The sequence below is a fragment of the Anas platyrhynchos genome, chromosome 1 (genome assembly GCF_047663525.1).
Source record: "Anas platyrhynchos isolate ZD024472 breed Pekin duck chromosome 1, IASCAAS_PekinDuck_T2T, whole genome shotgun sequence".
Classification (NCBI taxonomy): domain Eukaryota; kingdom Metazoa; phylum Chordata; class Aves; order Anseriformes; family Anatidae; genus Anas; species Anas platyrhynchos.
In genome coordinates, this window is record NC_092587.1 from 139,028,521 (window position 1) to 139,150,416 (window position 121,896).

Sequence of the window (121,896 nt, forward strand, 5' to 3'; positions counted from 1 at the left end):
GGTTCATGAGATCTCTTTAACTTCAGCAAAAGCCAATCCCGGTCTACTTAACATTGCAGAAACAGTTGGTTAGATACTGTAATTAAAAGCAGGATTCCAATGGAGCTCATTAGCTTTAGGAGGCCAAAAGTAGGACTAATTTCTTATGGTCAGTTGCACATAATAAAAACACAGGCAATAAATATGACATATGGTGTTTTAAATGTATTTGGTCTTTTAGTAGTGAGTGCTCTGAATTTTTAAGGGAGTAGCAAACAGCTGTATGGTTGGACTTCACATCCAGCACTGATTTGGGACAGAGTATTAAAAGCAAAACTACACAGGGGTGCGTGTTGCCATTTCACAAGGAATTTCTACCTTGCTTTTTATTATTTTCTAGATACTCTGGATTGGTCCCAGACCTTTTATTTTCCAGGAGTTTTTTGCAGGATGAACACTACAAAAATCCTGAATTTGAGAGTCTCTCTGCTAATAGGAGCAGACTCTTTAAGAAGCCTGATGAGCTGCTGAGCTACCAGGCAGGAGTGCCGTGGAGCTGGGGCTAGGACCCAAGGACACCCCTTGCCTCCGGGGCGAGTGGAAGAACAGAGTGCCCAGGGGAAATCTCCCCACAAGCAGCACCATGGGTTTTGCAACAAACCCAGCCCACAGCGCAGAGGCTGCTGCCTTACATTCAGCAGAAGTCCTTCAAACCATTAGGTTTCAGACACAGCAGTCAGGCTCAATGAACCAGAATTTTTTCTGATCAGTTCTACTTACAGATGAGTTCCCCAAAGGCAGGAAAGTCACCCTTTGCCTCTGCTGCTATTGAGTTTTAGTTTTTTTTTCTTTTCTTTTCAAATCTTGTTTTTTACAGTCCATTTGCACCATTTTCTGCTAAGTCTGGCCCTTCTGAGTCAGCGCTGGGGCAGGAGACAATAAATCAGTGCTGTCCTGGACGTGCAGCAGCCGGAAAACCGCGCTAGCTTTCCCAGCAGGAAAAGGAACCTGCAGCCACCTCTCTGCTCTGTGTGCCCGGCGTATCCCAACTGAATGGGAGCCTTGTCTGCACCCTGCAGAGTCACAAAATCCAGAGGGAAATCTCTGTGTACAGTGAGTAGTCAGAAGACAAACTATGTGCTCGTGTTGGTTTGCACAACTTTCTCTTCAAGCAGTCCCGAGTAACGAACACACAGCACAGGAGCCCCCAACTTCCCTTTGTTAACCCTCAGTGAAAGCATCATCACTTCCCTCAGAAAAAAAACTGCCTCTCAAATGCCATTCAGGCAGCTCTAATTGGCCTTAATTTTAGGAGTTTTTAAGAAAACTTGGTATAGCATAAAGGAACTGGGATGGGTTATTGAATATATCTTGATTTGAAAAGACACCCGATTTGGTGTTCAGGAACAATATCCTGCCTTTTCTTTTTAGAGAGCTGTGAAACTGAGGTTTTGACTCCATGCATACAGGAAATCCTATGGCAGCTTCTGTAAGAGCAGGATCATTGCCAAGCCCCTGCTTGGTGTTAAAAAGTACCAGGATCAAAAAAAAAAAAAAAAAAGACAAAACAAACAACCAACCAAACAAAAAAACTCATAGAATTGCTCTCAAATCAGAGCGTTTTCAAACACATAAGCTTAATTTATGTCTTTTTACATTCCCCTATTTATTTCCTGCTTTGGGGATTCACACTGTCAAGCTTTTTCCAGTCACAGTTTCTTGCCTCGCTGAGCTAAGATCCTTGTAAGATCCCATTATACAAGGATACGCACTTTTAAGAGCAGCAAGAAATATTGAGAGACTCGCCATAAAATAGTAAGAGTTGGCAGTGCTGTAGTCAGGATATTAACTTTTGTGTCCTCCCAAACTGCACTTTCTATAAATAGCATGCCTGCTTTTACTCCTCCTGCAGTTAATTACAAAGACTTTCCTGCATTTCTGCCTCTGCTGCGTCCCTGGGAATTGGTGGTATGTTAGCTGGTGGACTGAAGCAATGGATGTGGCCACCTTTGACATAAAACTTCTGTAAGAAAAAAAGCTTTTCTGTAAGTGGGAAGGTTAAGATGGCAAGTGGCAGCTTCTGCTTTCCCGCTGCAGAAGGGGACAGCTTGTGTCCCCAGTGAGAATTCACCATTACTCACCACCTACTACTGACCACTGAGAATTACATTTTGTTGGCAGGTGTGCCAGGCACAGCTGAGCAGCCACAGGATCATGACATGGCTGCAGTTTCTCGTTCACATTTCTCCTGTTGCATGTGCCCCATCTGGTTCAGTCTCATCCTTTGTGGTGTTCTGTGCTCTGGACTTGCTTAGGCAAGGCTTTAAGGAGGAGATTCACCTCACCCAGCTTTGATTACCTACCAGGGAGATACCTTCCTCTTAATGACTTCTTCTACAGTCTGTGGAAGGTGGTAAGTGCTTTTGAGCATGGGCTTCACCTGACCTGCTTACCTACTGACCCACTTTAGGACGTTCTTGGTGCCCTAGAAGTGCCAGCCTCTCCCCACTAACTGTGATGAGACTTCAGCTCAGCTCCCCGTAGCACTGCACTTCCTAAGGGCAGTAATGTACCATTACACAAGTACATTCCAGCAGGCACAAGGTCCTACGCTGCAACACTGAACATCTCTTGTTCCTTCACACATGGAGCCTGCCCACCATGGGACCTAAATCTCCCCCTCCAGGAGCTCAAAAACAAGGAACAGGATTTGGATACTGCCTGTGGTCCATACGTACAGATGCCTCTGTGTGTGCACGCACGTCTGTGTGTATCTATCCACATATGATGCCAGTATCTACGAAAGATGCCAGTTAGGCTGTTGCCTCTCCCCTTCCAATTTTGGCATTTTTAGCAGGCTTTTCACACTAAAAACCTCTTGCCTTCTTTCGTGCAAGCCTGTCCCCTTTATGGAGAGCCAGATGGGATATGTCTCACCTGCAAAGGGCATAACAGATTTTGTCTGATGCGTGGTACCATGTCTTTACAGCTATTTTTATAGCTCTGCAAGTCCCAGATTCTTACTGAGGCCTCTGGGTGCTTCCACAATATTAAGCATATTAATATTAAAATGAGTCCTTTGGAACAAAGGTGATATTTTATGAGAATCAGGGGTAATTTGATAGATGTTTCTGGCAATATCCAACATGAGAAATCTTTATTTTAGGATTATATAAATATTACAAAAGTGGCATAGTAAATTAGAAAATGTGTTAAAATTAGATTTGCTTCACCTCCTGACAATAGGAAGCAGTTAATTTTTAAAACGGAATAATGATAACTCCAAGCACTCCAAAGTCATGACAAGTCAAATCATGAGCTTTTATATCAGTAATATAGCCGGGATCCTTTCTGCTTGCCTACAAAAGCTTCGTCTTTAGAGATCCGGTGTATGCCATTTTCATATTTTTTTGTGTAACCATCAGGCCAAAGGCATTTTTTGGTCTATGATCTTCACATACCCATGTAACTCCAAAACCATAGAAAACACTTTAAATACCATCAGAGTTGATGACCCTGAGAAGATGAGAAAGATAGATATCCTACCTCTACAAAACCAGCCTGCTCACGTAATAAGCATTCAATAATAATTTTAAGCTAGAGGGTGTGTGGCATCTAAAAGGCCAAGGTAACACCTGAAGACTCAGCTCTTAATGGCCTAGGCTATCAAAGATGAGCTCATTAGGCATACTATCAGCATAATTGATGCTTATAACCTCTCTTCAGCTTTAGTCCTTGATGAGAAAAAAAATCTGTACAGTTGAAGAAGAAAGTCAGCAATGGGAAAAGCTCTTGGGAGAGCATGAAATTCAAAGATACTGGGCATTGGAGGCTGGACTGTGGTTAACAGCAGGAGAAATCAGAGAGCAGACACCCAGCAAAATACAGAGAGGTTTGGCCAGTGGGATGGAGGATGGCCAGAAGCAGGCATGAAGAGCACTGCACAGAAGAGAGACATCTACGAATGGCAGGATTGGCAGTATCAGAGCACAGAGTAATCCTCTGACACTTCCCAGCTTTAGTGTTTTCATTCAGTTAACCCTCAAAATAGCAAAGGGTCCGTATTTTGGTTGAGGTTATCCAGTAGATCTAGTCCTTGGCTCTTGTCTCCTCCAGCTTTTCCAGTCACATTGTGTTTCTAGATGGTAAAACCTTGTAAGGACCATGCACAATCTGGACTGAGTTAAAGCCTCCTTCTTCTGCCTCCTCTCCTCCGCAAGACCCCATAAGAAGGAAATGCACATGTATCCTAACTAACAACAACATACTTGCCATTTTGCTACTCAAAAGCTAAGGCCAGACTTCTGTATGTGCGTTTTGCATAGCTTGAAAGTTAAGTTTGCAGCCTGCCTCATATATGCAACCTCATCTACCTGGACTGGTGTGGGCAGGGAGCACTAGGATATGAGCTCCAATACAATATTTATGATTCTCAAACCTTACAAACAAAGTTTTACTTAGAAAGGGAAAGGAAAGGCTGAAATCTTGGGAGTGTCTATATTGCCATTGTCTTTGGCTAGCAAACACTGCATAATATAGGCATCTTAAGCCTAACCCTTTTTTTATTAATCATGGATTACAGGTTTTAATATAAATTTACAGGACTTTGGATTCATTATGTGACTGAGGGGTTGTTATATTCAATGGAAAGAAATTCACTGCCTAGTGGTATTCTAGCTTGCCTATATTAATAATTAAAACAAACAAACAATTCTGCCACCGACCCCACCACCACCACCACCAAAAAGTTTACCAGCAACAAAGAGTCCTAGTCAGTGATAATGAGAACAGCAGTTTTTCAGCTCTTGAGCAGTGGGGTATTGCATACCTTCTACACTTTTTTTTTTTCTTTTCATGGTGAAGCTTTTCAAGGGTGACCCTTGACTCTGACATGTTCAGATAAAATCTCTTTAAACTGTTTCGAAATTAAGGTCCTCAGAGGTTCCCACCCAATCATTCCATTACTGTATCTATTTGTGAAACTCAGCTATGAGAGTTGGTGATTACATAAAAACCTTTAGCTTCTGCTTAATATATTAACACTAAGTTTGTTTTTTCTTGCTCCTTTACTTGCAGGAGAAAGCTTGTTCATGTGAACCCTGAATGCTCAAAACACAGCACAAGCAAAACAGTTTTGGAAATACAGACCACCAACTTACAGACTGTTTCTCTCAGTTGTGGGGTTCTGCCTGACAAATGTGGAATATCTGGTGTTGAAGGATCAGCCAGTATCACTTAGCCTAAGTACAATTCATCCCTGGGTTAGGCTTTCCAAGCTTGCCATCACACAGGCATTTTCCCTAAACAAACAGCTTAAGCGTCATACAAACACGAGTCATTTCTTGGAGCTGAGCATTGCGATTGAAAGTTTAATATTACCACATACACGATCCTTAATTCACTTTCAGTTACTGTTTGCTGAATATGCAGTACAAAACCTCATCTACGCACCTTTTTTATAGGGGATCAGAGCATGAACTTACCTATTTCTCAGTGGCTCAGCTCAGCAAGCAAGTGCTTTTCAATATTTGAAATGTCTGCGTGTTTTAGCATCTCTGTTAGCACTTATAACTTTTTTTTTTTTTTTAATAGAGAGATTGGACCACATTTTTAGGAAAGCTCTATTACAGATTTTTGACTGCTCAGAAGCCACACGTAGAGTAAGGCCTCTAGAAAGATCCTGCCTGCATGTAGGACCTCAGGTGAACACCTGGGAGATGATCCAGACATTTTTGAAGTAGATGGAGATAGGAATTAATTCCTAGGGTGCTTTTTTTCCTCTCATTGTAGTTCAGATTCCTAAAGATACTGTTCCCCAGCAGGCTGAGCCCTTTCGGAAAATGCTGCAACTCTCCAGTACCTCCAGGTTGATCATGGTGCATGTCACTAGCAGCACTACAGGGAGCCAACGCTGAGGCCATCCATGCTAGGTCCCACATGTCTCCAGACAAACAACTGCAGGCACAAATGCTGGGTATCAGGGCTATGGTGGGAGACAGCAGCCGTGTGTGAGGAGCTCACGAGACTGGGCACATAACGGGGGTCACGGCCACTCCAGCATTTCTGAGATATGGTAAAAAGACTTTTGTTAATTCCTGATCACCCATGGAGTTAACCCCGTGTATATGCAAGTTGGGAACTGGTTAACCTAGGGAAAAAATGACACTGACTTATTATTATTATTTATATTATATTTATTATAATAATTATTATTGTTATTAGTTCTCTCCTTTTTCTGTGCAGGATAATATTTTTGTACATTCCCTTTACCAACAAAGCAACAGACTTCAGAAACCCAGGCCAATCCTCCCTTTTCCCCTTGCACAAACCAAACCTGTTGGCATTTCCATGTTCCAAGAGCTGGGAAACCCAGGAAACCAGGAAACCCCTGCTGGGTCTGCAGTAGCCCCAGAGCAGATAGCAGGATTGGTTAAGTACTCTGCTTAAGCACAGGGTGTGTGGGTTCACCCAGTACTAATATCAGGCCGTGTACTGTGGTGTGGTGTTAAATGCTAGCCTGAGGGGATGCTGTGATGCCTCACATCATGTCCAGTAGAGATAATCATAGAATCATAAAGGTTGGGAAAGCCCTCCAAGACCATCAGGTCCAACCATCCCCCTACCACCACTGTCACCCACTAAACCATGTCCCTGAGCACCACATCCAACCTTTCCTTGAACACCCCCAGGGACGGTGACTCCACCACCTCCCTGGGCAACCCGTCCCAGTGCCTGACTGCTCCTTCTGAGCAGAAATGTCTCCTCATTGCCAGCCTGAACCTCCCCTGGGGCAACTTGAGGCCATTCCCTCTAGCCCTATCACTAGTTATCCCCAGCTCCCCACCCCTTCCTTTCAGGTAGCTGCAGAGAGCAACGAGGTCTCCCCTGAGCCTCCAGACTAAACAACCCCAGTTCATTATTCCCACAGTATTTGGGGGCCCTGCCACGTGTCTTCAGGGCGATACCGTGGCGCTGGAGCAGGGAGCTGTGGGCTCACTCACTGACGGCGCCTGCCCGCGGTGCTCGTGGCCCGGGACGAGCACTTGAGTGGAAATATTTTTTCTTTCTCTCAACCCACACCTCCCCGCCGTGTCACGGAAAGTCGAAGGCGGCAGATAACGTGGCATCCGCCGCCTTGCACCCAGGGCTCTGTGTGTGTGTGTGTGTGTGTGTGAGTGCCGGGGGGGGCTCCGCTTCCCGGGGCAAGCGGCAGCCCCGGGGCGAGGCGAGGCGAGGCGAGGCGCGGCGTGGCGGCGGCTCCCCCGGGGCCGTGTGGCCGCGGAAGCGCCGCTCTCGCTCCGAGCTCCCCCGTGGCGTGGGCGCCGGGGTCCTCCCCACAGCCACCAGCAGCAGCACCCCCGGGTCTTTCCCCGGCTCCCTCCCCGTCCTCTCGCTGCCTGGAGGCGTACAGAAACGGCCCCGCCACGCCGAAGGGTGTCCCCCCCCCCCCCACCTCTCCCCGCCCCAGTGCCCCGGGCCGGCTCCGCGTTGTGCCGGGGCGAGGCCCGCGGGAGGAGGGCTCGGCTCGCCGCCTGCCCACGTCCCCTCCCCGGCCGAGGAGGGGAGGAGGAGGAGGAGAAAGCGAGCGAGGGCCAAGCGGAGCAGTTGGGAGAGGGTTTGCAAGAGCCCTCCTCCCTCCCCCCCGGAGGGGAAGAGGAAAGCGAGAGCCGTGGCGAGCGGCTGAGGATGATAACTTAGGGCGGCGGGGCGGGCGGCTGTGCCTCGGGGAGGGGAGCTGCCCGCGCTGCCCCCGGCCTTTTTTTTTGGAGCCCGGAGGGAGGCAGAGATGTCCCAGGGCGCTGCTGGAGGCGAGGGAGCGCCCCAGGTGCGGCCGGAGGGGAAGGAGAGGCAGAGGAAGAGGAGGCGGCGGCGCAGGAGGAAGGAGAGCCAGACGCGGCTGGTGCGCTCCAACTTGCTGCTGCTGCCCGAGGCCGAGGCGGAGAAGCCCAAGAGGACCTCGCTGGCCAGCAACCGCCTCAAGACCACCAAGTACACGGCCCTCTCCTTCCTGCCCAAGAACCTCTTCGAGCAGTTCCACCGCCTGGCCAACGTCTACTTCGTCTTCATCGCGCTGCTCAACTTCGCGCCCGCCGTCAACGCCTTCCAGCCGGAGCTGGCCCTGGCCCCCGTGCTCTTCATCCTGGCGGTCACGGCCATCAAGGACCTGTGGGAGGACTACAGCCGCTACCTCTCCGACAAGGAGATCAACCACATGGAGTGCCTGGTGTACAGCAGGTCAGGCTGGGCGCCGGGGATGGGGAGCGCCGTGTGCGGGCTGCTGGGTGCGTGGGACATGGGCTAGGGATGTGTGGGCGCATGGCAGCGAGGACATCTGCCCCCGAGGGGTTTTGTGGCCATGCTGAGCGTGAAGAAGCTCTCGGTTGTCCTTGGAGTTGGCATCTCCCGTCTCTTTCCTCAGAGCTGCAGGTGTGCCTAAAGCCCAGTGCCTTTGGATGAGAGCGGATTCACTCCGATCAGTGGGACCTCCACAGCACGTTATAGATCTATGAGTAAGGGACAGTTAAGCGTAGGTCCACGTGTAAGTAGTGTTTTAAGTTTTAGAGGAGGGACCGTGCATCACAGAGGGACAGCAGCGTCGCAAGCGTTGCTCGATCCACAAGCCCTTGTGCGAATATTTCCCAGTGTGAGCGGCCAGTTACGCTGGTGTGTAGTTTCAGGCATTCATTTGGTTTAAGTACTGTGAGACACCCTTGAAGTAATCTACTAATAAATCTTTGCTGTGCTGGGGGTAGAGGCCGGAGGTTTCTGCGTTTGAGCTAGGACTGTGAGGTTTCGTGGCATGAATTGGTGAGCCTGACCTGTGTCCGCATTTCTGGAGAATGCGAGGCTGTCCCTTCACTGAATGTGTACTTCTGAGTGAATCGTCCCAAGTGTCATCATTCCCCGTGACTTTGCCATCTCCCAAAGCTTGTGGTTGGAGCGCTAGATCATTTTTATCCTTCAGACTTTTCTTGTTGTTTTTAATGATCTGAGAGCCAGGTTTAGACCATGTCCTTGTTATCCATAAGTCAGACTGAAATGTCTTTTGCATTAACATTCATGTGCAAAAAAATCCATCTTCAGAAAACTTTAGTTTTGTTTTCCTCTCCATGCTAGTTAGGCACCTCATAGCAGCTCAGGCCAAGATTTTTTGGGGGATTGTGAGAAGAACATAGTTTCCAAGAGTGTAGGTTTCGTTTCTCATTCTGATGTGTAGATCTAACAGAATAGAAGCACGTGCCAAAAAGCTTTAGCTCCTATTCCACAAGCTGTCTGGGAGGGGTCCTCTGGGCTGACGTAAGCATGAAGGCAGGGAACAACTCTCCTATTTCAAGAAAGGCGTGTGAAAAAAAATAAAATGCTAAAAAGAACTCGGAATAGCCTGCAGTTTCAACATGCAGCGGGCTCAGTTTGTTATTTTACAAACTCATATCACACAAGAAATCTCACCCTGGGATATTCCCCTGCCACTAGACATGCATGCCTGGGAACACAAATAAAACAGGCTTCTTTCTGTAAACTAAAATGAATATAACCCAGCCACATCACGTACGTGGGCATTGCTAGCCCAGGGCTCTGCCCAGTGCCTTGCTTGCTTGTAGCCATCCTTATCTCTGCGAACGCTTCTGGAGTTGAAGGAAATGAGTGGCCGGAGGGCCAGTAAGGGACTATGCTTGCACAAAAATAAAATAGTACTCATTTGTATGGCCCCCACCAAATAAAACCAGGTTAGAAATAAGCTGCTGTGTCTCCTAGGTTGAAAAGCAAGAAGTACCTGTTGCAGAAACTGTTCAAGATACTAATGAGTACCAGTACTGGAATGTTAATTCCGGAAAGTTTCTCCCCCTGCAATTTTCCATACCCCTGTCTGCTGCTGAAAAGGTGGATGCGATGATGAGAAAAAGTGCTGTTTGGTCTTGGTATCACTTGTACCATTTTGGGTGTCCCAGCTAAGTGCGTTGCCCTTTGTAGTGCTTATATGGTGCCAGAGTAAAATTGGGAATTGTTCCTTTTGCTGCAGAAGGTGGATTACTTTTGAGTGGCGCTTGTATGGATTAATTTGGGAATAGTTTGAGTAGTCTGCGTTTGCAAGAAAGGTGCATTTGGGCCTGAGCCCTGCAGGGCAGTGAGTGTGGAAGCTGAGGAACTCTGACAGCTGTTCAAATAGAGCTTTCTGGCTAGGAGCGGGGATGGATGATGCTTCCTTACAGCTGTCTGCAGAAGCCTAGTTCCTGATAGCAGCTTGACTATTTCTACCCTTAGGCAGTCCTTAGGAAAAGCTCCACTCCTGCAATTGAAAAGGAAAAACAAAACAGGTAGCTACAATGATTTGTTTATACGCCTTTATTTACACACTCTTTCTTCTTTTTCTGTCCTTAATTTCAACATCACAAAATCACTTTTTAAAATGTCCTCCAGCCCCAGTGGGTGAGGTGGGATGAGAAACTTGCTGGTTTTGCAGATACAAACAAAGATTCTTGGTAACGTGCGTGACGTCTGGAGCTGAAGCGGGAAACAGGAACCAAGGGTGAGCGGTATCAAGGTATCAAGGTCGTGGAAGTTGCTGGGCATGGGTTCAGAAAAGCTGTTTTCTCCAAAAGGTGTCCTGCTAGGAGAAGCACAAGGAATTGGACGTGACTGTTACTTTGTTTCCTCAGACTCTTTGTTTCTGGAAAATGCTGAGGTATAGGTGTCACGTAAAGAAGTGATATGTGACAGCTTTTCTCTCCACATCCGTTTCATGCTGATCACTTTATCAGTTCTGCTACCTTTTGACTACGCCAGACTGACTGTCTCTTCCTTGTGGTGACAGTGGAGCCGACTTCGATGCAGATGCTGCCCTCAGTACAGGTGCTTCTATAGGTAGGGCAGGTTGATGGACACAGCTGCAGTTCCGTGCGGCTACCAGGGAGCAGAGACCCTTCTCTTGCTGCCCATAGATCTGTAAGACGGGATGTGTGTGAGTGCCAGGTTGGTCCTCCACGCTGTCCTGGCCCCCACATTCCAGCCAGCCACCCACCCCACTGAGAGAACCACTTCAAACACCAGCAGCAGCGCTCAAACACGGCCAACAGCAAGTGACAAGCTGCAATCAGCAGCTTGAAACAGGGCCTTTTGCAGAGAAAAACCCTCAGTCTTGGGTAATGTTTAGCAGCTACGTGAAGTTTCGTGTCAGATCACGTATGTTCTGCCGTGTGTCCTCTCTGCCAGCTCGCTAGGAAGAGGCTCCAGCAGCACGAGGGCAGCGCCCACGGCCAGGTTCCCTGGAACAGCCCACACGGTCTGGTGGTGTCAGTAATCTGAACTCGGGGGTTGAAATGCTGCTCTCCTGCTGCGCTGGCTGCTTAACAGCTGGTGTGCAGGCGAGGCCTCCTTCCTCCCGCCGTCCCAGCGGCGTGGACTCAGATGACCCGTTCGCGTACAACCACTGCCGAATCAATGAGTCAGTGGCTCAGAGTTGGCAAAACTTATCAGACGATAGAACAGCACAGGATGATGCAACCTCAAGTAAAAAGCCGGAGATGCAGCTTGCTTTTGCAGGAGGAGGAGACAGCTTTCATGTAGAAATTCTGGATGTTTCGGAGAGTCCCTCAAAAGCTGTTGCTTTCTAGAGTCGGCTGGTGGACGGAGAAAAGACCCAGTTCTTCAAATAAATTGAAAGAAGCTGTTGATTTTGAACTGGCAGCATATGTCATGGAATGAAACACTGGAGAACTGCACGCCTGAGCTGCTGCGTGATGGATTTTGCAGGTGCGCCTGTTACAGCATGCAGGTTTGATAGGCAAAGAGGGAAGGTTTCTTAGCCAAGAGGAGGCAATAGGGCCTCTCCCTGGAAGCCTTTCAAGGCACCTGTCCTGTTGAGACAACAGAGGACACTCTTTAGGAGGACAGTTGCACAGGTCACCTAGAATTTAGATTCAGTGCAGGTGCTCAGGCTAAAAAGGCTGGATCCCAGAAGAGTGCAGAAACTCTTGCTTAGTTGGTTTAAATGGAGGGAAGTTACAAAGGCGTTAGAGCACAGAGCAGAATATTGTTTTGCGTGCATAACCTTTGCAACTCGGTGATCACCTCAGTTATCATCTCTTTGTTCCTCTTCCTCATTTCCATGACCCAGGGATGGAGGTCGATAACTGGAGATGACAAATTTTCAACCTCGCGGTGAAATCTTCTGTGGTTTGTTACTTTTCTGGGTTATTATCTTGATCTTGGAGGACAAAAGGGTGTTTTTTTCTTTGCAGTTGCATGTAAATGCTCACTCCAGATAATTCCAGGATGCGCACATTACTGCTGCTCTTAACTATTTGGTAGAACTAAATTTGTCACTGGAGCCAAAGTGTTAAAACTCTTCTAAGCAGGGGCTTTGTTTTTGGTGTGCTGTTACAAAGTATGGTATATATTTGCATGGTATGTAAATAGGAGATGAACAGTGATAACTACAATCACAACAAATAATGGCGCTCATCCAGCAGGGAATTACATTTTGTTACTGACTAAGTGCTGTGTTGGTGAAATAATCTCTTCTAACGTTTTTCTGGGAGCCTTATGTTCAAAACCGAAGGGCTTTGCTTTTTAAATCTACTCTCTAATTCTTGCTGTGTCCATTGAAGAGTATTGTGAAAGACTGTAATGGTGTCTGCATACTGATCAGAGAGTGATAACTGCTTCTTCTGTCAACCTGTGACTTAGAAAATCCATGACAAATTGGAATTTATGACCTGGCATTTGTCTCCCCCGAGGTGTGGAAAATGTTTAATGGGGCACTGAGGCAGCTATCAAAGCAAGCTGGTTTACATTAAATGTTAATTTCCTTCTGCAGAACTCAAGAGGAGGAGAAAAGAGAGCTTGATGTGGGCAACTTGTTTCACACAATTTCCAAAATATGCTTCCTTCTTCCTCCCCTCTGTCAGCCCCCCAGTGAAAGCAATTCCAGCCCAAGGGAAAAAAGATAGAGCTGTGTCACCGAAGCCTCACAAGGGCACTGCTGGTGCCACTCGTGGCCTCTGAAGCAACCACACGAGGACTCGATGTGCAGCCGCTCCAGTTCTTGGGTCTCACACATTTTCCTGGCAACGCCAGCCTCTGGGGAGGTGGGTTGTGATCATCTCCCACACTACCCGAATAGACCAGAGTAGCTTCGTGTCCCGGGCACTGCAGGCAGGGTCTGACATTTCTCTCCAGAAGAAATACACTTGTCTCATCCCCTCCAGAAAGCAAATGTCACTAGATGTGATTCAGAAGGAAACTACCTGGGATTACTCAGTTTCCTCTGTGAGTGAGCTTCATGCACAGAAAGCTGAAAGCAGAAAGTAGTGGTCTGAATCTGTGTCAGAGAAGCCAGTGTTCCCTTCTCCACTTTTGGAGAGGTGCTGCGCTGTTCGTCTCACTGCGTCTTTGTCCTCAGCTTCACTTTGGGCCAGGCTGGCAGTGAGTAAACTCCCTGAGAGACGTAGCAGAGGCTTTTCTGTTAGACTAATGAAGTACTTTGATTCTGCAGTGGAGTTTCTTCTGTTAGCAAGGGCAGCCTGTGCCAGTTTGCCGAGATGCAGCCAGCTGTGGTGCACGGGAGAACCCCCGTGCCCATCTCACTCTGTGTATGCGGTTTATTTGCCGTTCAGCGGAGGGCACATTTTCCAGATGCCTGAGTTTCACTACTTGAAAAGGCGAATGCTTGCTTCTTATTAATAAGCTCTTCAGTTTGCAGAGGATGTCCTGAGAGCAGTTGCCGGCTGTTTCACACGCTTCTGGCTAACTGCCAGAGAAGACACCAGTAATCTCGACTGAAAGACCCAGCGATGCCCCCAGATGAATTTGTGCAGATCCATGCCATGCTCTGTAGACACGCTGTAGCTCACGTGAAGCAGGCTGCAGCCCACTCGTACAGGTGGCCACCTTGTGTGCAGATCTGCTTGCTCTCATGTGTCGTGTCAGCTTGAGGTGGTGCCTACTGCTAGAGGTGGCTGGAAGAAGATTTTGTCGAAGTGTCTTTCCAAAGAGACTGTATGAGGCAAAAACTGAGGTCCCTTGGTTTGCTCAGCCCCGAGCAGAGCAGGCTGAGGGGAGGCCTCATGGCGGCCTGCAGCTCCCTCACGAGGGGAGCGGAGGGGCAGGCGCTGAGCTCTGCTCTCTGGGGACAGCGACAGGACCCGAGGGGACGGCATGGAGCTGGGACAGGGGAGGGTCAGGCTGGGGGTTAGGGAAAGGGTCTGCACCCAGAGGGTGGTCGGGCACTGGGACAGGCTGCCCAGGGCAGTGGTCATGGCACCGAGCCTGACAGAGTTCAAGTGTTTGGACACTGCTCTCAGACACAGGGTCTGATTTTTGGGTGGTCCTTTGTGGAGCCAATGTTGGGCTGAATGATCCTTGTGGGCCCCTTCCAGCTCGGGATATTCTTTGATTTTACTATGGGAGTGTCAGGGGACTGACTGACGTTGGCTGATAAGGAAGATGAAAAGAGAGGAAGGACGAGGCCCCCTGCTGCTGGGCAGCCCCTTCCAGCCTTGCGCAGCCTTGCCAGGTGGGTGGGCAGCCTGTCGGCCTCGACACAGCAGCAGGTGCCGTCTGGGTGCCATGCCTCATAGCCCAGCACTCTGCGCACTTGCGGTGTCATTGCTGTGCCCAAGAGCAGCCCTTTTGGTGGAGCTGTCGTGTATACGCAGAGTGAGGGCACTGCAGCTGGCCGGCCAAACGCACGGCCTCAGGCTTGTGCCCGGTTTTCAGGCTTTACGCTGTGCAGGTGCGGTTTTAGCAACCACATGTATTGAGAGCAATAAAGGCCACGAAAAGCAGAACGCTTTGTTTCACTTCGCACAGCTGCAGAGGCGAACCCGTTTCCACAGCTCACCCTCGGCCTCAGCGATTGTGTTGAGCTGGCACTGGCACAACTATGCTGGCGGCCAGTCGTGCCTGTACCTAGAAGAGATCCGCAGCAGAAACACGAGGTTAGCCCTGCTGCAGTACACCCTGACTGACCCTGGCCCTCGGGCCCTCACACAGGGCAAGGGAGAGAGAATTTCAGTGAGTGGCACGCTGACAAAGCGAGGAGCCAACGTGAATGGAGCTCAGACACTGCCCTCTTACTGGTACCTCACGTAGATCCAGGCAGCAGCTTCCTCTGGTGTATGTCAAGCACAGACACTGACCCACACCCAAAAGGCAGCCGCAACGCAGAGGTGTGAAAGACACGGCTCGTAGCTCTTCCTGAGGTGCCGCTTGTGGTGTCGTGGAGGAGAGGGGAGGCAGAAAGAGCGTGAGAGTGACATCCTGTACCAGGAGCTTGAGTAGGCTTAATACGGAGCTCAGCCCAGGCTGCGTACAGACCAAAGATAAGTCTTTGAACTGGAAGATTTGATAAAGCCAGCCTCAGATTTAGTCAGAGGAAGAGGACCCGCACATTTCTGAATGAGCTGGTTTAATCTTTGCTGCATGTCCAGGAAGTGGGAATGAGGGGGTTTCAAACTAAGAGTTTTCAGCGCGTGCAGGATGTCAGCTGAGAGGAACAGCTTGCTTTCTTTTCACCGTTTCTAGGATACAGCTACACAGCAAACGGCGAGCTACCCGGCGAGTGCTGTGCTCTGCCCTGGGGACTGCGGAGGCTTGCGAGCTGGCACACTGTCTAGTCCTGTGCTCCAGCAGGGGCAATGTTTCATTCTCTCCAGAGTATTACAGGTGAAAATCTCAGCTGTGGTCAGCCTACATCCTTAAGGCCATGGTGTATGGTGCAAGGACAGTCTTGCACAGGCAAGGCGTGCATTTTCTTCACTCAGAGGGTGGTGAGGCCCTGGCACAGGCTGCCCAGAGAAGCTGTGGCTGCCCCATCCCTGGAGGTGCTCAAGGCCAGGCTGGATGGGGCCCTGGCAAACCTGATCTAGTGAGTGGCATCCCTGCCTATGGCAGGGGGATTGGAACTAGATGATCTTTAAGGTGCCTTCCAACCCAAGCCATTCTATGATTCTATGATTTTAGGGGGTGGGAAACATCTGCCATCTCTATTTGATTACAATTTTGTTCATTTCTGACCACAATTTCTCTGGAGTGGTGTGGCAAGTAGGCCAGTCTCTCCCATGCAGGAACCAACATTTGCATCATCCCCAGTTATTTTATAAGCCCAGACTCTGCTGGAGATTTATTATAATAGGCATGGAGGTCACTTGTTTTATGTTCTGGTTGTCTGGAAATACTGACCTACTTCAAGAAAGAGTTTAAATGTTTGACTGACAGCTGCACTCCAGTTTTTATATGTCTCTGCTGCCATTATATTAACCAGAAAGTGTAAATTTTAGCAGGCAGATTTAGCAGCCAAACCTTTACAAATGCAGGAGATTCAATAAATGCATTAGAAAGAGATACCTGTTTGGGGCAAAAGTAAATTATAAGAAATCCAATATAATCCCCCTAAGTCTGATGTTGCAAGTGTGGTGCATTCTTTTTGTAGATGCTCCCACTTACATTTGGGGGTTTAGATGTTTTCTGCAGTTTCTTTTTCTTCCCTTTTCAAATTCCTGTGTTCCCACTGTCAGCTTCCCCTTGCTGTACTTCCCCCTTTGTTGTACACCTGCAGAGCTGTGAAGCAGAAGTGTGGTCTTACACAGCTTACTGAGCAAATAGATTTATTATTTTTATTGAGAGCATTTGGATCTTCCTTCTTTGGCTGTTCCATGTTCAGATTTTATCAGAAGTGCTTGGAATCCCTGTCCTCCTGATAGACGGGTTGGTTCCTGTCTTACCTCTTCTGCATATGCCAGTAATTGGCTTCCACTGATGGTAGCTGTCAGGAAACCTTCTCACGTGCTAATTAGGTGCTCTCTGACCTGGCAGGGGCATTTCCTGAAGCAGTCTGTCAGGTTCTTGCTGGGACAAGAGGAGAGGTTTATTTCAGCTTAGGGTTAGGTGTCCGATCTGACCAAGTCATCTAAACTTCTGCCACAACCAGTGGAGAGCATTAAGCACTTCAGGGCAGGGTGAGGATATCCTTCCAGCTTGTTGGAGACACTTTCCTTAGCAGAGTTTGAATCAGGAGGTCCGTACCTCTCTAGTGATGACACAGGTGAAGCCTGACTTGATGCCCTGCTGATTTTGGGCAAGGTGAATCCCATTCATAAATTCAGAGAGGATAGATTTTAATTCCTGTCAATACTCCATATGGTTTGGGGGCTGTAGAAGAAAAGCCTGCCCTGCTGCTTATGTTTCATAATTTATTTAAGACTTCCGTACTGAGAGTTGTAGACACAAGTATGTTCACCTGTCAGGTGAAGGCAATAACTCAGTACTTACCCTTTATCTCCTGACACATTTTGCCTTTAGCATTAGCCATTAACATGTTGTTCATACTTGAGTGTTATGTTTATATAGTTTATCTCAATGCTGAGAAACAATGTAAGAGATGAGTTGCGACCAATAAATAATTTTCCCATTTGACTAACTGAAGACATTTGCATTTCTGAGGCGTTTTTCAGGCAGCCCACATAACGTGAGGAATCTTGGTATTTTGGGATGCAATTTGCTCTTTAACCTCAGATGCAGCTTTTGGGGGGGAGCGTTGAAACAGAAGGTAGGAGGTTCCTACTTAGGCTTTCTGCTGTTTGTCTGGATGTGCCTAAATGCAAAGTCAACTAAAACGTCTTTGCAAGCTGATGCAGAGGACGTGTGTTTGACATACGTGTGGCTGTTACAAGAGGCATCACTGTCAGGTATCTCGCAAATACCACATATGGCTGTTATTGGCTTATGCTTAATGTCTGACAGGATGAGATGTTAAAATCTGCTAGGGATAATGCTGAGTGGTGAGGGATGGAATCAGAGGGATCAGTGGTGAAAGTTCCCTGCTAATTCTGAGTATCACCGACTTACCCTTGGTTGTCAATTTCTGTGCTTCAGTTGCAGTGCCTGTCCCTAAGCACATGCAGACACTCCGTATAGCCATACAAAAGGTGAAGCACCAGAAGAAGTCAAGCCCCTGTTTGCTGTATTGAAAGTCCTAAGTTCTGTTCACTTGATTGCAGTGTTTGACATGTGCTCTTCCCGTTCATTCAGGTTTAAATGTACTGTCTCCTATCAGGTTTTTCTTACATATGTCTCTCATTCATTTCTAGCACAGTTCCTTCCCCCTCTCTACTCTTGGTGACAGTATCAGGGTTATGTGTGGGAGCTCCTATTTCTGTCAGACCCTGTGGGAGCTTTCCAAAATGCATGTTCAACAGAAATCTGCGCCAGGGCTGAGCTGACTATCAGTCTAGTGGTGCTGCTGTCTAATCTGCAGCACCGTTCTCCGGGAGCCCAATTTAAAGTCTGTAACAGCCCTTGCCACGGACTGAGCAATCCATGATACCCCCTCAATCTGGGGACTGCCTGAGTAGACTCCATTTTTTAAGTCCTACTGCACTGTGTAATAAGCTTGATGTATTAACAGCAAAATAGCTGCTGGAAAAATACGTGTGTACCTGTGTACCTGTAAGGCCAGCTGCCACAGAGCATTGTGGTGTAGAATCTTCAGCCTGATGGGGTAGCACTATGCATAGGGCTCACAAACCTAGTGCTGAAATGTAGTCAGGATGAAAAGTCAACAACCAGTGGGTTTTGTGTATCTGTCAAGTATTCAGTTGTTGATTTGGTTTTTATTTTTCTGTAGTTAATAAGCCAAATAGAAGCAACCAGTTATTTTCAAGCTATCAGTTATTTTACAAAACTGGCTAAGAATCTGTCTGATCACTACCAATCTCACTGAAAATAAAATTCATGAAAAGAATTAAGTCCAAAAAGGTGATTCCTTTTCATACATAAGTACTGGAGATAAGAGTGAAGAATCTACCATGATAAAGACAGCAATAGTGTCTCCTAAGCTCATACAGCGTCTCTACCTTTCAAAGCTTATGTTCAGCATTTCAGTGTAAGATTTCTCTCAAATTCCCCATGGTTATTCTAAATTCAATCCTCCTTGGAATGCAGGGAGCAAAAGAGAAGGAGGAGAGTTTCTGAGTTTATTTTCAGTGGCATTTGGTTTGGCTTGGAGGATTTTTATAATGCTTATTTTGTCATGGCATATTAATTCATGTCCTTCCTCTGCTGCTCCTAAGTTGGAAGTTTTCCATTTTACATCTGGCAGGCTTGTCCCCAGTTGTTTAACCTTTATGCTTTATCACTGGCAGTAGCTGTTCTGTGCAGCCAATACAGCCTTTTAGTCATAATAACATTCCCTTAAGCTCTCCTATCTAGCAGCTTCTGGGAAATATTTTTGTTTTGTTTTGTTTTTATTTATTTATTTATTTTAACCACCATCCACTTTTACGGAAAGTATGCCTGTGTTGGTAGTGCTGCACCCTGCCAAAAAGTCTTAAGAAAAAATGCGGTCTGTATTCTTTACTTTTCACCCCTGAAAGAAGGTTTAGATCTACAGCAACATCCACACAAGTGGCTAAGGCCAACGGTGCATTGCCCAGGTAGCCAAGCAGCATTCAGATTAAACTCAGACCCTACTGCTGATCGTTTGAGAGCAGTGTTCTTCCTTTTCAGTTACTAGGTATACAACCAGATGTCCAGCACTTCCGTGAGACGTCTCCTCCTACGCGTCTTGCACTTTTCTGACCTGTTTTTGTTAACTGACCAGTTCTAACTTGATATGGCAGCTTGTTTCCTTGAGGTCGCACACGGTATGGAGATGCTGCCAGCAAGAGGCAGGGTCCCCAGTCAGTGTTTTCCCTCTAACTTTTTTTCAGGTGCCACACACCAGTACATATTTAAGCTGGGATCTCTAAGGTATGCAGTTCACAGTGGAAAAATATGAGCCATGTATTTAGAAAACTTAGTCTGTTCATCTTTTTGTCCATGTACAAATCAAATAATATGCAAAGCTTGGAAAAAAGAGGATTTGCTTTGTTTTCAGGTTGATTTCCTAGGCAACTGCTTACCTGAGTGCCAGTCCTTCAAACTCACAGCTGTAAAAAAAGTGTGTAAAAGTGTGAAAAAATGTCTTTATACTGCACACATTCAGTATGAAGCAGGGCTGTCCCAGCAGGTATGTCCAAATACCTCCAGAGCACCATGCAGAGGTAGGTGCTCGCTGCTCTGGAAGCAAGGTGGGCCCTTGCTGCTGTGCTGCCTCTTAGCAGCGCTTACTTGCTCGAACACAGCAAGTTCACGACAAAGTTTTCTGTTTGGGGATGGGGCACAGCTGGTAGGCTATGGGGCCCTGCACCCTGCTCCATTTTGTACACTGCAAGTATAAAAAATACTTAGACTGAAACGAGCCCATGCACATTTTCAATAGACAGAGATACAAATTGCATAGCTTTATTTTCAGGGGTCATTTCAGTGTAAGTGTGACCAAGTGTGGCTGGTAAACCCTGATTCTTGTTCTGGGCAGTTAACACAGCGCTGTTTCCTGTGTGATTTTGGCTGAGGAAATAATTTATTAATTTGTAAAAAAAAAAAAATGGAATCCTGGTGAAAGGTTGTTGTTGCTGTTTTTTTTTGAAAAACCTGTGTATAATGGCATAGGTGTGATTTACCATGTCAGCACAGATCAGATTAGCAGAAGATTCGTGATCCGCAGTTGAAAAGCAACCTAAACAAGATGGATATAAGCTTGATGGATATAAGCTTGGATATAAGCTTAAGAGATTCAGCAGATGTTAACAAGTACGACTGCATATTGTTATCCTTCTACCTTATTTCTGTCACCTGAACCCATTTTTACAGAGAACTTCAATGAACTCAAAGAGCTGCTTTTGAATGCTTAAGAAGAAATCACAACAAGGTTTGCAAAGCTTCAAGAAAATAGCATGTGCTGCAGCAGCTTAGGCAGCTCATGTTCCAGAGTAATGTTTACCCTGCTTGAAGTCAGCAGGAGAACTCTCTTTGAGCCATGATTTTTCCCCTGGCTTTCTAAAATAAGATCATTATGGCAAGAATCAGAATTTTGCAAGAACATTTAAATGCAATTTTACAAAAAAAAAAAAAAAAAGGCTAAGTGGTAATAGAAAGCAAGTGTAAATAAAAACTGCTAATGACCGTAAGCGGTTATTAAAATATTTTTAAATAGTCATAAATAATTTTTGTAGAATTATGTAGTATAATATTATAAATACTAAATAACACAAAATTGTTTTTTAAAGACTTTTCAGACCCAAACTTCTGGTTTTAATGTTCCTAGCAAGAGCTGGGCTGTAAGCATCTAGCAGTAGTGTTGGGAGGGATCTTCTAGGAGGGAACAGGAAGAAAGTTAACTAGCAAAGAGGCAGGCCGTGTGCTTGCTTTAAAGGCCTGAAAAGTGAAAATTAAAATACCTCCAAAAAGCTCCACTGTCTTCTCACGTGGCACATATCTCCTCACAATGAAGCGGCCTGCCTACTGCTGGACAAAACTCCCTGGGCCTCAGAAACCCAGCTGGCTGGGGACCTTCCCTTAATCAACCTGATGTCCACAGGGTGAGGTACTGGGACTCCCTACTTAATCTTTGGACTTTCATACTCGATGTGTGCCCACGTCTGTCCCTTTAGTGAGCTTTATCCATGTCAGTTTGTGTGGAGAGCTCAGAAGGACATTTATGCCATCATTTATGGGTCTCATTTATGAGGTATGTGTTGGCACTGAAGCAGGCCGCTGTGTGTCCATGGGCAGAGCACAGCGTTATCCAGATCCTCTCAGAGCCACTCAGCAGGGTTTGTTAGTCTGTGTGAGGCACATGGTGCTCCCAGACGAGAATATAGGACTTTCGTCCTGATGTCTGTACAGGACTTGGTTCAGATATCTCCGAGTTCAGGCTTATTTTGCACCTTAGAGGTCTCTGTGAACCTGGTTTTCATACATACCCTCGTCACGAAAAAATAGTGAGGTTAAATTGTCCATAGTTGTAGGTAGCACCATAACACATTCAGTCTTTGAACTGGGAAAGTATTAAAAGATGACTGGGAGTTTAATAGGTCTTAAAACCTCTGTGAGTGGACTCAGTTTTGTTTCTCTGTAAGTATGCAGAGGGCATTTTGTAAACAGTCGATTTGCTTTACAATGGGTTAGGAATACAAGGAGAAAGAAAACTGGAGACGAAAAGGATTAAGGCATTCGTCTAAGGTCACTCAGGAAACTGCTATAAAATACAAGGAAACAATCCAAACCTAATTATTTTCCTTTCTCAGAGCCAAGGTGACAGTTCTGTCTTGTCAAGAGAACGTGCAAGTTCACACCTACCAAGTTAGCAGCTTGTATGCTGGGACCGTTGTCTGTTTTGTGTAGCTGTGCAGATATCAAGAAACCTCCAAAAACTTGACCACCTAGTGGGTAACCATTACAAAAGCAGGGGTAGGTCTTTTTCCACAGGCCTCTGGAGACTCCAGAAGCCGATGGCCAAAATAATCACAGTATTTCCATGGCACTGAAAGCGGGCAACACGCGGTAGCTGAGAAGGTTGAAATCCAGTCTTTTTACCTTGAATGACCTGGAGTTATGCTCTGGCCAGCTCCAACATTTGGTGCTACTTTTTACATTCCCAAGAGAAGTGCTTTACTTCTGAAGTTGTGCTGTGAGCTTTGCAGGCACAGAGATGGCTGGTGGCTGACAAAGCAGCCATCCTTAGCCCAGCCTGCTAGGAGAGGTAAGAACAGAGCCAGGCTTCATGGATCAGTAGCACTGGCTTTGTCTCCTTCTGTTTGAAGATATTAAAATAACACTTCAGTGGTTTTCTGGCTTTTTTTAAAGACATTTGCCTTAACTGTTCTCTGATGCCCATAATAATTTTAGATGCTGGGAAGTAAATATTTTTGTTCTACCAATGTGTTTTTTTTCCCACTTGGCACATATTGGTGTTTGGAGGTTTTATGTTTTGTTTTGGTTATTTTTCTACAGTGTTTAGGTTGAAGTGGAAATTAGTTTTGCTACCAACACCTTGCAGATATACATGCATAAAATACTTGAACTTGCCAAAACAAGTTATTTTTGCACCGGCATTCTTGAGGCTTTTTTTTTTTTTCTGCTCACATGTTTTCAGAAAAGAGTGCTTCTTACCAGCTGCTGTGAACAAAACATTGTTTCTGCAAGATCTACAAAATGATGACATTTTAGTTAGTGCTAGTCGGTTATGGGGGAGACATTTAGAGAAAAATTGAGAAAATTTGATTATTTGAAGGACTTCTTGGATAACACCAATGTTAAGATAAATTAAAAAGTAGGACAAAAGGCAAATGTGGTTCTGACCTCTAATGCCAGAAAAATGAACTGTTAGTGCTTAGAGCCTGGGCCTTGAAATTACCCTCAGGAGGAGACCGGAGCTCTGTGATGGTTTTGATTTACATCCAGCCATCAGTTTCTTTTTATGACGGACAGTTTTCTATATTGTGACAGGCTATAATTTTGCTTCACTAGCACATGAGCTCTCCCTGCAGCAAGATCACCTCTGAGGGAAAGCCACCTGTCCCGAGGCAAGCCATTTCCTTCACAACCCAGGGCTATAGGGGCATCAGGGACTGAAGATGGCTTCAGTAGCCATCCTGTTCATGCAGAGCACTGCTAAATACCCCTATGCTTGAGCTGTGCCTGCCTCCTCCCCACCTTTTTTATTTATTTGTTTATTTTCCTGTTTGGTCTTGTTTCTTTTTTTTTTTTTTTTTGAATTACTGAAAGGCCTTCAGGCATTTTGGGAAAGAGGATGGCACTGAATTTTAACCACAGTTACTGGGACTCGGGAGATCTCCACTGGGGTCTTGGATGAGGTCGTGAGCAAGTTACGTTATCCTTTTGTGCTACAAAGTGCCTATCAAATAGGAATGGTGTGATTTATTTCACAGGGGTTTTGAGGTTTGAACTGGGAGTTTTCAAAGAGGTCTTTGTTATGACTTAATTTCCCCTGAAACAATTGGAGTACAGCATCTTGATTTTCTTATGTCAGGGATTTTTCAAAGGAGCTAGTTTATGTGGAAAAGCTTGGTGGTTTTTGGTTTTGTTTTTTGGGGTTTTTGGGTTAAACTGATTTCAAAATTGGTTTAAATGGAGTGAAAGACAAGTTAGGAAAAAAACCTGCGGTCCCAGTGATAAGGAAATCTGTATCTGCTCTCCATAAGGACTCGATCAGTCCCAACACTACAGTGGTAAATGGATTAGAATTACTTGTCCCATCATTCTCAGGGAAACACTGAACTTAAAAAAAGATTTTAAACAAGCATTGTCAAGTGCCCCCAAAAGAGACGGGCATGTTTGGAGGTGCCATGTGCAGAAATAACCACTTTCAGAAATGCCTCTTCTGAAAAAATGTTCCTGCACGATGACCATTGCCAGTTGGTAGACGTGGAAGAATTGGGAAGGAAAGAAACAACGCAGGACAAAAATGTACAAATTGCAGGTAGAAAGAGGGTATATTCCAACTTCTCCATTGTGTTCCTTAGCTACAAATAATCAAATAATCCTGTGAAATATTTGTTCCAAAGGTCGAATTAAAAAAGGCTTCAAAGCAGAAAAAAAAAAAAAAAAAGGTAGTAATGAAACTGTCTCTAGCAGGCTTATTCTGAAAATATTTCAGAATGTGAGAAACCTCACTCAGACAACAGTCTCGTGGGGTTTTACTATAGGTAATGAGCTCTGCAAGCATTGAGATGTTAGGATCTCATCTGCCATCACAGTACAACAGAGGTGTGTGTCCTTGGAAAACTTGTTTGGAGGAGAAACTGCTGAGTGAGGGGAGCATTAGGCCCAGGTCTGCGCTCCCCGACCTTCTGTAGGACCGGCCTGTGCAGCAGGGTAAGGGACTTCGACATGAACACCCCATCAGAAGGAAAACTGGGATTCCCAGAAGGGGGAAGAGCAAGGCAATAATTATATTCAGTATCTACCAGCCAAACTTCATTTAAGTTGCTGAAGTTGCTTGGTTTTCTCTGAAGCCATCTAGAGCAGCATGAGGTTTGTCCTGCTTCGCTTCAGCATTTTGGATGTCAGGCATGCGGTTCCACCTCTCTCTGCAGAGCCTGGGCAGAAGGACTACTTCTCAGTTTGTCCCAGACATCCTCTGTGAAGGATGTTCTCTCTGAAGAACCACCCAGCACAAGTCCCTTCTCTCCTTTCCCACTTGCAGAAGGCAAAGAGCCCAGATGAGGTCCCTCACTTCTGGGCAGCTGACATCAGATGAAATGAAAACGGCTTATCAGGAGGGTGTGGGTGGATGTGTGTAAAGGCAGACTCTGTTAAGACTTTTAGCTTAAATGTTACAGAGTTTTAGAGGACTTTTGAGCCAGTTTTAGTTACTGTTCTTCAGTTGCTTCTCACAAGCCAAGGACAGGCTGCCTCCAAAGCAGCTCTCACAGCACCAAATCCCGTGCTCCGCTGTAGGCCTATTTTATCAAAATTCCTGTAATTTTGTCAGTGCATGCACTGGTTTTTCTAAAAATTGTCATGCTTCATTTGTTACCAGAGGGATTTTTTTTCTGACAAGTGTGACTGAAGTTAGGAAACTTCGCAGTAAGCCAGAAGCCCAGAACTAGGGCTTCCCAGCCCCTGCAAGCTCAATGCCACAGCAGCCCTCTAATGTCACTGCAGTGTTTCCAGCCCATGGTGCCCTCCTGCCTCCGTCTCCTGCCTCCTTTCCAACCAACATGACACAGGGCTGGGGGCATACTGAGTCCTCTTGGATCCACTGCCAGAACAAAGACATCATCCTTCAGAAAAAGGGTTTGGGAGATCTTCTTCCATGTTCCCTGCATGGTACTTGGTTATTCTTAAATAAAGTGGGGCACCAAAATGCTACTTTTGGACATCCATAATTAAGAAATTGAAATGTATAAAGAGCTCTGACATCTTTCTGGGAAAGACTTTGATGCTGCTGCAGGAAGCATTCCCCTATCAAATATTCAGGCATTTTAAACACTCTTTCATTTTCAGCCCCATTGAGATCTCTACAAAATGGAATCCTCCATGAAATGGGGGGATATCTGAAAATGTTAGGTATTTTTAAGTGTCAGCCCATTGTTTATCCTGTCTTCTGTACCTCTACAATCATTTTGTAAACACTAGGCTGTTCTGAGAAATACAGATGTTCTGCTTTTCACTTCGATATATGGAGGGGATTTCCCCTATATAAGGAGGGGAAAGAGACATTGCTAAGGGTTAGAGCTGATAGGAGTATGTTGTTTTGTGAAGAAATACAGAAATGGAAATTTTACATCCAGTATTAATTTTTCTAGATCCTGTTGGTGGTAGTGACACACCTTCTTGAACCTATCCAAGCTTGCTTTTTTTTTCCATTTGTTTTGTTCTTCACTAGCTGGAAGAAACAAAAAAAAAAAAAAAAAAAAAAAAGGAAGGCAAGTTTATATAAAATATGAGAAAAAAGGGAGCAGTTTTATTTCTCAGAATGGAATATGCATGTTATTCGTGGACCCAGAAAAATAAGACAGAGGAACAAGATTTAAACTTTGTCAAATTCTGCTGAAATTTAAAAAAAAATAATAAATAAATAAAGGTGAGGAAATGGAGGAGATCTTTCCTGCCAGGCATGTAGAATAGCTTTGGGCTATAGCAGTCCAGGTATGGGGGCAAATGCTAGGACACGGGAGTGTTGGAGTGTTACCTTCCCTGACTCTAACAGTCTGCCTGTGTGGACATTTTCTCCTGAAATGCACCCAGCGGTACTTTTCCACCTGCATTTACAAATCCGAGGAGATGCGGGTGGGTGTACCTGTAGGTTCTGTGAAAGGTAAAAACAAGCTTATTGTGAGTAGGCTTAAAAATGCTGCATCTGTACCTCACTAGAAAGTGCTTGCATGTAAAAAATAAGCTGAACCTCAAAGATCTCTGCTGTCAATTATGCGAAGTGAAATGGTAAATTTAGTGAAGTGTTTGGGACTGAAGCCTCACATTCTGAAGGCTCTGAGACATCTCCTTATTTGAACCTATCCAGTTGAGCTCTTCTGATCCATCTCAGCTAAGTTGCTGCCTCAGCACCGTTTTGTGCTATTTTGGAAGGTTACAAACATACCAAGTGGACAAAATGTAATTTAGTGCACTTTCCTTTAAAAACGTGCTCAATCATTCTGTTATCAGACTTTCTGCTGTCTCCCCCTTGTTTACTTCTAGGCCACGCAATGATGAACAAAAGCAATTTGGGGTATTTCTTCAGGGAGAGAAGACATAAATTTATTCTATAAATACAAACCGAGTAGATTTGTAGGAAGAGCTGAGTTGCATGTGTTCTTTAAGGAGGGCTGTACAGTAGGTAGATAATGCCTCAAATAAAGGGGTCCTTGCTCATCTTTTCTGAATGGAACAGAGAGCTTCTTTCCTCCAAAGAATATTTAGCTTCTTTCTCTTGGGAAAACAAACAACAAAAAAAAAGGTGCCAAACAAACAGAAAATGGAAGTGTTCCAGCTATCTGTAAAAGTTTTGTTTTCACACTGTGCTTCAATCTCATTATAGCTTTTGAGGAATAACAGTGATAGGCAGACATTCCTCAGATGGGAAGTGATTAGGGTGTGAATCTCTGTAGAAAAAGCACTATTTCCAGTAATAACACGGCAGGTGTTTTGAAAGAAGGCTTCTCTAACCTTTCAGACTACAGAGGCATCCCAGTAATTTTAAGAATCACGACCTACAAATGCCTAATTTCACTTCTGCGTTCCTAATTAAGAGGGCAAATAAAGGTGCAAGGAAGCAGATTTTTAAAAGATGTTCTGCAAATTAACAGCCTCCCCTTTCTAATTTGTCACTAGGAAGAGGAAGGGCATTCACATGGAGTTTCAGGACATCTGTGCTTGGGCACAGTGCTGCTAGGCTAGCATTGATGGGCACTCCAGGTACAATAACTTGTGGTTTGGTCAAAGACAAATAACTTTAAAGGTGTTGAACCATGGAAAATAGATTAGAGTTAATGGCATGCAAATGATTGTTGTCTGGTAATTGTGTTGTCTTTATGGCACAGGAAGCAAACACTTTAAGCAATTTCTTTGTGCATTAAGTTGGTGTTTGGTGCGGAAAGTCTTGTCTGATAGATTGAATTGAATCTGAATGCAAACCACCACATCCCTCACATCCCTTTTGACAACATCCCTGTGCTACGGTGGAGAATTTGCACGTTATTTTCCATCTGATCTTTGTTTAGATCCAGTTCTGAGCCAGTGAAACTTGTCTTCCTCACCTTATCACCTTTCTCAGAAAGCTGTGCCCTGAGTGGCTGTGAACAAGTTTTGATCAAGTAACTTCCCAACCCTTCTCTTTGCTAATTTATTTAATTGACCCGTGGTACAAAACCCCAGTATTATCCTTCTTTTTCAGGATACATCACAAACTCAAGATTCAGTTAGATTTTCCTCCTACACAGTTTTACATTATCTATTCAGCTTGCCAAGCAAAGACCTTTAGTTAAATGTTAATCCTTGATAACCCAAATGATGAATAGCACTGAAAGGATCTGGGGTCTTCTCCCACTTTGAATCAACAGCACAAGTCCCGTTACTTGTAATGGATGCAAAGTTAGTCTCTTTGCATGGTAAAAATGGAAGAATCAGAGGGAATGTGGACTGTTGAAGAAAATAAAACTAACCAATGTCATATTTTGAGGGCACAAATCACACGTTGCTCTATTACTTTAGCCCAGTATTCTGTTTTTCGCTGCTCGCTGAGGACTACATTTCGCCTTCAGTTTTCCTGCAAGTCGGCTACTGATTGTGGGGAGAAATCCACAGTGTCAGACATCGTGTGAGATATTATGCACACTGTGAGACTCAAACCCGCTCCCATCGATCCCAGCAGAGGAGCCTAGGGGTTACTTCAGAGCCTTTTGCTGGCAGAAATCTGATCGTATCAGAGCCCTGTTCCAGAGCACACGGAAATAACTGCAAAAAAGCTCAGCGACTTCAGTGAGTTTGGGAGAAAGCACTGGGACTTTCCTGAAAGGAAAAAAATGGCAAATATTTCTCATTGTAAGTCTCTTTAAAGCAGACTGCTTTGTTCTCAAAAATCGCTTTTAAGGAGCTGCTAGAGACGAAAAAACATGTGTAAGTTGATTAGTTTGATGTCTAGGATATTTTTTTCCTGCTTATTCTTTTTAGATGATGAGGGAAAAAAAAAAAGATCTTTTCTTACAAGCTTACCCCAGATTGATCACAGATAAATTAAAGAGCTTTGATGTGGCCAGCAAAGCATACTTACTGATCTAATAACAAATGCAAGTGTTCTTGGAAAAAAACCTCTCGGGCGTATACTTGAAATTTGGTGTTTGTTTTTCTCCCCTTTTTTTGAATAATAAAAAAAATTAAACCCATTTATTTTCTTTCAGGAATGTTTCCTCAAGCTGATTGTTCTGCTTTGGTTTAAGCATACACAGTGTGGCAGAAAGGATAAACAAGTGGAGCTTTGTACTTGGTCCAGACCAAGAGACCCTATGTTTGAAATCCTTGTCACAAACTCGGCCGAGAGCTTAACCTGACGTAGGTTTCTGTTGCTTGGCTTTTGCTGCGTGTGAGATTCGGGCTCCTAGGCCTGTTTGCTCTTCCGTCTGCCAACGTGAGGAAGGAATATATAAAGATCAGGATATTCTCTTCTTTGTCATAAAGTTAAAGGGTGAGATATCAACTCCCCATTCCTCTGGTGGTCGTTAGACTCTTCTTTAGATGGGGAGCTGTGAATTATGATGATGCCCAGTGCTCAGTTCCTGTGGCCTCTCTTAGCTGACCATATGGCAGCATGCTTTCGGATGGCCAGATGCTTCTTGGACATCAAACTGAGGGCACTTGCTTAGGAACGACAAAGGTGCCAGGGCTCACTGTGTCAGTGCACAGGTCTGCACAGAGTTCACTGGGGTCTCAGGGTCTTTGTTTTCACCAACTCTTTCTCTTACTGAGGAGGTGAGATGGATCTGGTTTGGTTGCCCTGCCCCAGCTCACCTCATGGCCTGGCCTGAAGGTAGCTGCGCTGTTGCTCCAGCTGCTGCTACAAGAAGGATGCCCGAGTTGAGCTTTCTGTGATCCTTAGAAGCCACATTCTTTCCAGCCTTAGTTTTTCATGGCCAGTTTTATACCTACCTGGTCTTATCCAAGGGTTTCCCTCCTGATTTTATTACCATTCTTTCCCCATCGTGTTTGCTCGCATGGAAGCATTGCAGCCACTCTCTGGGCTTTGTTTCAGAGGCCAAGAAAACCAAGCAGAGCTAGACGGAAAGGAATTTTTCTTTGATTTACCTTGAGATCATTTTAAAAGCTGGAAGTGGAAACAAAAGCTTTTTAATGGACACAAAATGTTCTTTTATTGCCAAAATTTGATCTCTGAAAAGCTTGAAGGTATTCTTCATTCTGGATGAAAACATTTTTTTAAGTTCTGAAGTCATTAGGGAATAGCAGTTTGAAACAAAGTTGTTTTAAAACAGCAAAACAGCAAGCTTCTGAAAATGCTTTCGCTGCCCTTGACACACCGGCCGTGTGGAGCCCTGGGCTCTAGAAGGAAAAGCCCTCTCTAATTTTCAATTTCTTATAAATTATCTGTTTTTTGTTTTTTGTTTTTTTTTTGAAGATGCCAACCCCTTGTTTCCAGTGGTAGGTTCTGTATGGATACACTTGCTCTTGTTTATAGTTTGTTCCAGTGGTTATTTTCGTTGGGGAAATTTCTTTGAGTAAGTGTGTGCTGTGCCTAGCTGTTAAGTTAACAACGGGCGGTTCTGTTGAAAACTGGAAGCCCAAGGGTAGGGTTTTTTTTTGTTCTTTTGGTGTTTCTTTTTTTTTTAATCCCCTGAAGCTATCTGGTAGATTTCTGTCATGGCTGACTCCAGAGCTTCTAATGAAAAACAGAGCAGAACAAAGTTGTTGGGAGACACATAAACCTAATATTAGTTTGGAAGGAGTAAATATTTATCCAGGGAGAAGGAGATGACTTATTTAAAGACTGACCTAATTTATTATTTAGGAAAACCACCTTTCTGTATCCACCCTGCAGCCAAGAATTGTCCTTCTTTTTTCCTGGGGATTATTATAGTTTAAGAAATGAACCGCACAACCCAGAATATACTGGCAGGGGCTGCCTCCCAGAATGGAACCACTCATTAAACTCATTTATCCTCCTAACAGATCATTGTGAAGGTATTGCAGCGCATTAGGAGCAAAGCTGGATGGCTGAAAGGTCACAGCTCTCAGAGGCGGCAGCTCTAGCGGGAGGCACCCTGGTCAGGTTTGGGTTTATACCAGCAATTTCGCAGGAGGCTTGTCCACGACAGACACCTTCACTCAGCAGTTCCATTCAATGCCTTGTTTTTAAGCTACTTGCCAAGCATGCCCCCAGAAAAACAAGTCTTGGAAAGTGTGAAGGGGTCAGGGAGGTTGTTTTTGTTTTCCCCATTTCATCCTTGATTAAGGGAAAATACTGGATGAGGCAGGAGATTAGAAACATAGCAGAGTTTCTTAGGTGAGGGTGATCTTTTCGTGTGCGTCCTGTCCAGACTAGTAATGGTAAGGACATTTCGTGTTTGCTGATAGTGTCTAATAGTTACGGTCCTAGCTTAGTGGGCAGTGGACAAGCCACCACAATTATTGTCAGCTGCGGTGGTTACTCAGCCGAGAGGACTTGAAGACACTTAGAGAAAGAGCAGAAGCATCCTCTCTGAAACAGAGCCGAGGACAGCAAGCAGTGTGGTTACACATCCTGTGCTAGCAGCAGCTGAGCACTGCAGATGCGGTTACCCCCAGGACCCTCTTCCACCTCCTCAGTTGCTCAGCTTAACTGCTGCCTCACGTCCTAGCTCAGTTCAGTCAAAATGATCCAGATTAGCTACAACACTTGTAAGATGGGGATTCAGGGCTGTGTTGTTTTGTTGTTGTTTTTTTTTTTTTGGTGGTAGTGGGTTTTGTTCTGTTTTGTTTTGTTTTAACTGACCTGACCTAAGAAGCAGCCACACCAGCAGTCGTGCCAGCAATCAGAGTCATCAGTCACCTATTACAGGAAAGCACTGGTGAGTAGTCTGTGGTGAGCTAGAGACAGTAACCATTCCCCTTGGCCCAGCAGTACTCAGAACAGGAGAAGCTGTTGCAATACCTTCCTAGAACACGGCCAGGAAATCACAAAGTACCACCGCCTGTGCTGGGTCACTGCTTGGGGTGAGCCAGGAGGTTATCAAGCCTTTCCCACACTGGAGTGGGAATAAAATACGGGTACAACGTTCTGTTAACATGGGTGGGTGTAGTGCTGCTTGGATTTCCAGGAGTCCCATAGTCTGTGTTGGTGTAAATGCTGCCCAGATGTAACACACTTGGTGGGCTTCCTTTCCTCTGCTTCTGTCTGTGCCCCTTTGTGCCACACTAAATATGCTTCCCCTCTTTCACATAACAGCTTGCAGTATTTGTAAGTTTATCGCGTCTCTGCAGATCTGAATGCACTGTACAACCTAGTTATTTTTATATTTCCTCATAAAGCCCTTTCCATGTTTTTGTTCTCTGAACTCTGCCCAGATTCTCATCCCTTTCGTTCCACTGCTGAGGTCCCTGGCAGTGTTTCAAGCTGCAGAGCGGTAGGAGGAGTAGAAGTCCCTGATAGATGATGGGATCATCTCTGTGTTTGTCTACAAGTTGTGCTGACCCTCAACTGTTGCCTTTCAAGATAGCATTGCCATCCAAACCCACTACTAGCATGAGCAGGACACGTGCGTCGGTGTGTTCTCAGGTCCTAATCTCTGTGTCATCTAGACCTGTGTCTTGACCAGAGGATATCACAACCTTCTTCCACCCACACTCTTCAACCCTGTGCTTATGTGTTGTGTTCAGTAGCTCGCTTCATTTCTTTTTGTTACACATAATTTCCATTGGGTGTTCAGAAGGGGAGCTCCGCAGTGCTGCTGACAGTGATCAGAAGTCTTGCATTTAACCTAAGTACCTCGTGTCTCTTCCACAAGCACCCAAGTAAGAACCTCGCTATGAAATAAGGAGCTGTCTTACAAACTGACTTGAATACAGGCTCCTGCTAATAAAAAAATATATATATATATTTTTTTTTTTTTCTAATATGGCTGTGCCTTTGTAATGAAGCAGGTATGAAATAACTTACCTCGGTAGGTCCTGTTCTGTATGTACCTGGTGTGCCTGGTTTGCCGTCGTGCATCCAACTGCCTACAGATCATTAGCTTTGATGGTGACTGAAACTGGAGTTAATCAAGCGCTCCTCTGGGACTACCTCTCACTGCTCCTTACGCTGTCATTTTATTATTAACTTATGTCAACAGCCCTTCAAGTAATTTATAAGCCGTATTGCACTGCTTTTTGCACCTGATACCATTAAAAGTAACACTTCCAAAAACCTTTCATGGTCAGACTCTTGCATACTCTCTTTTTTCTCATACTTACAAGGTTTTGGAAAGGTAATCGCATTTAGATTTAGGTCCCTGAAGGTGATTTTCTGTAACTGTTTATAGTCGGACAGGCCAGCCAAAAATCCACAGTTGTGATCAGTGGGAATTTTGGCACGTAGCTCTTTGAGAGGCGTGTGATTTGTTGTCGTTGTTGTTCATTCTGGAGCTTAATATGTAAATGCAGATTTTGAAACTAGTATTACCCAACTCTTTTTCAAACTTACGGAAAGAAAAATAAAAATGTGAGAATTTGAAGTATATCTGTGTAGTCCCCTGTTACAGTGGGGACAAAACCCAGGCTCACATCTCGTCATTGTCACTTGAGTTAAGAAACCACTGTAATAGCCCACATCTTTCCATAAACTCCAGAGTTTCTCATAAACTATTTTTTGAAATATTTTTAATACAAAATTGGCTAAATACTGTCCAATAATAACGCAATATGATCAGTACTTTTATTTACAGAGCTATTCCTCCCTGCAAAGACATGTACAGTGGCCTTCGTAAGTGGTTTACTTTAGGCACAGGGTTGAATGAGGCACATTAGCAGTTAAAATAGTGCTGCTCCCCAGAGAGCTATGTCTTTGCTCATTTTTCCACTAAGCTATTTTAGAAAAGTATAAAAGCATAAGATTCGACTTGAAGAAAGGAGTGCATGTCTTTATATAAAAAGGAACCATAGGTTATAACTAAGGGAACAGAAAATTCACCTCCATAGGTTGTAGGCATAATTACTAGACCTTAGATCTGACTGATTGCTTAGGTTTGCTTAGTCATTGATTAATGCCAGAGAAACACCTTTCTCTAATTTCTATATTATGCTTCCCACAGCTAGACCTAGAATAATTTAGTGATACTTACCGATGGTATTGTGACTTCTGCTGAAGTACTGGCATGCTGTCCATCCAGAGCCCTCTAGAGAAGTTTCCACTGAAAGCTGGGTGACAGCTGAGCCAGGGAAACTTGGGGAGAATATGAAAAACCACTACCTATTTCTGCATAGTTCTTAAAAGTACAATTGTAATTTCAAAATGCTTTATTTCAGTGTTTTATAACCTGGCAATTTTTATTGTTTTCTTAATACATCATAATTTTTTTTTCCCTGTTAGAAAATAAAGAGTCCTCTTTGTTCTTTTTCTCTGGGTTTCAAAGGAAGGTGCCACTGAACCTGTGCCAAACACAACTTACTTTGGCTTAGACTGACTGGTTGGCTCTAACCAGTAGCCCATCACTACCTTGACACTTTGAATCTGTGTCAAGCTGTAGCTGGAGGACTGTTGGACTTTGGCTAAGCCTACTGAAGTTTCAGTGCCAGGATTGCCTGACAACCACACCTGTATCTAAAACCTGTATTTCATTCCGAAGCTGTACTGTGTGTGCTAGCTCGAATAAATAATGCCTTGGTACAGATGGGTTTTGAAGTCTAATCTCAATTTCCACACCTTGAAATGTCATGCAGTGGGAAATGCTGAGTCCAGCCTGAGTCCTGAGCATCTGAATCCAGTTTGATACTGGAGAGCTTTAGTGGTAGCCATCAGCAGATGCGGATCCACTGACCTCAGTGTTAAAGTTTAAGGTTGTTAAAGAGCATGTAGAATGCTCAGTTTGCTGTGAGATTAAATCATTTGAGGGCAGAAATCAGTTTTGTTCTGAGGGCAGGGAACAACTTTCCATTTGATAACTTACTTCCAGTACCAGTTATTTTACTTAAATCAGTTCCTCTCATTCACTGATATGTTTGGTTGTTAGAAGTTACTGAATTTGACTGAAACAGCCACTTTGTGTTCCTTAAAAAGTCATGTACCTTCCAGGTACCTTATTTCCCTCACATATCAGTTTACCTTCATACTTAATATTTTATTCATTTATTTTTTTTCTGAAATCCTGTTAGTTAGCATCATCTTGGTTTTGAGGAGACAGGAAAATCAATAGCATCAGAGAACAGATTAAAAAAAATAAAGTATTGCAGTTTGTCTTATGCATGTTTATTCCTACTTATGTTAAGTTTCTGAGTTTTGTGGTCATGAGTGTGGGAGGATATGTGAGGTTTATTGCTAATTTAATATCAGTCAGTATAGGATTGGCTCTGTGCATCGTTCATGCAGGTGCTCCCATGTTTCAGATTACCATAAAGGTAGATAAGGTAAGATCCAACAGTGATTTCTTCGATATGACTCTGCCTTCACTTCATGTATTGTCCTTTCTATTAGATGTACTGCCATAAAACCATTTGGATTAATAGTGAGATTCAGATCTTATGAAATACTGGGAAAATGGCTTTGTATAATGCCGATATATTATTCCTAGGATTTGCAAAGGCATTTTCTGAAGCAGCAAGGCCTCCAAAAGCTTAGTAACTAAAGAGAGGCCCACAAAAGGATGGAGCCTAACTCCAATCAGAACAGGAACAAGCATCTCTCTGCCTGTAGTTATTTCCTTTATAGGTGTGTTTAGTGGAGGGGAGTCCTGGGTTCTGTTTCCTAACCCTGCTTTCAACTCTTGAGGCCTGTTTTTCTCTCTTCATAGGTGTGTGAACCACTAATGCTGAAAACAACAAGCTCAGCACTTTTTCTGCATTTTGTTGTGTTTGGCAGCTGTCCTGGACCTTCATTCGGTTTCTCCCAGTGCAAGAAATAGTGTTCTAGGCCATCTAAAAGAAAACCAGAGAAACTGAAAACAGTCAGGACAAGGAGTTGTCATCTTCCATTCTTTCAGTAACTGAGTCAGAAAAGCTATCCTGAAACAAATAATAAATATTAACATCCCACACCTAAATGTCATTTGATACTTCTGTGCATGTTAAACTGTAATCCAGCCCTTGGTGTATATTAAACACATGAATTTATTTCCAAGCCCCAGTCTTCAAAGACCATTGTGGCCTGCAAACTGGTGGGGTCCCAAAACTAGTGTGGCAGAGCCAGAAGGCAGAGCTGCACAGTGCTGCCCTGTTTTGCAACCCTAGCAGTAAAGTTTGGGAGTGCACAGCAAAGGTACAGTCATAGAGTAGCCTTTTATTACTAGCCAGCCTTTGTTTCTCCCCATTTTCAAATTGCTGACTGAGTCTCTCCAAAAAACAGAACTTTTGCTCTCTTGCATAAGTTAAATAAAGTTTTCCCTGACAACCTTTGTTCTATGTTTTGAAATTGCCATGAGCTCCTTTTCTCTGTCTGCTTTTTGGCTTCTTTACAGGCTTTTTTTCCATGTATTCTGCACTCATTCCTCTTTGTATGCATGCCTCTTGTGTACGTCTTCTCATCAGTCTGTCCCCATCCAGCACACTCTCCCACTGTCCGTCTTCATCAGTGTCTAAGACATACTTGCAAAATCAGGATTCTTCTAAAAGAATGTAAGTCCAGCCTGAAGGAAATCTTACTGGTATGAAGACAGTAAGAAAGGAGATAGTTGTTGCTTGTTACTTGTCAAAAATGAAAATACTGACTGGTAAATGCTTAAGGTTAGAAACCATTTTTTAGTCTGAATTCAAAATTAATTGCATTATAACTAAGCTGTGGTTTGATGCAGTGAGTGCCTTTCCTTAAAGTAGTCCCATTGCACAGCACCAAGCAGTGTTCACTGCAGGAGTCTCGTCTGGTGCTGCCTTAGGCTATGGCAAATAAATCATGTTACAAACCAGGTCATGGTCTTCTCCAGCAGGTTGCCAGCTGTGACGGAGTAGTGCATAGACAGTAGCATTGGTTTCGGAAACCTGGTCACTAGAGGCTTCTCTGAGAATGCCACTCTTTCCCCAATTCATTTGACAGTCTCCAGAGACTAAATATCACTAATAGTCCATAGAGAACTCTATGCTAGAAATGGATGTGTATGTGACAGACACTTTATCCATTGCGGAACACAGCGGTTTCCATTTGTTTTGAGAATTTATCAGTTTGAATTTCTTGAAGGCATGCTCTGTAGTCAGAGGAAGAACTTGCGACTGCAAAGATCAGGTTACTGTTTCTGCTTTGTCCTGGTTTTTAAAAAGATGAAGGAAAATGATGCTTTGTACATAAAGTTTTCAAACAAAGTTTGGGGCCAGTAGCAATATTTTTTTTCCATCTTAAACAAAAAATGATTGAAGATGCTTTCCTGTGCTCCATAAAACATTCTGCTTATTTTTGTGCAGAATAAATGGATATGAATTTAAAAATGTTAAGGAAACATATTTGTTTGGATTACATTCAAAAACATTTTTAACAATCTTTTGTTTAACCCTGAAGAATTTACACATCCTTCTGACACCACTCTCTTGCAGTAATACCACGTTGCAAATAGCAGAGTAGGTCAGGGCTATCTAGAGGTTGCAGAGGTATGGCTTTTGTCTCCATAGACAGACGAAGCTGAAAGCTACCATCACACTGAGTGACCTACTGCGTGCTGGAAGGCCTCTGGACTGAATTTGTCACCTGATGACACGAGCAACTCTTGACATTTTTACAGAAGAAATGGAATGTTATGAAGAGTCAGAAAAGCATTTTCAGAATTGGTAGTACACCTTTACAAAGCAGCTTGGTCAAAATTCATTCCTGCAGATGAAACAGGGTTTTCTGTAGATGAATCAGACAAGCCTCTTTTGAAGGGAAATAGCAACCATAAGTTTCAGTTTTACAAATTCTACAAGCTCAGGTGTCTTTCTGGTGGAGAATTCCCTTTAGTTAACTTCATAGGCATGGAAGTAAATGCAGTCCACTCAGTGGCTGGAAAAGTGTTTTATCCATACGAGTCATAAAAGAAGACGTAAAATAACTCATGAGGTGCCAACAGGAAAGATCACCATTTACAGGGGTGTTGCAAAACCTAGAGAAGGAGGAAGAAGTTTCTTTGGAGTCAACTTAGCTTTCAACTGGTTGTAGCAAAGAGGAGCCGCTGGGTTCAAAGCCACTACTTACTGAGGATAGAGGAGGAAAGTGGTGGTAGCAGTACTGGTGTGGACAGGGCAGGGGCAAGATGGAAATGAGCATTTGGTAAGAGCTTGGCATTAGAAAGAGGAAGAAAAGCACACGCTTCAGATGTGGTGCGGTTTTTTATAATGGAGAGAGAGTGTGAAAAATAACCCTCAATTACGAGTTTGAGTACTGGAGATGAAAATGATGACATGCAAAGGACATGCAAACATTCAGCTAGTGTTTGAAGACATTTGAAGACCTACGTACTCTGTAAAAAAATGATTCACATTTTTTAAACCTTTTTGAATTTCTTACAAACTTGTGGAGAAAGGGCTTGGGGTAAAAAATCCTCTTCTTAGGTCTCCAAGTTTTACCTGCAGGAGTATATGGGTTTAGTTTGGAATAGTACATCGAGAGATCAGAATGAAATTTGAGTTTAAAACTGGTTTCCATGATTTTTCTAACTGAGCTTCTGCCTAGAGGTAGTGACACACGGTTTTTGGTCTTAGTACACTCTAGGCTGCAGACTGCTGTTTGTTTTTTTTCTGCAGACAACCAGGGTGGTCTGCCACCTGCTAAGGTGTTTCAGATCTCACAAGTTCTTTAGGCAATTTGTTCTCCCTCTGTGATTCAAACTCTTCCAATAAATAGTCCCTTTGTAATTGGCTCCTCTAAGCTCAGTTCCTGGGATTGTCAAAAGTGGAGCTGCTTGCAGCCAGTCGCTTTCTTCTTTTGGCTGCAAAGACCTTGAAATTTATTTTTTCCTATGGTATTGAATTTCAGTATTTTATCTTTCAGTGTTTTTGATTTTCAATGTTTTATTTTTCCCCTCGAAGGAAGTTATGAATGCGAACTACAGAAAAATTTGCTTTCTGGATTTTGGCCAGAAAGAATGCTTTTCCAACTGAATTGAGACGTACGTGTAGGTACCTTGCTAAATTGGGGCCAAGATTTGTAGCCTCTTTTGTGGAATTCAGTGAATAGTAAGTGGATGCATGCATATTTTGTTTCTAATTCTGAGAATAATATTTTCAAGCAAATTTTTAGTAATTAACAAGAAAGATTGCACTTGAAGAAGTATCCCTTTCGTGTAAAAAGAATCAAAACACACTACTCATTCCCTTCACTACAAGAAGGACATCGAGGTGCTCGAGAGAGTCCAGAGGAGGGCAACAAAGCTGGTGAGGGGTCTGGAGAACAAGTCCTACGAGGAGTGGCTGAGGAATCTGGGATTGTTCAGCCTGGAGAAGAAGAGGCTCAGGGGCGACCTTATCGCTCTTTATAAGTACCTTAAAGGAGGCTGTAGTAAGATGGGAGTTTTTTATTCTCCCACATGCCTGGTGACAGGACGAGGGGGAACGGGCTAAAGTTGCACCAGGGGTGTTTTAGGTTGGATATTAGGAAGAACTTCTTTATCAAAAAGGTTGTGAGGCATTGGAATGGGCTGCCCAGGGAAGTGATTGAGTCACCATCCCTGGAGGTCGAAACGTAAAAAGACGTTTAGATGTAGAGCTCAGTGATATGGTTTAGTGGAGGACTGGTTACTGTTAGGTCAGAGGTTGGACTCGCTGATCTTGAGGTCTCTTCCAACCTAGACAATTCTGTGATTCATATGAGGTGGCCTGCTTACGTTTGAAAGAAATAAAATACAAGGCTTCAAAATGAATTCAAAAGGAATTTCCATGAACCAGTGTTCATGAGTGATCCTATTTCTTCATAATAGTGCAATAGTGAAGAAAGGTTTATTTTATATTTGTAAGTCTATGTTTTTGTTCGAATGTGTACAAATACATACCAAAATTCTCTTGAAAATGTTCAGTCGACTGAAAACTGCCCCAATGATTTTTAGAAAGTGTGGATGATTATAATGGAAATATATACTTTGTTGTGAAAACACATTGTCTAGTAAACTGTTGGAAACAGGCTATCAAAATTTATATTGATAGCAAGTCATTCTATATAAATTGCCCTTTCTACTGATGATAGTTCAGTAGTTGTGGAGAAGCAGCAAAGATGACTTGCTTCCCTGCAGAGCTGTGTAATTACAAGGTCTCTGAATATCCGTGTTAACAGGTTGAGATGTACTGTGTGTGTTACGGGGCTCTACCTCGTGATTCCATTGTACTGTCTACAATTTATAGTAAATCAATGGGACAGAAGGAGAATTCATTTATCTCTGTGAAAATAAAAGTATTACTCTAGCTTAGAATTTCATATTCAAATGTATTCAGTGACTGGCTCCAGTAAGTTTTGAATATTAATAGATGGTGACCGATATCTTTAACTCAGGGAAGCAACAGATTGTGTGAAAACATATGCTCTCAGTATAGCCAAACTGATGATGAAAACACTAAATGAATTCTCATCCTAAATTTTTTTTGTGGGGGTACCAACAGTAGTCAAGTTGTATCTGAACTAGTTTAATGTTATTAATGGTATCTTACATTTCCTCAGTAAGTAGACTTTTGCATTTTGTGGTTTTCACTTCTTCAGTGTGGATCTCTATTACTTATTTTCACTGAGAATTTTGAATTTAAAATTTGCATCCATAGACATACTTGTTTTGACTCAAACCTTCAAAGATTCGTATCTCCACATATGATTTGCATAGAGTTAGGTCTTCTAGTTCTTCTCTGATGGGAGTGAGGAACATTTTTATACTCTGTGAATGTCTGTAGAAGCAAAACAGTACCGTAAAAAGATTGATAGGCCTGAATTCAAACTGCATCAGAACCTAAAGCATCACAATTTGAAGCTTTTGCACTCCCTGCTTTCAGGCTGATGTAGGATTCAACCCAGTGCATGTAACTCAGTCATGTAACATTGAGAAGTCTTCCCGGGTCCCAGTTTGGATGTAGCCTTATTGACCTTCATTTAGAAAGCATTCTTGGGAAACACCTTGTGACTATGTTATAGCAGAATTTTAGAGATTTTTCAGACTTCTATTTGTTATGAGAGCAATAAGGTAATTCAGGCACTGCAGTACAGCTTGAGCCTGTTTGCTTTTCCTTGTGTTAGTATTCTTGTCCTGTTGGGGCAAGTGGTCAGCCAGAAAGGCAGAGACCACATAACCTGTGAGAGCAGCTAAATATAGAGAAACTGGTACATGTAATGTAGGATAAGTCATTAAGTTTAAAACTTCAGCTGTGCTTCTCAGATCTGCCTGAAGTACTAGTTTTAGTTAAGGCTTATCGTCCTGCCAGCTACACAGAAGAATGAGGATTCCTCTGAGTTGTAATTCTTTCTACTGCTCCTTCACTCCTGGGGATGTGGTGATGCTGGAAATAGAACTTCATGCTTCAGATCTGGGGCTCCCCAGGGATTTACACTGATATTGCTTCTCACAAAGCAACATTGTAGGTGTAAATTTAAGTTATCAGACGTTTCTTCCACTTTGGATATGCATTGATGAAAGCAAGGCAACAACCTCCAGATTTTCAGCATCTAGTTTAGTGACGTCTCTTCTGAGAAGGCTCCTTGCTCTCGTGTTTAAGAAACTACATGGAGAAATATCAACAAAGAAGAGTTAATAATAGTAACTACTAAAATAGGCTTTGAATAAAAAGATCTTTATGTTCATATTTCAGGTCCTTAGCTGACCCTTCTGTTCCTCCAGATCAGGAAAAATCTTCCAAGAACACATTTATTCCAAAATTGTTGCCCTCGTTTCAGCATACTTCCTTGAATACACCTCCTCCGACAGAGAGGAAGGTAATTCCGTAGTAACTCTATATAAAGTTCATAAGAATTGAGGAGTACAATGAAACATACTTCAAATGTCCTTGCAAACCCACATATTACATAGTTTCACATCTCAGTTTCAGAGTAGAAAGAACTGTTAACATGTTACACAAAGATATAGCAGCCAACTTTGTTTTCTTCTTCAAGATTCTTCCAATAATACTACAGATAACATGTTTTTTCCACTTTTTATAATTATGAGTTCTTTGAAGAGTTAACTTTTGTGTGGCGCTTCAAGTAGTCTTGTGTGTGGACTAAATCTAGTTTGTGGAACTGCAGCCAGAAGAAATTTAGAGGCAGCAACATGAAGAACATCACCTCAGTTTTTCTGAAATCAATATTTTTAATATTATAGATAAATATTTTTCAGATAGTAAATATGATATATTTTTCAGATAGTAAATATTTTACTGATAATTAAATATTTTTTCTATCCTCAACCTGAAATTTCGATTGTCCAAATGAGAAGAGATGAGAACATCCAGATGAGATGAATGTCATGGGTAGACATCAGCCAGACAAGAAGAGAAATGGAAGGAAAATGTAAGACGTCCTAATTTTTTGAGGAGGAACTGGAGAAAAACAAAATCTTGCACTTCAGTCTGAGATATTAATTTTGCTGTGAAATACAAAAGTGTTGAATATCAACATTGTTTTCAACAATTTTCTTGCTAACTTAAAATAGTATCTGAATTATGTTAACTTGTGGGGTGCTTTTGTGCAGTGATTAGATAACGTGAGCTTTAAAGGAGGTGTGTTTGTATGTCATAGTTATGTGGAGAAAAATAGTCTCCCAAACCGAATATCAACAACTCCATCAGGTCTGTGCACGTAATTAACAGGAAATGCCTTTCCCAATAAAATTTCTTTCAGCTCTTACATAAGCAGTTTAGCTGAAAGAACTGGAATGATTTTTCACATGAAAACTCTTGCGGTTAAGAAGCACCTTTCTTTAGCAGTTCTTTACAGATGACTTTGTGTGTATATGTAGTGAACATAGTAATGCATTTTTGTGAGCTGGGTCATGTAGCCCTGAGATAGAGTCAGGCAGGTGTGTAGAACCAGGGGAATGAGAAGGGGAAAAAAAATCGATTGAAGTGGCTGAATCTGTTAAAGAATCGATTTCCCTCATTAACTGCAGAGCCATACTAAATTTGCCTTTTAAGGTGTATCATTAAGGCATGAAGCTGTCCCATGGAATGGCCAACAGATTACCCTGGCCTAAATTCAGTGGAAGAACACCCAAACATAGGATTTAGTCCAACAAATTTATGTACATAGCATGCACCTGAATTTTAGGCACTCAAACAGTTCTCCTAAGTGTCCTTATGTTATTAATTATCAGTGTAGAGGACAAATATTGCAAAATCGCAAAAAGTTGGCACCTAAGATCTCCCTTGTAAGGGTTCCCATTTTAATTGTTTAGGAAGCAAGCACAGATGGAGGTAGGCATCATGAGGTATCTCTAATTTGAATGGCTCCCCTTCAGGCAGGGGATCGTTTCTCCTTCCATGTTTGCACAGCACCGAGCTCAGTTGAATCTTTTTGCTGTTACTTGGAGCACTACTGTAGAGTAAATATTCGATCTTAATATCTGTGATAAGCAGTTAGCAGTCTTCTCTCCCAGTATATCTGCTAATTGGAACAATTATACAAGTTTGTTAGCATTTTTGGCAGGAAACATAGGAGTGTTGGAAGTTATGCCACTTATTAAAAATAGGATACTAGACGTTTCTCCAAAATAGTCTTGAGAATTTTAAAACCAAGTTCTGGAAGATGGCTTCTTCTTTCTCCAGTTTCGTTGCATGGTCTGCCTTTATGTTTCATGTTGTTATCGAAACAACAAGTTTCTTGGCTGAAAGATTAGTTATTCCGGTTAGCAAATGTTTCATTATAGTTAACAATAGTGAGGTTTATTTCAACAAGAGGTATAATGGAGATAACACTGCCAAGAGAAGTTCAGTGATTACTTCCACATTATAAACCTGAAACACTGAAGTTTCATGGGTACATTTTTTTTAATAACAAATTTGACTTGTAACAGAAAAATGAACAGAAAAATCAGTTTTCAGAAAGTGTGAATTTACTAAAAGGCACCTTTATGCCTCGTTATCGCTCTGCAAGCATATTTGCTTCTAGCAGCTCTAAGATGCATTTGAACTTGATAATCCAAAAAAATGGGTATTTGAAGTCCATGAAAACAAGGAAACTTTTTGGTGCTCTTAAAACAATGCGAGTATTAAGGGATCTATAACGAAACAACAGTCGTGGAGAATCTTTTTTTCCTCCAACATTTCTCAAGAACACTCTCTCTTAATGTCTTGTCTGATTAATATCAGATTCAGAGCCTCTTCATGATTTATTTTCATAGAAACAGATGTTATCGTTTGTGGTGGAATGAAGACATATTCTGGGCATTATGTAACCTGCTTTGGCATTAACTTATGCTACATGTTTTTCCTTCGTTCTGCCACAACATTGTAATTGTACCCAAATGGTGCTCTACGTGTTTCCATAGATACTTAGCATGTTCAGGCTTTGTGTAATGTATGCCTCGGTCTCGTAGGTAGCCCTTGTTTTTTAAACCCCGGGCTCTGCAATACCTGTAGTTTTCAAATTGTAGTTGGTGCTGGTTATAACAGCAGGGTTTTTCTGTGTATTTCAGTGTTGTCCACCAACTCCGCTTTTGAAGACTGGGATGCTGCAGTGCTTGGCTCCTGCCAGTTGTCCTCAAGTTTTTTAGCTAGTTTGTTCCTAGCCAGGAGAGCTGTCACGGCACTTGTAGCCAACTGACTTGAATAGGTTTGAAGTCGCTGAGGACAGAGATGTACCAGATGCTTTCTTTAGTTCTCCCCCACTCTCTTTTCTGCCTCCAAAGATGGAAGGGGAGGACTTGGCTGGCATCAAGAACAGCTCCAAAGTATGCCTTGTACACAGCTCTTTGACCTGCCTTTTGTGGAGAGATCTTCCACAGAATTAATTTATTGCTGTGTTTCTTTTAAAGCCTACTGGTTCAATGGCCAGCTTCAGCTGGCAGGGAAGGCAAAGGAGCCAGATTTCTTTTGAAGTGTAGACAATAGTTACTTCAAAAGCAGGTCAGCGGATGGGCTTGGGCCAGGAAACAACATTTCATTTGGATGCTTTGAAAGACTTAAAAACTTGTAAGCTGCAGTCTCAACCTGTGTAGGGAGAAGCAGTACACTGGGTGTACACAGATGGAACACCCCAAAGAATAATCCTCTGTCTTCTCCTAAATGTCTTTGACAAGCCCTGCTGAAGTTCATAGAGGAGCTTATGTTGGGACTAAGATGGGGCAGAGCAACAGATTCCCAAACCATTCAATTGAAGCAAACCTACATCGGCCATTCCCACTCATTAACTGTAATTTTTGTCAGTGGGGAAGGGTAGGAAGCAAGAAATAATTCCCTTTCAGTTCCATCTTCTTGATTTAAGGTGTAAAATTTCTAGTGTAGAGGAGGCCTTGTACCAAAAGAATGGATTTTGGCTGCATGGCTTTCACATTTCATAACAAGTCTTGCTTGTGATATTTTCATCAGACTTTGTTTGAAATGGGATTGAGAGAGAGAAAGAGACCAGGGAAGATTCCTGCTAAATTTTATGCATGTGGAGTTTTGTTATCTACCTTTAAGTATGCTCAATTTGAATAACGCCTTATCACACGGAAACAGTTAAAACTTGTTCAGAAAAGGGAAACGGTTATTTTGTAATCTTCAAGCAGAGACAATTTACAATCTTCAGCCTTTTGTAGGTATAAACTGATATTTATTTGGCCAGAACCATAAAATTAGTGGCATGATCTTTATCAGCATGTACTAAGAACAAGAAAAGAAGAGGGAAGGGTATGGTTAACAGGAAAACAAAAAGCAATTTTGGAGTTTCTGTTTTTATTTATTTATTTGAATCTAAATTTTAGAGACAAAAAGATAGTATTTTTGGTTTGGTTTTGGTTTTGCTATTGACCAAAGCCATTCTCAGATTTGACACAAATTCTGCTTCAAAGCATAGTGTCGGCCGAGTATATGCAGTAGGTAGACTAATGCAAGTTTTTAGATAGCAGCTAGCATTATTTTCACTATCTTTACACACGTAAAAGGAAGTTGCAAACTTCCCTGTGTGTTTGAAAGTGAGTGTGCTGGAGTAATTGCACGCTGTTGCAAAGAGCATTAACCTCTGGAGGAGTTTGCCTCCTGCCAGGACCACGTTTAGCAAACAGCTGATGTCCACACCGCTGAGCCAGCTGACCTGTTAGCCATCCATCTTCAGTTTTCAGTCCATGTCTACCTGTAAAAATGTGCTTAGAAAAGTGAAAGCCCTGGCAAGTTCTGTTTTAGGTTGTGGCAGAGAGGAGAAGGAAGGTTTATGTGACTAAGAGTGTACAACCACAACTTACAGGTCTGTTCTTTGCCTGCAGACGTGTTGATCAAGATTAGGTGGTTTTAAAGAGGCCGGACATCTCTGGTTTGTGAGCCGCACACAGCACCTGACCTAGCTGTCTGAAATTGGGCAGAGCTGTCTGAAATTAATAGTTCATCATCAGCGTGTTACAGGCACTATAACATACCTGCAGGCTTGTTACACGTGGGGGCAGGTGGTGGCACTCGAGCTGTGGCTACTGGCTTCTGGCCTGGACACGCACAGCAGGCCTTCCTGTGGGGTACGAGGGGCTGGCCTCATGAATTCGGGTGCTGTCTTCCAGCCCTCTTCTGCTAGAACCCCTTGATCACTTCCACATCACATATCAGGAGATGGCATTCACAAAGCCAAAAGCTTTTGTGGAAGAGTTCCTTGCAGGCAGTGCCTGAAGTGCTGGGACTCTGGAGGACGGGCACTGACCACGCCGTAGCTAAAGACTCAGGACTAAGCCAGAGGAAATGGCAGGGTCCTGGAGAAATAGACCCAGGTGTCTGTGCTTTAAACACTAATTTATCAGCTGTCTAACTATAAATGGAAAGACAGCAAACTTTGCTGGTTTAGGACATTAAAGACCGGAGAGACAGGAGGGCCTTTCAGAAGCAGCTACCAGGTAAATGGACAGACAGGACTTTGCCAGGAAAAATCGTGCTCACTGCTGGATGAGTAACAAGTACCCACATTACTGCGTTTCGCTGATGTCCTGCTGTAAGAGTGCGTAGTGTCTGTTCTGGTTTCTCTTCTGGGCTTGGTCTCCATGACATAAGTGCCTGGAGGCACAAGGAGCGGGTCTTGGTGATCTCCATTACAGCCCCGTGCTATAAACTGCTGATGTCCTCTAAGCCTGGCTATGGCTGTGAAGAGCTCAGCTAAAGCATCTGCCTAGCTGTTATATTTGCTTTGAAGGTGAGAAGTATAGCAAACCATTTGAAAACAACACCGAACATGTAAAAATGCACATATGCCTCCGCATGGAGAGTATGTTTAGTTCAGGTTTTTTATCACAACAGGATGATGCTAAGTAAATCATTAGAGACATGGAAAGGGTCCCTTCGGAATAATGTTTGGAGGATACACTGAGGCAAAACTGCTCAAATCTCTGAACTTCAAATAAAATTTAAATCAAGCATTCCTGTGTGCCACACCTTACAAACACAAAGGGCGTAAATTTTAAAGGCAGGCTTTCTCTTAAAAGACGCGTGGCATTTCTAACTCTATATCATATAACTTCTGGAACTCACCAGTACAATATAACAGCAAGAATAAACATTTAGCAGGTAGTGTAAGGCTTGAATGATAAAGTCCTGTCTCTGCTAGAGTCAATGGGAAAATGGTAACTATATTAACAGGGTCACTTGGTGTGTTTGTACTGCTTAGAGGTATGAAAGGTGTTTTTAAGCATGCTAGAACATCTGCTCAGAAGAACAGGACAAGCACACTAAAGGAGTGCTCCAAAAGGCCTGAAGTCTGTCTCGTGCACCTAGTATCAAACCTCCAGGTCTGAAGGCTGTACTAAATAGTTGCAGTGACAATTCATGTGTTGCAGTGGGACAATTATGGTTAGGGACTGGGTTAAAGCAGCCGTGGCTGAGGAGGATTAGAAAGTCATTTTCTTTGTGGGCTGGCAGTTCATCCACTGCAGGCCCCTGTTAGCTGAGAGCTGCATCAAGTCCAGTAATGGGACAAATTATTCTAGTGCTGCTGGTGAAGGGGGCTCTACCCCACAGTCCCAGTGCGTGTGCAGGAGGTCTTATATTCATTTATTGATGCCACACAGGTGGGAGATAAAGAAATGCCAAAATAGCCGTGCTTTTCAAGCAAGTTAAATAAAAAAATGCAGTCCTTATAGCATAGTATGGGACTTCTTGCTATTTGTAGCCTGATCATGCATCTGCACTGCAACTCTGTACGTGCATCTGAACATCACCCAGTCACACAGTTAAATTGAAAAGGATCAAGGCCGTGAGTGAAGTGATTTGGAGTTGCAGGGTGCGGAGCTGACAAGCTCTTCAGATATGTGACGTGATGACTTGCACTGTGTTACAGCGTGCTGGGTTTAAAAGCAATTCGTACTCCTTAGCAGGAAAAATTAAATGTTGCCTTCACCCTGAGTGTGAAGGGAGTGGGTGATATCTGCAGCTTACCTGCCCTTGTGAGACTATCATGTTTTACACTTTGCTCTTATTAATCATTTTCAGGCTTTATCAAAATAGAAAGCAGAGCCGTTGTTTACATTCCTCTCTGTAAAGTGGATGTTAGGAAAAGGCAGTGAAATTCTGGGAGATAAAGCTTGATATGACTCATACTTCATTGTGCTATCTTTTGTGTTATCATTCAGGGTTTAGGCTAAAGAAGTGAATAAAAGCAAACTAAGTTTCTAATTCCTGTAACCCCGATGAAAGCATGACAAGGATGGCAAGGATGACTAGGTTGGGCATAGCATCACTAACAGGAACTCCAAAGCGACATCATTAGCAGGAGTTCCGTATTTCCTCCTGTTCACAAGTCAATTCACATTACTATTGCAAGTAATGTATTTTTAAATGATATATTTTAAAGACCGTAAAACAACAGCCCCCATCATAATCCCCTGGCTCCAGTGTCAGCGGGAGAGGGCCAGCACTGACAGCAGTGCCACTGCCTGCACCGTGCAAGGCGGTGTGCTCTGACAGCTTGGGAAAGTGTCAGAACAGCAGCTTCCTGTTTTCAGGAGGTATTGTACTACGTTAACATCAGGGCTGTTTTGAGATGCATTTCTTTCAAAAATGCAGCAGAAGAAAGCAATTTACACAAATGCCAAGAAAGCACATGAGCCTGGCTGTTATAGAACTAAAAACCTGAGTTTTAACTCGAATTAACCAAGCAATCAGCTGTGTTCTTTTCCTCTTGCTCTCAAGAAAAAGTTAAAAAATGAAAAAAAGCAAATTAGTATGACCTATAAAAGTAGACAGGTTTAGTGACTGTGTCTAAATGCACATCGCATGGATCAGTGTTTCAGGTGGGTAAGTTTTTGAAAGGACAAAGAAATTACAACCCAAATAAAAGTTTCAGAGAAGCTAAGCAGAAATTGGCTATGTAACAGATGGCACTATGGCTAATATGAAGATACTGCACAAATATTTAAAAGGAAGAGTCCTTTAAAAGGACAGTGTCCTTTCCCTGTAGAGCAGGTAGGACTGTGTTTTTTCCATGACGTGTCCTTGTAATTCTAGATGTAGTGACAAATATTGGAATTTTCTTTCATTAACAGACTTTAGTGTCTTTGATCCAAATATCACATTGTACTTGGGGCTTTAAAGAGCATCTGGTTTTCTTAGAGGACTTGGGAACCCTGACCTGGGGCTGAATTGGTGACAAGACACCTCCTGGCAGCCTTCACAAACTTTTGCTGGCATAACTTGAGAGTACCTGAGAACCTTCCAAAGGCACCGTATTCCTGTTACAAATCAAACTGGATTGTATGTGAGGCAATCTAGTCTACACATATATTTTTAATGTATGTTCTATAAATGTCTTCTTTTTTTTTTTTCCAGGAATGAGAAGAAATATATAAGCAGATACTGGAAAGAAGTGCAAGTTGGAGACTTTGTTCAGCTTCGCTGTAATGAAATTATACCTGCTGATATCTTGCTGCTCTCTTCAAGTGATCCTGATGGGCTGTGCCATATAGAAACTGCTAACCTGGATGGTGAAACTAACTTAAAACAAAGACAGGTGGTGAGGAGGTTCTTAGAGCTGGTAAGTCACCCTTTTTGGCTCTCACTTAAGATAAAAATTTGTTTCAGGTAAGTTAATTGTTCACCAATCTACTTCACACCAGCTAAATCTGCTTGTTGGAGGAGTGCTAATGAGTTGCTGTTATGGTTGTCATTAGAAGACCAGCACTTGCCAGCAGCTGACCTCATAATAGTATCAGAAGTTTTACCATATTTTTTTTCCCTGAATTTGAATAGGAATTATTTGGGGCAATTGTGTGCGGTTGGAAAATGTTGGGGGGTTTTGCTGGCTTCTATTGTGGCTTGATTTTCGAAAACATTTTAACCACCCAATGAGAAGATACTCAAATATAAACAAACTACTTTTCCTGCCTGCAGACCAGATCAGTTTCAGTTAAGAATTTTGCCTAAAACTCTGTGCTGCAGAATCTCTCTCCAGCTCTGAAAGCGTGTAAGATTTAAAGGGGCAGGATGCATGCCTTCTGGAGGTGTGTGTGCTGAAAATCTGTTTTATTGCTCTCTCACTGTACTTATCTCTGCCCAGCAGCACTGTTTTAAAACAAAACAAAATGCAGGAGTTCAGTTGCTGTCAGCAGAATTAGCGGAAATTACCTGAAGGAAATTACTTGATTTAACAATCTTACTGAAATAGTATTTATTTGTATGCGCTCCATTCCCACCTCTCCTGCAAAACTAACCCCAGTTTCCTGTATTTCGCTGTGAAAAAAATAATTATTTTATAGAATTCAGCTACATCTTTTTCCCTCGTAATTCTCATGCGAGAGATTTTGCAAACAATGGGAGCTTCTGCCCTTTACCACTGTCATCAAAAGTTAACTACAGAAGCCTATGGCTGTACTGATGTGTATCAGCATTAATGAAATTGTAGCCCAACCGATAGGATAAAAATCAGTGTGACTTCCAAATAGCAGTTTATGATAGACAGAGCCTTTCTGTGAATAGCTTGGAAAAATGTGAGATAAAGACTTGTTTAATTGTAAGTGAATTCCACGTAGAATTTCAACATCACATGTAAGCTACCACCATGACGAGAAGCTTAATGAGCTACAGGCCAAATGTTTCAAAAACTCTGATTGTTCCAAAGAAGCTAATTAAATTGCTTCTTAAAAGTCCTATCCTGTTCCCACTGAGAGGAAATTTCTCCCAGTGGGTAGAGCTCCAGGGAGGTACTCAGATGATGTGTCCCAGTTCTCTGCTAACGCAGACGTCCTACATGACCTCAGGCACATTATGTAGGACAAAAGCTATAGATGGCATATAGGCTACTGAATACAGGGATGCTTTCATTATCATGCGTACAGTTGGAAGATAAGGGCATGGCCCAGCTCTCTCTCAAAAGAAAACCAAGGAAGGTACCAGCTGCCCCATTCATCTGCAGCAGATGGCTGGATTTTCATGATCCAAGACCTTCTGACACACAGCAGAAGGTGTTGGTAAATACAGTGAAAGAAAATGATGTATACAAGTACAGAGCATCACAAGAGGATGCCCGGAATAATCCCTTTTACTTCATTAAGATCCACGGCCTCCCTGACAGCAGCCAGGGTTCAGCACCTGGAGTGTGATTCCTGGGGGGTACCTGTCAACCTTACAAACCCCTGCTCTGGAAGCTGTGACCCCTAAATGTGTGCCTGAGCCATGAGCTGTGAAGTCAATCTGTCACTACCTAGCAAACATAACGTGCATTAGTACATCTTCATTAATGATCTGAATGAAGGAGTCAAGTGCACCCTCGGTAAATTTGCAGATAACACAAAATTAGGGGCAGTGGCAAATTCACTGGAGTGTCATGCCACCATCCAAAGAGATCTCAGCAGCCTGGAGAAATGGGCTGACAGGAATCTCATGAAGGTCAGCAAAGGGAAGTGCAAAGTCTGACAGCCAGGAGGAACAATCCCAGCACCAGTACAGGCTGGAGGCCACCCAGCTGGAAGCCAGCTCTGTAGAGCAGGCCCTGGGAGTCCCTAGGGGTCCCGATGCCTGAGCTAAACATGCACAGCGATGCTCCCTCACAGCAAAGGTGGCCCACAGCCTCCTGGGCCACACGAGGAAGAGTTAGCACCCACAGGTGTAAAGACATGATCCTTCCCCCATACTTTGCTGTGATGGGCCAGCTCTGGGTTCTGTACAACAGATGAAGACATCCTGGACCAACTCCAGGTGATTAAGATAGAGTGGAGCATCTCTCATAAAAGGAAAGGCTCGGGAGAGCTGGGACTGTTCAGCCTGGAGAAGAGGAGTCTCAGGGGGGATCTCATCTGTAAATACCTGAACAGAGGGTATGAAGTGAGCCAGACTCATTTCAGTTGTGCTGAGAGCCAGGACCAGAGGCCCTGGGCACAAACTGGCCCCCAGGAGGCTCCCTCTGAGCACCAGGCAGCACTTCTGTGCTGTGCGGGTGAGGAGCCCTGGCACAGGCTGCCCAGAGAGGCTGTGGGGTCTCCTCCTTGGGGATCTGCTCTGGGTGGCCCTGCTTGAGCAGAGGGTTGGACCAGATGGCAACCAGAGTTCCCTTCCAACCTCAGCTACTCGGTGATTTGGTGATTCTGTAGTACAGATGTAGCAGGAAAACTGGGAAGGGACTATCCCTGCAAACTCATGTTTGTCACACTTGCTGAGGTTTAAGTTGCTGATCTAAACCAGGCAGCTGAAATCCGGATTTTGTACAGTTCGGCAAGACTTCTAACCTTTAGACTGTATGTGTGAGTGGCAGTGTCGTTTCTTCCTCAAACAGATTAAAGTTTATCAGAGATGGCATTGAGCCTCCCTGGGGAAGAAGGCTGGGAGTACCCACCAGCCACACAGCTAGGTTTACATGCCAAACAGCGGAGTCAAGGTATACGTGGCATGGCTTACTCAGCCATCTGTTACTCAATGGCACCTGAGCAGGCATTCTGAGGAAATCAGTTAACTTGTAGGTAGGTGTAGTCAGCTTTGTAGACACCTAACACTCCATTTCCAGCCCATCCTCCTGTATTTTAGTTCCCTGTATTATAACATGATTATGGAACTTTTCCATCCCAGAAGTATGTTCCCAAATACGTGGATAAGTTATTTCTTAAAATAAATTTTAGATCACAGAATGCCTACCTAGGGTAGCAGTAGAGTCCGTAGTAATTTGTCAGGGGTTAAACTAGCATCAGTGACAGAAAGCTCATTCATTTCAGTGAAAGAAGGACTGGAAAAAGTATTCAAGTATCTCAAGTATTGAAAGAGAGCTTGTAAGAAAACCACACGTGACTAACACCCCTCTCCTAAAATAGCTGAGCAAGCAGGAAATATCCAAGCCCAGGTTCCTGTGTCAATTAGCTTGCAGGCAAAGTGCGCACCTGCAAGTTCTGAGTCCTCAGTGGCTGCAGCATCACAGAGCCTCTCTGTAACCGTGCCGTGTAAGTCATCCAGAAGAATACTTGCCATCCTCATTAAAGTCATGGCTAAAACCTGTCTGAGCACACTGTTAATTCATGCACCAGTGTTACATTCCTCACCTGATACTAGTAGTGGTGGGCTCTTACTGGTTCTTGAAGGTGTTGCCCTACTTAGAGTCATGCAGTGGGACAGAGGGAGCTGGTTGGGAAATGTTGGATGAATATGAGGCCCACAGCCACGTGGCATGGAATAGCAACGTGATAGCAATGATTTGGAGCGAAGCTCAGTTCCCATCTGGGTATGTCTGAGTCACCACAACTGGAGAGGGCTTATTGTTAGATCTCATAAAGGACTTTGGAAGACCAACTTTTTCTTGTACCAAATGCTGACCATCCTTTTACCAAACCTCAGCAAAGCTCCTTCCTAAATCTTTACTACGACCTGCATCCCAAGCTACTCACGTGGATGAGAATGCTTCTTTATATTTTTTTTATTAACATTTTACACAACAGAATAACTTGGTTATGCTTGTAGATCTTCGGTTCTGTCTCATTCTACAGCCTTGTTGTTCAAGCAGGAAAACAAACAAATAGATTATGTAGTCCTGACCCTCTCTTTCCCACACTGCTGAAGTCGTCCCCCACCCTCCTTACAGAATGACGTGCCTGGTCATGTGGCTTATCATGGGACAAGAAACAAAGATTTTTTGGAAGCTTCTTCTTAAAATATCAGCTGCCCATAGCAGTCTTTGAATAATGTCTCTGTAGCAGTATCTCAAACCTTTAAAAGAAGCTGTGTTACAAAGCTTGGCATTTCTGCGTTTCTTATATGAACTAACTGATGGCTTCTGAGCACGTGCCTGTGAAGTAGGTCAGTAAAGGATAGCTATTTCTATACCCACAGCTCTACTGGGCATGGGAAAGGAGTGGGGGCAGAGGCAGGAATAGTTGTTTTAAGCCACTTTTATGGCTTCCTACTTCTATCGCTGCCCTGTGCCCACCCATGCAATTTACAGTCCCACAGGTCTACTGCAGGCTGTTTTCCAGCCAGCTCCATTATCCGTATGGGCTCGCTGAAGTGTGGTGTGCTCGGAGCAGTCCTCCTGCAGCCACAGCAGGCTCTCCAGTCCCCCCTTTGAGAAGACAGAAAGCCCAGAGCTGTCACGTTGGGCAGCAATGTCCTCTAGAGCAGCCGCTGTTCAGCCAGCATGGTCTGAAGTGTCGCTTTGTGTCTTATTTCAGCATCAAGAGCATATAAGGTCTGTAGTCACAGTGGCTGTAACAGGTCTTACTGTTTCCCTCTTCCAAACCTTTATTCAAAAAAAGCACCATCCTGATCTCTTTTTGGCCTGACCCTTGACGCAGCAATAAGCACTTACAGAAGCAGTTGTGTATCCTTGTCTCCAGTGTTTTGCAGACATTATTACGCTCTAAACATATGCTCAGAAGATCCAAGATCAGCATTTGTGGGCTTGGATCAGACCTCTCCACTTGTGTATTCCAAGAAACTGTTTTCCTTTACAGTGCAAGTGACCAGAAATACCGCTTATTTTAGTGCTGCTTTGATTTGTCTGAGTAATTTATAGTACACCGGGAACATATTGCTTGTTAGCTTTGTGTTTGTTAACGAATGTGATCTGTCTGACACAAAACTGTGCTTTCTGTACACGATTCTGCATCCTATCAATAGGCAAGCTGTGAAAAGCCGTCGATATATTCATTCCTCAGTGGCTTCTGTGTCTGACAATTCCAGTTAGAGGGTGTACGTCGTTGGACACTCAAGACAGTCAGTCTTGCAAGTAACGAAATTATGCAGTGAGTAGGTTAGAAATAGGAGATTTTTCATTTTTTTCCTCCAAGATTTTAAATACTTCGGTCTTGTTATCCAGATACTATAGTGACAGGGTGCGTTGGGAATGTTTAAAATAGTCAGAAATGGATTTCTGCACGCTCTGCCTTTCAAGTCAAAAGGATAGGAGACTGTCATCACACCCAAGCACAGATCAGCTCTGTGTGTGCAGTGTGACACTGGAGAAAGTACTTCACTGAATCCCCCTGTGGCTGATCTAATGGTGTTAGCCATGGCCAGCAAGCATCTCTTGGAAAAAAACAAGTGTTTCTTGGTATTGCACCAGTTTCCATCTAATTTCTAACCCACCCTCACTGCTGTCTAGTCACAGCAGCCATTTCTGGCGCGCTGGATCTAATAGGAGACACATTATGAAAGAAGAATCAATGTGTTTTCTGTATGACTCTCCGGGTTGCTTTGCCACCACACCCTGCATAATTGCGTGTGGAATGTTTTACATGCATGTGAAACATTTTGTCAGCCGCTCTTCACGGAGTGGATAAGCAGATACAGCTTTGGCTGCAAAAGCTCAAAACTCCCTTTCAGGTCTCATAAACTTGATTTAGGATATTTTGATAGTATGAATCTAGACTCATGAAAAACATTTACATTTTCTCACTGCCTTGTAGTACGAAACAAACAAAATACTCCACTGTTTTCACTCAGTATGCCTTTCAACAAAGTCCACAAAGACTCACTGTGGATCCTGGAGCAGCTTATGGTTTATTAACCACTGGCCATGTCCTGGATGTTTATGTGGAAAGCTTCAGGTCAGCTGAAAGCTAGGATAAATCTAGCAGCTGCCATCCCATTTGAGAAGGCACATGTATCCTTCTGAGAGCTGCTAGGAGTAGGTGATAGATTTGTTTTCTCTCTCTTTCTCGTAAGAGTAGACCTTTGTTCAAAACAGACTTGTACTAGCATGATTAAACAGGTTTAGATAGGCCTTGCAAATGACTTTGTGGCTGCTTATTTATTTTGTCTAAAAAGCACATTTGATTATGGTGTCTGCCTGTTTGGAGGGTTAATTTGCATGCAGACTAGCACCAAAATAACTCATCAGGCTGATTTACTTGCAAGTCAGTATGTGAACCCTTCTGGAATATGTATAAACTCAGAGCCTATGCTTGCTGCAAGCATATTTGCTCTTTTATCCCGGCCTGGAAGCTGGGCTGCATTTACAGCTCTAGCTTTCATCCAGCCCTACCTGCTGCTGCACAGTGGAGGAAGCATCCTGGATACTGCTGGACGTAGAGAAGCAGTACCACAGCTCCCTGTTCCAAGCATTAGGTCATTTATATGCCTCTTTCTTTCCCTGTAAGCCCAAGGCAGAAACTGGTCCAGAAGAGAAGATGAGACTGCTTTCTAGAAGGGCTGCACTCTAAGCCTGGCTTTGTAGACGTTTGTAGGCTGCACTATTAATGAGATACTTTGAGAAGGGCAACCCATGCTTCTTGCACAAAAACAGCTTGCAGGGCAGCCCGGTGTCTCAGTGTGGATGTTCCTTTTGCATTCAAGCTCTCTTTCTTTCAGACTTTACCCTAGAAAATAAAATAAAAAAAAAAAATGAAAGAGGGGAAGGGAAGGGAAGGGAAGGGAAGGGAAGGGAAGGGAAGGGAAGGGAAGGGAAGGGAAGGGAAGGGAAGGGAAGGGAAGGGAAGGGAAGGGAAGGGAAGGGAAGGGAAGGGAAGGGAAGGGAAGGGAAGGGAAGGGAAGGGAAGGGAAGGGAAGGGAAGGGAAGGGAAGGGAAGGGAAGGGAAGGGAAGAGAAGGGAAGGGAAGGGAAGGGAAGGGAAGGGAAGGGAGCAATTTCTTAGTTTTGATTTAGACTAAAAGAAGTTAAGATTTCTCGTGTAGCCATCTGTGTTAGTTAAGCTAAGCCAGTCTGCAAGAACAGGTGAAGTTAAAACAGCAGCCTTCCCAGACAAACTAGTTTTCAACTTGCTGATACAAGCTCATTGCCTCAAAGATTCTGATTGAATCTTCTAAATCAACACAAGAATGGGCATAGTTATATCCTCCTTGTCACAACTTGTCCCAGTAATAAACTCGCACTGTCATCACAGGATCATAGAATCACAGAATGGTTTGGGTTGGAAGGGACCTTAAAGATCATCTAATTTCAACACCCTGCCATGAGCAGAGACACCTCCCACTAGACCAGGTTGCCCAAAGCCCCATCCAGCCTGGCCTTGAACATTTCCAGGGATGGGGCAGCCACAGCTTCTCTGGGCAGCCTGTGCCAGCACCTTACCACCCTGTGAATAAAGAATTTCTTCCCGATGTCTGATCTAAACCTTCATTTTTTAAGTTTAAAGCCACTACCTCTTGTCCTATCACTATACTCTCTGTCAAAGAATCCCTCCCCAGCTTCCCTATAGGCTCACTTTAGGTACTGGAAGGCCTCTAAAAGGTCTCCCTGGGGCCTTCTCTTCTCCAAGCTGAACTACCCCAGCTCCCTCAGCCTGTCTTCATGGGAGAGGTGCTCAAGCCCTTTGACCATCCTTGTGGCCCTCCTCTGGATTCACTCTTAACAGCTCCATGTCCATGTTTTGCTGGGGCTCCAGAGCTGAATGCAGTGCTCTAAGTGGGGTGTCACAAGAAAAAAGTAGAGAAGGTCAATCCCCTCCTTCACCCTGCTGACCACGCTTCTTTTGATGCAGCCCAGGATACGGTTGGCTTTCTAAGCTGCAAGCACAAATTGCTGGCTCTTATTCAGCCTTTTCTCCACCAGAACTTGCAAGTCCTTCTCTGTAGTCTCCATCCAGTTGTCGTCCAGTCTGTATTTGTGCTTGGTATTGCCCCGGCCCAGGTGCAGGACCTTGCACTTGGCCTTGTTGAACCTCGTGACATTCGCACAGGCCCACCTCTCACGCCTGTCCAGGTCCCTCTGGATGGCAGCCCTTCCCTCCAGTTTGTGGACTACACCACACAGCTTGGTGTCATCGGCAAACGTGTTGAGGGTGCACTCAGTCCTACTGTGCATTGTCACTGATAAAGACATTAAATAATACCAGTCCCAGTACAGACCCTTGAAGGACACAACTCATCGCTGGTCTCCACCAGGACATCGAGCCATTGACCACAACTCTGCGAATGTCACCATCCAGCCAATTCCTTATCTACTGAGTGGTCCCACTTAGATAAGTGGGAACAGTACTCTGTTATAATCACATAAATGAGGACTAATCAGCATACTCAGTCACATTTAGACTGCAAGTACTTTTAAAGGGTAGAATCAGGACACAAGAACAGTGAATGTATTTCTAGCATCTTTTGGGGGATTATCCCTTGTGCCTTGCTTTTTTTTGTGGTATTTTGGAAAGGTTTACAAGTTCAGGAAAAGTGACTTGAAAATTCCAGATATACACATGTTAAAACAGAAGATTAGTGCTCCGTCCCACACACATTGCCAAAATTAGATTTCCCTCAGGGAAAAAAAAGAGTTTTTAAAAAAATAACTAAGCAAACAAAATAAAATAAATGTTTTTTTTTTGTTTTTTTTTTTCCTATGCACTACCAGTATATTAAATTAAAAGCTATTTGCTTACATTTTAGCTGAGGGTTTTAGTGAAACTAACCTTGTAAGAAGACCTGTGTTTGTCAGTGCAGAACACTTGCATGTCAAACCCCATGAAGACCTTTGTTAGAGGTCACACTCTGAACGTTCAGTACATTTCTTTGATAGAGGTTGAATCACTATGAAAAACACTACATCTATACTGTTGTATCTTTTTTTGGATAGCACCATGTTCAGAGATGACTTGTGTAGAAACCATGACCATCACTAGTTAAAGAGGAAGCGACTACCGTCTCTCCAACGAAGAAAACAGGCATGTAACAGCTGCTTGCAGAATGTCCTGTTGCAGAGCAGGATCCGAGTCAGTGCTTTGGCAAACTCTTGTGCTCTCCAAGAGTCCTAGAGGACTGCTGAGCACAGTTTTTCACTCTACTACTGGCCGTGGCATTTAGTCAGCAGCCTCACACTGGGAGGTGAGGGCAAAGGATGCAAATAAAAAACTAAAGAATGATGGTTCACTTCCCGCTCAGCCAGTTTCGATCAAGGTTGCCATCTCTTTCTGGTTTCCATCGTGCAGGTGTCCAGGCCACAAGTTTGATTGTCAAGAAAGATTAATCAGAGGAACAAAAAATTTGAGTAAATGTGAGACAAAATTTTCGATATCTCGATCTAAGCATTGGGGATGAAAGGTAGGGTAAAGATCCTGATTCGGAAAGGTGCTGAGTAGTTGATTTTTACCACTGATGTTAGTTCTTAATGCTTTTGTGTTCACATATGGGTTAAAGGGGCTGGAGTGGTGAATCTAAGTTTGCATGCCCTGGCTGCGAGGGACCTCCCATCCCCAGGGTAAGACTTCCTGCACCGGTGGAACAGTGCTGAAGCTGCATAAGGAACTGTATTATGTCAGTGCTTGTGCTGCAACTGATCTCTAGAGGGGCAGAAGATTTAATTCTCTGTATGGCTAGTCCAGCATCTCCTCATTCTGCTGTTTCTCTGAAAAAAATATTAAAAAAGAAAGGAATATTTCAGGTCTGTAGAGAACAAAATGCTGCTTCCTTTCTAGAGAGAAGTAAGCATTTACACGTAAAGCAATTTAAGAAGAGGTTTTCCCATTAAAGTCATCTTTTTGTATTGGTTTGTCATGACTTTTCTGATCTCCTGGCCTAACTCAGTTTTACTAAGCAAAAACTCGAACTGTTTATTCCTTCACCATACATTGGCCTCTCCACTGGGAATGGGACATACCTGGAAACTGTTCTCAGAAATTAGATTTTGTAATATAATGCTGAGAACTTATGATTTTAGGGCCAGGATCTTTGAACTGGAAGCATATCATAATACACTTATCTCTCACTATCCCAGCTGCGGTATCAAAAGCAGGAGGGTTGACGGTATTATGCCATGAGTACCTGCAGCAAGGATGGTATGGTGTCACGTTCCTTTGGAAGCACTGAGGTGTGGAAAGGGTCTGCTTTTCTGCCACAAAAGGCAGAGGAACATAATGAGGAAGTCCTGCCCTTATCTCAGCATCTGGGAAGTAAGCCTAATCCCACTTCTCTTTTCTCCACCTGCTACCCTCCAAGTCTACCTTCAGTTTTAGTACTGATAAGGCCACAGAGAGCTGTAGAAATTTGCATTAAAATGTTATTTACATGGGAAGTGGCTGGCTGTATGTCTCAGAACTGTTATTTCAAGAAATTCATGACAATTTCCATTCATTGGTTATACTCAGGCTCATATTTTCAGGGTCTGTTATGATTCTGTGGTGGTCATTCACTTTTTATATGTGTATATGCCTGTGAGAAAGCTACGAATGTCTTGTAGTTTCATGACTTAAGACGGTACTGTTCTCTGTGAAGAACTATAGTGCTTATACTTCCATTTGGTTTTGAATTAAAAGCATCAGTAGTGCATGGAGATTTATGGACAGCAGCCTAATTCAATGTTGTTAATGACACAGTAACAGACTGGTTTATATCAAAGCAGGGAGCACTTACCCTTTTGTCGTCTAGGAGGAAGAGATTTTGGTGTTTACCCTACAGTGAGGTTAGAAAGCAAATATAATTTGTCATGAGCTTTACCGGTCTCTACTTAACTTTAACAAACTTATTTGCTTCTTATATTTTTGCCCTGACTTTACTAAGCAGCATATTCAAAACCATGTCTCAGATGGCTAAGCATACTCATGCACCTGTACAACAGTGTGGCCTGTATGGCCAAGACCGCAGGGATATGACTTACAGACTGTTGAAGTGCAACAGGAAGGGATAAAAATGGCTTTGTCCTGCTATTAACTATGTAGAGGTGGGTCGTGTCAGCTATTAAGCAATAAAAAGGCATATAGAGTTAGTGGAGTTAATTTGTGCATGCCAAAGCATGAGGACCTGAACCGTAATACCCATCTGATAAATGTTTGTCCCCCTCAGATCGTTTCCCAGCTCTTCTGTCCTGTTTTGTAGCTGTGAAGGCCATCATGAATTTCTTTTCATAAAGCCTGTGCAATCAGGTGGTATGTAAAAAAAATCACACCTTGAATTCTTTGAGTTTGACCTTCGCTTCTGGAGTCTTTAGTGTATTGATTGAAAAGGAATTTGATCAATGGCATGGATAACAGATGAGAACAGACGGACCAGGCAGCAAAGCTCTTGCCCACAGTGCTCTCAATGCTACATTTGTGTTGGGAGCATTATGAGAGCAAGCAAGGGATGATGGCTGTGGTTACAAGACACAATTCCAAGCGCAGACTGTATGCCAGTGTCCAGCCTGGGGACATGCTACTTGGGTATATAACCTCACACTAGAAACACTCAGGGAAAGGCTGACAAAACTGTGGCAGTGCTGATATGAATGCTGCTCTGTAATACTTGGAATTAAACGTCTGTTTTCATTAGGATTGCTTTTTTCCCTCCATGCTCTCAGCTGACTGGTAAGGACTGGAATCTCTCTGGTACATGGGAGGTGGCTGTATGCTACAGATTTCCCCTCAAATCTTTTTTAAACGTAATGCGTATAGCTCCTTTTGTCATGGTTTTCTGTCTTAAGGGTGAGACAGACACTTCAGGCCTTGGTGCATGGGACAGCATCTGGACACTGCAGCCCCTCCTGTTGGGTTTTCCTGCTCATAAGGAAAAGCCTTCATTACCAGCCACGCTCAGTCTCCTATGACTATGACTCCTATGGACTCTGGTGATCTTTTTTTATTTGTGAAGTGATGTAAGAGAGATGCTTGGCACTTCCCTCGTCTCGTTTAAGGGTCTTAGTCCTTCCTACTCCCGTTTCTGCTGGCAGAACTTCATCCCACAAGAAGCTGGACTGGCCAACTGCCCAGCGTGAGAGCACGAGTAGGCCAAGGTATAATTGGAAGCTGACCTGAGCTGTGTGGTGTTCCTAAATGAAAATGACCATGCAATGCTTCTGCCACTAATCAAGTGAAATTTCTTCCAGCACTTATGAAACTTAGCAGAAAGATTGCTGGAAATATCTCCAGAAAGGGGAAAGTCCCGGCGAGTGGGGAGTGTGCCACAGTCTGTGGAAACGGAGAGAAGCCTCCGGAGGAGCAATGCAGGTTGTGTGCAGAGTTTTGTAAGCCCTTAAGAGGCTTGGTCTGTGGTTGAGTTTAAGGGCTGAGCTAATGCTGAGGTTGGTTCATCCAAACTACGAACCCATTCATTTACTTCAGTGGCTGGCTTTTGAGACAGCCAGATACCGCTTTCTTAATTGTCCAGGTCTGGATCCGTCCTTCAACCATGACATACTCTGTTTCCTTACTTCTCCCCAGCACTGCTGTGTTCACTGAACTGATTCATTCACATCACTGTACTTTTCAGTGCACTGCTTGCTGTCATCCTCAAAGATACTGGAACTTGCATGTTTGTATTTTCAGCATTAACATTTCTTTTGGTACTGTTGTCTCATGACTGCCTAAAAGCAGCTTCTTCAGCTGTCTGTTGTAGAATTATTGAGGTCCTCAGAGGCTTTACCAACAACACATTTCTCTTCCTGCAGGTTGACTATTGTGCTGTTCCCTCATACCTTTTTCTACAAAAGGGAAAACTTTTATTTAGTTCAGTGGGAGGAAGATCAGCCCCCTAACGTGTAGTTGGCTTGCTCAGCTGTTCCGATGTTTCTAAATACTGGACATCTCTGTTCCATTTAAACAAACAGTACTGAAAAAAATCCAATTATAGTAGTAGTTGTCAGTGTGGAAAACAAAGCTATTAAATTCTGATGTACAGCTGGATCTGTTTAGTTCCTAAATAGCATAGATCAGACTGTTTCTTCCTTTTCTTGTGAATTAGTGGCACAAATAAATTCTGCCAGAGACTAATGCAGTTTAGACATGAAAACGTTTCACTGTTTCAGTGTATAAACAGTCTGCATGCTTTGGATACATAAAATCAATATGTAATTCCGGTTGCACATTAATAAAAGGTCAGATTAATTTTATGGGGTAAATGCGGGGTACTGCTATATAAAGCAATAATAGGATGGACCAATGCATTAGGGGGATACGTTCTTATTGCACTTAAGAGCTTTTAAACTGGAAATCTGTTTTTTTGGCTGAGGCAGATTTCTGTCTATTAAATATTTCCTCTGAGTTGCGCCCATGACTCCATTTCTCCCCTTTTGTTTCCTCCAGACATACGCGCCAAAACAAATCCCAGAGCCCTTATCCAGCAATTGTACTGCAAGGAGAAGTCTGGATAAGATCCCCACCATAGCCAATAAACAGAATATGATAAATCGGGTAAATGTCGCTGTCATCCAAGGGCATCCTGGTGTGCTCATGCTGTCCTACTGGAAGGAAGGACTGCGCGTCAAACTCTGGTTTCTGCAGCAGCAAAGTAGGGCAGAGGAATAAAGGAAAACATTTAATAACTATGCATTATTAATACCACTAGCAGGCCATTAAATCACCCATACAACACACATTTAATGAAGGGGAATATGTTGTTTGAACGCTGTGTAATTGTCGAACTAACTCATTTGGCAGAGCAGCATGTTTTGCGTCTTGAACTGACAGTTTCGTGAGGTTGCCAGCAGAGCTGGGAAGGTTGGCATTTCACTGTAGAGATTGAGAATGATCTCAGAGCCCTGAAGTCATGTTGGAGAGAGCTAAATTCGGTTGCCTTTTTTGTGACAGATCCCTATAGTTACTTGATTTGCCTACCTATTGGTTTCCCACTCTGTAGAAGAGGTCTTGTAACATCATCTTCCCCTCAACATTTTGCCTTGGTAGAATAAAAACTTTCCATAGGGTGGTATATCAGCAGTCACCAGAGACATAAGGGACAGTGGTTTGTTTTAAAGAAAATTTTAAAGAAAACACATTTCCTTTTTCTCTTTCCATTATGTTTTGCACTCCTTTGTACCTTTGTGTTTCCCGAAGAGACACGGCCCTATTATTGTGGACCTATGTTATTGTTTTAAATGGAACTCCTTATCAGGTTTAATAGGTTTCAGTAGAGCATTGTTAAATCCTACACAAAACCTTTTACATCTGCAATTTAAATGAACTTTAATTTGAAATTCAGCTTTGAAGGAACCATTATTTAGCAGATTTTTGCAATCTGACTAAGTTTGCTTGCATATGGAAAACAAGCCTTCCCATTGCTGTATTTAGAGTAGGAATGAATTTCCCATATTTTTAAGAAATTGGAAGGACTAAGATGTATAGGTAGGGTACTCAACATTTTCCTAGTAAGAAGACTTGTGAAGAAATGAAATACATTCTGTGGAATCCCTGAGTACATAAAATACCTAATATAAGTATCACTGAGTGTCCTTTCGACAAGTTTCAACCTTTCAGAAATACTTATGAGTTCCTAAAATGTCAGCACTTTTTCAGAGGCAGGCAGTGAACTAAGGCTACTTTGGCAAAGTCAAAATGTGAAGTCAGGTATTTGAGGAAAGTCAGTTTCTTCTTATTGAATTAAATTCCCTTTTTTTCTCTTTCCTTTTTTTTTCTCTTTTTTTTTTCTTTTCTTTTCTTTTTTTTTTTTTTTCCATTTTGATATGCCACAATACAGCAGAAGAGCTAAGCAAGAAGTGGTCTTCACTCAAGTGATGTATCTTGTCCATCATTTCATTCTGCAGAAACCTTCAGGTTTTCTGTTTCTAAAATGATATTGCCAAGAAATAATTCTTACTTCTGCTGCGAAGTAGATAATATTTAGTCACCAAAAGCTTCTGAATATGGGATATATGCAACCACAATATGGGGATATGCAGAAATGTTTCTTTGTATTTGTGGCTGACAAAATAATGTATTTCTTCTTGATTTCTGTATTTCTGAAACTCTGAAACCATATGGGAATAAATGATTGAAGTTATTGTGATTTACCTGCATAAAAAAGAATTGTGTTGTATCATGATAGTCACAGCAACAGTTCACTGGGTTCAAGACCACGCATCACTGGATGAGGCATGCCACCAGTTTCATCTCCTCATTCTGTGTCCAGACCTGTATTCATTTAGTTTTTCAGACAGCATTTAACAGCCATCCATCTGTTCCCTACGTTCTCTAGAGTAAAGGCATACAGACACATTTTTCTGTTTCCTGTTTCAAGTAACTTGCATATTCTTGGTACACAGGTAGTATTAAAGCTTGGACCCCTGTTGGAGAGTGACAATGTTGTCATACCATGACGGTGATGTGAAATGTGAACCCAGCAGGAGGAACAGCATCAGTCTTTTCAGAAAACAAAACCAGCAGAAAACTAAATTGGAGCCTTTACAAAGGATGCTTACATCTGTGTTTGCTGTATCAAAAAAGCAGGAGGAATACCTAACATTTGGAAAAGAATGAAGTTACTCATTTTTTCAGTCTGCAAGTGCTCAGATAGTGTGAATAGGATGGGTAGAGAGTTAGTTATACACTGGTCCCATTTCCTGAAAAGAAAGGGAAGCAAGGGTTCAGCTCCCTTTTTAGCTTCATGGAAGACGAATCTGCATTTCTTGGCTCCTAAATACCATCCGTCTCTCATACTGTAGCTCTTTCACAGTTTCTAAGAGAATTTAAGGTTGATTGGACTGGAGGGAATATGATTGCGTGCAACCCTTGAGCATTAATGCAGGAGTAAAAACTTTGGAGTTCTGGTTGTTGTTTCTTTTTTCGTTAGAGTATTTGCATGTGCTTGACTTTGCTCAGGCTTTGATGTACATGGTGCTCATACAGGCTTTTTTCAAGGTTGGCACTCACGGAGATTAGTATAAACATTTCTGGCCCTTCTTTCAGACTTCTTAGTTCTCCAGTGACCTTCATGTATCCTTTCAAGCACAATTTTCTATGACGTCTTAACAACAACCAGATTGTGCACTGAATTAAAGCCTACTTAGTAGTAAGAACTGTGCCTTAAGGGTAAGCAAGCTATTTTGCCTTACTCATGGTTTACAGGGACTCATCCTTAGAATTAGTGATGGCAATTAAAATTTATATTCTAGCAAAAGGAGAACAAGTTGTTTAAGAGAATAATCTGACTGACATGAACATAATTTAGCCCTGGCCTTAGTTTTGTGAAATACTCTGGGAAACTTAATTGCAGCCAGCCAGTATCTCCCAGGTTTGTATGAATCAGAAGATCAGTTGTTGAAACCCACAGTGCACAACACACAAACTTGGAAGACATGCAGAGGAACCATAGGACAGATGTACATACATACTGTGCAATATGTTTGCTACAAAAGGAAAAAAAGCACCTTCAGCTGCTTTTTGTGAGTGACCCAATCTTCCTGACAACTACTGGGAGACCCTGAGAACACCAAATACATCATTTTTTTCAGGAAACTAAGGCGCTGCAAAAAATCAATTGAGATTGCAGTCTGGCTGAGCATGGAGCTTTGCATCCTCTCAAGGCTGGTGCAGCTTTAATACCCAGTTGCAGTTTGCAGTTCTCTAAGTGGGAAGTAAAACACTTGAAAACCTGTTACATGAGATAACTGCTGCACAAAGATCTGCAGAAGGGCTATTTTCAACCATATATTGACCTTATATTCTTTATCTTAACAGTGACACAGTAATTCACTGTAAGAGAAAAAATAACGGTAGTGGGGGAGAAGTTAGTATTTTTTTTCCACCTAGAAAACAGCACAAATCATGATTCATGCACTTCAAAAGCAATACTTTTGCATTAACTTACTTCTAGCTGCAGCTTCCCTAGCTGTTAATACAGTAGAACATCATCACAGTTCATGTTTTATTTGTTGCTGAAGTGTGGCTATCAGCATAAAAAGGAACAGAACTTTGATCATGGTGAAATCTTATGTTAACATTGTGCTTCCTTCTAGCCAGTGAAAGCAGTCGCACACAGGCAGTGTTTAACATATTTGTTCATTCATTTACCAGAAACATTTTAATTTCAAAACAGTGTCATTAGCTATAGTATACAAGGTATCTACACTTCCATTTCATAGGAAAGAGATGGAGATGCAGCTATTTGATTTATTAATAAGCCAAAGAAGCTTTTGCAATAAATCAGAATTTAGCAGCTTTGTTCCCTTATGTAAAATACTATTCTAATTAGATTTTCTCCCCTCACAGATATTATCTGGTTAAAGACCATAATCACATATTTCAAGATAATTGTAACAGTATTCAAGTACACAGACGGTTAGATTTAATGATACAAGACTTTTAGTTCCAAAACTGAATCAGAAATGCAAAGAATCCAACAAACAGCAGAAAGAGCATGTTCAGTCGTAGTGCTGAGGAAGTCAGGTAGGTTTGGTAATCTCTGATCTTGATACATTTTTGTGTTTGGTTTGGTTTAGTTTGGTTTGGTTTTGTTTTTTAGAGTTGTTGGCTTTGCTGGCAGGAATTCACAGCAGCAAGGAAGTTTGATTGCTGTACCAATTAATGCGTCCGTATGGCACTGAAACCAGGCTCTCTTTGCTGAGTTCAGCAACCAAAGAAAACCATTTAGTTATGCTGGTTTTGTTAGGTGTCTCCAGGAGTCTCTCAGAGGCGTTCATCAAAGACACTAAGATTTCTTTCTTTCCTTTTACGAGGACCACTAAATGAAAATTTGCACTGAACTGAGTAACACTCTTCACAATGTGTATATTGTAACCAAAAGACAAAAACGTTTCTCTTTCTAGCCAATATTTTCCCTCCAATTTGCAAATGCAATTTAATCTACTGTGGTGACTCTTCTTTACCACAATACTTAGGCAGCCAGAGAGTTTATTATTGAAACACCTCAAGCACTATTTATAGGTTATTTTTCCCGTACTTTTTTTTTTTTTTTTTGCAAAGGAGTGAACTAAGACATAAAAGAAAAGAAGGTGGTGTTCTGGGACAGCAGAGCAGGCGTTACAAAGACAGCACAGGCATTCCCAGCACAACGTGCTTCTGTGTGAACTTCACCCTCTACAAGAAGCTGATCTGAAGCCTGCTGCTGGCTGCTGCTGGCTGCTGGCGTGGTGTTGATAAGGAAGAGGGGAATAAGGGTCAAGGGGGGTGAATGTGCAGCTTTACAGCATTTGCCCCGTTCTGCAGCCTAATCAAGGCTTAGCTGCCTCCACAGGACTGGGTACTTCTGAGCATTCCCAGCATCAAGCTTCAGTCACCTAGAGAAAGTTAAGGCAAACCAGGAGAAATATCTAATGAGCTTAAATACTGACAGTATTTGGTGTGAAGATCATCTGGACTTCTTGCTAAGGCTCAGGTGCTTGACTGCTGACTTTGATGTAATTTAGGGAGTCTGATTCTCAGCATAGGAGTCTTATTCTTTACTCAAAGCTGGCCTTCGGTTTTGCTGCTTATTTTTTTCTTGTTTACAATCTGAATTCTGCATATAAAAGTGATTCTTCCCTGCAGTGGGCTGTAACTGTCTCAAAGTGACAGCCCATCTTCACAATTCTTACATCTCTTCTTTCTCAAATGTACAGTAAAGGTTTCCAAAAGTGTCAGGTGTAGGAGGTTTGAATTGTCTCCTATGTACTATAAGACTTTCTTTCTTCCAAGCATAATTGGCAGAAATTCCACACCACCTCCCTTTAAGGAGTACCATTGATGGCGATCCTGACATATCCTCTAGTCACTTTTACCTCTTATTTAAAATGTAGTTTCTTGCACATCTTCTGAGTGGATCCAATTTAAAAATATATATTAATAATAATAAATTGAGACTCCTGTGTGTTTCAGAGAAGCTGGCAATAAGACTGTCCTTTGGTTACTGATTCTCAGGCAGCTATTCCCATAAAGTAGTCTAAAAGGTGGTGGTTGGGGCCTACAGCTGCTCAGCAAAAAAAAAAAAAAAAACATTATAAAATGTAACATTTGCAGTATGATCACTGTTGAAAGTTTAATGATACATGTATGATGATTCATAACTGGTTCTTTCATGCAAAGAGTGTGCAAAGCAGTTTTCTAATGGTTGTCCTCACTGATGGAGACAAACAGCTGTCTCGGCAGCACCAGAACTGGGCATCTGTCATTTCACTGCGTAGTTTGTTTAGTCTGGAAAAGAAGGAAGAATCTTGATTTTTATTTAACAAAAGCAAGTAATTATGCTGTGATAAGATGTTTTTCCTCAGGCTCAACAAGGTGGTGCCTGCAGGTAAACATATCTGCAGTCAGCAAAATTACTGGCTTCAGACTAATGTGGTAGAGAACCAAGAAGAGTTTTTAAGTGTTAATTAGGAAAAAGTTATTCTGCTATATGTTTCTAATTTACTGTAATAGATTAATTTATCTTTGTTGTCATAAAGCATTTGAGAAATCTAGCTAATATTTCAAAACCTCACATTGGCTTTTTCAGAATGGACAATGTATGGACTTACATTGTCCTAGATTTTCGGTAGCTTCCACTGAACGTGATGTATAGTGATACTTTTGAGTATTCTCAGCCTTCCCAGGTAAATTTGCTTTTTCCAGTCCAGATCAAATTCATTTGACTTCTGGGTTTGGCTTCTTTTTTCTAATGGCTTTAGAAACTCATATTCTTTCACTTGCAGAACAAAAAAGTCATCTTTGTAAGGGAGATTTTACAAGGTACCTACAGAAATCTGGTGCTCAGGTCTCTTTGATTTTCAGTGCCAGTGGTCAGTGTGATTCAACTGATTGCCTTTGAAAAAATGGACATTTTTTGAAAAAAAGTATATTATGAAAGCTATTTAAGAAAGTGATTCTGACTGTAATTTGCAAATCTTTGCACTAAGTAATTAGTATTTTTATTTTTCCAGGACTCAGAATTTGACCCGTTGAAGTTCACCAGTGTCATTGAATGCGAGAATCCAAACAACGACTTAAGTAGGTTTCGAGGTTACATGTGAGTATTTCATATAATATCCTTCAGTATACACTCCCTTCCTCTGACACGGAATTAAGCACATGCTGTTTCTGTTTGGGTTGTGTTATATAAGCTGTGCCATCATCATGCTAAATATCTAGGGATGCATATGCAGCTCTTGTAGAGGAGAGTATCTGTCCTATAATGGAGGTGGGAGCCTCACATTTCCATTCCTTAGGATGAATGTATTTTCTAGCTTTGATCAGTTTAAACTCCAGTAATGAATGCACAAAGCAGTGCAGTTATGGACACTCTTCGTCCTTTCCCTCACTCCGAGGATCAGAAAAGCCCATCTGGAAATGGGAGGAAATAGAAAACCAGTCCAAGAAAGCCAACAAACAAGCACAATCTGTTATACTCTGTTTTTATGAAGATGTGTCTGTTTGATGTTTCTTTTAATGTAAGTGTCATTGAAGAAAATCAGAAGGCAAAACTGATATTTCACCAGCTATGGCAGTATTCCTTTACTCTCATTCAGACAAAATAAAACAATTATCTCATACAATGGGCGTGCTTGTTCATTACCATGCAGAATCACGTACGACCGCTTGACTTAATTCTAAACAAACAGAACTGCATTAACTGGGTGCTCATCTCTGGCCAATTAGGCCTACTCAGAAACAAATGTGAAATGTTTAAGTATGTACAGAACACTTTGTTTCTAATGTAGCCAGGATTGTAGTGTGTGGGCATGCCGACAGTAGTGGTGACTTAAGAGGTGCACTCTTGCGTGACTTATTTTTCTGCAGTCTGTAAACTCATGCAGCATGAGAGACCAGGATACTTAATTTCTTTGTCTAAATTTTAATGAAAAGAGCTAAACAGATGCTAATTCTGTTTAGAATACCATAATTTATTATCCGTATGGATTAGGAGTTATGAGCAGTATTGAATTGCGTAAATAGCACAAAGATTGAAAATTGCTGGGGCTTGGGGAGTTTTTTATAGTGATGCTATTTACCAGCTCGGTTACTACTCTCAGATGTCACAGATTGTGTAGGATGTACTGTCAACTGGTGTAAATCAGGATAGCTTTTTCGAAACTACATCAAGTTGTAGTGTGGGAAAATGTGTTCCTTTATTTAACACCACAAAGCCCTACAGTTCATTTAAAGATAAAAGTTTTGTATTAGACATTACTGTGTGAGGGTGTGCAACTGTCTACATTAATAGAGAGCCTGCTGTACTGCAGAAATGACATTTCCAGATATAGAAATGGAAAGTTTGGCAACTTTTCTAGCATACTTCATGTGTGTGAATCTTAGTCCCCAAAATATTCAGCATAGAATCATAGAACGGTTGTGGCTGGAAGGCACCTTTAAAGATCATCTGGTACAACTCCCCTGCCGTGGGAAGGGACATCTTAAACTAGATCAGAGTTGAATGCTGTAGAAGATATGTATACATGTGTCTTTCATTATGTATTTATTTATGTACTCCATGTGAAAAATGTCCATAGCACGTAAGTTACAAAACCGAATTATGTAGCAGATAATACTGTAGTATGTTCTGGAAAGCTATTTCACAAATGATGTGGATGTATTTTGACTCAGCAAAAATCAAGATATCAGTTGTGAATCTGGCAGGAAGCATCAGGTCTCATTTTCTAGTTCTCTTCAGCTATGCCGCAAGAGATTTACAACTAAAGGGCCATAGGGCATTTGAAGAGTGGGGGCAGCCATCAACAAATAATATCTCAGTCTCCCAATTCATCAAGGGAAAGAGCCTTTTTTTCACCTCTTTTCAGATTTTCTTCATTAGTATTATGAAATCAAGAGTATATTTCACATCACATGTTAGCAAGATGAATAGTAATTAGCACATCTCAATTGAAACATGTCATTACTGTGTCAAAATCTTAACTCTTGTTCAAAATCTTACCAGCAGTCAGTGCTTGAAAGGCAGGTTCAGGTAACTCCAAGCTGATAATATCTTAACTGCAAAGAAATGCTACTTAGGTATTTATATAGGGGTGCTATGAACTTAGTAAGTTTTCATTTTTGAAGAAGTCTATGTTTTTCTATTTAAAATATGAAGAACACCTTTGGTTCCAAGGTCTATGCTGACAGATCTTTCGGGGAACAGAAATATTTGAGTGTGTACATGTTATAAACATGTAAAATTCTGTCCCCACCATTAACCTAACTGTGATCACTATAGGTAACCAACATAGCACAGGCAGCTCGGGATGAAATGAGATAAGATAAACCAACAATAATATAAACCTGCATTAAACATGCTCTTTATGTGCGAGATAGACAGGGAGATTGCCTGTCTGAAGTGCTTGCTGTAATACTGTTCTGCCGTTTCTTCACCCTCAGAAACATATTTCTTCTTTCTTGTTTCTTCTATAAGTCTTGTGGGTAAAAAGAATAGAGAAAAACCTTACGTGCCCTCTGACTGTGTGCATCTAGCCAGAGTATGTACAGTATGCATGGCAGGGATTCAAAAATCCTGTTTCAGGTTACAAAAAATAGAAAAATTGGCTTTAAAATCTTGTTTCTAGCTTTTTGTATGTATGTGTGCAAGGGAGAAAGAGAAGTAGTCTTCCGGCTTCTCGGCTTTTCTCTGAAAGGTAAAAGTTTTATGATTAGAAGAGTGATATCAGAAAAGTTGATTGGGAAGTTCCAAAATATGTGTAGGAAGGAACAACAACAACAACAGTAATAATAATAATATATGAATGCACGTGTGCATTTCTATTTCAAAGGTTCTCCTGAGTTTACAAAAAAAAATAATATAAAATCACATAATCACATTGCAATTTTTTAAGGAAAAAGGGTTTGGTATCATTGTCTCTCTGACATGCTGTAGTGACTCAGAATTTCCCAAATCAAACTGGAGTACATTTCATCAGTGTTGAGTCGGGTAGGTTCTGATCGAGGATGGTGACGTTTAAGTATTTTCTTTGGGATTCTCAAGTGCTGGGAAGCAATGACAGCTCCACCATTTGCTTTTTAAGAAATTTGAGTGAAAGAAAATACTGCCTTTTGGATTTGGCATTGATACGTCGCCTTGCTGCTTAACACTGGCAAACAAGGAAAAGCATGACAGAAGGCTGAAATGAGCGCTTGTCGTACTTGTGTTGGAGTTACTGTATTAAGGCATGTGTGCAGGCAGCCCAGTGGTCTTGACGCCTGCAAGTTATCTTCAGATACTGCACCGTTGCTGTGCAGCAGGATCAGATGTGGTATAAGCTAAATGACAACAAAATCTAATAGCGTAGAAAAAGTACACAAGCAATTGTTGCCATGAACAATATGCCTATCGCAGTCCACTATTACTGCCAAGTGTAAAGAACTGATGAAAGCTATAAGATCATAAGCCATTATTTTCTAAGTAGATTTATCTTTTAAAAGTCCATTTTTTAACAGGCATCATAACTGTGGCTTGGAGACTTCATAGAAAATTCAAGCTAACATTAATTTCTGAGGAAGGAAGGCTAATGTACAATTCAGTCTGAAAAAGCTGGCAGAACAGCAGAACCCTGGAAATAGCATAATTTCTACAGTATGGATTCATTAAAAAACTATTTCCCATAGTGTAAGCCCAATTAAATGTGGGTAATTCTCCAGCGGCAATCAGTGTTTACACTAATTGACACCTGCTGTTGGGCAGCTCCCAGTTTTGGAAGCTCCATTGGCAAAAGGAGAGGCAGTGAGTAACAGAGGGTTGCTGAACAAAACCTCTTCTCTCATGCATGAGGCCCACGGGGTGGACTGAGCAGGGGAAGTTTTCTCCTCATGAAAAATAAATAATTAGATAGATAAATAGATAAATAGATAAATAAATAAATAAATAAATAAAGCCTGCTGCAGCTACTTCAGCTCTCAGATCCACCTCTTTTTCTCCATTTCCCTAGCAGTGAACAGCTAAGCATACCTGTTGAAACACCCATGCTTTTAAATTAATTTCTTGGGCTCTTAGAAGCAGGGAGTGGGTATAATATGTTATACTGAAATAAAAAGGACTATGCATGTGTCTATATATATATATACACAAATGTATTTATATTATTTATGGATATGTTCCATTCATTCAGAGCACTGCTGACTAGAGGCTACTTAGCATAACCAGTTCCTTAATCTGCAAGCAGTACTACTAGTCTGGGAAAGGCTACAAAGGATTCACCATTGTGAGCCTTTTTTTTTTTTTCTTGTAGATCTCAGGGGATTTGATGTAGGTCTTCAGGCCTGAGATCCTAGAAGCATTTGCTGAAGTTAGAGTTTTCATTTTCATTTAGAAAAATAAAAAATTCTAATGAGAAAAGCATGAAGATACAACCCAGGTATGAAGGCTTAGAAAATAGAACATAAATAAAAAGAACTCCTTTTTGTGTGTGTGTGTGTGAAAGTCACAATTTTAAGCCAATTTTTAGATTACAGGGAACACAGGATTTTAAATGCTTAAATCTAGGTATCCATCGTTTCACGTTATAACAGCACAGTGTAAATTTTAGGACATTGCAATTTACCAAGATTTCTATTGCACTCCCAGCTTTTACTAATTTCTCATTGCAATTGTTTTTTTAGAACTTGGAAGTATGATGGTTTTGATGCTTTGCAAGTGAAGGCAGAACATGGACACATTTCAGATTGCTTTAATGTGCTCTGAGGCATTAGGATACTGCAGTCTGTTAAATTAAATTTTATTCATGCAGACAAGGTCTGAAATGATTATTTGTTTTTTCTTTTTTTTTTTTTACCTAATAAAGCATTTTAATGCTATGTTTTAACTGTTGTTACTATTGTTGTAATTTCACTTGTGACAGTTAATTCTCATAAGGCTGTTTTCTGTAGTTCTCTGACAACTGAAATTTAAGTTACTCCATCCATACATAGCAGAAGTTGCAATGGAAATGTAACTTTTTAATTTTCACATGTGCAAATCAACAGGAATCACCAGGGCGCATGCCCTCTTCTTTCGTAGACAGTGCGACACTTCTGAAAAGAATCTGTCTTGCTCTCACTGATGAGCACATGGATATGTTTTCCTTTCTTTATCACTGAACTGACATGTATTATTCCTGGCACATCTTCCTTAGTGCCACTGCTTCTGAAGCACTGCCTTTTCTCTATTTCCTCATATTTCATTTTAGGATTTTTTGATAAAAACATGTGAATGCTGTGTAAATATTATGCACTACACAATTGCTCTTAGATGGATTGGTTTTACAGTTACTGAACATGCACAACTGTGCATGGACAATCTGTACAAGCGCAGAAGGTTCAATGCATTTTCAAAACATTAGATTGTCTACACACATGGTGTAGATTTGGCCTTCGTATTGCTAGTGAACGTATGTCCAGTACATTTCTATATCCCACAACCTAGCCAGAGCAACTGGTACTACTCCAGCTGGGCTGCTGCATGGCTGGGATTCCTGGGTAGGTATTCTCAGTTTTCAAAGTCTGTCAGAGGATCTTCCCAGGAGGAAGATATAAGGAAATATTTCACAGTCAGGGTGACAAAACTTCTTAAAATTTGAAGATGCTTCCTGGGCTTATATTATGGAGTAGTGTGATTTAACAAGCTTAATGTTTTGATATGTTTTGCTTTGTTCTGTTTTTAAATTTTCTGCAGCATACATAAAAATGGAAAAAAAGATGGACTGTTCAAAGAAAATCTTTTGTTACGTGGATGCACTATTAGAAATACAGAAGAAGTTGCAGGAATTGTAATCTACGCAGGTAAAAGTTGTTTTTCGGTCTGACTATGCATACTGTCTCTCCATAGTTTCCTTGAAACACTAACAGAAATCCCTATTACATCATTTAATGCAATTGCTTTTGCAGGGCATGAGACCAAAGCTTTATTAAATAATAATGGACCCCGTTACAAGCGCAGTAAGCTTGAAAGACAGATGAATGCTGATGTCCTTTGGTGTATCCTCATACTTTTAATCATGTGTCTGTTTTCTGCCATTGGTAAGTACTCTTTAAAAATAGAAACTTAAGTATCAGGCTCACTTGGGATTCATGTACTTAGCTATACCAAGAATATGTGTATATGCCAGAGCATGAAATCCATATAGCTGCCTCCATACTATCCAATTTTGGTTGTGTTTCCTTGAAATCAAGATGTTTTGATACACAGTCCCATTTAAATAGTTTCTTAGTATCAATCAAATATATGCTATTAGTACCAGAGATCTGAATGTGTAGATTTTACCACCTCCAAAAATGTCAAGTCAAAAAGAAGCCACTTTATAAGCAGTGCCCTCAAAATTACAGGTGGTAGAGCATAACATGCCATTAATCAGTCAACAAAGTAATTTATGAGCAGAGAATAAACATAATTAGCACAGTTCTATTCCCCAGTACTGTTTATTAAATCAAGGGCACAGCGTACAACATTTATGCACTGTCCCTAAGGCGGCAGCTTTAAACCCAAAGAAATACATAAAAGTCTAAATCTGCATAAATCCAATTAGAAAACCCTCTAGACTTCCTGGAGTGTTTAAGGAAATGCTGAGGTTCAGGTTAATACTCTGCAGGCTGTTTTTCTATTCACTTGTGAGAAAGAATTGAGTTTTACATTTGGCACTCAAAATGATTGTTAATATATTGCATATGAATTCCATATCCTTCATGTTTGTGTGTTCTCTAATGTTTGTGTGTGAGTCATGCTGCAGAAACACCAGAATGTTTCCTAACAACCACCGTGGAGTTTAATAACAATCCTTTGCCTTTTTAATAAGTCTCAGTGTGCCTTTTTCCAGGTATTGTTAAATACTGCTTAAAGATGAGTTTTTCCAGCTGTGAATCAGTCAGGGTATTTGTTTCCACTGAGTTCAAGACACTCGTGTGTAGCATCTCAGCATGGGGGAGAAGTGCTGCAGTGGGCTTAATTGCAGGGAGTCCCTGCCTGCAGCTGTCCCCTCTGCCACTGCAGCAGAGGCGATGTCCCCAGAGCAGTGGCAGCAGGCTGTGTGCCACCGTGGCTTCACTACAGCTGTGACTCCTGGGCTGCATGAATGCAAATGGGAGGAGGTGGCACACGGTAGATGACACACGTGGCATCATCCGCTCTGGCACATCTGCTCTGAGGACAGAAACCACCAGCAGAGGGCCAAAGCAAACCGCTGGAGGTGGTAGCAGCCACATAAAGCTGGGAAGAGGTTTGCTCGAGTGCTTCAAAACCAGAGGTGCCTGGTGCTTCAGGCGTGCAAAGCTGCGTTCTGTAAGAGTCAGGCAACTTCTGTGCCTCCTGTTAAGACAGTGTAAGTGGAGGAAATCTGAATCAGGATATTTATAAAACAAGTCTTGATGTAGGTCATTCTAAGTGTGGGAGTTCAATTTTTGCTCTCAAGAATAAAAATATAGACATCAGTCCGATGATATGCTCGTATTGGTAGCACAAGGACAAAACAGTTTTCTTACTTGGCTTAAGTATTGTTTTTATTTTTCAAGAGTTCAATGCTGTTTTATTGTATCAAGATATAAAGGAAAGTGTAAAACCTAGTAAAATGTGCCTTTCAAAAGATTACTTTTAAAGTAGGCCTTTGTCCTCTTCTGCTGATTTTTAACATGCTGTGAAGATAATTTGAAGGCATATTATGGTGGGGGAATTATACTTTGGTTTTAACCCTAAAACATCAGGCAAACCACTTTAGGTCTTTTGGGGGTCTTCCAGAAGATACTGGCTGCAAATCCTAGCACTCTACTTAAAAAGGCAACTTTCTATCTTTAACAAGAATGTGCTTTTCCCAAAATAATAATATCCTTATTTTTATGTAGTTACCAGCATGATCGATAAAAAAAGGCTTTTGGCAAGACTCTAAATTTCTTCTGTTCTTAGTTCCTCAGCTTCACTGCTGTTGGCTCTGCTGCTACTCAAAGCTTAAACTAATAATTTAGACTAGCCAGATTGCTTGTTTTGGATAAAGTTACATGAAGTGACTCTTAAATGCCGTCCTTAATGCCAAACAAATACCTTTCCAAAATCTGAAGCCCCTGTAAAAATAATAATTAATAATAATAATAATAATAATAATAATAATAATAATAATAATAATAATAATAATAATAATAAAGTCTTTGGGACCACTTTCAAGACAGAGAGAGTAGCTGAAAACAAGTATCAATTTCCTGTGTAACTCATCTCACTCATCTCTAAGGACAAATTTGTATCATAAACCTTTTTTTGAGTTACTATGGATTTTTCTCTCTTTCAACTCTTCTACAGGTCATGGACTATGGGTATGGCAATATGGTGAGAAGAAGAAACCAGTTTTTGATGTTCCAGGGCCTGATGGCAAATACTTGTCTCCTGTTTTAGCTTCCGTGTATTTATTTCTGACAGCGATCATAGTTTTTCAGGTATGTGAGTTGTATATAACGTCACCTATGTTCATTCTGTAATAAAGGTATAAATGTGCAGTGTGTGTAGTGCCCTTTCTACAACTAAGGCATGTGAGAAGCTAATCAAGTACTAAAATTAATACTAAACATGTAGTCACTTTAAATTTTATCTACAGGGAATGTGATAATATATAACCAGAAATCTAAACCAAAGAAAGATATGGTCTACCACGTGGTAAAAAGATGAGAACTTTTCTTTAAAATAAACAAACCAAACATTGTCAAACACTGTCAAACAAACTGATAAGCTGCCAGAGCTGCACGCTGGTCTTCAGGAAGGAAACCATCTGAAAACCAACTTTCCACAAAAGACTCAGGTCTATTTGATTCTATTTTATTAAAAAAAGTAGGAAGAGAGAGGATGCAATGGATCCTCCTGGGATAAAACAAGCTTTATGCTTCACATCCACCCACTGTGGAACAACACATCAGAGGTTCAGGGTACCACTTTGGGTACACTGTCCTGGTATGAACATAGGTTGTATACTTCTTTAGCAACTTTCAAAAAACATGCTTCTTAACAACTTCATATCAGCCGAATAAGTATCTGGAGGGAAAACTCAAGTACAAGATAGGTATTTCATGGATCTTTGACAATCTTTAGTAAACAGCTGATAATCTTCTCTGGAGACGGTTCTCACATCTCTTTCTTCAGCAGCTAAAGAATGTGTTCTTCATTCAGATTACATGCAGTGCAAAAGCCATGGCCAAAGTGATTGTTCCTGTGGAAAGCTTTACAATTCTCATTTTGATTCTCTTACTGCTGCAAAGTGAATTTGTAAATGGTCTATTATTTATGCAGAATAAAATTATTCTGTTTTTTAAATATAAAATATCACATTTACAGGACTCTGACCATGCTGTTTTATTTTATTTTGTTTTGTTTTCCTGGTTAGTTTCAGGCTCAACTTAAAAGTCCCCAAAATATTTGCTATAATAATAATAATAATGTATTTACATAATAATGTATTTTAGATCTGCAATTCACTGTAGGTTTTCCTAATCTAGCTCCATAAATATACTTTTTTCAAACGTGTTAATAAATTTACAGTAGATGCTTAAAGTACATAGTCTCTTCGTGTTCTGTCCACTGCCAAATTAGATTTTATTAATTCAGAGTATCCTTGCTTGTCTCCTCCTAATTCACTTTCTTTTTGTGTGTTCCAGGTTATGATTCCAATTTCTTTATATGTGTCCATTGAAATAGTTAAAATCTGCCAAGTATACTTTATTCATCAAGATAAAGATTTATATGATGAAGAAACAGACACTCAGCTGCAGTGCCGAGCTTTAAATATCACAGAAGACCTAGGTCAGGTGCAGTTTATCTTTTCAGACAAGACTGGGACGCTTACTGAAAACAAGATGGTTTTCCGAAGATGCACTGTTTCTGGAATAGAGTATTCCCATGATGATAACGGTGAGCTCACGATCTTGTTTTCTATCTAACTGCCGTACTTTGGTGCAATCTGAAGTAGATTAAAAAGTTGCTGTAATCTTAAATCAAAGAGAAAAATAAAAGAAATTGCATGTATCTTCTCGGCAGACTCCATAATAGCTGTTTTCAAGTTATTATAATTTGATGGCTGTGTTCAGCTAGCAATGACAATCTTATCAAAACGTTCTGTAACATCCACAGTACAGCATCAAGGCAGTTAGTGCTTCCAGCTTTAGCTCCTGATTTAGTAAAGCACTTGAGCACATGGCTAATTTAAGCAAATTGAATAGTGCTGACGATACACAACAGTTTGCTTGAATATACTATGTAAAATACCAGCTTTAAGCACACAGCCAGATTAATGTCTGATTGAATACCTGGAATGAGGTTATCCTTGTGTGCTGAGAACAGAACATAAACAAAGCTTCTGCTTTTCATATTCACAGGAAACATAATCTCATCTAATAGCATATTTTATGGTACCTTTATCAGATTCTTTTCAGTGCTCCTTCGTGACAGGTGTCTGTGTTAAAATACCTCCAGTGCTATGGGAACATTGCAGTTGAGAGAATGTGCACAAGTATCAGACCTTTGAAACACTAAAAAGCTGTTATTTGTCACAAGGGAAGGTGAGGGTGGTCATCCCTGTGTCTTCTTGTCACCCTCTTAAAATAATGAAGTGACTTCCTGTTGTTGTTTTGTTTTGTTTTGTTTTGTGTTTTTTAAGCTGTTTTCCTCTAATGTTTATTGTTATTGTTTGTTATGTAACAAACTCCATCTGTGTACCAAGCAATATCAATCCCTACAGTTTAGCATTTCTAATTGCAAAAATTAAGTTTTTTAATATGCAGAACATTTTAAAATCACTGATCAGTAAGTTTTCTTGAAGGCCATTAGGGAAGTTAAGCGTACAAAAAGTATATGGAATAAGAGAAATAATCAAATACATGTAGACTGGAAAATCTAAAACATGCTTTAAAAAGTTCAGAATATTCCAAGGTAGTGAAAGATGTTTTGAAGCTTTGGATTGTACAAGGATTGTTCTTTTTTTTTTTTTTTTCTAGTACTGACACCTTATATTTAAGGCATTCAAAAAAAAGGGGGGGGGGGATGTATTATTACCCCAGTGTCACAGAAATAAGAACTGAAGTAGGGAGAGGCTATCATTTCTTACCTCTGTACTGTAGGTGAGAAAGAAAGAAGAGTATGTTTCTGAACTCCGAGACATGACACTCGATATTCATTCTTTTTTTCTTCTTTGCCATTGCTTGTTTGCTTGTTTATACTAATTTCAGAATGTACTGTGTTCCTTGGAGGATTGGTGATGGTACTGCCAACTAAAACAGTGCAGAAAGAGTATTTTTATGAGTTTAAGAGCATCAGCCATTGTGGAGGCTGAACTCAGGCTCTTGAATTTGAATCTTGACTTTCAGATCCTTTTTTCTTCAAATGTAATGCATTTAACAGAAATCTAAGTTTGTGCGTGCTTTCATCTATTAATTTCAGGTTATAATATAAATATTAACAAAAGCAGTGTGAAATTCACTACAAACAAAATTATCTGTTAAATATCTAGAATAAACTAATTGATTCTTTTTTTTCTGTCAATTCTTTCACTTACCTCTATGTTTGTTCTACTTGTAACTCCATTTGGTATAAAATTACAGACATAAATATAATTTTAAAATTGGTACTTTATTTATTTTTTCTCTTCTACAAAAAAATAGAACTCTCTCTGCCATTTTATGCTTAAATTGGGATCATTTCTACTGCTTTTGTTCCCTATAACTAAGGAATAAAAATTATTCTTCATTCAAGTCTTTTGTGAGCTGCTTTTCAGTATGATTTTCTAACCATCTCTTATCTTCTCTGTTGTTGAAATCTTTTTGTTTAGATATAGTAAGATGTCTATCACAGCTGATTCCTTTTTAGTAAGAGAATCAATAACATTTCATTGCTCTGTGCTTAATTGCAAATGATTTGTCGGCAGCTTTTCTGTGTCTTACACTAGAGTATCTCAATTCCCCTCTGAGGTTTTGGGACATATGTTTTAACTGCTGGATGCCATCCAGCTCCCCTCCTGAGGCTTTACTGAAGATTTCATGAATTAGGAAATTCTAAACTCTCTCACTTGGCAAGTGATTTGGGGACACCATATATGCAAGAAAACCAAATAAAATGCATCTACCTTTTCTCATCCATTTCAAAGATGATCTGTGCCTTTCTTCACTTGTCTGAGTAATTATTCAGGCATAGTGATTTGTTACTAGGGATCAAACTCTGAGTAGTCTTTCAGATGTAGAACTGAATTTAAAATTGCTGTACACAGGTCAAGATCCAAAAGCTGAAGATAACAAGTCATTTTCTACTATAAAAGCAGATTATTCAGGATGGAAATATACTTGTTCTGAGCTCTTTGGCCTAAGTTTGTTATTCTGCTGTGGCTGGGTAGCAGTGCCTGTTATTACAGTTGCTTGACCCTTCCCATGCTAAGATCCGGTTTTCAGCTATGGATAGTTTTACAAACCTTTTAACTGTTTGGTTAAAGTTTTCCACACTAGCTGTCTGCCTCAGGCGTGAGTTCTGGGGGAGAAATTTCAGTCAGAACAGTTCCATTCAGCCATATCCAAGAATAAAGCTAAGATGTAACGTTCTGGCAATTTTTGCTCTAAAGTCATCTCAAGCCCCAGTATTCTGAGGTTCAGCCATGCATACACAGTAAGGGGGAAACTCATGCCCATGGTGGCAGATTGAGGTCTGAAATTTCCTCACATTGGAACTTGAATTTTCTGCTGAAGTATTTTTTCTGCATAATCTAGGACTGCTATATATCTGTTAATTGCTCAATTAACAGATTGTACATAGCCTTCAGAAATTTTATGTGTGCTACATTGTAAGTTTTTCTCCATAACATTTATTTTGCTATGAACAGTTATCCCATTCTTTTCTGTCCTACAGTCATTGGCATCCCTCAGTTATCATCACCATATCTGAGTTCCTATCACTAGTGTATTAAGCAATGTGTGACATTCGTTATGCATACATAGCTTGTTCATTCCCCTTCTTCTTCTCCCTTTGTGCAGTGTGCAATTCGTGTTGATTCAAGGGCTGCTTAAAAGGCATAAACTGTGCTGTGTTAGGTTTGGCATTTGAGGAGGCATGTCTTTTTTTGAGTGGTGGGAGTGTCCTTATTTTCTTTGGAAATTTGTTCCACGGAGTCACATAATTCACCATGTAAAAGGTGAGCTTTATGATTATGGGGAAGAGTTCTGTTTTCCATCAAAAGTGGGCATATTAATCATGGTTTTCATCACAGAGGCTTATGTGGACCTCATGCAGGGTTGAAGCAATTCAAATGTTTCTAAAAGAAAAAAAAATGAAAAAGACTTGATACTTTTTTTAGGCAGTGTAGGAAGCAAGGGACAGTTTTCATGAATTTGCTGGAGGAGACATTTTCCTGCAGAATTGTGCACTGGCTCTATGTTTCTTCTGGGGCTGATGGCACTATGCCCAAGGATACTGTATTGTTTTAGTCTAGACAAGAGGTGACAAAACCATGAATAACAAAGGCCAGTAAATTCCACCAGCGTGGGACAGAATCTCCTAGCCAACTGGAGACTGTACAGAGTATTACTCATGGGTACTGCTATGTGAGAGCTTAGCACCAAAGAGGATCCAGGAACACATGTGAAAGCTGAGAGGGAAGGTGTAAGCGTACTCGGCAGCTGTTCCACAATGTAAACTCTAGCAAATATTCATCATTGTTGAACTCACCTATAATATTTTGGTGATTGAGTATGCACTGATCAGGATCAAACTGATCAGTGAGCCTTGTGGAGACTATGTTGAAAGGGATGGGATTCTTGTTACCTAATTTTAGATATTTATGTGGAAGATAGACATCTAGTAACTTTATAGTTAATGGAGAAAATTGATCATTTGTAGGATGTAGCTCATCATACTTGTTCTAGACATTTAGATTTATTGTATATGACATGGCATTTTCTGTGTGCTTTAGGATTCTAAATACAGGTGAAGAGAATACCCATCTCATATCTGCGTTACGTGTTTTCTCAAATCTTGTTTCCTTCAATGGCTCTTCTTGATTTGGAATGTGTTAATTCAGGAGCAGGATATGTCATGGACCTTCCTGAGTGGAAGAATGATTGTCCAATTCATGAATGTCCTCAGCATTTATGGAATACCCATTGGCTCTATACTCTGGTTTAATCCCAGAAGTGGGTGGAGTGGTATCTGTCTCTTACTTCTTAAAACTAACACCTTGCTGTGTGCTGCTTCCGCAATAAGGTGATTCAGCAAAGGAGTGCCACACCACCAAAAAAAAGAATTTATTCTTCTAATCAAGTACTTCCTCCTAGCCCAAAAGAATGCTAGCACCAAAAAACAAGGAGTTGTTGCCCTATACGTAAAACTACGTTGCCATACCACAGCTCTTTCTTTCGGGCTAGTCTCCAGCTTCTAACAATTCCAGAAACTGGACATGGCCCAAGTCTATCTGCTGATCCCAGGGAGAGTAGGTGCCCAAAAGCTGACTGTGCTTGTGAAAGTCGTTATATGATTTAGCTACAACCAGATGCTCTTGTCCTGACATTTGTCCTAGATGTTTTCCAAATGCTAAATGAATTGCCTCTTGTCTATGGGGTGTGATCTCTGTTTTTCTAGTTTTGGCCACCCATTGTATGGAACTTTTGACAAAACACAAGTTGAAGCTCCGTGAGTGCAACCACACAATTCTGAAAAAAATATTTTTTTTTCAATCTTTGCATTCTTCTCACTTCCTTCCAATGACTGAGAAAATTCTAGAGAATGTAAGAAAAAGATAAGTGTATAAGTTTTTGAAGGCAAATGGTGAAAACCCCGGTGATTTTCCTTTGGCTAGCAAAGTTTCTTAGTCACTGAATTTAAGAAGGAAGAAGTTTCTGTCTGTACTTTATTTTTTCATGCTGAAGATTGTTCAACAACTACTTTTCATAGGAAAGAGCATTATGTGGAAAAATCTTTTTCTTAGTTTGTGGGGCTGTTTTGTGGTGGAACTTTCTTATTAATCAAAAGACATAGACTGCACATTCTAGCCACACTGGAGTTTACTAAATAAATTGAATTTACTAAAAAGTTGAATTTACTAAGTACATAAATAAATAAAAATCAATAAAGCCTTTTCCCTAAATGTGGCTGTTGCTTCCAAAGGGACTTCTCCTCTGCCTTCCTTTTCAACTTGATAGCCTTCAGAAATCAGGATAGTCCATTTAGGTTTTCTCCAGAAAGATCAAAACTATTAAGAGGACCGGGTGCTTCAGGCACTCTTTGTAGCGTGCCTGTAGTTTCTCTTTACATTTGTTATTGCTTTCTGAAAAAATGTAATTGGAGACTGTGGAGAGAACCAGGGCCAGCAGATGTAGAACCAAATAAATTGGGAGTGCTGTATTTTAATCTCCTATGGAACACAGAATAATTCATGATGGACAGATTTAGAGAAAGGTAATACTTTCTTCTAAGCGTATATCTACACTAACAATTTCTCTGGAAAATCTCTAGAGGAATAAGGATAATCTCCATTTCTAAGTGGAGTAAAGAGTCCTTAATAAAAGACTTAAGGTTATTCTTTTCAAACCCCTGGGGTTGCCAAGAGGAGAGAAGATGGAAAATGTTGGTGTTTTCTAATCTCAGGACTTTCTTTACGAGGAAGATCTTGCAAAGTAAACTAAGTTAAGCTTATGCTAGCACACTCATACAAATTTATTGCATGCTAGCTGCTTGAGCGACTCTTTGTGTAGACACTAGAGAGCACTTAAAAGCAAAATAAGCTTGCACTCATAAATTAATTAGGAAATAAGGTGGTGCGAATACATACTGTACATCTAGACTTACTTCATGGTAACTCAGTAACAGCCTTATCCAAATGGTTTGGGGCAAAATTTCCCCATTTCCGTGGGGAAATTAGGGCTCACACACTGACAGCTGAATTAGTCTGGTCTAGGGGGGGTCTGGAATTTCATTCTGCATGGAACAAATTATTTTATAGTTTCATGATCACTCTTTTCTACTTAGTGAGACATCTGCTTGTATGGCAGTAGTGCCTCCATCAGCTTCTAAAATGGATGCCTCCTGGTAGAATAGAGGTAGCATGGAAAGTGTATTTATTTGACAACTGAATAAGATACTCAAAAACAAAAAATTATAAAATAAAAGAGTTTTTTAAATACAAAAATAAATACTATTTTCAAATACACATCAACTACGAGAGGAGTTTTATTGATAGCATACTGCTGTCTTCTGAAAGATGGAAGAGAGTTCATGGAATAAGTATTAATTATCCTTTCTTCTTTGTGCTGTAAATATAAAGTGAACTAGAGGACGGTAAAATTTGACTTTCATGAATTGCATTACTGTGCTTCTCAGAGCTGTTTGTGTCTCTGCCCTTAATAAAAAACTCTCTATCAGACAAAAGATCAAGGCCATGAATTTTCAGTGCTGAAACCAAAAAGCATCCCACAACAATGTCTTTCAGGTTGTAATGTTCATGCGAAAAGGTTCTGAATTTGAGAGGGCTGAGTGGGTGGAGAGAACAGAATGTTCCCAAAGAAGCACGCTTCGCGCTGTTGAAGCGTTATGAACCTTAGCCATAACATAACAATCGCGCTGTGCTTCATTATGTCTTCAAACTTCTTAATTCTTGCTGCATAATATGTAAGACTGCACTTGAGAAGATGTTGAAAGGTGCTAAGGCCTTTTTTCTTCTTTTTTTATACAAGCTTACCTTGGTATGAAATTGAAATAAAAGCCTCAGTATCAAAAGAGTTACATTTTACTTGGTTAAATGAGATTCCAGTCTTATATCTACTTTCTGCATGGCTCTTTCCTTCTCTGCATGCCTGGGTTTCCTGTGGACGGAAACTGGGATGCTGGGAGAACCACTGAGCAGCCTGGCTCATATCTTGATCGAGGGCCTGGATCGGTGCTTATGGCACGCTGCAGGCTCCTTTTGATACAGGGAAACCTATGATCTGTTGGATTAAATTCACAAGTAGGGATCTGCAGTTCCACTGGAAAAATGCATAGAGGCTTACAGAGCAGAAGAAGGTGAGAATTAGTGAGCGTGAGTGATGGAGCAGGTCCATTTTGTGCTGCCCCAAAGCACACGCAACAAGTCCCAGGGAGCAGCCTGTGCGGGTGAAGTGAACTTTATTTCCATGCAGCCCATCACCATGCAACAGAAGGGTGAAGGAGACCAGTGACCTCCCTCATTTTTTGAGCTGTCCTCTAAGTTTTGTCATTCGCATCAAAGAACGAGGTGGGCAGTGAAAGGAGAAGCCAGCGGTGCTGTGCTCTTCTGTGTGCAACTGTGTGGCTCACAGAGCAGCTGCCCTCACAGTGCTGGAGGTGCTGTTGCTCAACCTCTTTTCCATCACATAACACAGAGGAGCATGAATCACTCCAAATAATGCTAATGAAGGAACCTCCTCAATCATCCAGTTGGTCTACGTAAATCTCAAGGTCCAGCCTCTAGGGCTGCATATGAGCTATGGGGCAAAACTCATCTGCAGTGTGCCCTGAACTCTGCTCTCCATGTCTCCAGAAGCACTGTGGCCCTTCCTACCTCCATGGTCTGAATTTTCTTCCAGCAAAATCTAAGGGTGTTGCATACTGCAGACTGCTCTAGGCACACAAGCAAGGCCTGGGTGTGTATTTACAGTCAGGAACTGGGAACCTCTCCCAGCTCCCGCGTTTCAGACAGAGCCTGAACACGTTCCAAATAGATGTGAAAAACACTCTGATGTACGATACTGTACTGGTAGAGCTATCACTAGATACTGTGTGTGGTCCGACTTCAACGCCTCTGACCACCTTCTGACAGCTAAAACATGTCTGAAAATTACAGCGGATGGCAAGGATGGGTTTTTCTTTGATCATAAAGCTAGCCACATTAAAACGATCCCATGCCAAACGCACTGTATGCGCACAAGCTTTTTTTTTTTCCCAGGAAATATTTCGAAAGAAAAATCTTCATGTGCAATTTTTTTTTTTTTTTTTTGTTAAAAGCCTGAATAATTAACTTACATGCTAGTGATTTATCATTTGACATTAGGAAATCTAATTTGTTACACTAGGGAACCGAAACAGAGCACAGCCACAAGTATGTAACTTGTACTGTACATCTGCATAGTGTGGATTATTTTGAGAGTATAATGAGAGGCTTTTCAATGAATACCTAATGAAGGAATAAATAGGTACCTGTTAAAACGGCATCTGCCTGTCTAATGAATAACCTAGGCTATTAAGCGCCCGTGATCTTTAGGAATGGAAAAATATGTTATACATCAGTTACAACTAAATGGAAGCTGTTATTAGATGGGCTGGATTGCACAGCTCTTTCACACCTTTTCCTTCTGCTTCATTTTTATCTTCTACACATCGAAATGCCTGGATTGGTTTCTAACTGTAATTGTTGTAGCTGGAGTCTCGACTAGCAAAGTGCTTCTCTAAAATGTCTCATTTGGAAAAATGGGCTCATTCTGTGCATGTACAGCAGTTGAAGGTACAGTAAGTGTGGTACCGCGTGTGGCATTGCTCCCCCGGTCACGCCAGTCACAGGGGAGGGGACAGACCCCAGGGTGCTTTTTGGAGTAGAATGGGAATCAGGCATCTGGATTCACGTCTCCCCTCTGTACAGATGGACTTGACTTTCACACAGTCTGAGCAAGTTGTGCTCTGTAGGCATGCATGGAGGGTAGATGCAGGACACTCCGGGTGTCAGCTAACTGCAGGTGGATAGATGTGACATTTTTGCTGGAAAATACTCTGCGAAATTTCCATATGCTGTCGGGAAGGACAAGAATGGATTTTTGGATTGTTTAGTTCCTTCTCAGACTGCAGTGAAATCCCTATTATTTGGCTGATTTCATCAAGCTGAGTTGTGGAATAGTCTTCGGGAGCGCAGAGAGTTACCGCAGAGTCTTAACTGCCTCGCGGAGAGTGTGATGATGAGGGAGGCCGTGCATTGCATCACATTTCTCATTATGTTATCTGCATCCTCCCTTAGATACTACCAGGCAATTAGGACGTTGTTATCCCCTGATAATGGAATCATTCATTCTCACTGGGAAAGCACCGTATAAGAGTAAAACCAGATCTCTTCGACAAAGTCAGCATGTCCCTTTTCCCTCCTTCTCAGCCACGTTTAACATATGCAATGTGTATTTTTCCTGGTAGCCAAACGGTTAGCAATGTACCAAGAACCTGATTCCGAGGAAGAAGAAGCAGCCCCCAAAGGAGGAAATTTATCCCAGCGTGACAGTATCTGCAGCCATCAGAGCATCAAAGTAGTCCACAGAAGCCAGAGTACCAAAACCCACCGCCGCACTGGTAGCAGAGCTGAAGCAAAAAGAGCAAGCATACTCTCGAAGCATACTGCATTCAGTAGCCCAATGGTAAGTCGTAAGAACTAAATGTGCAGCGTCCTGTATCTTTTAGCAGAACAATGTCCTGAAAAGGGAAAGATAAAGAAAGCTGTGGTGCATTGTGTACCTCTCATAGATTTCATCTTGGCATTTTTTCTTCTGGACTTAGAGTTTATACAAAAACAACCAAATGCAGCCATAGATCTTATCTAAATACCTTCTCTGTAGGAACAATCTAAAGGCAAAGAGAGTCTGAAACCTTTGTTTTTGATTTTGAAAAGAAAATGTATGCCTCCCCTTTATTTACAGAGGCTGAGAGTAGCATAGGGTTGGAGATAAAGAATTCTAATTGCTCTGCTTATGCCTCTCCTTTTCTTTTTTGACAGAGGGTTTTAAAACTAACAAGTGCTGGACTGCAATGCTCCATTCTTAGACACTGCTGACATACACAACAGCATAATTTTTATTGTGATTCAAGAATATCAGTGGATTGCACATGTATTAAAAAAAAAAAAAAAAACAAAAAACTTTATGTTTCAAATGCTGGTGAATTTGTGTCCTTACAACTTTGCTTTGGTTAATTTATTTTATGCTATTGTAATTCCATGGAAATTTTGCCTGAGCTGAATCATAATAGGAGAGCAGAGAAGCCAAGTCTTCTCTATCTAGGGATTTGTATTGTTGTACTGTTGACACAAATCCACCCTCAAAACAAACTATGAATATGGGCAAAGAAAGATGCTGTTTGCAGTGGTGGAACTTCACGATTTCAGTCAAGAGTAAGTTCTTTCAGTACAATTTGAAGCTGTACTTTTTGCACACGTGGTTCAGTGGTTGCTCATATTCATCAGCTGCTGAGCATCAGCAGATAAAATAAAATTCTACTGAAGAAAAAGCCTCAGTTCGGTTTATCTATTAGCCTTTTGTATCCTAGCATTCTGGTATCTTAAGAAATACCAGAGTTTGCACTGATAAGAAATAGATGAAAGAAGTGGAAAGTGCAGATGAAATAAGAGTAGAAAGTGCTCTGTGTTTCTGTATAAAAAAAGCACAAAGTGCTCGCAATTGTGTGGATAGAATCTGATCTCTAACAAACAACCCACCAGGCAGAGGAATATTAGTGTGTAACTCTTCCCCTGTCCACTACTCCTAAAGTAGATGAATTTTGCCAGTATAATTATCCAGTATAATTAGTAGGGAAGAAAGCTGACAACACAGTTACTCACATTTCCATCAGTAGCCGCATTATTAACTGTTTACTGTCTAGAATGGGTGTACTACAGTCCTCTCCACCTCCACTCTGTGGTATGAGGCCACCATAAAACTCTTGGTGTTGACACTGTTTTGGGCTCTTTGATTGCTTGATGCTGCTTTGGAAACTTGCAGAATCACTGATATTAATCACTGCTATTTATTATTAGGAGAAGGATATCACACCAGATCCTCGCTTGTTAGAAAAGGTGAATGAATGTGCGAAGCATCTGGAGATCATGAGGAGCCACGAACAGCCATTATCCCATCTGAGTCCAGAGCTATGTGATATTTTTGACTTCTTCATCGCTTTAACTATATGTAATACGGTGGTGGTTACTGCACCAAATCAGCCCCGACAGAAGGTAGGTTAAAGAAATAGCAAAATAGAGATTACGGGTCATTTCTATTGATAGTAATTTATCTCTTAAGAGGGAGACATGAAAATTGCTTGTTCTAGTGAGAAATAACTAGAACTAGTTGTGAGATGACTCCTAGAAGTACAGTGTGAATGAGCAGGTTCAGTCAAGCATTGGTTACATGAAACATGTTGACTATTTCATTTACCTTCAGGGTAAGAAATGCTTTCATCTATAATTTCAAGATACTTCTGAAAATTTCCTGAGTTTGTGTACTGTAACTTAATTGATAAATATATATATATGTATGTGTATATGTATATGTATAAGTATATATGTAAGTATGCAAGTCTGTGTGGAAACAAAATTGTAAATATACAAGGCTTCCCAGAAAAGAATATAAGCTGTCAGTGAATGTTTTGTAAATATGGATTAAATTAAGAAAAGGGTCAGATGTTGTTTTTTTTTTTAAAAAAAAAAAAAAGTTTTAAAAGAGAATATGCTTGAGAAACATTGCTTAAATCTTTCAAACTGTGTAAAAGATGCATCTTTAGCTCATTGTGAGAAATAATGATCACTAATGCTTGAATTGGCTTAAACCAGTATCGCTGATGAATAAGGACTTCAACAATGCAATCCCAAGATGATCTGTAAGACAAAGCTATAGTGGAATGTAGTGTTAAAGCTAGCCCACAGCTGAAATTTCCATTCTGGAGAAAATTCTGAGATCTGTTTCTGTTCCAAATTGGAATAAAATTTGAACTAGTCTGCAAGATCACATGGTTTTGTGCCAGGGAAGCATTTGGAGAATGCTAAATTCTGCTGCTTTACGAATGCTACACTGTTATGCAATAATTGAATATATATTACTATGAATGTGCTATTACAGTTAATAACATTGTATAAAAGATTTAAATAAACTAAGGTAAGTGATAAAGTGAAGTGAACTGAAGGTGAAAGAGAAGACAGTAGAAGTTATTTATAATATATTGCTACTGAAGACATCACTGACATTGGAATATTCTCATAAAACTTTTCTGGTACCACACTTCTCAAAAGAAAACTCTGGCATTAGTGTATTTTTTACTACCTTCACCAAATATGCACAAAGAATGCCAATGCTTCCTGCTAACAATAGCCTTTCAGTATGTACTACTGGTGGTGGTCCAACACTGGTTGTCTGTCCCTTAGTCATATCTGAGGAGGTGAAAGGAGAAATAATATTTTAAATGCAAGCATACATACTTTCACAAGGAGACACAATTCTGAAGTTTTAGGTTTATGGTTTTGGTTTTGTTGTTGTTTGTTGTTTTTTTTTTTTTTGCTAATAAGTCAGTTTTTTCCATTTACTTTCCCTTCTCAAATGACAAATGCCATTACTTTCTGCTCTCAAAGAGATTCTCTTCTTAAGTTGGAGCTCCTTAGACTGAACGTCACTGTCTAAATTCTTGTACAACTTTCCTTTAAGTTTTGTTCATTGTTTTGTTTCTTGCTTCTCAAGGTTAGAGATCGATTTGAACTAAAATCTCCAGTAAAAACCATAGAAGACTTCATCCGAAGATTCACTCCCAGTCGCTTGACCTCTGGATCTAACAGCAGCAGTTCATCTAGTCTAGCTACAAATAAATCAATGCACAGATGTGGTTTAAGTGTTCTTTCATCTACATCTACTGAGAGCACTTTATTAAAACTGGAAGAGAAGCTGGCATACTCTGCACAGATGAATAACAATGGCTACAGCTCCCAGCAAGGCAGGACACCTGTAGGGAGTGGACCTGAGGAAGGAGAACTCCGTTATGAAGCAGAGAGTCCAGATGAAGCTGCTCTCGTCTATGCAGCAAGGGCATATAACTGTTCTCTGGTTGGAAGGCTGTCTGACCAGGTATCAGTGGAGCTACCTCACCTGGGAACATTAAACTTTGAAGTATTACATACGTTGGGCTTTGATTCCATCAGGAAGAGGATGTCAGTAGTGGTCAGACATCCTCTCACAGATGAGATAAATGTTTACACTAAAGGAGCAGATTCAGTTATTATGGATCTTCTTCTACCCTGTTCTTCAGGTATGTCTCCTTTGGGGCCTGGGGGAGGTGGTTCTGCTTTAGTGCTGAAAACTCACGTCTTACTGCCTGCTCTAGCATGTAGACCTGCCTGCTTTTGTTGTGAATACAGGGAATGGTAGAATGGCAGCCATCTCTCTTCTTTTATAACACTTTGTGATTACAGCAAATTTTCTGTAACAAATTACTGGTTCTTTACCTTAAAAGAATTAGTTAAAATAATTACTGTACAAGAACTTTGACTAGCAAACTTTATTTTGAAACTATTATTTCTTGAAACTCTGCCAAAGCAAATTTCTTCAGGAAAACTTGCCTGGCGGTGCTTGGCTATTTCAGTATTTTATATGAAACTCAAGCGGTTCCTACTCCAGCTCCCCTATGTGTTTAATCTGTGAATCTTTACCTCCTTTTGTTATAATATGTTTGCATAAATCAAAGTTTTTGTATTGCGTTTGACAATGATGCTAACAATCGGACATCAGAACAGAAAGATAGTGGCAAAATAAGGAGAGATGCTGTTCAGATGAGAAATTTTTGCGTCAGATAGAACAGATGTGTAGCTGGGAACAGGTGACCATGGACTACTTCCCTGAAGTCTGAAGCACCCAGATGTCACCTGAAACAGGGACAACTCTAAATAACTGCTAATCGTAGTGAGTTAGATTCAAGAAGAACCCTGTAAGATTTCACAAGTTAGCGGAAACACAGGGGCATCAGTTCGCATGAATCAGTTTGCATCTAATTTACTGCATGTTCAACACTGAATTTAATTGAGTGTTGAAGGGTTACCCCAGTATGAATGGACAGAACCCGAAAGTGCTAGAGGTGCTTCCTGTGTGTCACTAGTGCATTGACTTTGTGGTTACATTGACATTAGCTGGAGTAAACAATTGTGAAAGGCTTATACTGTGTAATTTTAGTTTAATGAAATACAGAAAAATGTTGGCATTACTTTTCTGTTTACAGCGACATAAATCAAAGCACAACCAAAAAATTAAGAACAACTTGTCCTTAACTAACAACAAAGTATTCATGAATAATTTTCTGGTAAAGATCTGATATCACAGAAGGTACATACAGCATCTTTGGAAACTTGTTTCCCTCTAAAGAACTGAGAGAATTTGGAGTACTGAGAAGAAGTACTAATAACATACCTGGAAAACAGTGTTTGGGAATGAGTTCTCAGAATGAGAACTGAGCATTAAAATGAAATGATTATTTTATGCCAAGTCTCAAATATTTTTTCACCTCCGTAAAATAAAAGTATTATAGACTATGTTTGAAACTACTGCGTACATTCATGGTAGATACAATGGGTGGAAGAATTTTCGAGCAAATTTCAGGTGGGTGTAGGATCTAGGTGGGCGACAAGACCAGCTAGAAACCAACCAACAGCAACATTACAAAAGTTGGTGTGGGTCAGAAATGCAGGAGCAGGGTTCCTGTATGTTTTTAGTAGCGAGGAAATTCCATAGCTGGGCAAATACAGTGATTCCAGCATCTTCACAGGCAAGCGAATTGAACAATGCTTTGAGTTTGTGCTTTTATTTGTCTTCTTCTCTTTTTTTTTAGCCCAAAATGAACTGCATTTTAGTATATTTTGCTTTAGCAAGCAATGTAAAGTGCAGTCACTAGAACTTCATAAGCAGTTTCCCTTATTTTCAAGCCATCTGATCCACTGATGGCTTCAGTAATTCTGTGAGTTTCAGCGGATCTGTCTGAAAAATGTTTGACATTTCTCTTGAACAGCTTCACTAGTGAAATTGAACTCAGTCTCTGTGTGCTGTATCCTAACATTAGTGGACGTTTTTTAAATTCCTGAGGGAGATGCCTCTTTTTCATGCTACGGGGAGGTATTCCCCAGGTAGAGGGATCCTCCAAGAATTTATGCTATGAATATTATATATATATCACTGGATCCATCTGTGGTTTAATTCTGTTCTCTGTTGATAATGGAATGTGTGAGGGGAAATGTAAATATTACAAGAATTCAGGCATTTATCCTTTTAAGTAATGGACCAGTAAGTGAATCAATGTGACAGCTAATCCCAGTGCCCTTGTTTTGCTATCTTAATGCCTCAGGGATGTGTAAATTGTACACAAGTCAAGTGTGCATTTTGAGACTTTGTGATACTTGTGCTCTCAGTCTGAAAGATCAAGGCAGTGCTGTGTCCATAATCTCCTTGCACAATTGTGTCCTACAAAACACAAAGGTTCTGTTTCTGAGGAAGAGCCTTTTAAAATGCCACAAGGAGCAGCCCAAAGTTAGATGCAAGAGCAGTGTGCTGTAGCTTCAGTTGTATCTCATTAAAAAAAAAAAAAAAAAAAAAAAAAAAAAAAAATGTGAGCTTTGAAACTTGCAAGTTTCTGAATTCCCTCCATTCGTTCTGCTTGTGTATCTAGCTGAGACCCTGAAAGCTGACATTTTCTGATAGCACACAGATATTTTCAAAAGCCTTGAAATGATTCCCAAAAGCATATTGTTTTTACTTTATCTCAACAGTCTCTATGTTCATAAATAAGAAAGTTACTGTTTGAGTCAATAACCAACTCGCACAGGAACTGTGAACATAAGTCACTGAGAAAACAATGACTGGGCTGGCTTTTTACAGCTTGTGATTATGGAAGGAAATGAAGCAAGCAAAATGCCACTAGCTCTCTATCATTCTTCTGTAGAAGACATATTTACTGGTTTTCACTTCTATAGTGCATGCGGTCGTGCTGCTAAGCATAGGAACTGCATCATCCCAGCTAAAAAGAATCTCCATTCCTGGATTTTGTCTGCAAGAGATTTCTTCCCCCCTTTTAACCTCTGAACCCAAGGTGAATCTCCAGATAAGACCGATAAGGCATATGGAGAGCTAGCAGGAGTTTTAGCTCTCATTGGTGTGCTGGTGGAGGACAGAAGTGCAGTCATTCCTGCTGGAACTGAGAATTCTCATGGGAAGTGGTGCGAACGTCTCTGTTTGTAGAGAATTACTGTCTTTGTTCATTGAAACATTATGATCTTGCATTAGTGCCCATGGTATTCAGACAGATCTGAAGTGATTAACGCCACTTAACCTAAGAGTAGGCAGAAATGGCTTTTGCTGTGTTTAAGCACCTTTTCAAATTTGCACTGTTTGAAATCAGTGAGTGACTGAAATAACCAGTAGCATAAGACTGTGTGGGATATGCAAGAAATACAGTGTTTGTCTCTGGAATAGTGATGTATCACAATAAATTAGGAACAGTGCTTGCCTACTTTATTCTTTTAAAGTGAAAAAAAGCTGATTCAATCATACAAGCAGCCTCCAAGAAGAGGTGCTGCAGTACTTCTCCCAGAAAAAAAAAAATAATAATAATTTATTATACAGCCAACTCGCATATGCCAAAAAGACTATTATGCACAGATAGAAACAAAGCTAAATGAGTAATACATTTGCACTATCCATCTGAGAAAATCTGTATATAGGTAGCATTAATAGATAGATAGACAGGCCTACCAGGATATTCCTACCAGTATTTGCCACATGACTTTAATGAGAGATGAGGAGTGCAAGGAATACCCCAGTCATTCTGGAGCCCTTTAGGAACATGTGGGTGTGTGCACTTCCAGCTTTGCAGACCTGGAGAAGATGAAATAGTCTTTAAAGGTGGCAAAATAGCTATACAGAAAGTAAAATATGCTGACACATGGTCAAGGTAACAGGATCGAAAAACAGAATATCGGGATTCCAAACACCCAGCTGCTTCCTTCCTCCAGTATCAGAATCACAAAATCACAGGATGGATGAGGTGGGAAGAGACCTCTGGAGATCATCTAGTTCAACCCTCCTGCCAAGCAAGATTACCTACAGCACATTGCGCAGGATGGCCTGCAGGCAGGTTTTGAATATCTCCAGAGAAGGAGACTCCACAACCTCTCTGGGCAACCTGTGTCCATGCTCTGTCACCCTCCCAGTAAAGAAGTGTCCCCTCGTATTCAGCCAGAACCTCCTGTGCTTCAGTTTGTGCCCGTTGCCTCTCGTCCTGTCACTGGGCACAACTGAAAAGAGACCAGCTCCATCCTCTTGACAGTCTCCCTTCAGACGTTTATACACATTGGTGAGGTCTCCCCTCACTCTTCTCTTTTCCAGGCTAAACAGGCCCAGCTCTCTCAGCCTGTCCTCGTACAACAGGTGCTTCAGGCCTCTAATCACTGAGTAGCTCTCCTTCAGACTCACCCCAGTAGCTCCATATCCCTGTTGTACTGGGGAGCCCAGAACTGGACACAATGCTTCAGGTGTGGCCTCACCAAGGGCTGAGTAGAGGGGCAGGATCACCTCCCTCGACCTGCTGGCAACACTCCTCCTAATGCACCCCAGGACACCATTGCCCTTCTTGGCCACAAGGGCCCATTGCTGGCTCATGGTTCACCTGCTGTCCACCAGGACCAGCAGGACAGCCCCCAGCCTGTACCTGGGGTTATTCCTCCTGAGGTGCAGGACCCTGCACTTCCCCTTCTTGAACTTGATGAGGTTCCTCTCCATCCAGCTGTCTGGCCTGTCGAGGTCCCTGTGAACGCAGTACTGCTAAATGTACTGAAGCCTCCGAATGCCCAATTAGAGATGGTGCTGCTGTATAAATAAAAAAGTGTTGATGTTTTTAGTAGACATATATAGGTACACATGGTCATATATAGCAAGATCAAGTTGAGTATGGCTGCATGCTGAGAACATGGGCACTGAAAAGCATAAACAAGAGGATATTCCTGTCATCTAATTTAGATAGCTACATCAACTGCTTATGGTAAGGCATAGTGACCATAGGTCCCCAGTTTGGTCAGTTGAGAGAGATATGCACATGCAGTGGTCAGCTCAGAGCATCTATATTAGGTCTCTGCAAGCGCTCAGACTTCTGGTGTTGAGTAGTGCTCACCTGACTCAGTGGTTACAGTACAAATACCAGTGACACGAATAACACATTAAGAAACAGCTCCAATTACAAAATTATAATCCTGAGATGATTCTACAAAGCCAAAAAACATGCAGACATTTTTATTTTTTTTTTTAAATGCATGACATCAGAGAGTAGGAAACTTGCCTCAAGGCACCAGTCATTCCCATCAATGGTTTCAATCTAAAAACAGTTTCCTTTAGCAGTAACACTGCAGTTCGTATTATTGAAGGTCGCTATGACAGTACATTGTACATGGACCTGTCTTGATCCCAGATGATAAAAAAGATACATATCACCTGTTTTTAACTTTTGAAGACCTCATTTCAGGTAATGAGATGGAACAAAATGTGTTACCATCATATTCATTAATCTTTTTTGAGCACAGTGTGAGTACATTGAAACAATCCCTGCTAAAGGGAGAAAAGGAACAGAGGCTCAGTCCCGATTCTGAACTCTTACACATGGCTTTAAGGGGGGAAAAAACTGAGTAGAAGTTGGGCTGATGCACTCAAGGTAGAACTAGTTGTGAGGTCTGCATAAATGTAGATTGTGTTTTGAATGAAATCAAAGTCACACCTAGAACTTCTTGCATTGACTCAGACCAATAGGTAGTGTAGTATCCGAACAGTACTGACAGTAGTACTAGTACCTTCATATCCTTAGATACACAAAACAGAGCACCGTTTCTCTTTCTTTTGAGATATTAACCTATGAGGAAAACTAAGTGCTATTTTTAAAAGTATCATTTTTCTGCACATAATGATATGTACAGAAGCCTTTGCTAATACTCTGTTTGAAATCATACTTCTCTTTCTGACATTATTGTTTGCTGTGAAGATAATCAAGATTTCTCAAAGTATTCAGGACAAACAAATACTTAAGGAGTTAGAAAAAGACAGTCTTTCTAACATAAATTCACAATGACATTTGAAGAGAGAGGAAAGAAAAGATAGAACAAAAAGATACAATTTTTTTCTAAATTGAATGTTTTACTTAAAAGTTTTCCAAGAGATATTAACAGTTCTTTAAAAGTTCCAGTTTCAATGTGGTGGTACAGTTAGTACCGTAGGCACATTCATATTCTCTGAGGCCATTCAACTGCTGTTATTTTTCAATCACCTTTTATTCTTCTCTAGGTGACCCTCGGGGCAAACATCAAAAAAAAATCCAAACCAAAACCCAGAATTACCTTAATCTGTATGCTGTAGATGGGCTGCGGACCCTGTGCATTGCAAAAAGAGTAAGTAATAAGAAAAAGTAAAAAGTTTGACAAAGATTACTGAAGACATTTATTAATTTATTGTTCTTGATTTATAACTTTCTTTTTCATTTTATTCACTAAAGCATGAATACCTCTGCATCACTTTGACTGTGCCCTCACATACTCTTTTAAACAGGTTCTCAGCAAAGAGGAGTATGCCTGTTGGTTAAAAAGTCATTTGGAAGCAGAATCTTCTACAGAAAATCGTGAAGAACTCCTGTTTCAGTCAGCACTGCAGATAGAGAAGAATCTGCATCTGCTAGGTAATGAAATGAGAGCTGGACATGAAGTTAAAGTGTGTTAAAAATTCTGAAAGCTTGGCTATGAAATCCATTCTTTCCTTTAAATGCTTTGTGACAGTACAGAAACTTGCTTCTTTTGGACTTTGTTGTAGCTGTCATGTGCAGCACCACAAAGGAATGGGATTATAATTAATGTAACAGACATATCCTGTTTTCCTTGCTCCTGCAATCATTTTATCACTAGTGAAATGAGCGGAGTAAAACAAGAGATGCATTTGACACAATATCATAAATGGGAACTGCTGCTCTAAGTAGGAGGAGGACTTGTCCGAAACCTGTCTACAGAATTTCTTTGGCTTAGTGCCACTTTACCATGTCAAAGAGTTCCATGACTCCAGGGGCACCAGAGATGCTCGTAAAGCAAAGCTCATAAACTGCAGTTGTGAAAGGCATCAACTCTCATATACATCAGGTTTAGCACGTGTTCTCGGGGCCTCTGTAGAAGGGGACTGCAGTATTTTGTAATGGTGTAGATAAGATCAGTGTATGTAAAATGTATTCCGAGGACAAAGTCATCCTGTTTCTCTGCTCAGCTGAGATGTAGAAAGCACTGAGATTCTAAAATGTTATATACCCTCTATTACTCCAAACATCCAACTGCTTTTTCTGGCAGGAGAACTGGGACAGTCATCACACTGAGGGAACTAACAACCTTCAGTATTTGCCAACAGGCCTGTCTCTGGGAGGCGAGATCCACCTCACCCAACTTCTGATGTGTCTACTCGAGATCTCTCAGGCTCCCTATATAACCAGAGGAGAGAGAAAAAAAACAGAAAGTGCAGTTCATTTGATCTGACTTAGATACCTGCTTTAGGATTAGAAGCATAGCTTCTCTCTGACTTAAAGGGGTCCATGAGGTCACTAGTTCTGACCACATAATTGGGAAAATCCCACCATGTTTGTCCCTGTTGGCTCAGTAAAAAAATAGTGAAATTGAACTGTGAGATTAGTAAGTGAGCTCTAGGCAGAAGTAAACTACCCGTTCAGCCAGGAATCATTACCCAGGAACCTCATAATGTGGTTTGTGTCTTGCAGTGGTCAGTTAAGCTTAGGTCTTGGGAATAAAATAGTGAGTCTGGTAAAGGAATAGTCTTTTCCTTTGTGCGCTGTTTAGATAATAAAAACTTTCATCACATTGCACTAAGAATGTGTTTTCACCTACATGACTGGTGCTCAGACTTTGGAAGGGTTTCTAATGCTGAAATGCTTTTGTTCAAAGAACAGCCATAGCAATAATAAATAGCTGACAGAAGTTCACTTTCTTTTTCCTGTTGTTCCAGGTAATTTGAATGTTTGTTATTTCCAGGTTCTCTGGTAGTGAGGGCTTACATGTCCTTGCATTGAAACCACTCTGAAACTCAATGGAATACTGACATATCAGTGATGACATTGAATTTGGTTCTCAGCTGCTTTTGCTATAGTATTTGAAAATGGATTTATGAAAGCATAGGAAAGATGCTCAGTTTACTATAAGCAAGTAGGAAGATATGCTGAAAGCATGAAAAAGCCACATTTTACTTTCACATCATGGCCAACAGATACATAATTTATTCTCTACTACATCTTGTTTGGCAGCCAGTGTCTTTCTGAAAGAACAAAAAGCAGCAACAAGACAGGAAGAGGTATAAGTCTAAAGCCTAATGTGCAGTTGCCAAGCTGCAGTTCTGCTGTCATTCCCCTTTGAAAGGGAAAAATCTCTAGTGATCAGGCCTCTTTTAGTTGAGGAAAGGCAGTCAGGACCCTTTAGAAAAAAGCTACCTCCTAGAATCAGTATCTTTTCTAGCACCATTCAGAAGAAATGGCAAAGATACAGAGCAGAGTAACAATAAGCAAAGGCACATCAGCCATGTGAACCACTGATAGGACAAGTGGCATCAGGTTGCTTTTGAAGTTTTAAATTCTGGATATGTTGTTGGCTGTTGATGCAGGTGTTTACCCTAGCTGCTTTCTACTCTCTCCGAATTCCTCTAAAAAGCTGCCTGTGCAGTCTTGTAGCTATTGTTAGTTTAGTGTAGCTGTTTCCCAATGTAAGTGACTTGTTTTTTTGAAAAATTCAAACTTAGAATTTGAGGTGAACTCTTAAGTGCTTATTTAACACGGAATAATTTGCTTTTTCTGTCTGCTTAGGTGCAACTGGCATTGAAGACCATTTACAGGACGGTGTTCCAGAAACCATTGCAAACTTGCGCAAAGCTGGGTTGCAGATTTGGGTTCTTACTGGAGACAAGCAAGAAACAGCTGTTAATATTGCGTATGCCTGCAAGCTACTAGATCATGATGAGGAAATCATCACTCTGAATGCTGAGTCACCAGTAAGCAGATCCAGTACTATACTTAAGTCTATTTGTGAACTAGCTTTGCTTTATTTTCAACTTGTACAATTAAAAGTTTGATGGCTTTTTTTCCTTTCCCTCTTTTTTTTTTCTTCTTTTCCTGCTTCAACCGTAATTTTCAGGTAGGACATGTCTTTGAATACTTTTCAGTGAATTCTATTTCTAAGTTGTAATGTCATGTCATAAACTTACTGAAGACGTTTAACTGTGTGTGTTGGGATCCACCACGAATGAAAACATGCCATTAACAGTATAAATGCCTGCCTTTGGTATGCATTCTGAAAACATCCCTAGTTTTGCTTATTGGCACCAAAAGCAACCTATTATTAAATGCTTGTTGAGGAAAAAAAAAAAAAAAAAAAAAAAAAGCTGAATTGAAAATTTCTGCTTTATTTTACACCACTGAAATGTAATATTTTGATAACTTCATTCATGTTTTCTCGGGTGTTTTATTCTCTGGAGATAGAAGCAGTGCTTAAATTTCAGTGCTAGCACTCAGAGTCAGAAAACCACATCTACATTAATGACTTGCTTCCTAACAGACCTTTTCTAATTCTTCTGAATTACTGATCTTTCCTGTGCTCAACTTGTCGCAACCAGACAGTCACAGTTTACTGATATGGTCTAACATACAAGGAACCAGACCGATAGTGCTATAGTCCTTTAATGAGGTGATAAAATTGGACTTCAGATCAGCAGAGGAGAGGTAGGCCAGCAGTATCCAGCTCCAATTCCTTTCGAAAAGGAAGAAAAGATAACAGCATTTTCCGTTCTTGAGTGTATCAACTGAACTGGTAAACTGACTTTCCGTGATCTTTCGTTTTTTGTCATACTTTGCTGTACAACCAGTAGCATTTCATTTTAAATGTTCATATATTCTCAATAACATCTTTTAGTTGAGTATGTCTAGGACAGAGAATTCAGCTTAAATAACCTTTAATTGGCCTTTAACAATGCTTAACTACTTGATATGAGTTGTAGGCGTATACGTGGTGCTCATCACCATGCGTAACTTGGTACTGATACTGATTATATCATTCCCCGACACTGTTATTCTGAGAAGGAGCTAAAAGAAATTAGTTTAGCATACAATAATGCATGTTAAAGAGGAGTGATTTTTTAAGCTTTTCTTGTCTTCATTGCTGTCATATCTTAGGCCAAAATTGTGTTAAGAGCTAATAGCGAACAAGAATATTAGAGATTAAAACTTTCACAGTGCAGCAAATATAACACATTCTCCATATTCTTTATGCTTAAATATACAGCAAACACAGATGTTTGAATACATGTTCTTTTCTCTCAAGCATATTTATTCTGAATTTTTTTTCAGGAGACATGTGCTGTCTTGCTGGAGCAGTGTCTGCAATGCGTAGAGTCTAAATTTTCAAACAACACAATAGACGAAGCTACTGGAAACATGACTATTGGGTTCACCCCTCTCTATCCACCCTCTTCCTCTGTGCTTTCCAGCTTGGGCCTAGTGATTGATGGAAGGACTCTAGCTTATGCCCTGGAACCTACTCTAGAAGATAAATTTCTTGCACTAGCCAAGCGATGCCGTTCAGTACTGTGTTGTCGCTCTACCCCACTCCAAAAGAGCATGGTAGTGAAACTAGTCAGAGACAAACTCAAAGCAATGACCTTGGCAATAGGTAAATATCTCATTTTAAATATACCCACATTGGTGTTTATTGTGCCTTGATAATCTTGGGTTTTGACTTGCAACATGATCTTTCCAGCTGCTGTACAACTCACATACCTCCTAGTTTTGTCTGAAAATGTGTCAGACCACTCTTGTTTTGAATAAACAAGTTTATTCAAAAACAATATAAAACTCTGGAGTAGTATTTGGGATTTCTTCCTACAGAAGTTAGGTACTGGTGATCTAGGGATGCTATGAGGTTTTAGCATGTCCAAACACTGCTGTGAAGAATTCGGTTAGCTGATACTGCGCAGAACACCATTTTGCAATACTGTGTTACACAGACCAAAAGTGTGCTCATTCTTGTTTCATCTGGTCATGATTCAGTTCAAGGTTCTGCATTTTTCATCACAAGTATGTCATACAGCATAGGCATGAATTGGCCATCTCTGTATAAGGAATGAATTTATGACGGGCATCATGCCAGCTCTTACACTACACCGCTGCTAATTGTTCCATTGGCAGAGGTCAGATTTTGTCAGACACCCTGGTTTAAATCTTAGAGCATTTTTCATGTTTCCATGATTTTTATGTATGATTTATGTATGACATATCAACCAGCTTTTCTTTCCCTATCTCAAGTTTAGCGTCATGTTACGCTAGAAGATACAATTGTAACACATTGTCACAAAGCACCGTAGCTTTCATCTAGATATCTTGGTTAATCATAACAGCAGCACACGTGGGTTGGACCTACCCATCAGAAATCCTAAGTATATATAATAATTGCCAGACTCATGTGACATCCATAGCACCAAATGTGTGCTGATTATAATAATTCTCATGCCTACTGAATTATATCAACTCAACTGTGCCTTCCTTGCACTTAATTTATGTCTTTGGCTGTCTGACCATGGAAATAATCATTTGAATACATGGTCAAAATATCTGACTGGTTAACTTGAATTATCCAGAAAACTTAAAAACAATAGTGGAGACTGGGCAGCTTTGTTTTCATTCTGAGCAACACAAACATGTGGGTTAAATTCAAGCTCCTGCTCTGGCTTGACAACTGAGTAGTTCCACTTCACTTTTAACCAACATGAGCTAACTTTGATTGTTTCGCACAGTCACAAAGACATCAGTTTTATCTCCTATCACTTGCGGTATCATGACTAGAAACAGAGCAAGGAATGGTGACCGTGAAACCACTGTAGATAAATCTACCTGTGGTGAAGTATTAACGATCTCAGACTGGTCAACCCAAGTCAAGAATTCACATTTGCTTTTTAACTTTATTGCACTTTTCAGTATGTAGGCATCCTCATTGGCTTTTGGCATCCTTGCATGTTTCATTCTCAATCATACCTGACTGCAGGCAGATACTTGTCAGGAATCAAGAGTGGTAGGAAGCTCATGCTTGGGAGTGTTTTAGTATTTGTACCGTTCAGGCCTGACATTTAGGTCTTACTAAAAAGAGAGGTGTTTAGTTTATTTTTGCTTGCCATGATAAAAACAGTCTACAAAGATCAGAATGTATCGGCAGCTTTGCCAAGCTTTGAAACTTATGTTCCAAAGATGGATCTTTTCCTACATCATCTCCCTTACTATACCCAGCCAAAACTCAATAATAACTAGTTTTCCTTTCCTTTGCTGTTTCCAACCTTTCCTGGTCTACTAATGACAAACAAAACCGTATTTTGCCATTTTTAGGTGATGGTGCTAATGATGTCAGTATGATCCAAGTTGCAGATGTTGGCGTGGGGATCTCTGGTCAAGAAGGCATGCAGGTAACGTTGCTCGTTCACTGAAAAGCACTCCCATGAAAGGCTGAAATAGGCACTTCCCATGCGCTAGCTTGATGAAGCTGTCTGTGGATAGCCAGCACAAATAAAGGAGCAGCTGCAAGTTACACTGAGGAGTGCCAGTTGTGCTCCATAAGAATGCTTTCAGCTTGAGTTTAAGCTTTCATTTGTTCTCAGAGCTGTGCTGAGCTTACACATGTAACCATCTCAGAAAATTCAACTTACCGGATCATTCTAAGCAATATATTTAGAGAAATCATTTATTAAATACTGGTTTCAAGGAGGAAAAAAGCTTTTCCATGTATTATTTAGACAGGAAAAAAGGTTCACTTTATTCTGGCTTTATCTTCCTCTCTTGCATTGCTTGGGTAAACTGACATTGAATAGCTGCACAAGCCCATTCAGCTGAAGCAGCTTATTTGCATGGTGTGGTGGTATCTCTTAGCCCAAACACCCACACATCTCATTCACTTAGCCCTATTCAGACAGCAGATTAGTGAAGAAAGAGAAAATTGCAGCTCTTTGCAGAACCACTGCTCCCAACAGCACCATTCCAAGTTTTGGTTTTCGCCCCATTTCCTGCCACAGGGAACATGAAGATAAAGGGACTTCCCATGCAGGTTTTTGGATGTGTTCAGCTTGTTATTATTGTATTTGCCACTGTATAAGAGGCACTTCTCTCATCCCCAAAAGAGAGTATGTATATTTATAGGATATATTTACCTACTCTACTACCTAGTGCCTCTGCTTCCTAATGCTAATGCAGCTCAGTTGCAGTGCTAGCACCAGAAGTGGCAATAAGACGCAGAGAATGAGGAAGATAGATCATTTCTACAACCTACCTTCTATTTAGTCTGGGTGCAGACAAATTACATGAGAAAAGAGTAGCTCAGTATATGACAAAGAGTGCGTCAGGCAAGATGGGAAGTGTTTCCATCCAGGGAACGTGAGCAGATGAGCATACTCCTTAACTTAGTTACCAGTGGGTGGTTCTCTGCCCCACATTGTGGTTTTTTTCAACGCTGGCTGGATGTTTAGTTCAAAAGGGAGGAAGGGCCTCCTTCACACTGTGCACGAGTTGGTGACAGATTTTTATTCCATGGAGTTTCATGAATACTGTGACTTAACTGGGTTAAATACACAGACTCATGAAATAACAATCTCATGGAACCAATGAACTTGGATGGCAACTTTGTGCATTTTTGACATGCAAATCACCAGAAGCTAGGACAGTACTCTGGAGAAAAGCCAAATGTTTTTCCTATTCGTACGTTCTTCCAAAGGCATCATCTCTTGGCCCTCGTTGGAAGCTGAATACTAGGGAAGGTATGCTTCATTCCGACCCAGTTGAGCTATTACATTTTTTCTTCTTCCTGTTTTAATTGCTGAGTGGGTTTGGTCAAAGTCATCTCCAGTGCAAGTGGATGTCCATCAGTGCTATTCATACAGAAAGATTTCAGGCTTAAAACCCATTAAAAATGCTTATCCAGTGTTGGTAAGCTGTAACTTAGACTGGAAGAAGCTACCACAAAATATTCAGACATTCATTGTGCATATGGCATCCCAGCCCTATGGTTCTGACTTTGGTGGATGGAGGGGGCAGGAGAAAAGCAAGTCTTGGATTAAGCTAATGCCAAGTACATTCACTGCTATGTAACAAAGCCTCAAGAGCTTTGCATAGCTTCTGCAGTATCACTCTGCAGGCATGGCTAAGATCCACAGAACCCAGAGGAGACTGTGGGGTCTCCTCCAAGCCATCAGATTTAAAAAGGTCTGCCCCTAGCTCCTTGGGTCTTAGCATCTCTTATCAACTTACCAGCGCTTATCACCTATGTATTAATTCAGATCACTCTTTTTTGCCTAACGCAGACATAGGTAATGCTCGTGGCATTTTTTTTAACTCCTCTCCCCATTATGCTACTTTCAACAGAGCTCAGGCACTTAAAATAACTAGTCCTCAAATGCCCCTGTTTTTTGCATGTATTTAAATCTGAAAGCTGTTTGCTCATTAACCCATTAAACTATCTTTTTTTTTTTTTTGTAAATGAAAGTTCAATAGGGTGGAAAATATTTGCAGATCCCATCCTTTGTTCCAAGGTCCTAAGAACTTTGCAGGCCTTCTTACTATAAACAACTGTCAGAATCGTACACATGCAGATACTCAAAAGGCGTTGAGGATTTGGATGTCTAAGACAGCAATACTGTCTGATTTATTTTCTTTCCACATTCTATGGAAGCGTGTGGAGTATGAATCATGTTTTCCTGTGAAAAAGCTGGAAGAAAAAATGTGAAAATGAAGAGGATATTTTGAGGTGAAATAAACATGCAAATGTAATTGGATAATACTGTCTTTCCATATTCCTCACACTAATCAAAATGGAATTTAAAAAAAAAAAAACCCTGACACTTCTCACAATGCGTTGTGAAGTAATATGATAGAAACATAACAGGAAAGAAGCTTTAATACTGGAATAGACCGAGATAGGGTGGAGGACAAGGAAGCAGGTGTGGCACAGCTCTGCTCTCAAACTGTGGAGAGCAACTTTTCTGCAAGACAAATAAGGCTGTTGTGTACAGTGACGTTGTAACAACTGCATCTCGGTACCTGAGAAATCCCAGTGTGGGTCAAAATATTAAAAAATGTCCCAGTGCTCATATAAATCTACTGCTTAAATTACACTGTATGTATACTTTCTCCTGCATGCTGTTTCTCCTGCATACTGTAGAGTTTAATAGCTTCTAAAAGCACTTGCTGGTCTAAACTGAGCCCTTTTGATGATTTAACAAGAAAAGGGATTAGGGAGAATTAAATGGAAAGAAGCCTTTTGTTCAAAACCACTGCCAAAGTAAACCCGACTGAGTATGAGGAAGACTTGGGTCCTCTTGAGATTTTCACCTTTCCTCATGCTTCTGCTGAACTTTGAGAAAAATGTTGATATAAAAATTAAAATTGAAATGTAAAGTAGTATTACATGAAATCTTAATGTGATCCTAGGGATATGGAAAGCCATGAAACAGCTGTGATAACCATTATTTACAAGACCGTCTCATCTAGCTGTACAGTGCCTTGAATTTTAGTCAGTCAGAAGTAGAAAGTGGGTGACTCATTCTGTCAATGTGTTTGGCAGGCTGCACGGCCCCAGAGGAGTCTCATCTAGGATGATTTTTCATAGACAGTTTTAGCATGCAATTTAAAAAATCCCTCAAAATACTGATACCTCAGTACATTTGAGTCAATATTGTAAGCCAGGTTTGCAAATTTTATTTTAAAAATAGTATTTTTATTGTTTTGTATTTTAAAGTCCAGTGATTATGATGCAAGCTCTTAACTGCTTATTTCTTATTTTATCCTCTGGAATTTCATTTTGCCCTGTAAGTAACCCTTTGGTTTTAGAGAAAAAGACATTACAGACACCAAGACGTTCACACGTGTTACTACCCTGAGTCTTCATGTTCATGCAACTAATTGCCAGCCATTCTCCCACCTCTCACTTTCATGCTGCCTGTCACCACCTGGAGTGTGCACTGTAACCTCCTCTGTGCAAGGACCAGGTCTCCTGGCATGTTCTGCAAAGCCATGGGGTTTGCTTATGGGTATTCCAAGGCCATCGCTGCATTTCACATGCACTGTAGTGGATTCGATGCCTCATCACCACAATTCCCATTGTCCATATGAGTAGACAAGATGACTAGATACACTGGCGGGGTTGAAAGTGGTGCTTTCCAATAACGGTTCCAACTTTTCTCTCATTAAAGGCGGTGATGGCAAGCGACTTTGCAATCCCAAGGTTCCGGCATTTGGAGAAGCTCTTGCTTGTTCATGGCCACTGGTGTTATTCCCGGCTTGCCAACATGGTGCTGTATTTCTTCTACAAAAATGCAGTAAGTGTTTAACTTGGCAGTTTTGTGGCACCACATGTTTCCAGCATTTATTCTGTGCTAAGTGAGCATTAGGTCAGCCTTCAAACAGTTTATAAATAAGCTGCAAAGAAACTTGCAGAGTTGAAAGACAGCTGGCTGCCATTTGCAAAAATACAAGACCCACTCCATAACAGCTACAGTGTGCTGCTGAATGTGCAAATTAGGTAACAGAAATAACAAGCACTGCTTAAGAAAAGTTTCTTTATAGAGTAGTTTTGCAAAATTTAGCTAGACACGGGAGTCTTTAATGCCAAGGCCATCCAGCACTGGTCCAAAGTAGCAGTTGGGTGTGTTTTCTCTTCCTGACCCTATCTTGTAATTGCTTATGAATCACTGTACATTTTCCCTAGTGACTTGTGATAATTTGAGTCATCTGTGTGTCTCAGATGCCAAGATTTGGAAGATGTTTTTTATTGATTTATCTTATTCCCAACTAACCCAAAGAATTCATTAGAAAGGAAGCACACAGAGGTAAAGAACAGACTATGGGTCTGCGTTTCCTCTCTGGTGCATTCAACAGGAGTTAGTCCAGTACTGGGCACTGAGCCAGTAGCAGCTCAACTCCTTGGCTCTAACAAAGTCCCTTTGCATTGATCTTGGAGTATAAACGTGATTGATTGAAAACTGCCTAACAAGACAACCAAGCATTCCATCAGCTGCGTGGGAGTCACTACCTGGCACACTGATCTGCTCACTTTCAACACCTACAAATCACCCTGGGAGCAAGGGATATGAAGAAGCAGGAAAAAGAAAAGAGCCAGAGCTCTCAGACCGCTGCTTGCTCCAGAGGTCTGTCTGTGTAATGTGTGAACCATGAGTGGAAGAGTGGATTTCATCCTCAGTATCCAAATCTTACTGAGAACAAATGTAGTGTTCAGTTTTGTAAAAGCTGCATTCCAAATTCTATCTAGACCTCAATTTTTTAATCAATGGTAACATTATATAAATTTCTCTTGGCCTGACTAATCTTTTTGATCGCAATCTGAAGGTAGGTTTCTTATCAGGAAAAGACCATTATTTGCTACGAATTTTGAATGTCATGGGAAATTCTAGAGGAATAAAGCACTAATAAACTAGCTTTGTGTTAACGGAAGTATGATAGAATACATTCTGTGGTCGGATCAGAAACTGCATGCAAGCACCCTTCCAGACACAAAAAACAGGGACTATGAAAGTCTGAATTTCTGCCTGAGTACGGAATAGCAAGCAGTTTTAAATAATGTTGCAGTGCATGGAGATCCACCTGTTGAAACACAGCAGTGAAATACGTGCTGGTGTTCAAATGCCTGAGTATTAAGGCTTGATACTGAACATCTGTACTCCCACCCCCAGTGCTCTACGTTTCAAGATACCCTTTGGCGTGACAATATTGAATCTCATCAACTTCTAAGAAGTGTTTTCAGAGCCGTCTTATATTAAAATAAATAAAATAATAATAATGAAGTAATACACGTAAGACATTCCAGCAATCAGCAGCCAGAGCTGTTGTTTATATACCTACATTTTTGTTCAGCCCTTGTAAAATCTTCCATTTCCTTTGGTACAACTTCCCTTGATTACAAGTATTATTTCTCATGCCATTTTTAGTACAACATTTTCAGAAGCTGCTGCCTCAAGGCTAGAATATAACTGCAGAATATGTCTTTGTGTTGGCTCTGCCTTGACAGCTCTCAGAGATTTCTGAGCAATACTTGTTTCTATTGACTCTGAAACTGTAGTGGGATATCCAGCATATAAACGTGAGTATGTCTGACACAGTGCCTGCCCTTAAGGAAGGAATATTCCAAAATGAAAGATGGGAGCACCTGATCCTTCTGCAAAAAGAAAGTTCTGGATGATTCTCCACAGAGATCAGGACAGCTACACTGCAAATATTCTGCAAGTTTTCTACTTACTCGTGTTGTTTTTCCCATTTGCTCGCATTATGAAATTTTCCATTCTCCAGTAGAGTCTAACTCAAAGTTTAAACTCCAAATTGCTGCAAAAGCCATTTGGAAACTCAGATGGCTTATCCAAGTTGTTTGGCTTGGTAGAGATAATAAAAATACAAATAAAATATAAACTGAAACATAGCTTGACTGGAAATATCTAAGTTGATACAAAGGGATTTCATGAAAACAAACTTCTACTACATAAGCATGTATTACTTGTTCTCCTTTATACATTATGTCTGCAAGAGAGCACTGGACATCTTTTGAAATTTTTTTTTTCATGGAGGTATTCCAATTTGGGCCAAATCCCTAACAGAATCTCATCTTGGAGGAAAACAAACAAACAAACAAAAAAAAACTTTTTTACCTAACATCTAATATAATCTTTATATCAAAAATTTCATTAAGTTTAATTTGTTTTGACTGCTTCTCAGTGGTGTAATGCACACAAATAAGGACATGCTATGTTTGAGATCAAATTAAACTCTTGTTTAATCCAAAATAAAATTTCACAGACAAAAAAAAAAAATTGATTTAAGCCTGGTTATTTAAATGTTATTTGTACAGCTTTCTTTGACAGCACTGCTAAAACCCATATTAGAGATGGCATGAAAATTTTCAGCTGACTATATTTCCATCAAACTACCCGTTTTTGTCAAAGCCAAACTGCTTCCAAGACAGGTTAATTTTAGCAAGGCTCTGGAGAGGAAAATATCTTTGGTCCATGAATAGCAGGATTTTGTTTATTTAAAATGAGCAAGAAAAAGGTATCTAAATCCATGTATTTATTGCAATTCCATTTTGTGAAGACTCGGGAAGTTTTATTGTCCTTTGGGTGTGGAAAGGAAATGAATTTCAAAGTCTGTTCAATTGTGAAATGAAATTGCTATCTTCCAGCCAACTGTTCAGAAAACAGCAAGCTCTGGTAACTCAGTCTTGTTTTGGGCAAAGGAAGGTATTTTTCCTGAAATATATGCAGCACTTTTAGAAGTGATCCTTAAGAAAATGCAACCGCTTAACTTTTAATGGTCTAGTCTATAATATGGGCTCACAGACCGTGAGGTATGTTGCTACCAATATACAAGCTACTTCAATGTAGTATGAAAATATCACCTGAACATACACATACTGTACATCTATCTCTATATATATACATATATATATGCATTTATGTACAGCACAACTAAGCCTTTTATTCTGTGGCAATTTCCCTGTACAAGGTATTCTCTTTACAACAGTTTTCACCGGCTAAGCAGTCCATAGCTGTTTTTGTCCCATGTTTGAGTTTCACCCAAATTTTGTGGTTCAGATAGCACAGATACACATTTTCCTCTGTAGACCTGAAGATGATGAAGGGTTAACGTATTCCAGATGGTTGAACTTTTTTGAGAACAAAATACTAAAAGAAGAGGAAGTTAAAGGAGAGGTCATGTCATTTCCCTTCTTCGTGGTTAAAATGAGGAAAACCCCTGAGGGACAGTTGCCAAGGTTTTTCTGGTTGCCTTCTACGTAGTGTTAATCACTTTACAAAGACTAATTAAAACTGAAGGACCAAACCTGAGAGTTTATTTCCTTCCCAAGTAAGCTGCTCATCTTTTTCCAGGCCTCAAGTCTCCCCCTCACAGGTGAGATCAGCACCTCTCCTGAGCCCTGAAAACCTCTCATGAGGCAAAGATTGTGGAAGAAATGAGTTCATTAGGTTCATGTGGGCCCACTTCTCAAGCTTGTCCAGGTCCTTTTAGATGGCTTCCCTTCCTTCTGTTGTATCAGATGCACCACTCAGCTTGGAGTTGTCTGCAGACTTGCTGAGGATGCACTCCATTAGTGACATTGCACTGTCTGTGTCATTGATAAAGATATTAAACAGCACCAGTCCCAAAGCGACTTCTGAGGGACACCACCCATCAGTGGCCTCCACCTGGACATAAAGCCGCTGACTGGAAACCTCTTTCTGCAGCCATCAGTCAAGTCCTTACCAACTGAATAGTCCACCCTTCAATTCCATCTCTTTCCAATTTAGAGATCAGGATGTCACATGGGACTATGTCAGAGGCCTTAAAGAAGTCCAGATAGATGACAAGGGTCAGTCTTCCCTTGTTGACTGATGCAGTTACTCCATCATAGCTCAGAAAGCTGCTCATTTTCTGAATTTCAAAGCACAAAGATCAGAATAGTTAAGACAACTGTATTAGACCCTATTGTTTCACATTCCTTGCTTCTGGATGGTCTTGCTCCATGTTGGTCTTGGAAAAATGCTGCATTTACCTTTTGAAGACTAGCTGATCCTCCCAAAACATCTCAAACCAGCAGGAGGTATTATTATGGAAATGTTTATTATTACAACAGTAATGTAAGTGCTATGGGATCAGTACTCACTTACCTAGAGGTCAACAATGGTTGGGAGAGCTTTCTATGTTTAACTAAATTCTGTCACAGAGTTTCACTTGAACAGAAAGTTAATTTTGTGTGAAGCCAGCACTGACTCATATGGTCTGAGGTTCCCGAAGCAGGAAGACTTCAAGGTTTGCCAAACTGTGGCTTAGCTAAGTGGTATGTGCATGAGGAACAGGACTAGCTTTCATTGCAAAATTCATTCATTTAGAGTTCACAGATGAATCCTTGCAGAACTGGAAGCAGAATGGTATCAACACACAATGCGATGATGATCCTGTTTCTCCTATCATATTTACAGCACTGTTGGTTCTCTTTCAGATGTTCGTGGCCCTTCTCTTCTGGTACCAGTTCTACTGTGGTTTCTCTGGCTCATCGATGGTTGACCAGTGGTATCTCATCTTCTTTAATTTATTTTTCTCTTCCCTTCCACAACTGATTACTGGTGTGCTGGATAAGGATGTGCCAGCTGAAATGTTAATAGCTGTACCTCAGCTTTATAAAAGCGGCCAGAATATGGAGGTAAAAACTTCTGCTTTCTGTAATATTTTTTTTCCTAGATCCTTTCAATTTCATCTGGAAACCAGCCTGGCTCCTAAAGGGCAGGTGACCAGTAAAAAGGTCCAAGAAGCCACTATTACTATGTCTTGATACTGCTCATCTTAGTTAAATTATCTAGGTGGCAAAAGTACACTTGAAATAGCAACAAAAACAACCAGCTATATTTTGAAATACGTAGCAGGTGGGAAGCTGGACACTTTAAGTCAGCCTGAGCTGAACACCTACTTCCTGGTCTAGACTCACAAATAGCTACTAAAGTAGATGGTACCTTGTAGACTAATGCAGATTTTCACAGAATTACCTCACCATACCTACTCAAAACTTCAGGCCCCAGGCCTTTACAACTAGGCAGAAGACAAAAATGGCTTTAGGAGTAAGCACACAGGCTGATAGACTCTGAGGGAGGTAGTCATCAGCAGATGACAGATTCTGAAAGTTTTTGTTGAAAACACCTTGTCCCATCTGCTTAAATTGTGCAAAGAAGACAGAAGGAATTGCAGAAGGGATTGAAGCATAACCACTTCTGGTAACAGCTACAGTGTGCTTTGGGAAAATCTTTCTGCATGGTAAAACTATCCATACCCAGGCACTGCTTCCAAGGTAAAAAGCCCTTCTTAAAAGTGCCTGGCATTGTGCTGTCTGAGGGGAGACAGTGACTGTTTTGCCTCTCACTGTACACCTGCCCTTGGTACACTACACATCTAATGACATTGCTAGGCATTGTCATGCAAGGATGAAAGAAGAATTGTCAGTGCAAGTTATCTTTAGTGCTATAATGCAAGAGCTCTCTTTTTCACCCAGTTTTGGTTTTCCATTTTTTGTATTTCTTCTATTCCACTGCATTGCACTTTAAAGATCTGTAACGTTGCTACCTACCTTTCTTGCCCATTTTTAAGGTGATAAAAACCTTGTCACAGCTTAAGCTTGTTGAGAATTTGTGTCTGCCTGTCTTCAGCTGGCAAACTGAAGAGAGAAATCTCCCATGTTCATAGTGCAATTATTTCTCATAGGCAAACCGAGGACCATTCTAAGTTTTTTTTGAAATCTGGTCAGTGCTTTCTCTGAATAGTTTCTAAGAAGGCATTTAAAAACTTGACAAAAGTCGTGCTTGAGTTAGGATGTCTTTCAAAAAGAAATCACCAATTCAATGCCTGTAGAATTACAGAATAATTTTGATTGGAAGGGACTCCTGAAGGCCATCTTGTCCAGCCCTCTGCTCAACACAAACCTAACTTCAATGCTAGGTGAGCTTGCTCGGGGCTTTACCTAGTTCAGTTATGAATATCTCCAAGAATGGAATTCGACACTCTGAGCAACCTGTTCCAGTGCTTAACCACACGTTATTTCAGTGGCCCCAAGAACACCATAATTCTTTCTTAGCATCTTTCAATTCTCATTTTTAGGCTGCAATGATAATATTCAAAGAGGAAAAGATCCATGAGGAGCTCAGTGGTTGGAGATGAGGCCTATATCCCAAAATAAATACATACATATTTTACCATTTACAAACTATTTTACCTTACACCCGGGTCTTTTTTTATGATCATCCACACCACTACAATTGTATAGTGCCTTAACTCTAAGTGTTAATTTTGTTTTTAGCAAGCAATTTTATGCACACAGATACATGTATCTAATTCGTTTTTACATATGTATGTATAACATAGTATAAATTCCTGCATGAATTATCACAAAAATCATTGTAGATCTTCCTTTCTAAGTAATGGTGCATATTCTGTTTTCTCTCTTGCAAATACATACTCTATGCCCACGTGCATATGATATAAAACCCATTTAGTCATGTGCTTACACCTCAGAGAACTCCTGAAATCAGTGGTCTAACTATTGTGCATAAATTTGGGCATCTTCATAAACATTTGCTGATCTGAGTGTGTTTTATGAGTGTCATAGTCAGATTACACCTTCTGATAGGGAACAAAAAAAAAGAAGTTTCTCTCCCTGAATGGAGTGACTTGCAGATATACTCCTCATACTTCATCCCTAAAGGTACTTAACTAATTGGCAAAGTGTTGAGGATATTTGCACAAGCCCTTAAAAGTGTCCATTGGAATGTTTCCCTGAAAATACCTAACCCAGCAAACAGCATCTTAACGTAGGCTCTGATTTTCTTTTTTGTATTTCTTTTGGTGCCACAGGAGTATCAACCACACATGTTTTGGATGAACATGATTGATGCTATGTATCAAAGCCTGGTTTGCTTCTTCATTCCTTATTTTGTAAGTGTTTGGTTTAAGATATTCTATTTTAAACATTTTGAGGAGAACTGGAAACATAGCTCGGGCTAAATTCTGTCTCTTTCTTTGCAGACTTACTATGATTCTGAGGTGGATATTTTCTCCTGGGGAACTCCCATCACCACAATAGCTCTTTTCACCATTATACTACATTTGGCTATTGAAACCAAAACTTGGGTAAGGTACCCACAGTCCACACAGAAACTTACTAGCATATTGTAATTCTTTTCTTAATGCCATTCTTCAAAAACACAAGATGTTCATTTTGTTCCCTCAGCAGACTCTTTTTTTATCAAGTGCTGTAAGTGAACATGAAAAAGATTTTAAACAGTGACTTACAAATTGCTTTGTAGTGTTGTGTATATAATAAGAAATTTTGAAAATATAAAGCTCTAAATTCTTTACTGTGCGTGGATTTGGCTCCAGAAATTAATAACTATTAATTCAGAATCATGTTCCCAGAAAATAAATAATCATTGTTCTTGTTTTGTTGTTGTTGTTCTAGACTATTCTCCACTGGTCATCTTGCATCTTCAGCATCCTTTTATTTTTCTTTGTGGCTCTGGTTTACAATGCTTCCTGCCCAGTATGCCATCCTCCATCCAATCCCTACTGGACTATGGAAAGGCTGATGGGAGACCCCATGTTCTATTTCACTTGCATTATATCACCTGTCGTTGCATTGCTGCCCAGGTATTGTGTCTTCTCTTGTATGTGAAAGTACGTCATACATATGATGGGGAGGACAAGAAAGATTTCTTTTTCCTCTTCCTTTCTTTCTTTTCATCTTACCAGCCAATTCAATTTTTTTAAATGGGTCGTTACGTGAAGTCAGGTTGTCTAACATTTTCTGTGCTCCTGACCACAGGAATGGACCTATGATATTTGATATTTTCTCTTAATAATACCTCAGGTACTTCCCGTATTTCAGTTCTTTTCATGTTCACATTCTCTTCTTGCAGATTTCTGTACAGAACGCTTCAGGGAACACTATTCCCAACGCAGCTGCAGCTGGGACGCCAGTTGAGTAAACTTCCCCCAGAGATTCGCACCCAGCTCCTGACCAAGTTGAATGTCAAAAAGGAATCAATACATCAGACACAACCCTTTGCAAACAGTTTCTCACCAAACTTTGTTGCAAATTCCAGTGATTGTTGTAAGGCTTATAACCAAAACGCACCTTTGCCAACATCTCCGAAAGATGAGTCGCTTTTCCAAGAGCACACAAAGGCAGAATATACAACAGATCGGATTGTGGCAGCCTCTCCCCAGGGTGCTCTGCAGTTCTCTTACAGTGAGAACAAACTCCCCTCAGAAACAAGTAGTCAGGATACGTCCATGGGATTTCATGGCACTTCAGAGATGGATTCACTGTCCATGGGAGCAACTTTCCCATGGAGCCCAGCAGTCGATCAAACAGACTTCAGTTTGTTGAAGTGGATCACATCAACTCCGCTGTTCAGTCGTTTTGGAACTGTTTTACAGGTGTCATCAAGTAGTTTACAAAATGAAACACAGGACACTATGTGTGTGCTTGGCTCTTCTTTGCATGAGGACTTCAAAGGCTTAAAAGAACAGAGCTCAAATAACTTCCAGGACAAAATGAAAGGGACCCCATATGACAGTTGTAAAAGTGACAATTCTGAGACCACCTTTTTATGACATGGGCCTCAAATATATTTATATATTTTCTATTTGCACACATTTATAGTGAGATTACTCTATTTGTTTCCAAAGATGAAACAGAAAATCAAAGGTACAGAGTGATTATTTAAGAATGTTTAAATACAGTATATTGAAATAAGAGCTTTAAATATAAAAAGAAAACACTTGAATGTTCCATTTATATTGTTTTATTTTTTCATCTCATTTTGTAAGGAAATGCCGTCTCTTTATTTTCAGATGCTTCTCTTTTTTTCTTCTGACACATACTGTAAAAGCAAAGGACCTGTCTACCATATCCAAAAGGATTAGATGCAGCACCGATTACTGGTATCGTTATAGGCCATTCAGTAATCAAGGATGAAAAACCATGATAATAAATAGGCCTCTGCATTCCATCCATTGTCTGCTTGCCAGAGTGCTTTGTCGCAAGAGCAAACCATTAGGCAAGATGATGGAATTATTATACACCTCTCTGTAAATGCTAACAGTATCTTACCACCGCATTAATAATACTGGTATTTTATAAGAGACACCATATTTTGATATTGCAGCCATAGCATTTTATGTGTCATGATAAAACAATAAATAAATGACCATCCATATTGCAAAGTGACTTCCCAGTCTGGCATTAATAGTATCTCAGCCCTTCACCTGAAATACCTAGCATGATACAGGTCGTGACCTTGTATATAGCTGCTTCTCATTTGTGTGCAACTGTGGCAAACAGCTGGTGTCCGCTGTGGAGTTGGACTTGGAGAGATCTGTAATTTTTTTGTGCTGGATTCCTACAACAAAGGGGCTGGTTTGGCTGAAGAAGTGAGACCTGCTTGCTAACTGGTAAGCAGGGAGGAAAGTTCTCTTACACATCTTCACTGTCATTTCAGCCAGGTTAAAGAAAGCCTTGGAGATCAAGAAGGGTTATGGCAAGGTCCCAGAGCCTGGTCTGAGACAGGCTAGCCCCAGTACCAAAATCAGGGAGCTTTACTGTTTTTGAGATTGTGCCAGAACCAACCTTACGTGTTTGTGGATAGTGCTTCTCACAAGCTGCCACTGGTGTAGTGGTGTATAGCTGCATTGTGTCAACCTGATGGACCCCAGGGGGTTTCACCTCGGAAGGATGCTGTTTTTTTCATACCTAGTCACCACGATTGTGTATAAACCGCCACACTTCCTAGTTTCTTCAGCACAGGTTTTCAGATTGCATCTGCCTTGTTTACCATTGATTGTGTAAGGCCATAGCTTGTCCATGTCATGTTCCATTTCTTGGCAGCACGGTGCCAGGCAGTTTGGCTCCCACAGGACTGCCTCAACCTGTTAAGCCATGGTGTCTACCATATGTCACTTTCTAATGCACTTGGGATCTTTTTTTAAAAAAATTATATACATTGGCCTCTTCCCCAAAGACAAAATTGGTAGTAAGGAAGTGGAAAATGCCAATGAAACAAAGAGATTAAAGCAATCTAAATAAGAGCTATCAGTCTGTAAACATGACCTCGATTAAACGTAACACATCGACATGTATCTAAACTATGTTTTGGAATTAGAATTAATTAGGGATGGAACATTTTGGAATTAGGGACAGAGCAAAGATGCTAAAGGATTCGTGGGATTGCTAGTCTCTTGTGTGAACAGTTTCAAGCATGTAATTGACTCTTGAAGTTCAGGTTCAGCAAAGGCAGCCAGGCATTGGCACCATCAATGCCAATGAACAAGCTTGCTACTCTAGTCCTTGCAAGCAGGGCAGAGGTGTTGAGGTGTTGTCCTGCCCTCAAAACACTTTTTTGTCTGCTGTCTGGAAAGGAAGCCTGCATGACTCAGCTCAGGTGGAGAAATCTCCTTCTCCACTTTCTCTAGTTGGGTGAGACATTTCCTATTTCAGACACGTCTACTTGTCTCTCTATCAAACCCAGCCCCCTAGGTCTTGACAGTCACTCTGTTGGGATGATATTGCAGGTATTTTTTTGGCAAGGTTAGTTAGCTGTATGTAACACAAATTGTGCAGCAGTTGCCAGTCTAAATAACATTTAGTCCATTTAGCCCATCTGGTGTCCCACAGTGTTCAAAGCAATGTTTTGTGGCTCACACCAGCTGACCACTGGTCTGTAGCACTGCTATGAAAAGAATGTAAAATACACACACATTTTCTGCTTGTGCAATCCAAATTTAGGCTCTGGTTGTGAATGAAAGTTGTCATGGCACCTTGGTGCTAGACACCTTTCTTCAAAAGGCTGGGGAGGCCAGTACCGACCAAGGCCGGATCCCTGTGAGACGCGGCAGTGTGCAGGTATGCTGGGATGAACACTGCCTTGTAGCGTTTGCAGGCTAAATAAGACAAAGCTGCTTGAGATCCAGCACAGCTAGCAGGTGACAGAGATTGAAATTGAGTCCTGGTTTTATTATTTGACCAGGCTGTGCTCTCTGCAGCCTCCCCTAACCAGTTGGAAGTTCCCCTCTTACAAGCGGTGCTTTCAGGGCTCGGCTACTGCTCCTGGCCCTGGGCCTGCTCGAAATCTCTCCAAAAACATTGCAACACCTCAGGAACCTGAGAAAAGTTTTACTGATTACAAAAATGCAGCCACTCTAAGACAAAACATGGAGGCATGAACTGTTTTATCCATTCACACAGAAATAATGCTCTCCGCTGCAGAGCCTTCATGGGACAGGCCTGGTGCTGGCAGCAGAAAGGCCTGGAGTATCTCGGGGCCTTGGTCCAGCACCCTATATGAAGATACCCGCATCAAAACGAATGTCCTTCCATGCTAGCAGTGCCATGTGATGCAAGATCTGGTTTTGTTGCTGGGTTTTCAGAATTTGAAAGTCTATTTGCGGAGGTGAGGGATAAAAGTGTTGCTTTGGGGCCGAGAGCTGCTTGTGCACTGCCAGACAGTTGTGTTAGTTGCCACTACGAATGAACGCGTGAGCATTACACCAGTGTCATAAATGTAGGGAAACTCAATGTTCCTGTAGATCATTGCAGCAGCTTCAGTTTCTGCAGTTTTTTGGTGGTTTTGTTTATTTGTTTTCCCCAGCTGGGAATCAGGCCTTGATAACTGCTGTGTTTTGTTCGAAAAAAGAAGATACTTAGAGATATGTTTTGAAATACGTGAAGTGTAAATGCTCCCTTTGCACTAAAAGATAAAAAATCTTATTATGATGGCAATCCTGCAAACATCTATGAGTTTAATCTGACATAAACCAAATAATCCCACTGACCTTAACGGCACACAGTGACCTCAGTGGGATTGCTTGCACACTTACAGATAGGAAGATCCGTAACACTGAGGCCTCCGTGTGCCAAACTGCACAGCAAAATACCTAGGGCACAGAACCAGGTCAAAGCAAGCAAGATGTCTCCATTTTTTGGGGGGAGATAAATTCTAAAACGGTACAAATAAAATGTAATTTTAACCACAGAGAGGAGGGGGAAAAAATCACATTTGGAAAGAAAATACCAAGCAAACTAATTCTTTTCATTTCAAATCAAGTTCTCTCTTCAGCTGCCAGAAGACAAACACATCAAAGCATATTACTTGCTGGGCCTTAGGGCCTGACAACAATTTGAAGCTGCTATTAATATTTGAAACAGTTTAACAGAGCAAATACCAATAGCTTTCTGAAGCTGTATACATTGATTTTAATAAAATAGAAATAAACTTATAAAGTTATTCCTGTCTGCGCAATTGAACAGTTGTCATATTTTATGAAACTTTAGATTCATGAGGCCAATCCTCAAGAAGCACACAGCTGCTTTTATGAAACAATTCCACGAGACTGTTAAAACAATACTTAATTTCAGTCTATGGCCAACACTGCCTCAAGTATTTGCACTGAACCCTGCAAGCGCTTTTACATCTGCAAGGCTTTGCCAGATGAAGCAGTCCAAGCTGAAATTAATGACTGAGAAGAGCGCTGTGAATTAAAGCATCACCGT

At 41.2% G+C, this 121,896-nt stretch overlaps 1 protein-coding gene across 4 annotated transcripts; it reads left to right on the forward strand.

The window, feature by feature from the left end:
- Positions 1-7,547: 7,547 nt before the first annotated feature.
- ATP10A (ATPase phospholipid transporting 10A (putative)) lies at positions 7,548-118,578 on the forward strand. Of its 4 annotated transcripts, none has more exons than XM_038173183.2 (21): positions 7,548-8,214; positions 49,858-50,062; positions 69,982-70,067; positions 75,672-75,778; positions 75,884-76,015; positions 78,276-78,409; positions 79,619-79,871; positions 89,121-89,338; positions 90,730-90,924; positions 92,420-92,981; positions 99,035-99,138; positions 99,296-99,422; positions 101,589-101,773; positions 103,125-103,446; positions 105,150-105,226; positions 108,998-109,123; positions 113,806-114,006; positions 116,202-116,282; positions 116,373-116,477; positions 116,806-116,993; positions 117,263-118,578. In XM_038173183.2, exons 1-21 carry the CDS (start codon positions 7,766-7,768, stop codon positions 117,960-117,962), a joined length of 4,557 nt encoding a protein of 1,518 aa, XP_038029111.2. In that variant the 5' UTR covers positions 7,548-7,765; the 3' UTR covers positions 117,963-118,578. The 4 variants fall into 4 exon arrangements, with proteins under 4 accessions (XP_038029111.2, XP_071886692.1, XP_038029112.2 ...); XM_038173184.2 differs by lacking the exon at positions 7,548-8,214 and adding an exon at positions 11,581-11,730; XM_072030591.1 differs by lacking the exon at positions 116,806-116,993 and having other exon boundaries at positions 117,263-117,484.
- Positions 118,579-121,896: the final 3,318 nt, after the last annotated feature.

Bases quoted from the DNA above. Each gene is read 5' to 3' on its own strand.
- ATP10A (XM_038173183.2), top strand. From the start codon at position 7,766: ATGTCCCAGGGCGCTGCTGGAGGCGAGGGAGCGCCCCAGGTGCGGCCG. The intron at 79,872-89,120 runs GTGAGCTCACGA...TTTTCCTGGTAG, and splicing joins GTATTCCCATGATGATAACG to CCAAACGGTTAGCAATGTAC. The intron at 90,925-92,419 runs GTAGGTTAAAGA...TTGCTTCTCAAG, and splicing joins CAAATCAGCCCCGACAGAAG to GTTAGAGATCGATTTGAACT.